General features: G+C 39.2%; 5 protein-coding genes across 9 annotated transcripts; 4 read left to right on the top strand and 1 right to left on the bottom strand.

Moving 5' to 3' along the window:
* Nucleotides 1–28,746: 28,746 nt before the first annotated feature.
* Nucleotides 28,747–73,713, top strand: aqp4 (aquaporin 4). 4 transcript variants are annotated; one of them, XM_077221184.1, is made up of 6 exons: nucleotides 48,775–48,793; nucleotides 55,496–55,587; nucleotides 60,036–60,456; nucleotides 67,033–67,197; nucleotides 68,430–68,510; nucleotides 72,194–73,713. In XM_077221184.1, exons 2-6 carry the CDS (start codon nucleotides 55,556–55,558, stop codon nucleotides 72,464–72,466), a joined length of 972 nt encoding a protein of 323 aa, XP_077077299.1. In that variant the 5' UTR covers nucleotides 48,775–48,793; nucleotides 55,496–55,555; the 3' UTR covers nucleotides 72,467–73,713. The 4 variants fall into 4 exon arrangements, with proteins under 4 accessions (XP_077077300.1, XP_077077299.1, XP_077077298.1 ...); XM_077221185.1 differs by lacking the exons at nucleotides 48,775–48,793; nucleotides 55,496–55,587 and adding an exon at nucleotides 28,747–28,887; XM_077221183.1 differs by lacking the exon at nucleotides 48,775–48,793 and having other exon boundaries at nucleotides 55,367–55,587.
* A 4,844-nt stretch (nucleotides 73,714–78,557) lies between these two features.
* kctd1 (potassium channel tetramerization domain containing 1) lies at nucleotides 78,558–102,086 on the top strand. Of its 2 annotated transcripts, none has more exons than XM_077219561.1 (5): nucleotides 78,558–78,692; nucleotides 95,619–95,809; nucleotides 98,185–98,329; nucleotides 98,612–98,917; nucleotides 101,112–102,086. In XM_077219561.1, exons 1-5 carry the CDS (start codon nucleotides 78,684–78,686, stop codon nucleotides 101,274–101,276), a joined length of 816 nt encoding a protein of 271 aa, XP_077075676.1. In that variant the 5' UTR covers nucleotides 78,558–78,683; the 3' UTR covers nucleotides 101,277–102,086. The 2 variants fall into 2 exon arrangements, with proteins under 2 accessions (XP_077075676.1, XP_077075675.1); XM_077219560.1 differs by lacking the exon at nucleotides 78,558–78,692 and adding an exon at nucleotides 88,175–89,715.
* A 1,265-nt stretch (nucleotides 102,087–103,351) lies between these two features.
* Nucleotides 103,352–118,529, top strand: taf4b (TAF4B RNA polymerase II, TATA box binding protein (TBP)-associated factor). The gene is made up of 15 exons (XM_077219676.1): nucleotides 103,352–104,100; nucleotides 104,251–104,390; nucleotides 105,104–105,448; nucleotides 105,648–105,761; nucleotides 108,014–108,136; nucleotides 108,234–108,323; nucleotides 108,636–108,806; nucleotides 109,669–109,792; nucleotides 111,283–111,391; nucleotides 111,589–111,758; nucleotides 114,270–114,400; nucleotides 115,150–115,275; nucleotides 115,358–115,414; nucleotides 115,992–116,108; nucleotides 118,200–118,529. The coding sequence occupies exons 1-15, from the start codon at nucleotides 103,497–103,499 to the stop codon at nucleotides 118,329–118,331; spliced, it is 2,553 nt and encodes an 850-aa protein (XP_077075791.1). The 5' UTR covers nucleotides 103,352–103,496; the 3' UTR covers nucleotides 118,332–118,529.
* A 7,775-nt stretch (nucleotides 118,530–126,304) lies between these two features.
* psma8 (proteasome 20S subunit alpha 8) lies at nucleotides 126,305–131,164 on the bottom strand. Its single transcript, XM_077221076.1, has 7 exons — nucleotides 130,919–131,164; nucleotides 130,047–130,173; nucleotides 129,628–129,752; nucleotides 127,278–127,400; nucleotides 127,072–127,191; nucleotides 126,919–126,981; nucleotides 126,305–126,765 (listed from the first exon to the last, which is right to left on the bottom strand). The coding sequence occupies exons 1-7, from the start codon at nucleotides 131,018–131,020 to the stop codon at nucleotides 126,670–126,672; spliced, it is 756 nt and encodes a 251-aa protein (XP_077077191.1). The 5' UTR covers nucleotides 131,021–131,164; the 3' UTR covers nucleotides 126,305–126,669.
* Nucleotides 131,165–134,457: 3,293 nt separating this feature from the next.
* Nucleotides 134,458–140,567, top strand: LOC143728744 (zinc finger protein 521). Its single transcript, XM_077219583.1, has 3 exons — nucleotides 134,458–134,743; nucleotides 135,761–135,958; nucleotides 137,044–140,567. Exons 1-3 carry the CDS (start codon nucleotides 134,704–134,706, stop codon nucleotides 139,668–139,670), a joined length of 2,865 nt encoding a protein of 954 aa, XP_077075698.1. The 5' UTR covers nucleotides 134,458–134,703; the 3' UTR covers nucleotides 139,671–140,567.
* Nucleotides 140,568–144,179: the final 3,612 nt, after the last annotated feature.

Genomic DNA, 144,179 nt, shown 5'->3' with positions numbered 1-144,179 from the left:
TGCCTTGACATCAGAGTCTCTTTCCCAAATAGCTAACCTCTCCAAGTTGTTTTGCAGGGTTCTAGTGGACCATGTGAAGTCTAAGAAAGGCAAAACCATGTGCAAACTAGGGGGCCATTATCTTCTAGTACCTTCTTTGAAGTGTCAGCTATCCCACTGTATGCTGCAGCTGACTGACAAAATCTTTCAGTGTACTCACTAACATTTTCATCCTTATTCTGTACATAACTAGGGATCTTTGACCAGTCCATGTTTAGTCCAACAATGTTCTTTAACGCTTTCAGAACTCCCTCTCTCAATTCGTCTTTTCTGGCATGTTGTAGTTCAGAAGTAACAGTAGACTCAAAACTGTTGAATTCAGATTCAGTTCGAATTTGTGACATCAGCTGTGTGACTTCTGCCAACGACATGTCGTAGAGACGCATTTTACTGATCAATGCCCTTCTAAATTCAAAAAAATTTGTGCATGCTGAGGGTAAGCTCTGGGATAGTCTATCTATATCCTTAGGTCTTAGTGCTTTGGCAACAGTTTGGATTTGGAAAACAGAAGAGTTGGGAGGAACACTTTCAATTCCCTCAATTCCCTGAGATCTTCTCCTAGCGCCACATACCCTTACTGAATCTACAGGCTCATCAGTTACTGCTTGGAAAGCTACATCTGTTTCAAAGAATGCTTTAAGTCAGGGTAAATGTTATCCAGCTGACTAACTTCTTCTACATTAGTTTTTCCAATAGCTTTGTTGCTGTTCAATTTCTTGGTTAAAGAGGAAACTCTAGCACGGAGCTCATTGATCTGTTTCTCTAGCTCTGAGTTGCGTTTAGACTGTTCTGTAGCAAGTGCTAAACCAAATTCTCTGTGACAACAGATAATTCCTTCCACATTTTTCTTGCGAACACTTGCTCCTAGTACCATTTTACACTCATCTACCAACCCAGTCTTGTCTGGATGAATCTCATATTTCTGCATTAGATCTTGTCTAACTTTATCAGTGACTATTAGGTTCATTTGTTCTCCTAACAGTGTTTTGAATTCACTATCTGACCACAAAGGAGTAGCAAGACCACCTTTTTCAGTTGTGGGGATTAGTCTAGCACTTTCCTAAACATTTTGTGGATTTCTTTGTTACCACACAAACAAACACTAAAACTTCTCTGATCAAACAGAGGGTACACCACCTGAAACCACTGCATACTGAAAAGACGCGAAACACAGAAGGTTGTATTATAAATGCATTATTCGTCTAGGTAGTCCAGAACGTGCTCCCTACTGAGTCTCAAGGGGAAAGCACTGCGTAGGCTAATTTTCGTGAACGGACGAGGAGCGTGACACCTTCGAACACGAATCTCGGTAAGCGCCTGTGAAAGTATGCATCTTTCAGATCCACCGCTATAAACCAGTCTCCGGGTCGAATGTTCGCGATGATCTCTTTTACTGTGATCATTTTGAATGCATGTTTAGCAAGTCTTATGCCACGCGGTACCACTTGAAAATACTCTTTATCCCATGGAGGTATTTTGTCATGTTTAATGTAGGCTATTAATATAGGGCCACCAGAATGCAACCAAAGCACAGGATAGCAATAAGTAGATGGCTATAATTGTAAATCATACAAAATAAATGCCATGATCACTAGATTTTATAGAGGTGTTGCTACAATGATTTTGTTAATGGTGATCAGCAACCAAATATTGATAATGTGGAAGTTACTGCCTTCTGCCTTGGCATGAATTCTCACTTTTTGCTCACAATACAAAGACAGAGTACAGTAACTTTAAAATAGTGGTCAAAAGTCAAGTTTGAGCTCAAGATTTTTTTATGTAGATAATTTTCATTACTTAAACATCAAATTGCCCTATTTTCAGTATCCTACCTATAATTAATTTGGCGGGACAACTAAAAATCTTTAAAGTCATTTTTCTCAGTTCCACACTCTAGCGAGTTAAGGTCTTTTGCCTTTGTAGGGTAGTGTTGTTAAACGTCCCTGGTTGAACAGAGGATTAATCTTCTATGACTACACAGAGGACATATCACCTTCCCTGGTAAAGCAGAGGATAAATCTTCCCTAACTTTACAGAGGATAAACCTTCTCTAGCAATGTAGAGGATGACTATTCCATTAAACAACCTTCTCTGATTAGACAGAGGATAAAACAACTTCCCTGACTATACAGAGGATAAAACACTTCCCTGGCAAAGCAGAGGATAAACTACTGTTAACACACTGTAGCTGTTGTTAACCTTCCCTATTTAAACAGAGGATGAATATTCTCTGACTACACAGAGGATAAACAAATATTAACATGTAATGCTAATCTTCCCTGCCTAAACAGAGGATAACTTTCCTCTAAAAGAAAAACTTTAGAGGATAACTTAGTTAACCAAACTCTACAGCTGTCTGTTAACTCTTCTCTGACGGCGCAGAGGGTAACACATTTGTACTGGTCTTAATGGTTCTTTTGGATAAGTAACATTCACCAACCCTTGGTTGTACAGAAAGATTCAGTCTGGAACTGGAAAGTCAGCTTTGTTGAGCTTGAAGTTTCAATCTGGATTCAGGCGAGTAGAGATTCAGTCTGGAACTGGAAAGTCAGATCTTTGTTGAGCTTGAAGTTTCAATCTGGATTCAGGTGAGGAGCTCTATACGGGTCACAGCGCCAAAACTGTTGTAAACTTTTTCTTCTTAAGTGTAAGAAACTCAGAAGCGAAGACCAGGAGACTCGGGTTGTATCTTAAGCAGGATTCTTTATTGAGAAGTCGCTGTTGCATCGCTGTAATCTAATTCATCCAAGTCTAAACTCAATAGCTTAAACACAGTGTTTTATACCTTGCAAGGGTATAGGTACCTTGCATATACTTCTCAAGAACAGCACAGAGACTCAAGAATCATATCATTATAATCTTGAAGATATAGCTCAAATGTAGCCTTAAGAGCATATGGATAAAACTTTATATATGCGGGCACAGGGGCGGCGTTTGCGTATGGCAGAGTATGTCCATTGCCATACCCTAGCAGTCAGAGGTTAGATAAAACATCAGCTGATGGTGATGCTCATTAAAGATTTTAGGAGGGCTTTTTAGCCTCTAAATTTCCACCCTTCCACCCCCCCACCCCCCGCGTTTCGTGATCACTCAGTCATTCACTTTTAAAAGTCATATGAAACCGGGTCCTCCCAATATTATCTCCGCAGCGTCAGCGTCAGAACAAAAGCAGATGACAACCAGGCTGACCAGCGTGCATGCGTTTATTGATAAATCGTTGATATCATATATCTGTGTAGTTCTTTGTTTGTCATAAATGTAGTTTACCTTATATGATGCTGGAGCAATTCAACACGGTTTCCCAAATTCCCACTGTAAAATCTGGGCTTATTTATTTATTAATTTATTTATGATAAATAAATTCCTTTCATCCAAACGACATGAGACTTTGTGACTTTTCCTACTCTTGCTATACTTCATACCTTATTCCTACTTCAGTGCAATAAAGTTGCTAAAAAAAATTGATTAATTTATTCATTTGATAATAAATCCGAAGGCAAAACACGTGATAAGTGACCACTCACGATGAGCGCTGTTCTTATGATCTTAACGCCGACTTCTCTCATTGGATCAGAAAAAAACAAAATATTTTTATTATTATTTGAACAACGTCGAAAACACAATATTTTAAATGAATACATAAATGTATGATATATGTTTAGATTATTGCAAAAGTATTATTATTATTTTTTTAATTTGTGGAGTGAGTGTGCGCAGCTGCAGCTATTGCATCACTTAATCGCGTCTTTTTGATTAGCCTGTCAGTCATACGGAGGAAACATGAAAAGAAACAGGCCGATTCAATCCTCCTTGGATGTTTTCTTATTGAAGAAATTAAATTTAAAAAATGAGGACTGTAGTGCTGTCAGTGTCAGCGAAATGTCATCTGGACCTTCAGTTTCTGATGCAAATCCTACATCAGAGATGCCACCAGCCAGCATTAGCTGTAACACGGTGGAAGATATTAGCAAAACTAAAAATGAAGCACAGAGGCAACCGCAGCTTTTAAACTTTCCAATCCGAAATGGGAGACGATTTTCGTCACAGCTTTACAAAATTCATGAATGGATAGAATATTCCATTTCAGACAATGCTGTTTTTTGCTATGCCTGTCGACATTTTGCCGGTTTGTCACTTGGGCCAGGAGAAAGAAGTGGAGCTCGGCTATTCATAGAGAGAGGTTTTAAATGCTGGAAGAACATGCATTCACAGTTAAGGTAACACACCGAGCGGCCTCGACACAGAGATGCAGTGAAGGCATGGGCAGATTACAAGGATGTATGTGCAGGTAAAAAGCCATCAATAGCAACAGCCATTACAAACAACAGATCTGCCGAAGTGAATGAAAATCGAGCTCAAGTGAAAACTTTGCTACGTGCAACAGGTTACCTGGGACGTCAAGGTCTGCACTTCCGTGGGCATGATGAGACGAAAGAGTCAAACAACCGAGGAAACTTTTGTGAACTAATTGATGTTTTTGGAGAAATTGACAGTGCAATGAGAGCAAGAATGGAGTGAACATACGGACATTATACATCAAAGGAGAGTCAGAATGATCTCATCACAGTGTTTGGGAACAAAATTGTTAAGACAATTGTCGAAGAAGTCAAAGAGGCCAAGTTTTTTGTACTGTTAGTGGATGAAACCAAAGATCTTTCAAAAAAGGAGCAGCTTGCAGTTCTTTTGCGGTACGTACACTCTGGTGTAATAAAAGAGCGTGCTCTAGGACCTTTTCATATGCAAGACCTTTATGCAGATTCACTTTATACGTTTATTGTTGACAAGATAACTGAGTTTGGTATAGACATGCAATTTTGCATTGGACAATGTTACGATGGTGCCAGTGTTATGCGGGGATCAGTCCATGGAGTTCAGGCTAAGATTAAGGAGAAAGTGCCTCATGCAGCTTATACTCATTGCTATGCCCACAGATTGAATTTAGTTCTTGTGAACACTATTAGGAATATTCCCGAACTGTCAGACTTTTTTGATGTGCTGCAAACATTATACACTTTCATCGCAAATAGTAACACAAGGCATGTAATGTTCATTGAAGCGCAAAAGCACCTTCGACAAAAAGTGCTACAGCTGGAACGGACAATCATAACTCGGTGGCTGTATTGGTACAGAGCGGTACAAAAACTAGTAATGCGCTATGAGGCATTTATGGCTGTTTTGGATGCAACTGCTGCAGCCCACAAGGATGGGTCAGTCGAGGCTGCTGGACTTAAGACAAAATTGGAGTCATACATTTTTATTGTCAATCTTCACATTGTTGAAAAGGTATTGGCTATAACATTTGGTCTGTCTGAACAGCTGCAGCAGTCATGCCTTGTTGTCCTTAAAGCAGTGACTCTGATCAGAAGCACCAAAGAGCACCTTCACACCATCAGATCCGACAATGAATGGGAGGCTGTGTTGGAAAAAGCACAAAGCTTTGCTGTCACACTAGGCATTGCACCTGAGTATGCAGCCACGGTATCCAAGTCCCGACCTGCAAGACTACAGAAAGTGTCATCACTTTTGAGTGGGCATCTCATTGAATCAACCACTGGATCCAGAGAGACCATGGGAGCAGACAGTGTGAAAAGAGTGTACTTCTCTGTTATTGATTGTTTTGTTGCCGAATTCTGTCGCCCGGTTCAGCGACAACGATGCCCTTTTACACTCGCTAGAGCGCTTTGACAAAAGCTTACCAAATTTGTATATGGATTCAGTGAAAATTGCTGCATTTGCTGATTGCTACGCTGCACATGTTGATGAAGTCATCCTTGAGTCCCAGGTCAGCTCTGCGAGGATTTTTTTTAAATGTGATGAGAAACCAACCAATGACAACACTATCTTGTCAGATTTAATTCAGTTGCAGTCTCTACCTGTGGCCTACAGTGAGTTAATAAAACTATTTCAAATCGTGCTGACCCTACCGATCACAACAGCTTCGAACGAACGTTTTTTTTCTGTCCTTAAACAAGTAAAAACGTATCTGAGGACAACAATGGGTGATGAGAGACTAAGCCACTTAATGCTCATCTCTGTGGAGAAAGAGTTGGTGAAATGTTTTGATCTGGATGAGCTTGTCACAGACTTCGCACTGCTCCGGCCTCGCCGCTACCCACTTATGCAATAAAAACGGCACTGCAACAAAAAGGTAAGACATGTGTTTTTATATTTAATGCTGTTCACTGTGAGTTTTAATTAATAGTGTATTAGAGTTTGTAACGAGTGGAAATAAGGTGTGGCCCCTTTAAGAGCTGCGCGCGCCCTGTTGAACTTTCTGCACTCTGTATGGTATTGTATTTACCGTGCGATTCGATTTCCCCATGTATGCGGGTAATCACTGTTTGTTGCTCATTTTATTTTATGTGGTTTTGTTTGTTTGATAACGCTGTGGACAGACAGTTGCCCCGAGTTCGAATGCGGAATAAAACGCGAGTTGTTGTGGTGCCAATCGCCTCCGTGATTCTGTCTGGCCTAATAATTTCAGCTGTGAGCTATCCCTATTTTCTTTCCCTCCTCCTGACACAGCGCGTTACAAGTTAATAGTGCATTTTGTTTGGTATAATGTGAGGTATATCGTTCGGTAATGTCGTTGTTCTATGTATGCCAGAGGGAATGCCATACTCTAGGTTTTTTGAAACGCTGCTATTGTGTGGGCATAAATGTGTGTGTGTGTGTGTGTGTGTGTGTGTGTGTGTGTGTGTGTGTGTGTTGATGCAGTGCGTGCATTTCCTCTTGCATTCCCCAGAGGGCAGTGTGACACCTGTGAGGACATGACATTTTTTTTTCAGTGTGTTTGTGATTGCGTTTCAGAGAGAGGGATAAATAAAGATCTTTTTCACTGCCTCATTTTACCATCTGTCTAATTAAATGACAGATTTCTCTGGAGTATAGTTTACACTGTGAAACTATCATACACCCATAACACTGACTTACACCCTTTTTATATTTATGACCATGTTTATGCTGTTTAAAGACGTCAACTGATGTATTCATACATATGTGTGGGGGGAGGGGGGTTGGGGAGGGCATGTGTGCCAGCCAGACAGATCCTGCTGTACCAGGAGGCTAATTAAAGCTGTTGTCCTGCCCTGCTCAAGAAAGGAGAAGGTGAAGGAAAGGTCATTCACAGCGGTGAATTTTTACTGAATCGATACAAAGACCTTTCAGCACTGGGACCCTCAAACTAGATTCAAGCTTATCTACAGCCTAATATAATACAGGACAGCTGCAGTCCCATAAAATCTAATTAAAGGGTTAGATCAGCCCAATTTTTTACTTTTGTCATCATTTACTCCTCCTTGTGTCATTCCAAATCTGTATGACTTTGTTTCCTCTGTGGAACACAAAAGGAGTTATTCTGAACAATGTTAACTTGTCTGTAAAAATATTGTATACAGCAGAATTTGCTGCATGTGCTTGGTATGGTACAGTATCTCACAATTCAATGTGCACAACTTGACCTATATTAGGGTGATGAATCAACCTTTCTCTTTCTTGAAGCATTATTTGATCATACTGCCAAAACATATACAATTTTTACAAGTCCTCCTGTAGTCAATAATTGTATCTTTTAAAACTCATCTTTGATCACCAAAATTTATATATTTTAAAATAAAATCCTTGAAAAAAAATTCCTTCATGTCTTAAAATAGCTTGAATGTAACTCTATAACCTTGCCTCATTTAGTATACTCTGTTCTATAAATATGAGAATTAGCCCCGCCTCCACTCACTAAAAATGCTAAAAAGTCTAAATTCTAAATGTTGATATATTAACTATAGTCTAAGTTATTAACTGGTCATAATCAAGCAGGTTGTAAGGCAATATGACAGCAATCCAATGTACCATGCTGATGTTTGTAATGTTTATTATAGCATATTGTAAATATGTAAATATTAGGCAGATAAAATAGTATGCAGTCTCTTGTGAAAAAGAAGTGTGCTTAATTGTTTTGAATGTGTTCTCGTAGTGCACTTCAAGTCCTAAAAATGTATTTTAAAAGGCTGTACATGCAGAAATATAATAGAAATAAGTGTACTTAAAGGTAGTACGATGACTGTTCTTAACACACTTAAATACACTTTTAAAAAGGGCATTGTAATAATGTCAAATTAAAAATACATTTAAATTGAATTTTATGTTAACTTACATTGTTTTAATAATCATTTGCTGTACTTTAAAGTGTTTTGATGTGTTGATTAACATGCATGCACATGTACTTGATTTTAATTAGCAATTCAGCTAATTGCATTTAATACAAATTTGAACTATAATAGGCCTACATTTTCATTGAATTGAAATTAACATGCAATTAAGTGTCTGAAAACATTACATTCATTTTACACTTACTGTAAGTATATTCTTATATTATTTCTGTAATAAATACTCTTTTAAAAAATATGTGTAGCCTACTACCTTTTCACAAGGGGTATACAGTTAGTGTACGCTAGTATTCCATTTTTTTAACAATTACTACACTACCTAGTGTTTCATAAAAGTAGCACTTAACAAATCACATCTATCAGTTCAGGTGAAGCTACTTTGAAAATGTAAATTGCTATGCTAGAAGCTCAGTTAGACCGTTTTCACTGTGATTTATCAAGCAGCTAATAAGAAACGGCTAAAAGCAACTCAACATTATTTTACTTCTTTGCGTTTTACGGTTATATTGAGATTCCCAAAGCAACTTGAGATCAGGGATATACTCTGAGAGTGCTCTTGATACACTTGTTCAGCTGTGCCTCTGCCTGCTTCATGAACTCACTCAGTTGTTACTTGTGCTTAACATCGCCCGTACATGCTGAACTGATGGCATATTGCAAAACGTGCATGCCATAAAAACAGAGATTAAGTGTTTTATTATGCCACTGCTTGTTGGAAAAGAAGAATGCTACATCCTCGTATAACTAACCACAACAACATTTTGAATTCCGTCTAAACCCATAGTGCCCAACCATTTAACTACAAAGTGCCAAAAATCACACTTGATTGAGGGCTGTGGGCCGAAAGTAAATGGTGCGTTATATCCAACAATATTATAATACAAATATAATACAATCTAAAATAAAATGACAAAATCATCCTATTTTCACAAGTGAACCTTATAATAAAACAACACAGAGAGTCTGGATATGGAAGATTTTAAGGTTAGGGCAGGTTATCACGTGTAAAGCAAAAATTGCTTATAGCTTTTTGTAACTAAAACTTCAATTATGTGTCTATACAGAAACAGACTTAAACCTATTTTAAGAATATTCACTGGAGTTAAAAATGTGAGAGACATAGTTTACCCTCTTTCCACTGTCACTCACCCAGATGGACCTACAGTACAACACTCAACAAATTGCAAGCTTATCTACATGAAGAACATGAAGATGAAATTCAATATTTATATTACTGGGAGCCAGATTTTATCCCTCGGTTTTAGACAAGGTTTATGCTAGATGCTGACTAAAATGCATGTTTGAGCTGTTTTGACTGAATGCAACTTGCACTGACCTATCTTAAAATATGTCACTACCGTTGTTTTATCTCAAGATGCACACGAGTAATGTTTTTTTTTTTCTTTCTAAGGCACGTTTACAAAAGCTACTTAAATGTCCTAATTGAACTAAGGCCTAATCCTGGCTTTATCTAAGCCCCGTCTGTGAAACCGAGCCAAAATGCTTTTCATTGTATCGATTGTTAAATATGCATAAAATACGTCTAACCATACTTGTTCTCTTCGACACGTCAATCTGGTTGCTCAGCGGAAATCGCACAGGGTTTGTACCTATCCCAAAGGCTTATCGATAAACCTGCACGCTCATTAAATCGGGAGTGAGATTCATCCTCACCAGCAGCCCTGCACAAGCCGCTGTCTCCTAGCAAGTGGGCCACTGAGGGAATTAGGTTGCTAAATTAAAGAAGAGCACGTCTGCCTCTGCCATCTTCCCAGTCCCTGTGATAGTAGGCTGATAACTTCATATCTCAAAGGATACTGAACCAACAAAATGGAAACTTAAACCCCCTCAGACAAACTCAGATGTGAATGCACATATTCGTTGGTTAATCTAGAGTATTTTCATCTGTATTATATTATGCCTTCCTACAAGTTGTAATAGTGCAAGAGCTACATGTCTACCCAGCATCTCTTTTCACACAGGGTTCGTGTAAAATTCAGACAACTGAGAAGCTACAATGTGCATTCTTTAAATAAATACGTTCCCCTATCTACAATACATTGTTCCAGAGCAACAAGATGGCAGAAAAGAAGGCTAAATAAGTTTTATTTTTACTTCTTATAACTCAGGGTGAATTTGGAATAGCATAGTCTTACTATTTCTGCCATGTAATGGATGATAAGCACACTTGTTTAGCTTGTCAAGTGAAGCTTTCTTACCAGTGATGACACAGTATTTCCAACCTGATCTCACAGGATAATGTAACTTTTTATGGGATGGCGATTTCGTATGAATTCGTACAATTTGAATTGTACAAAAGAAACTCACGAAGGACCACCGCTAACCCTGCCCCTAAACTTACCCAACACTGGGGTTTAAACAGATCGAACAAAAATTACGAGTGAGATCATACAAATTTGTACGAATTAGCCATTGATTAAGCAAAACGTAAAATAGTTAAGAATTGCTGTAAGATTGTTTTGGTATTTCCTTTTGAAATAGGAAGTTTGGGAAAGACATCAACCCCGTATCCCTTTTTCACAGCCAATAGCCTTTAAGTTACATCACAACTGCAAATCATAATTTGCCAGTTGGTAGTTGTAAAAAAAATAAACTACTTGCTTGTCAGTTACAGATGACATTCAGGGGCGGCGGGACATTATCATTATAGCGCAATTGATTGAACAAAAATCTCTGCAGAATGACTCTGCAATATTTTCTCCGTTTTCCCAGAAGTGAATGTTATGAAGCAGTCTTTACATAAATATCTGCTTAAAGGTAATTTAGTCAACATGAGATGAGCTCAAAGCTATCAGAATAAATAAATAAATAATGGATCATTAAACATTTTCAGAATTTAGTAAGTTTTTATTATTTTATTTTTTGGTTATCATTTTTATATTACACTCTTTCACAGTTGTTCCAACTTATATTTCTGTTCTAGCTCACATGTGGACTTTTGTATTGCAGCACTTCTCAACTACTTCGAAATTGCTTACATTTTGTTCCTCATTTGTAATTTGCTACGGAACAGAAGCATCTGTTAAGTGAATAAATGTAAATGCACATAATAAAGAGCCCTTATGTGATGCTGCATCCATAGTTTGGAGCCCTGTTGAATTATACTGTTCAGTCTAAATCCAACCTGTGAATTGTGCCTCAATAGATAGTGTTAAAATTAGATCCCTAATTTGTCCCTAGATGTTCCCTATTTGTTTTTAGAATTTAATCAAATCCAGTCATGTTTTTAAGGTGCAAAACATTGTAAATTCACCACAGATGTTTCTTTTACTATGTGACATCTGGTAATTAAAATAAGTACAGAACCATAGATCCACATCTTAAGTAGTTTAATAGCACATATATTTGTGGGGGAAAGGTGTGGCATTGAAATATCATCAAGTGATTAATGTAGAGAAGGCACATGGTTACTGTACCTCAATTTCAGTGGTAGGAAATCTAAAAAGTGCATGTCAAAAGTGCACATTAACTTAGTGGCGTTTAAAGGAGTTGATGAACAGTTTAACAGCACTGGGACTTTTCACTGTTTTGCGCATTTCAGACAGTGGTGAGGATTTTTAGTTACTTTCTACAGATTACAAGAGACTGTCTTCATTAGTCATTAAATCATTCAGTCAACCAATTTGTTTATTCAGTAATGAGTCATTGAATAATTCACTCCACTAAAAAAAACACTAATTCGTTCAGGAATGAAACTGTCTTTGAAACATTTCAGGAACGTTGATTCAAATGTTGTAAAGTAAGATATTAACTTCAGACAGTTTCAGGAATTTTTTACTCTTTCTATAGGTTACAACTGACTGTCTTTATATGAATCATTAAATCATTCACTCAACTGATTCGTTAATACACAATAATTCAATAATTTATTCAGGAATGAAAAAGTGTATACATATACGTATACACACATATCTCTTAACCTCTTTTTCTTTAGTGCTCACACACACCCAAACACACACTTCCTGCCTGCTCTATTGCTTTCCTTTAGCAGTGGAAGTCTGTTGCTATGGTAACTTAGCAGGGGTAGAACTAAATTACTAAATGAGTATTGAGTGGATCAAGTATATGTCCTGGGTGTCTGATTTATATTTTCTCCTGCACCGTAATCTCTCTTGCTCTTTCTCTGTCTGTCTGTCCATCTGACAGTCTGTGTCTCTCTGTTGACTCTAACCCATCTGGAGCTTGTTTGGTGAAGATGTAAAGTCACTCATGCAGTACAGTCCTTTCTGCCTCTGCTCTCTAGTGTTTGGGTAAAAGGATATCTGCATTCCTGCCAGAACTGGAGGAGGTTTCACAAATGCTATTGATCCGCATTTTTCCTGTCCTTGCTTTCTTTCTCTGTCTCTCTCGCTCTCTGAGATGAGTGCTTAGGGATTGCCCCTCCAACACCAAATGTCAGGTGTTAACTAGCCAAGCATGAAGAGGAGAGTGAGCCAAGCTTTCTGGGATTTAACTGTTTCCCCTGTTATAGCCGCCTCATACTGACAGAAGCGAAACGCACACACTCGCACGTGCACATTCGCATAATCACAAAGAACAAAAGCTTTTACTCACATTCAAAATGTCACCAAAGCATTTCTCTTCCAGGAGACAGAGCAATAGTTTCTGTCTGAAAGGGAGAGTGAGGACTGATTGGGACTTTAAAGGTTAGTTCTTTGTTCACATGCTTTCACCAGACAGGAGGACCCAGGATATTGATTTATGCTTTGTGAATGTGTTTTGCTGAGACATCTTTCTTATTTGTCCCCGTCTCTGGATTTTTCAAAAGGATTGTGCCTCAGCCTTTGAAACACAGCTTGCATTTTGAATCCCTTTTAAACTTTCATTCTTTTGTACAGGGGAGACCTGGGCAGGTTGTCACACTCCATTGAATGTTTCTCATTGTAAGTTTATCTGTGTATAGATACATGCCAAGTTGTGGCAAAAAGCTATTGAACATGAATAGGCAAAAAGACACAGTGCATTAAATGCACTGACCATATTTTGTAAGAACATGTTCAAGGTTGTCATAAGGGGAATATGTTATTCAGTTTGTAAACATTAAAAAGGTGGAAAAAACTACATCATAAACATGATACTAAAATATCAATTGATATGACATGCTGCCCCTAACATTTATGAAAAAGACCCTTACTGAGAACACAGTTGAACCTTTTTGTTCAAATGTATCATATTATATTGTTAACTTTTTTCTGAATGAAGGTGACAAAAGTTAACAAAAAGGACATATTTTAATCTAAAATATGATAGAATTTATGAATTTAATGTATTAATCGAACTATAGCATTATTATTTATTTTAAACGTGGTTTCATCTACCATGATGGTGCTTAATCAGGTGTGTGTGGGGGGGGGGTTAGGTTTAGGGGTAGGGTTAGTGTAAGGGGATAGAATATACAGTTTGTACAGTATAAATATCATGTCTATGGAAAGTCCCCATAAAACATGAAAACACACCATGTGTGTGCGTGTGTGTATGCGTGCGTGCGTGCATGCGTGTGTTCGTGCGTGCGTGTGTGCGTGTGTGTGTGTGTGTGTGTGTGTGTGTGTGTGTGTGTGTGTGTGTGTGCGCGTTGCATGTGAGGAGACGTGCTACTCTCCTAACTGAGCACTGAAAAATCCCTAATTAGCGTAATTCTATTCTCTGAACCCTTGGGTTTAATTAGTCGTACTGACTCACTGATGACTGGAGCTTTTAATCAATTCTACAACCAAAATAAAATGACTTCTCATCCCAATTTCTGTCTCCACCTCTAACATCCTTGTTGTCTGCACAGATGATGTCATACTATCTCCATTCGTGACTCTGATGGCTCAATCTTTATTGGAGGTTTAAATCAGGCTTAAAATCAGGCAGCATAAGAGGATACATTTTAAAGAATCAAAAGGTAAGAGACGGCTACCTGCTCCTATTCTAGCACACTACATTACCTATGACTCATCAGTAATTGCCTCTATTAAGGATACAACAGCAGACATCAAAAGAAGACAGATGACAACATTCATCTGATAGCAAAATAGAGCAGGGGTGTCCAAAATGGACCGCAGACCACCTGCGGCCCAAAAGCGCTATTAAATTCCTCCTGCAGGTTAATTTAAAAATGTAATTAGGTTTGGCCCACTATAGGAGAAAAGAAGGGTTACAGTTTTGACTACTAGGTTTCACCACTATAGCATCTGATTAGGTTGTCATTTTCACTCATTCTCCCACATCAAAAATGCAATTCTTAACATGGCAAAGGTTTGATAATCTTATGTTGGTAAAATGAATGAATGTGGATTCTTTAGAGATCAGCATGCGTTGGGGTTTAACTTGCATGAATTTGTTGCTGCTGATAATAATAATCCAGAGTCTTCCAGGACTTCCTGTTGGAAATTGATGCTGATATAGTGATGACCATTTGGATCTATTGTGGCTTAAGTAGTGGCTCAGCTGTCTTATCGCATGAATTCTGAACCTCCCTGGTTAGATCAACATGAAGAATTTGTGTTCAGAATAACTGCACACGTGTGCATTACACGGCTGTAATGTTTTTGCATTTCTGGGAGGAGATTGAGAGTTTTCCAAATGCTTAAATCCTAATGAAAAAATATGTAACAGCGCTTTCATCTAATTCAAGCAGCTATTTGCAGGCCTTCAAGGGGACATTAATTTATACTTAAGCTCTCTGACTCTGTCCATTGTTCATTTCAATTAAATATTTGAAAGATGGAATTTGTTGGAGTGAAAGCTGGAACTCAATGAAATGAACACACTTTTAACAGTCCCAATACCAGAGCATGGATACAACCCAATATTGACTTATGAGGCTTCGCGTCACAAGAATGTTGGGAATGTTTGGCTTCACTTATATATGTGAACAAACATTTTCTTCTAATGACACTCAACACTAACGTCATTAGAAGTGTTAATTGTTGGCACATTCCATTTCCATGAGTTTCAGCAGTCCACTTCATTGACATCAGAAAGGACTTTTGTGAGTTACATAATTCAGCTTTTGCTTTGAATACACCTTTTATCCTGTATTGAGGCCTTGAAATGTTCTTGCAATATACTGATTTATTTTCTTTGTCTTTATGTTTTTGAGAATATACATCCATTAGACAGAAATGATTTGATCTCTAACATTATAATAAATAATTGACCATTTGTACAGGGTTTCAGATAGATAGATAGATAGATAGATAGATAGATAGATAGATAGATAGATAGATAGATAGATAGATAGATAGATAGATAGATAGATAGATAGATAGATAGATAGATTTCTCACTATACAAAGCGGTTGCCACTGTTGCAAGTGATTCACCACAGCTACACATCATGATGCTAGACAAATATGTCCAATTTATCATTTGCTCTCTTTGTGTCACTTGATGCACCCAATTGTTGTTGAATAAAGTCACTTGGCAGAGTGGTACATCTTCACTATAGCAACTATTTGGATATACCTAAAAATGTCTGGCACACAAATCCGATTAGATTTGAAAACCAAATTGTCTGTAGTGTTAACAAAGACGTACTGCATGAGCTTGTGCTTTCATTTGCCATAGATGTTGTACTAAGGCATCATTGAGAAACAGAGTTCAGACCTCTGTGATCTCTCTCTCTTTCACTTTCCACATTTCTCTTGTCCCTCACTCCCTGACTTTAATTACTGTGAGACTGACTTCATACACCTTCACAGACGGGCCAATTAGGCTCAAGTGCGTTTTTATCTCCCTTGTAGAAAGAAGTGTTTGCAAGTGTGAGCTTTCTCTCAATTCAGTCTCAATGACTTTACCAGTGTACTGATTTCCCTGTTACTTTGACTCGCTTTTTTCTTTATTTTCTATATGTATATGCACAATAAGGATTTATTCTGTTTTTTTGGGGGGGGAGGGTGACAATCATTCTGGGGAAACCAGTCACCTTGTCAATAGTATTCATGATTTAAATGGGAACAATACTTTACTTTGCTAGAGACAAACAGGAGACACAGAAGAGAGAAACCGATAGTAAAGAAGAGTAAAGGATGTCTGTCAGGTTTAATTTGTTAAAGTTTTATAAATTAAACATTATAAACATTTTATATACATGGGATACATTTTAAAAAGTTGTATTGTCCGATTTGTTTTACTGATTGTTTGCTAATATGAAATTTTAATGTTATTATAATGTTCAAACGGAGATCTTGAATATGATCATTAGCAAGGAAAGAGTTCTATGTGCACATTCAGAATCTGTGCCATTTGCCAAAGTTTACTTTTCCTCTTTTTTTATTTGAGGTTTATATATTGTTAATCTGAATGTTTGTTTGCAAATCACACTTTTTGCCCATTCATACCAAACACCTAACATCTCTTGCTAGGAATGTGGAAATTGGACGCGCTTTATCGCAGTCTAAATGTGTCTCACTTTGCCATCTGTTCTCTAAGTAGCTTGTGTACTTGGAAATCACAAACCAAAAGTTAAGATATGCACAAACCATTTCTGGGGTTTTCAAAAATTTGAAAGCAAATCCCAACCCACCATGTGGACAACAGTCAATTTAAAAAATTTGCATTTGTTTTGTAGCATGAAGCTGCCTGAAGTGCACAATGCAAAAGAAATATGTAATCGGAAAAATAAATAGCTCGCTTAGCCATTTTTTGACATTGCACCTATAATATCAAATAACATTTTAGCATTAATCAATCTATACATTCATTTTATACATTTAGGGCATTTTAGCATCAGTGTTATCAAATATTTTATCTCATATTATTATTATTTGAAAATGTATATTTAATTTATACGTTCAATAGCTGTTAAACTGTTTTTCCAAATAAAATAAAAATAGCATTGTACACAACATCAGTTAATGCAGGACCTCTAGGAATAGTTTTCTGTTTCACTCTAGTTTGTTTTGTTTACTGTGAAACTCTGTTTCATCATATTTCTCTGTCCATTAGGGAGCCGCTGTGCCAACAACCCAGAAAAGTTTTGGGTGAATAGTTGCAGCATAAATAGTTGTTGATCTGTGATCTGTTTTGTTTTTTCTCCATGCCCTTATTATTACGAAAGCTGAATCTTAAGAAGCTACTAAGCGTGAGGCCACATGACCGTGATCACTAACGATTGAGCAATTACAAATCCACATGTGGGATCAGAATCTAAAAAACGTCTCAGGTTACGTATGTAACCCTGGTTCCCTGATAGGGAACGAGACGCTGCGTTTGAGACGCGATGGGAACGCTCTGCGTGATTACGTCGTGAAGCACGTGTAAAATCAGTCCAATGGAAGCCCACTACGACATAGGTGACGTCATAGACCAGGAAACTATATAGCAGCCCTGAAATCAGACCGCGACAGCTTCTGAAAAACCTGAAGCAAGTCGATCAGGGCATGCAGGAAGTATGGCAGGCAAACGCAGCGTCTCGTTCCCTATCAGGGAACCAGGGTTACATACGTAACCTGAGACGTTCCCTTTCAAGGGAACTCGAGCTGCGTTTGAGACGCGATGGGAACCCCATACCCACTACGCCATAGTGACAAATGCCCGTTCTGTGTGAAGTCCTGCGCACACTAAGAAGCAAGCTACCTCGCCCCAGGAGTGGAGAGTTCAAGGTCATAAAACCTGACAAATGTATGCGGAGAGGACCATCCTGCCGCATTACACACGTCAAGAAGGGAAACTCCCGAAATTAAGGCCATAGAGGCCGCCATACTCCGAGTAGAATGGGCCCGCACAGCCATAGGTGAAGGCTGTCCCGCCGCTTCATAAGCCAATGAATAGCCTCGACTATCCATTTACTCATCACCTGTTTAGATGCAGGGCATCCTCTCTTGAGTGACCCAAAACAAACAAATAATTGCTCAGATTTACGCCACAGAGAAGCTCTGTGAAAGTAGGCATCTAAAGCCCGGACTGGACATAACAGGTTAAGCTGTTCCTGATCTGGGGTATTAAAGGGAGGAGGATAAAAGGCCTGCCGCACTATTGGGCCCCCAACATTTAGTGGGACCTTAGGAATATAACCCGGTCTAGGGTAGAGGAATGCTTTCACCATACTAGGTGCAAATTCCAGACATGAAGGAGCAACCGACAGAGCATGTAAATCACCAATTCTCTTGATAGACGAAATAGCAAGGAGAAATATAATCTTTAGAGTGAGGAATTTTTCTGAAACCTCCTCGATGGGCTCGAAGGGAGCCAAGGCCAGACCCTCAAGTACAATGGCCAAATCCCAAGCCGGTGCTCTAGATTGCAGTGCAGGCCTGAGCCTCAATGTACCACGGAGAAAACAAATAATAAGAGGATCTCTCCCAAGAGAAGAAGCCCCGAGAGGGGTGATAAGCAGATATAGCCGCTACGAACACCTTTAAGGTGGAGGGAGATAATCCAGCAGAGAAACGGTCTTGAGGAAATCAAGAACTGTACCAACCGGGCAGTTAACAAGATTTAAAAAACGTTCTCCACGCCATGTAGAGAACAGTTTCCATTTCAATGTACATAGTTTTCTCATGGAAGGAGCTCTGGATTGAAGGACGGTCTCAACGACCTCAGTCGAGAGACCGGATTCTATGAGCTGGGCCCCCTCAGAGGCCAAGCCCACCGTTTCCACAACTCCGTTTAACCCTTTTCTATTATGTGCAGGACCCATAGAGAAATATTTGGCAGAAGTTTCCACGCTGCCAGAAATTCCGATAAGGGAACCAGTCTCTCGAGACTGGCCTCTGGATTTGATTGAACTATCATTTCGGCGCCCTGAAGCGGCGAACCGGCAGGGTTCCTCAGAGGATTGCACGGGGACGCTGACACCTCGGCGCCATGAAGCGGCGAACCGGCAGGGAACAACCGAAGTGGCAGCGCTGCGACCCTCCTCAGAGAGTCGCACCCCAGCAGAACTCCCGGGAGCATTGATAACGGGGGGAATGTGTACAGGTGCAGCCTCGGCCACACCTGCACCATAGCGTCCAGTCCGAGAGGAGCTGGATATGTGAGGGAAAACCATAGCGAAAAGATCGACCTGAGCTTGACCAAAGATTTCCCATAGGAGCTCCACCACCACGGGGTGAAGTCTCCATTCCCCGGGCCTCAGCCCCTGCCTCAACAGGATATCTGCTCTGATTTACGAGATCGTCAGTGTGTTGTCCGGACCCTCCGCCGAGCGACCACTCATGATCACTTCCGACTTGTGAGGGAAGCATCCGTCGATAGCATAATGCGTCGACAAGAAACCCCCAACACTGGGCCTGGGCGAGGAACCAAGGTTCTTCCACATGACCGAGGCACGTAGGCATAGCCGCGTGACCTTGATCATGTGAAAACGGATTTCCCCTCGGAGAAAACCCCTTGGTCCTGAGCCACCACTGCAGGGGTCTCATGTACAGAAGGCCAAAAGTAATTACGTTGAACGCAGCTGACATGAGACCCACAGTCTGAAACTGTTTCAAAGTGAGTGACTGGCCTAGATAAACCCATATTACACCTAGAAAAGTGGTCCTCTGAGCTGGGAGGATCACACTCTTCTGGCGTTGAGTGGCAACCCCAACATCTTTAAATGAGACAGAACGACATCTCGATGCCGAACTGCCATATGCTCAAATTGATCAACCAATCGTCGATATAATACAATACGCGAATGCCCTGGAATCTCAAAGGAGCCAGAGCTGCATCCACGCATTTTGTAAAGGTGCGGGGTGATAAACCTAGGCCAAATGGAAGAACCCGATACTGGTATGCTTCGCCCCATTTTTAAAGCGAACCTCAGGAACTTCCTGTGATGAATAGATACTTGGAAGTACGCGTCCTTCAAGTCTATTGTGACAAACCAGTCCTCGGACGGAATCTGTTATACAATCTGTTTGAGTGTTAGCACTTCCTGCTCCATAACCAGAGCCTGCTGTGAGTCCACTACCATAGGGAGGACCCCCTGAAATCTGGGCGGACGAGAACCGCTGTAGCCCTTTTCTATTATGTGCAGGACCCACAGAGAAATATTTGGCAGAAGTTTCCACGCTGCCAGAAATTCAGATAAGGGGAACCAGTCTCTCGAGACTGGCCTCTGGATTTGCTTGAACAATCATTTCGGTGCCCTGAAGCGGCGAACCGGCAGGGAACAACCGAACTGACCGTTCTACAACCCTCCTCGGAGGATTGCACGGGGACGCTGACACCTCGGCGCCCTGAAGCGGCGAACCGGCAGGGAACACCCGAACTGACAGCGCTGCAACCCTCCTCAGAGAGTCGCACCCCAGTGGGAGCCGAGGAGAAACGACTTCTCAAAACCGTCCCTCCTTTTATTTTTTCGACAGGACTTCTTGTCTAAGCTTTATTAGAGATGACGACAGTCCTCTTTTTATTTAGATCTTGCCTACCTCTAACAGCTTAGTTCCTACGACCCTCCTCGGAGGATCGGAGGAAAAAGCAGGCACCTCGGCACCCTGAAACGGCGAACCGGCAGGGAGACCGAACTGACTGCTCTACGACCCTCCTCGGAGGATCGTATGGGGACGCTGACACCTCGGTGCCCTGAACGGCGAACCGGCAGGGAACAACCGAACTGGCAGCGCTGCGACCCTCCTCAGAGAGTCGCACCCCGGAGGGCGCCGAGGAGAAACGATTTCTCAAAACCGTCCCTACCCCGGAGGGGACCACCCTTAGAAGCCTGATAGCCTCAGCATCAGGTCTTCTTCTTTGCACTCTATGCCAGTTTAAGGAACATAGATTGGTGAGGAAGAAACCTCTGGAACGCCGCTGAAAGGTTTAGTTTTAGACATTTTTATCTTTCTTTTTCTTTCTTTTTATATCAGAAAAACGTATACATATAAACATATATATATATATATATATATATATATATATATATATATATATATATATATATATATATATATATATTCTCGAATATATTCTCGAATAGAGTCAATGCTGACATCCTCACATTCATCTATGTCCTTAAATACTTTACCCACCAGTACTGCCTCATAAAATTTATTTATTATTAAAGATGGCTGGTGGGTAACGTCGGGGTTAAAAATGATGACGCCGACTCGGGAGAGAGAAAGCTCGCAAGCGTCTCTATAATCCAAGGCACTGTCATACCATGATACTTAATACCCATAACATTACTCTAGTTAAGACGTTTGGGTATTAAACACATAAAATAGAAACCAGTTTATTCCAAAAACCAGTAGTCCCCGACGAGGAGGCTGAGATACAGAGTTTTCCTGTTTTTTTAGATACATTTCATCTAATAAACTCTTTTTATTTTCACTCTCATAATGTTCAGCTGTCCAGTAAATATTTAACTAGCAACAGCATTAGAAAAACCTCCTTTAAAAAGCTCATCTTTACTCAACAGAGTTATGAGCTGCCCATTTATTGAAAAATCAAACATCTGCCTTTTTCTTAATACTTTTATTTGTTTTGTTCACTTTTTCTTAACAAAACACTAACGATACCAATTCCTCGGAACTGGAAATCGCAGCACACTGGATCTGCAGGTGAAAGCTAAGATGGGCGGAGCCCGTCCCAACCCACACTGTCAGATCCGTTTGCGAACCCCAAAATGCGAGTCGCCGCCGTGTCTAGGCAACAGCGGGACCCGCGCCGGTAGCGCGAACCGAACCATTCTCCTCAAAGAACGATCGGCGAGAGCGGAGCGTCTTCATAGATAGACTCATACAATGAACACAATCAGCCCCCTCGAGGACTGACTGGGCATGCTCCACTCCCAAACAAGCAACACAAAGCTGATGTGTGTCCCCACCCGTAATATAACGAGGGCAGGGAACAACATACCGTCTATAATGTTGCTTGCTCGCCATAATAATGATAGATTGGGCTTGACAGACAACAATAAATAGACAAGGACAGATATACAGAGAGCGCTTGCTGAAGGTACAGAAGCTGTCGCGGTCTGATTTCAGGGCTGCTATATAGTTTCCTGGTCTATGACGTCACCTATGTCGTAGTGGGCTTCCATTGGACTGATTTTACACGTGCTTCACGACGTAATCACACAGAGAGTTCCCATCGCGTCTCAAACGCAGTTTGAGTTCCCTTGAAAGGGAACTGACCGACTGTCACAATGATGAAGAAGATTCCACAGGTTCCAATACTAATTGTCTTTAATAATAATAACGTAAACACTGGTAAAGTACAGAAGGTATAACACTGTGTGCGTTAAACAAACGCAAACACAAACATCGACTGACACTTGAGAGTGCACAGGGAGGAACTTAAATATATGATGGTGATAAACTAAATGATGATCAGCTTTGATTATGAGTTAGTGTCTAGGGAAACAGATGAGTGGCGGGAAACTCAAACAAAGGAAAACATGTGATGAATGAAATCAAACTAAAAGTCCATGAAAACAAAACTAACTGAACATAAGTGTGACACCGACCTGGTACCAGTGTCGGAGAGTTAAGTTTTATTTTTGCACCTTGGAATTGATTTTTATTTGATTGATGTAAATTCTCGTTCTGAACAAACATAGCTTTACCTATAAAATGAAATGCAAAAGTAGCTGTAAATGATGCACAAGATATCATAGTACTATTTAAAACTAAATTAAATGTTGACAAGACTATAAATTTAAAATGATTTGCCAGTCCCGATTGTAGATAGTAATTTTAATTTTTTACAATCAGAGCTGGGGTTTTTTGTTTTTTTGAATCACTGGATTTGTCAAAGTCCGACATTTTAGTGGAATCAAATATTTTAATGATACTCAAGACTTTTGTTTTAGGCACTTAGTAACAAGTTAACTATGTCCACAAGCAGAATTGTATATTTCTCTCAGAAAAACCTACTGCTAAATATAGAGCCAAAATAAACTGCGAAGAGCACTGTGATTGGATCTTTCTGTAGGCGGTTCTTAGATCAAACGGTATGTGGATATTTTTACCATATGCATTCAGTTGAAATTCTGACTACATGAGACTGAGTAGGTTATAACTTCTCCCGTGTCCTGAAATATATTTATCAGTTCATGGACACTGAGACCAGATATTCATAAGAATAGTATGCGAGTAGCTCAGTTAATATCAAAACACTAGTTATTCCCTCTCAGAGAGAAACACATACATTTATAGTAAAAAGAGAGAGAGATTCTGGACAGAGTTTCGATCCCTATGTTATTGTATATAAATTTTCCATTGAATTTTAATCGTTTTTGTCTGTCAATAATTCAGTTTTTTTTTTTTTTGTTAGAGAAGGACTATCAAACAGACAAGTGTAGAGCGAAGCTTGGGTTGCTATAGGTGAAAAAGACGTACTGTTAAATGTATTAAAAATGCATTAAAGTATATTTGTATTGTACTAAAAACATACTCAAGTACATTTTTAATACATTTAATAGTACGTTTTTTTCTCCTTTCATAACAGTTACAGAGCCATTTTTTTCTTATTATTGTGGCATGAATACTTTATATACTGAGCAGATGCGCTGAAAATTATGAATATTGCCACTTGGGAGAATTTTAGATACTGAGTATTAGAGTGTTTAGAAATAGTGATGCTAATGGAACAGTAATCTTGCATAACTGATGGTGATTCAATATTTCAGTACATTGAATTTTTTCAGAAGTCTCAAAATCCCCGATCTGCCAATTATCCTATTTTTTTCAATGTGTGTGTGCCTGGAAACTGGTGTTTCCATTTACAGTGAGCATATGTAGATGTATGTTAATGAGTATGCAAATAAGGCCATCATCATCAGGACTTCAGCATGCTGTTATCATGTTTCTGTTTTGATTTTGAATCTGCTATAGGAATGAAATCGGAATGATGATCAAATGATAGAGGCACGATAGTGTCTGAATAACCTCTGTCTTTAATCTGTCCACAGCTGATCTACTGTGAGCCTGATAACTGAGTAGATTACCACTGACCAGGGGCTAAATTTGTTGAGATGCCGAGCATATTGTCTTTGTAAATGGTATGTAATCCCCCCCCCCCCCCCCCCCCTCTCTCTCTCTCTCTCTCTCTCTCTCTCTCTCTCTCTCCATGAGCAAACATGCACAAACACACAAGATATATTTAACTCTTATGTTCTGTTTGGTGTCTGAGAGGCCCTAAGGCCCCTTTAATAGCTCAAAAAACATAATTTAACACTGAACTTTAGTGTTTAATTTTCCCTCATAGTTCCTGAAGACGACTTATAAACAACATTTCTTAACTACATGGATGAAATGTCCAACATCAGAAACAATTATTGTTATTTCACATGCTAAGATTTTCTGAATAGTAGTGTAGACTGACAGTTTCTTTTTGGATTTGTTTTATTTTGTGTGTTTTTATTTTTGACATCATTTGGGTCTCTGGAACCTCAAACATACAGACAGTAAAAAAAAAAAAAAATTATTAAAAAAAAATTCTACAACATGATAGTTAATCATTTCTGTAAGGATGACAATGACGTGAGCATGTATAAAACATATGGTTCTCTCTTTACCAGCTAATAGCTTTATTGTCCAGTATAACATTTGTTTCTTGGATGACTGAACTCATGTTCTCTACATTACAAGAGAGCATAGTCGTTTCCTATCCCAATTGAGCAACTGCAAAAACATTCCCAATGGAGTACCTGGGGTTAAGAGGCTCACAGTGGATGGGCATGATGGAAAGCAGGAGCAGATAGTGACAGGACTGGGGTATAATTAGCTCTCCTAGGGTCACTATCACTAATACTTGTTATTGAACCTTTAACCTTAGCAGCACAGATCTTTAATTATCAGGCTACCCACTGTATTCAATAAAAATTGATATAAGCAGAGAGAGATTAATATTAAGCATATACGATTCATTTATGGATTGTGTTACAGCTTCTGATGATAAATATCCACCATTCAAAAAGTTTAACTTATTTATTTTGTTTCAGAAGTGCTGGAAGTAAAAAGAGGTTTGGTCATTTAATTGCTCATGCTTTTACAATCATTGGTAATCATTTTCATTTGTGAAAAGAAAAGAGGCAAAAGAGTGAGAGAAAGTTCTTGAGAGAAATGTTGACTTTAGTTTATTGTTTTCTTTTCTTTTTTTTAAACACAATGACCAGAAAAATCCCAAATAGTCACCAATAAATAAATCAAAATCTTTATTTGGTATTTATTTGGAGTTCGTTCTCAACATTTTTGTGTAAACTATTTTTTTATATTTATTGGTGACTATTTTGGATTTTTCTGGTCATTGTGTTTTTAGTTTTTTTTATTGGATGATTGGGTTAATGAGTCGAATAATTAGATCAGGTGTGAATGATCACGTTTTTTGGATGTGCACATAGTACTTTGAATTATTTTCTGACATTACCAACACTATACACTGTACTGATATAAAAAAAATAAGAAGAAACTTAATTATTAAAATTTAAAAAAATCAAATATGTCGTGTCTGGTATTCTGGGTATGTCAGTTTATGACATTTTACTGTAAATTAAAAGATGTTTGTTTTGTTTTTTTCTTCCAAACATGGTACAGAATTTTACTGTAGAAATTACATAAAATTTACAGTTCGATATTACAGTTTTTACCTTACTGTTTTAATAGGTCTTTACTGTAGCATTTTTACAGACTTTCGAGTTAAAATTACAATCATTTTTTTACAGTCTTACATGCAAGAAAAGTAAATCAACATTTTTAAAATTGCTTCATAAACAGTGTTAAGATAACATGATTTAATAAAATAATGATTGAATATGAATTGAGAGAAGCAGGTTCAGAATGATATGGAGTATTAATAAACAGGTGGATTGTATAGAGCCCTACAGATATGAAGAGAACCAGGAGAACAGACATGAGAAAAGGCCAGCTTTAAGACAGTGAGATTTCTACACCTTTTCATGCACCTTTTGTGCTGTGTAAAAGCACTTCTGTGATAGACTGGAGCTATCTGTGATTTACACTTGATACTTTCATAAAAATAGGTAATATGACAAAAGTTCAAAAGCAAATAAGTTAAGTGAGCTGTGTAGGTGTGATGTGCTTGTTTCAACGGGTGCATCAAAGCACATGCACACACACACACACACACACACACACACACACACACACACACACACACACACACACACACACACACACGCGCGCGTTCTTCACACAAAGCCCCTCTGGTGAAGAGAAGTCATGGTAATTAAGTTGTTCAAGCAGTGAGCTGTGAAAGAAGGAAAAGTTCTTGTTTCTTCTTTCATCTTAATTTTAACGGCTAGTCCTTTTGACACAATCTCACAATCCTGCTGCCCTCTAGTGCCAATTCTCCATGATTATTTTACTCTGCTCCTCTAGTCCACTGACGGATGTGTCACAGAATGTTTGTTTGTTTTTTTGTTGAAATATGCTCAGTGGACGATGACAGTTTCTCAGTATGGGCTCCACTATTAGTCTTTTTGAATAAAGTAAAGTGCATACTGTGATAATTAAGTTCACGTTCTGTTTGAATGAGACTACATATGAAGTACATTTGCTGCATGAATCATTTTCTGATATATCAGTAAATCGTAGATTTTCTCCAGTTACAGAAACCGAATTAAATCATGTTAAAAATAATTATTACACTGCTATCTGGATTTTTATTGGTCAATCACAGAATTCTGCAATAGCCTAAGTGGTAAAACTATTTGACCCAAACCAGTGTGTTTATGATTATGATCATAAATTTAAATAATATGATAACAAATAGCAGTTTGCAATATCAAGCAGCATAACTAACTGTTGTTTATAGCTAAATTGTAAGTGTAATTGGAACGGTAAGTGGATTACACCGGAAACATCACACATTCGGCGTGAAACGAAAGTTACCATAGTTTTTTCTTCCCTATGTGATGTTTAAACAGCTTCTCGAACAAGAAAAAAATGTAGGGCGGGACTTGATTTTGTCAATCGGGAATTGATTGGATGGTTGTGGATTACTATTGCTGTGATGTCATGTGAGTGACAGGTTGTCCCGCCCTCGTGCCAGTAAACGCATCATCAGAGAAGAGATGTCATTGCAAGAGGGAGGGGAAGTTATTTTGATGTTCATAATTTATAATCATTTATACTAATCATTTATAATTAAAGCTGCTTTGAAACAATTTGTATTGTATAAACCGCTATATAAATAAAGGTGGCTTGACTATAATAAATAGTCCACTATAAAAAACAAGACTTGTTTTAATAGTGACTTTAAGATGACATCAGAATTAATTTTATTGTTGCAGTGTTCATTGCTAGGCCGATTGTTTTGTACATTGTCATGGATATTTTTTTCTTAGTGTAAGCTTTAAGATACAGGTAAGATAGTTCGGTCACACTAGTTTTTAAGTTTAGGTATTGGGTAGGATTAAGGGATGTAGAATATGGTCATGGAGAATAAGGCATTAATATGTGCTTTATAAGTCATAATAAACAGTCAATATCCTAGTAATGCACCTGCTAGTAAGCAACTAGTTAATAGTGAGAATTGGAGCCCTGTACCAAGCATAAATATGTGCAGTATAGTCAGACGCCCATTATCGTAAAACAAACCCCTTTATGATATTGTAGAATAATGACTGACTGACTGCATCTATAAGCTTGCAGGAGTAATCCATATGTTTTGATTTATTTCTGTTTCAGAATAAAGGTTTTAATTAGCCGCTCTGGATTTTCAGAGGTTGTGTCAAGGGTGTTTACAGTGTGGCATTAAAAAAAATCTTTTGAATTTTTTTTTCCCCAACACAAAAGCGCTCCCTGAAGGGACTGACATTTCAAATGCCTGTGTGTTTGTGTGGCTCCTGTTTGTGCGTCTAAGATACGTAGTAGAGAATATATGAGCGGTGGTGTTCACGGCATACTGTATACGTGCCATTGCGCTCGCAGGTGTTTGCATGTGTGCGCAATGCCGTCCTGTGGGTGGAATATTTACCGCCTTCCCTGCAGGTGAGAAGTTCAGTATAAATCACTCTGGTTTCTGATTGGTCTGAGTGACTTCTGCAACCTACAATCTGACCTCAATAATGGTGCAGGCCATTGCTTATAAACAAAACTAATGGAGTATTGAACTTTGATACAGCACCGGCCAGGTCTAATCTAACAAACAGTTACACGGTATTAACAGGTTTAGCCCAGTCAGCCCTACCGAAGAGAATGCATTCATGCCTCCTCCTGCACGCAGGGGCTCTGTCTCATCAAAAGCCATCAGCATAAAATCAGTTCCTTTTCCACAGCTCTGCAAACACACTGTAAATCTAAGATGAATAAAACATCAGACACGTCAACAAACACCCTGATCAATGTGGGTGGGGGCTGCTGAGCCGAGGGAAGGCTGGACAGGGTCCTATATGTGTGTGTGTGACAGATAATGAGTCCTAGATAAAAGTGTGTGAGGACGTGTCATTTTGGTGCAGTGTGTTTACGGGACTAATTTTGTCACAAACACACACACACACACTGAGAGATAACGCCAGAGACAAGCAGCTCCCTGTGCTGAAACACACACACACAGACACACAGACACACACACACACACACACACACACACACATGGCTTTGTGATTGCCTGGAGAGGTGGATAAAAGGAAGAGAGTGAGATATCACATAAGAGAATGGGGCTTTGATAAACGAATGAATTTCTTTTTTTCTCTCAACAGTGTTCAGACAGAGGGACAGTTCGGGGAAAACCGTGCAGAGTCAAAGGATATATGGGTGTGAGAGCAGAAGATAGTTAAAAGAAAGTTTGTGAGTGGTACTTTCATCTTTAAAGCAAACTGTCAAATATATAGCTGACTGATTGTTCAAACGCTAAAAAATGGCTTGTATATAAATTGCATATACAGTAGGTAATGAAAATGTATTTAACCAGTTAAGCTGCCATTCATAAAGAATAATCAGTGAATTTCAAAGATTTTCGAAAAACTAAAATTAAATTAAAATAATTATCTGTTGTGCTTTGCGTGGCAGTCAAGAATGACCTGATTTTTTTTTTCAAGAAAATGCATGTACTATTTTTTAGTTCAATAATGTTTTTATGTAATATTTTGTATGTTTAGGGGATTTTATGGTACTAAATTATATTTACACCGTAGTTATAATCCATTTATTCACTTTTTTGAGCATAGACCCAAAAATGTAATTTCGGATTTAAACTGTCGTAAATCGTGAATGCTTTGGAGCACAGAATTCAGTTTGCTCTATTTTTGAAAACGACACGTGACAGATTATTGCTGAAGTGAAAAATGAATCTTTTTTTTTTAAGTGAACTTGAAAAATTATATAGAACTTCAAGAATATTGTTATGAAAAATCCACAAAGATAGTATTTCCAAAATATGTTGTACTCTGAAACTGTGAGAAAATCAAAGCCATAAATCTAAACAAGTTGTGTTCCAAATAACCAAATGTTTCTACTAGATGAAATTCGTCTCCCAAGACTCCCATTCATTTCCAAAGCGGTCATTTTTGACCACGAGGAGTACAGGTGTGACTATTTTTAGGACTGTTTAATCTATTCGAAGTCCCTGATTTTTCTGTTGCTAGTTAATGCATAGACGGACATAGATAGACAGATAGAAGGATGGATGAATGGATGGACAGATGGAAAGATAGATAGAAAATCCTGTTGAAAGTACAAGGATGCAAGTGTGTTGGGTTAGAAAAGGTACTAGAAATTTCAGTGCAGTTTTGAGTGGGACTTTCAGCCAAATATATGGCTCACTGGAAACAGAAACACTTTTGCAGTGTGTGTGTACATACAAAATGTCTAATCATACAACATTGCATAGATGATAAAAATTTAATTATTCCCATTAATCTGGCATTCATCAAGAATAATCACTTAATCCTGATGATTTGGATTCTAATTTTCTAATTGGATTATCTAATTGTGCCCAAACATTCTAAATTATTTAATTCATGAATAGTGAGCCAATGAGGAGTCATCCAGGCTGAATTAATGAGCTGTGCATTCCAGCAGCTTCCAAACAGACCGACCGTATAGTCAAGAACTCCCCACACTGATCTGAGAACTGTTCTAGATCCTTTCACTTTTTATCTTTCATCTGATTCCAAAGGTTTCATTCAAAGAGTAATGGAAAAAGCAAATGTTGCGTAAAATAGGCTAATATTGACAAAACATTTATAGCCTACATTCCATAAGGCTGGATTCTCTATATGCCGATTAATAACTGATGCAGTAAATTGTGATAAAAACTATTCACAGTGTGAATCCTTAAGGAGTGAAGTTCTAATCACGTACCTACACACTTTGAATGAATGCACATGAAAGTTATTTGTATTCATTATGAGTTAATTGTTCCTTTTGTCATTATTTTTATCTCGTTTATATTTGCATCAGCACTTTCCGTGGCTCAGGGGCAGACGGCTTGTGTAAAAATTGCTAGTTGAATAAGATTTAAGCAAAAGCCCGCCAGGCAGACGTGTCCTCTCTCCGAAATTCCCATCAGTAAAACTAACAAAACATCTCTCAGTAGACCAAACCCAAAATCCTCGGTCGTCGTGCAGATTAAGGCTTAAAATCATGTGAGTTTTGAAATGTGTCCAAGTCTGAGTAAATAAAGAAATTCACACAAGTCTTGGTAACGAGAAGCTTGCTTGACAGTCTTTGATTCTGTCTCGGATTGATTGATCAAAGTTGTGGCAGTTGTTGTTCTGGCTCTTTGTGATGTAACGGCTTAGGCTCTGTATTTTTCTAAAAGAGTAACTTCAATAAAGTAACAGCAGGCATTGGTTCAATATTTTAACCAAGACTGAAGAAATAACAATAGTGAACTTGTGGTCTAATCAATGGATATTATGTGCTGAGTATAAAGCACCCCAAATAATGCTGCACAGTACAGTATAGATAATAGACACACATGGCAAAATGTTTTGAATCTTAGGGTACGTTTAAAAAACAACAATGTACTAAAAACTTAAACGTTTTTCCGTACCAGTACACATGACAATGTTGTCAAATTGATCCCTTTTCACACGGATCCACGAAAATGACTAAAAATGCTGTATTGTTCTGCCAGGCCAGTAGTTGGCGATGTCATTTTGTAAAGAAACAGAACGCGCATATAGACAATAATACGCATGTGCATAAAGTCACTGTTTTCACAAATTCACGTTTTTGTAGTTTACACAGAGACGATAATGACATAGTTTTCAAAAACCTGCACTTTGAAATCCATTTTAAAAAGTTTGCACTTTCGAGCCCCAAAAATGCTGTTGTCATGTAAATGAACGACCAAAACACATAACACTGTTTTCAACAAAAAATGTAAGTCTTTTTATGTAAATTGCCCATTAAATATCACTTATAGCCCAATCAACGTCAAAGGTTAACAATTATACAATTATAACCGTAGCTTCGTTAAATAGTTTCAAAACGTTCAGATAAGTGCCATAAAATGCTCCTGATATTTTATTTCGTGGTAAACTCATGTTAAAGTGGGCGATACGTCTCCAATTCTATTTAGAACCTGTCTAGATAGAATCCTGCATTTTTTTGATTGATATCATAGAGAGTGACATAAAAAATTATCAGTTTCTAATTCTATGATGGTCTTAGATAGTTTGGTCGATTAAGAGATATATACAGTATTGTTCAAATGTTTTTTTAATCTATCTTATGCTCACCAAGTCTGGATTTATATAAATACAGTAAAAAAGTTGTAGTGTGAATTATGAATACAATTTAAAATAACTGTTTTTATTGATTAGTATTAATATATTTTTTGTTTATTCCTGTGATGTCAAAGCTAAATTTTCAGCATCATTACTCGAGTCTTCAGATTCCCATGATCCTTCAGAAATCATTCCAATATACTGATTTGATGCTCAAAAAATGTCAATGTTCAAAACAGTTGCGATGCTTAATATTTTTTTGGAAACCACAATTATTTTTTCAGATTCTTTGATACATAGAAAGTTTAAAAGAAAATCATTTATTTGTAACTGATTTTTTTTTTGTAACAATGTACAAAAAAGTCTTTACTGTCACAAATTGTAATGCATTGAAAAAACATTGTTTAAAATACTTGCTTTATGTTGATTCCACATTAATTTAAGGATTTAGTCTGTAAATATATTTATGATTATTAAGTAATATATTTAGAGATTTAACAATAATATAAAATTTGTATAATAACTTTTTGTTTAATGTTTTATCAATATAGGTGATACCTTAATTAAACAGTCAAATATTACAATATTAATTGCCAATAAAAATATTAATCACATAAATCGACACTTAAGATATCACAATGGGGATACAACAACAAAAACTTACTTTTGAAGTATTATCATCATATCATATACATGTCCTTCTCAAAAAATTTGCATATTGTGATAAAGTTCATTATTTTCCATAATGTAATGATAAAAATTAAACTTTCATATATTTTAGATTCATTGCACACCAACTGAAATATTTCAGGTCTTTTATTGTTTTAATACTGATGATTTTGGCATACAGCTCATGAAAACCCAAAATTCCTATCTCAAAAAATTAGCATATCATGAAAAGGGTCTCTAAACGAGCTATTAACCTAATCATCTGAATCAACCAATTAACTCTAAACACCTTCAAAAGATTCCTGAAGCTTTTAAAAACTCCTAGCCTGTTTCATTACTCAAAACCGCAATCATGGGTAAGACTGCCGACCTGACTGCTGTCCAGAAGGCCATCATTGACACCCTCAAGCAAGAGGCAGAGGTGGAAAGAGTAATAAAATATTCTACTCAAGTAAAAGTACTACTACTTCAATGAAATTTTACTTAAGTACAAGTAAAACTACCGGTCTAAAAATCTACTCAAGTAAAAGTAAAAAGTAGCTCATTTAAAATTGACTCAGAGTAAAAGTTACTGAGTTACTTTTTTAACAGCGGGGGTGGGGTGGGGGACCCTCCCGTGTAGGGTTGTAATGGTATAAGATTTTCACAGTATGGTAACGTTTCAGAAAATATCACGGTTTACAGTATTAATCAATTGTTAAATAAATAAACTGTATTATTAAATTATGGGTATTATTATTATCATCAGTTAAAATGACAGTTAAATTAATGAAAACAGGATATTTTTTTGGTTGAACAAATGCTTTTATTATAACAAACTTGAAATAATTTGTTTATTAAAATTTCAATAAAAACATGTCTAATCAATTAAATTTGATAATTAATAATGAATTAGATTAACAACTTATTTTTAACATTAATAATTTATTAAAATGTTTAAGAATAATATTGTCCTATGAAATGTATTTTATTCAGAAAATTAATGTTTCTTTTTATTAGGGTGATATTCGAACCAAACCGAAGAACTGCGATACAGAACCCACGATTCGAATGGCGATACTCTCATGGCGTACCGAACACGCCCCGCCCTGCAAGCTACCCCGGCCCGCCCAGCCCGGCTCATTGATTGGACCTGGAATCAGTGTTGCCAAGTCCGCTTATTATAAGCGACTTTGGGCTTGTTTTGCTGTAAAGTCGCTTACAAATATTGGTAGTTGCGGATCGCGTTTTTTTTTTGGGCTTGTTTCTAAAGTGTAGTTGCTTATTTGAGCTTGTTCTCAGCTCGTTGTCAAGCAGATATTTTCTATATGTTATTTAAACGTAGGAGTTTGTCTTGCCTGTTCCCTCTGTCTCTCCCCTTTCCCTATACACAGAGTTTTTTCCCACCCACATCCTGCTTCTAATTGGCTCTGACCCAGATGGCAATGAGTACTAGCCAATCAGAGGCAGAGCAGGGCAATCGTTTTTTTTTTTCTGGTTAGGAAAACGTCAGTGAGTGACGTTTAAATGAAAATACGTGCGAGTCGCGACCGTCGCGACTGATGGTGACTGGACTGTTGGAGAGTTTTTATATATAAATTATATTTGAGATATTATAGATATAGATATTATAGTTTAATATTGTTTAACCCTTTAACTGTCACTCCCCCTTTTTTCGCATAGACATGAAAATCACTATTCAAACTTAAATGGTTGTAATTCAAGAATGCTTTCGAATAGACCTATGGTTGGTCTTGTTTTAAAGAAGACATTTGCCAGATTAATGTTGAAGTGAAGTATTATGAAGTTATGAAAGTGAAACAGAAAAAAAGTTATACAAGTTTGAGTTTATGAAAATGAATAATGTAAAAATATAATTATTTATATTTTATATAAAATATATATATTACAAAATATATTTTACTCTAAAACTGCCAGAAAATGTAAGCCAAAAATCTGAAGAAGTTGTGTTCCAAATTTTAGGTTGATATCTCAAAAAAATGAGCTTTCAGTAAGATTTTATTTGGCCGCAGTACCAACATTTTTCACTAGATGGACAGCCAAGCTTCATTACAGAAGAAAAATAAACTACCGTGTGCACAGTTTTACAAAACTAGGCACAGTTTAACAATCTGTCCACATGGATGTAAATTGACAATCTGTACCCAAAGTTTAAAACTATCTGTCACCACGGATTGTAACAGTAGCGGCAGCGCAGAGTAAACGCGATCATCTCTTCCTCAGTTACAGAATAAACATGAATGGACACCTGAAGGTATGTTGAAAAATACAGTATACTTACTGAAAGGCATCACAACTCGTGTAATCGCTCAATCAGCGTTTCAGCAGCGCAAAGACGTCAATGCATAGCTTGTCACTAGCATTATATTTACCTCAGCAGGCTAGTGATTAAGTGTCCACAACTTGTTGGTTCCTAGAGAAATTAACTCTTGCACTAAATAAATGCACAATATTATCCTATATATTATATTTTTACTTAACCTGTTAATTATATCTTGATTATTTAAAGTACGTTTAAAATATCTTTAATGAAAATGACAGCAACTGTGTAAATTATTATATTTCAATAACAAATTAGAGTAAAGTTAATGCAAAAACTGCCTTATGTTCAGTTTACATGTTTTCATACAATGTGTTGGGTGTTGATTATTATATCTAAAAAATAAATAGCATCTAAATTTAGGCTCTGTTGTTAACCTTTAATGTTATAGTAATGTGCGGCTCCCTATACAGCATTAGCAGATTTTTAATCCTTGCAAAACGTTTATTTGTAATTGAATTAATTTAAAGACAAAGACACAATTTTTTCATTAAACCACTGTTTAATTTTTTTTTTTAGCTTTCTAAACCGAACCGAACCGAGACATCAAAACCATGGGAAAACCGAACCGTCAGTTTTGTGTATCGTTACACCCCTACTTTTTATGATTTAATCCAAATATATTATCAAAAACGGTGGTAGGCTAATCAAATGTAAATTTAAACTTGTGTCCTTTTATTTTTTGGGGAAGCGCTGCAAAAAAAAGATTTACTAAATTAAACCATGGACAAAAAAAAATATTCCTATAAATAATGTTCAAATAAAATGTATTATTATTGTTATTATTATTATTTTGAGAAGTAGGCTACGTTCTACTGTATGCCTACAATAGTAATATATTTATGTCATAATTTCTCCTAGTAAAACCGAACTTTTATTTTCACGGGTTGTGAAGACCTGTTAAAAGTGTATTTGACAATGGATTTTCTCAAATAAAATTATGAAAATGCTCATTAGGCGTTCTCTCAGAGCAGCTCTGGAAATGTTCATGTATTCCTCAAATTGTTTGTGAGACGCTGAAAACACCATGAACGTCACGAGTACTTGAGTATGTAGTAGACAAACGCAGCTCAGCAGAACAAATAGGGTTATATATTTACTTGCAGTATTTTTGTGCTTAGCTTAAATATCCACAGACCATGTCGCGATTGGATTTATTGCACAGTTCTACTTTCCATGTATTCATCCATCCATTATTTTGCATGTTTTACGTGACATCTGCATTAAGTGAATTCCATTTTCATGACTGGATTCCGGGATTCCCTTTGCATCACGTAAATCGGGACATACCTTTATCTGCAGGAGGGATGGTGTCCTATATCCTCTTTTTGCAGCCACTTTGTGTCCACATTTTTTGCAAATTGGATATCTATCCTCGAGGACAACCACGCTTTTTTTCTACTTTTCATACTGGCCATAATTCGCTTGGCGCTTAGCTTTCAGCTTCAGCTGGGTCTGCGTCAACTTTTTTGCGCGTTTGTTCTCCCGCCCTTCAATCAATTCAGTAGTTTCCGGAGTGTGTGATTTTTTTTTCCCCCTTGTATTATTATTTTTTACTCAGTAACGGATATGATTTCAAATGTAGCGAAGTACAATACTTCAAAGAAAACGTACTTAAGTAAAAGTAAAAGTACAGATTTTAAAAACTACTTTAAAAAGTAGAAGTACACAAAAAAACTACTCAATTACGTAACGCGAGTAAATGTAATTCGTTACTTTCCACCTCTGGCAAGAGGGTAAGACACAGAAAGAAATTTCTGAACAAATAGGCTGTTCCCAGAGTGCTGTATCAAGGCACCTCAGTGGGAAGTCTGTGGGAAGGAAAAAGTGTGGCAAAAAACGCTGCACAACGAGAAGAGGTGACCGGACCCTGAGGAAGATTGTGGAGAAGGACCGATTCCAGACCTTGGGGGACCTGCGGAAGCAGTGGACTGAGTCTGGAGTAGAAACATCCAGAGCCACCGTGCACAGGCGTGTGCAGGAAATGGGCTACAGGTGCCGCATTCCCCAGGTCAAGCCACTTTTGAACCAGAAACAGCGGCAGAAGCGCCTGACCTGGGCTACAGAGAAGCAGCACTGGAGTACGCACAGTCAGTGATGGTCTGGGGTGCCATGTCAGCTGCTGGTGTTGGTCCACTGTGTTTTATCAAGGGCAAGGTCAATCCAGCTAGCTATCAGGAGATTTTGGAGCACTTCATGCTTCCATCTGCTGAAAAGCTTTATGGAGATGAAGATTTCATTTTTCAGCACGACCTGGCACCTGCTCACAGTGCCAAAACCAATGGTAAATGGTTTACTGACCATGGTATTACTGTGCTCAATTGGCCTGCCAACTCTCCTGACCTGAACCCCATAGAGAATCTGTGGGATATTGTGAAGAGAAAGTTGAGAGACGCAAGACCCAACACTCTGGATGAGCTTAAGGCCGCTATCGAAGCATCCTGGGCCTCCATAACACCTCAGCAGTGCCACAGGCTGATTGCCTCCATGCCACGCCGCAGTTTCTTTCTGTATCTTACCCTCTTGCTTGAGGGTGTCAATGATGGCCTTCTGGACAGCAGTCAGGTCAGCAGTCTTACCCATGATTGCGGTTTTGAGTAATGAAACAGGCTGGGAGTTTTTAAAAGCCTCAGGAATCTTTTGCAGGTGTTTAGAGTTAATTAGTTGATTCAGATGATTAGGTTAATAGATCGTTTAGAGAACCTTTTCATGATATGCTAATTTTTTGAGATAGGAATTTTGGGTTTTCATGAGCTGTATGCCAAAATCATCAGTATTAAAACAATAAAAGACCTGAAATATTTCAGTTGGTGTGCAATGAATCTAAAATATATGAAAGTTTAATTTTTATCATTACATTATGGAAAATAATGAACTTTATCACAATATGCTAATTTTTTGAGAAGGACCTGTAAGAGGCGGTCTAACTAGAATGAATTACATTAAATCTCAATAGATATTTATAAACCCACATGTCACTCACCTATCTGAAACATCTCTGCTGATTGATATATCGTGATTCATCTATCTTAGCCATATGTCGTATATGTGGGTGAAAAATTGACAGCTGTTGTCCGAGCATGTTTTTGTGTGTCAGTCAGAAAAAGATTCTTCACAGAACGCTGGCAGATTGGCTAGTGTTTACAACAACACAGGACCTGTCTACCTATCATTTTATACTTGGGAAGATTGAGGGGAAAGGGGCGAAAAGGAGGAGGAATGAGGGTGGAGAAAAGAGACGCAGAGCCAGAAAAGAGGGAAAGTGAGAAAGCGAGAGAATTTGAGGTGAGGGTGCAATGAAGTTAGTGACGGCTGTGCCTGTTACCTGTCAACAGCTTGTCTTGGCTGCCAGAGCCGGAAAGGCTTGCATGCGAAGTGTGTGTATGTATACATGTGTGTGTGGGGGTGTGTGAGTGATGGGTCCAGGCTGTGTGTATGTGGCAGTGTGGCCCATCTAAAAGTTCCTTTCTTATACCATACTGGACAGGAAGGACAGAGAGTTGTGCTCGATTTCGACTCCGTCCCCCTCATTATCATTTAAAAAACAAAAAAAGCAAAAATGGAGGTTATGGTAAAACCATGTCTCCAGTCCTAATTAGATCCTATAATCTTGTCTTTTAAAGGACATTTATATCATAACACCAACAATCAGAGACAACATCAGTTTCTAATTCAATGCTTTTAAGATGGTTTGGTTGGTAAAGATATAGGCCTCTGTGAGTACAGTTTGGGGTCTGTAAGATTTTTGAATGTTTTTGAGAAAAAGTCTCTCGTATGCTCACCAAGGCTGCATATAATTATTTGATCAAATGTTTTCTATTTGAATACATTTTAAAATCATTTATTCCTGCGATGGCAAAGCTGAGTTTTCAGCAGTCTTCCACTCTTCGGTGTCACATGATCCTGGAACATGATCCTTGGTGCTCATGGAACATTTCCTTCCTCCGCTTAAGACGAGAAACAGGAGGGAAGGAGAGTTGTGCTCAGTTTCGACTTTTCCATCAAACAAAATGGAGGCTATGGTGAGGCACTTACAATTGAAGTAAATGTGGGCAATTTAGGAGCATTTAAAAGCTAAAATGTGAAGCTTATAATTTGATAAAATCACTTACATTAATGATAATATTCTGTAAGTTATTTGAGCTGTAAAATCATAATTGTCTGGTCGTTTTAGGGCTTTAGCTGTTTTGTTGTCATGGCAACTACTGTAAGTATCTTTATTCATGTATATTGTATATTAAAGCATATTGTTTGTCTAGTGGCTTTACTGTTGAAACCGTGAGTATTTTAACATAGGTGTGCCGTTCTGTAACCCAGATTGTTGTGGTGTTGTATTCAGATTTCTAAATTATACCACAAATGCTGTCGCTTGAGCTTAGCTTGTACTGAAGCAAGAATATTTTAAGTGGAAGCGGATCATTTTGAATGATGGCATTTTTGTTGAGCTTAAAGTCGGCATGAAACAGAAGTAGTTTTCTTCTCTATTGTGACATATATCAGAGGGAAACAGCTTCTCAAGCAAGACATTTTTTTGATTTTGTCCATTGGGAATTGATTGGATGGTTGTGATTTGCTATTGGTCGATCTCATGTGAGTGACAGATTGTCCCGCCCTAACGCCAGTGAGCGCGTCATCAGAGAAGAGAAGTTGCTGCAAGAGGAAGGGAAAGTTATTTTGATTAAATATTATGAGGGCTTATGCATTTTGAAAAATGATATGCACGGATAAATCATTTCTAAGAAAATAGGCCTATCCTGCAATATTCCATAAAAAAAATACGAATTGTCAATTTTGATTTCATGGTGACTTTAAGTGTAGATGAATGTTGCTGGAGAGTGTGCAGACGTTTGCAGGTTTGTTAAGGGATAGAGAGTGGCATAAATCAGAGGAGATGGGTATTGTTATGCTTGGAGTTGTCTCTGCTTTAGGACTGAGCTCACTCTCAGAGCTGCTGGCAGATTTACACACGCACACACACAATTTATTTTACATTGACAGATTGAGCTGAAATATGAAATCATTCTGGACATGGGCTGCACTGTTGGCAGGAGCCGCGTGTGTGTGTGTGTGTGTGTGTGTGTGTGTGTGTGTGTGTGTGTGTGTGTGTGTGTGTGTGTGTGTGTGTGTTGATTTTGGAGGGAAAGTGCTGATTTTGGAGAGAAAGTAAGTGGATTGAAGAGGAAAAGATCAAAACAAGGAGAACGAGGGTTTTAGATGCGGATGGAAAAAAGAACAAACAATACAACAGAAAAGAGGCCAAAACAGCAAACGATTAAGATATTGAGAACAAACAAAAAGAGACTGTTCATTTCTGCTTCATAGCTCTTCTTGGCATAGGGTTATTGTTGTATGCTAAAACCCATGACATGGTCTAAACGCATGTTTGTAAACATAAATAAATTTAAAACTATTTTTGCAGTCATCAAGGATATAACCTGTGTGGGAGAAGACGTCCTATCTGCAGATGGTGGTATAATGATAGATGAACAAGAAAACAAAACAAGAAAAATTGGAATGCGAGAGCAAATGTGTTTGTTTTAGATTAAAACTTTTTTTTCTTGTTGAAGGTCACATTTAAAGTACAAACCCTTTTTTACCATGCCTTCATTATGTAGGCCTATATTTTTGCCACTTTTCAACCACCTTTTTAACTTTATTGTTTTAGACTTCTTTCTTAGGATAAAACCATGAAAATATGTGATAAAATTTTTAATTATGTGTTAATTAAAGCTTTGATGATCTAAATAAGAGATCAACATAAACCATTTACTGTAAGTATTTATTGTATGAAATGTTGTCCTTGTGATGTCATTTCAACAACTTTACCAACATAAAGTTTTGTAAAGTTAATGTACTGTTAACAAGGAGTCACTGAAGATCTTAAAATATGTTGAAGTGTGAAATATAGAGAAATATCACTTGTGAACAGAATTTTTTTATAGACCATTTGTCAAATTAAATTAACTGGGTGTATTTATAATACATTAAGTGGTATCTATGAAATTAGACAAATTAGTAATTTCCATCACAGAATGTTATTAAACACAATACTTTATATTTTATATGGTGAAAAGTTCATGACTTTCAGAAATGATGATTGTTTGTCCCCTGCTGGACATTGTTAGTGGACGAATTAAGTAAACTAGTGTTGAATAAAACCCATAAATGTAATTTAAAAAAAACAATCTAAACCTATGTTGTACTTTTGTAAATGATCATGTTGAATTATGCCACCCATGAGGCATGCTGGGTAACGGTGCTCTCATTAAGCTCGCTCACCAATCACATGTACTGGTGAGAGTTGTGGTCTCTCATTACTGTAGATCTCTTATGTCTCCCCATATTTCATTTAGCTGCTGTTTACATTAGACGTCTTTCATTTACATGCAGGGAGCCTTCACTTCAGCTCCAGCTTCCTGTTCATCCTCTCCTTTATCTCCATCCTCCCACTCTCCCGATCCTTTCTCTTTAGATGCCTGTCTCTTTTACTTAAAGTCATTATACTTCAGTCAAAATCTCTCTTTCTCCCTCTGTCTCTCTCTCGCTCTCGTTATCTCTGGCCCTCCTACAGACTTCCTCTTCCTTTCCTATTAGTGTCGCTCTGTAACCTAGCAACGGACAGACTGTTTAATCAACAGACAGATTCAATGATGATGAAACTCTAAAATAGGACAGGCTCCGTCAAAATGTCTCTCTGTCTCTATACAGATATGAGTGCACTTTTTTTTTTTTTTTTGCCCTAGTTAAACATTTATATATGTGCTGTGAGCGCCACAAGAGTAGAGAGAGGACAGCGTAGTAAGAAAACAAACGGAAACATCATAAACGTTGCACTTTGTGTGTGATTTTTTTGTCATATTGTAGGAAAAATCAAAGACATGAGCCGTTTGTGATTGTGCTACATTCACACATAGACTAGCTTGTGTTTTTCTGAGAGGTTGTGCTGTTATTTCCGGGGAGCAATTTATGTTGTTCCCGAAAATAAACCTCTGCACATATTTTCTTTGAATGAGATTTAACCTTAACTGCCTGTTTTCCGCTTCACCTCCATGAACAATCCCGCATACTCTCGGTCGCTCTGTAAAGGAAAGCTCAAGAGCAAATGGTTATCATTTAATTGAGGCTGTTTCTCTTTATTTTCCCTCCTCTCTCCACCTCTCTATCGCTCTTTCTGTCCTCTGTGGGCTTGACTGCAACAAATCAGGCTAGACTAGAGGAACAACATCAGTCCTGACCTAACACACACGGTTGGGTAAAATCCCGAGTTTGAAGACATCTTTTTTCAGCAGATCTGCACATTACCTGTAATATCACAATACCAGATGTAGATTGTATATTATATTTTATCACAATAATTCAAATGTATTATAAATGTATGTATATGGGTGATTCTGTAAACAGGTATATTTGGTGTCCAAAGTCATTCTTTTTTTCCTTCTTTTTTCAAATGGTTATATTTTTAATCAATAATTTGTTATTCATTGTCATGTATCACAAGATGTGACGGGTCATACCAAAATAATATTTTCTGTAAAAAGTGTCTTACATAGCTGAAAATCATGATTTCTTGTCCGAATTAGTCAGTATATATTTTTTTACATCATGTACTGTATCATTGTGTAATCAAACTATTTTATTTTACTTTTCTTTTGGTATCATTTCATTTATTTTATTTATAAAAGCCCTAAATAGTCATTTTCCTACTTCTACAACATAAAAATCTTACAACAAATGTGTGTCCATAAAATTTGCGTCCATTCTGTTACCGTACACTTTGCCTTTAAATTGGTGGAATTATCTCCACAACTATGTAAGATACAGGAAATGGTGTCACGTTCCCTCACTGACAAGATCTGAAGCATTGAAAGGTGTGTTCTCTCTCTGAGAAAATATTTGAATCTAAAAAGTTCTTACACCAAGATTTATTTTGTAAAACGTCAAAATAGTTACCACAATATCAAAATGAAAACAGATTTTATCACTGATCACACTTTAAAATACTTTAAAATTATTTTAATCATGATTTCATTGGTGCCATGCATGTGCTCTTAGCATTTATGCTAGCAAGTAGAGTTTTGGGCTAAAAAGTTTAAAATTGTCCATTCTGTTACGGCCAAACTCTGTTAGAGTAACAATGTTGACAGTAAAATTGAATATGTGTTCAATAAGATACTGAAAAGAAACTCTGAAATGCAAAATGTATCTCCAATTATAGAATCACTCATATATAAATCATGTAGCCTATTGTATTCTGTATGTATGTGCATACAGTTCTTCTAACCCTGATGGAGTGTTTAGCTTTTAATATATTAAACAACCACGTAGGAAGACACAACATGGATGACAATGTCAAGATTCATTAGGCTCAAATTGTGCATGGTTGGGAGGGAGCATGAAGAATCATTTTCACACATGAATTGGCACCTCTGAGTCCAGACCTTAAATTCACTGAAAGTCTTTGGGATGTGCTGGAGGAGGCTTTACTGAGTGCTGGACTCTTGCATTGTCAATACAAGATCTTGAACAAATATTGATGCACCTCTTGATGGAAAAAAACATCACAACATTTATTTCAATCAAGACATTTTGAGCTTGATGAAACTTGACTTTGTCATCCTGAAATAGTTAGGGTTAGAAGAACTGTTGCCAAACAATATGCTAGAAACATAATAATCACTGCAATAATGATCCAATCATAGACTCTTAAACATTTGCCTATTTAAATCCCAACAGCGACTGTTTTTTTGGCCGGGCAGTGTATCGGCGCAGCCCTATAATATATGAATGGAGAACATTCTTGAAGCTCTGGCCACATTGCCATCCTGCTTGTGGGTTCAGACTGAGCTGTTTATTTATTTATTTTTTTTACCAAGATAGATTTTTATTATTATGAAGGTTATTAAAAGTGTATGCATCACAGTGGAGCTGGTTTGTGTCTACATTTAACACACACAAAAACTTTTCTCTGCAACCCAGAGGACGTAGCTCGTATATAGCTGAATAATACACAGACAGACAGACATGCAAACACACAGACACACAGGCCTTTTCTATAATGTATTGTACCATTTGTTTATTATTCAGAGTTCGGTCTTGACTCCTAAATGTTTTAGCCCTTATCTCGTAAGGTCCCTAGTTTGAGGAATGTGTAGCCGACACTGTGAGCTCTATGTGTATCTGTGCCTGTTAGTGTGTGTGTGTGTGTGTGTGTGTGTGTGTGTGTGTGTGTGTGTGTGTGTGTGTGTGTGTGTGTGTGTGTGTGTGTGTGTGTGTGTGTGTGTGTGTGTGTGTGTGTGTGTGTTCGTCTGCATGTTTCTGTGTCAGTGTTAAAGTGTGCTACTGCTCTCTGGAGGTTGATGTGAGCACTTCTGACTGAAGTCTTTATACGAAGAGTGCTTTATACTCTGTAGTCACTAGGGGCCACTGTAGAGCATCATTTCTTGCTTTGTTTGTGGGCTTTTTTGCAGGAAAGAAAGTGTGTCACTTTAAGTCAGTGTGCCAAATCAGAACGGCCTTTTCAAAGCATAGAAAGATAGGATTTTATCTCACGTTTATTAGCCTTCTTTCTCTTCCTATCAAAACAAGTCTTATTCTTTCAGTCTTCTGTCCTAATTCACATTTAAACCCTGAGGAGGAAGGCGCTACTGCTTATTGTCCCAATAGAGACGCACTTATTGCTTATTGTTTCTGCGTCCCCTGCTGTGGCTCATTGTGTGGCATTCTCAACAAATCAGAGCGTTGTCATCCTTCACTTCCTGTGCATGCATGAACGCACAAATGCACAGCAAACACATTTCATGTCAGGAACCCTGTTGAAAAATACATCTTAAACTAGCCAAAGCTGGTTTGCTGGTTTATTTGGTTGGTTTTGGGAGTGTGCTTGTTTCATGTGCCCTTGTAATGTACTTCAAATCTTAAAAACTATATTAATAAAAAATAAACTTTACTTGCAGATAATAAAGAGATAAAAAGTCACTTAAGTGTACTTTAGAGTAGGCTACTCTTTATTTCATATACTTTTAAAAAGCTCACTTTGTAATGATGTCAAATTAAAAGTTTTACTTTAAATGAGGGCTGTCACGATGTTAGATTTTTCACACCACGGTTATTGTGGCCAAAATAATTCACGATATCGATATATCGCGATATCTAGGCTATATAATCTATAGGGGGGGTTATCAGTCAAATTAATTTTTACTTTGTTTATATAGTTTTTCTTTTTTACCCAACAAACATAAGGGTACAAACAAAAAAATCAAGTGCAGATACAAAAAAAAGATGGTTCTTAATAATCACCATTTATTAAATGTATGAACACAGAAACCCCCTGTTAACAGGTTAATGTCACGTTTCCCATTCCATAATAAAATAATCGCAATGTATTCTCTGTAAAAAGCGTAATCCGCAGTGTGATGGACACGGAGATGGGTAAAAAGGTTGGTAGCTACACATTCTGCAGCACCGCGTCGCGTGTAGGACAACTCGAGGTATCGCACACCGGACGCGCACTTTCTCGGTTTATGGCCAGCAGTATTCTTATGTTTAAGGAGATTATGAAATTAAGATAATGTCTGTAGGCCTACTATGTTATGATTGTACAATTAAATACAATAGTTGCTGAGTCTGTGAGCTGAACACTTTACCTCAGAGCATCCATTAACTGAATGAATTGAGAATATCACCTGAAAATTCGATAACATCAGCAATTTTTATTCAAGCAGCTGATTTCTGTAAATTAATGTAAAACTAAATGTAGCCTACATTGCAGCACAGGGTGAAGTCATTTACGATGATTTGCGACAAATATAATGTAAATTGAATATAAAACTATGTAAATGGCGCTCTGTGTCGCGGCAGGATTTTGAACAAGAGCCGTTGCTGGGTGCCGCGGACAGACGCCGAATGGCACAACCGGTGTGAAAAAGAGAAAATGAAGAGAAAATGTGTTCGAATTTTAAAGACGTGGCCCTGCGCTTCTCGCCCCGTGTCCCGCGCGAAACCCCTTTAAAGTGCTGTTTTCTTTTGAGCCGAAGAACTCCCATTCAGGCGAGCTTACTTTTTTCGGGTGTGCACAGAGTGTTTCACTCTCTCGCTCAGACGACGTTCTCCTCAGAGTAGCTGCGCGGCCCGGGTTGCGTCTTCTTTGATAGGTGTCAGCGGGTGCAATACAGCTGAGACGTCAACCAGGTACTCGAGCTTGAGTATTTACGTGTCATGTTATCATAACATTCCTATTCATTTTAAACATTGTGGTTATCGCCAATACCGGTATATCGCCACACTCTAAATTAACACGATGTGGATATTTCATGCTTCGAATATCACAATTATCTTCAACACCGGTATATTGCGACACCCCTACTTTAAATCATTGTTTTAATAATCTTACGCTCATTTTGTTGTGTTGACTAACATACATAAAGGCCTGTAAAGGGTGTAACATACATGTAAAGGCCTTGATCATAATTTATGTAGTATGTTATTTTAAATGTACTACATTGCAACTTCATCATTACAAATGTATTTTTGTAATCAATTTGATGGCGGATCCAGAAAGGTTCAAACGACAATCACAATGAAAACTGGAGATTCACCCGTTGTAAAACGCAAAAGACTTTGGACTTCGGATTGGCTACAGAAAAAAAGAGCCTGCAACCGGGCCCATGCGAAAACATGGATAAATATCGGAAGGGCATTAAATGTAGTCACGCAATACTGATGTTGTTAACATTAACAGTTTGAGAAACAAAGTATAATTTGCACGGTTTGACGTGATATGATAAGCGATCGTTAGATTTAATCAGCGCGATTTACTGCAATGTTTTTTTTTTTTTTTCTTAGTTAGTCAGAACAAAAGTGGATGTTACTTCCTTGTTCAGATGACATTTTCCGGTGAAAATTCTTATGTTGGTCATACTTCCAAAAAGTAGAATTTGTGATTCCGAATGACCATATTCACACCGGCGTAGTGACTGACAACCGCACATTCTCCTCAAAACATTGGATTCATCCGCGCTGTGCCGTGCCACAACCCACGTAAAGTTGATTACTGCAATTGCAGATTTTGAACAGAGATGGCGACAAAGAGGAAAAACTACAGACTGTAGCTTTAACTATATTATCTAAAGCAGTGGTTCTCAATTCCAGTCCTCGGGACCCACTCCTCTGCACATTTTGTGTGTCTCTCATATCTGACACACTCAGTTCAGATCAAGGAGTCTCTCCTGACGAGCTGGTGCTCTGAATAAGGTGTGTTAACTAAGGAGACATAAAAAATGTGCAGAGCAGTGGGTCCCGAGGATTGGAGTTGAGAACCACTGATCTAAAGCATATTATTTCTATAATAATTACTCTTTTTATAATTTTGCTGAATTTAATATGCCATTTTAAGCAGTTTCTGACTCAAAATGCGTTCGCTGTTTATTTGTGTTTCATTGCTTTGTTTGACCCTTAGGATCTTCTGTTACATCCGTGAAACATTGGTGCTGAAATATAAAAGTGATTTAATAGGTGAATTTAGTTTCAGTGCATCAACTGAAATGATATGGAATGCATCCCGACTCTGCAATCTTGTTTTTGAAATCTGTGAGCTGAACACAAAGAGAGTGAAACAGTGTTAAATGAGTGGATCAGATGAGATACATGAGTTATGGACGGCTACCTCCAGGCAGGTGGTCTTCTGGTGGATATGACACCCCCTACAGAATGCCAGCCTACCGCTCCATGTCTAAAAATAATGTTGCTGCAGATGTAAATAAGATCTGGACATCACGTTAAAAATAATCCATGGCAAAGGTTAAGAGTTCAAAGTGCTCTTCAGCCACTTTTAAAGGCTTAGTTCCTTAAAATATCTTTGTTTATTTGCAGAGGATGCATTAACAAGTGTTCTTAACCAATTTTTGTACTCATTAGAATTAAATAAATAAATTAAATTACACAAATATATTTTATGTATTTAATCTCACTTTATTAACCAATGTATTTGCTGCTGGTGTTCAATGATCCAATTCAACGATACCAATTATCAAAAATTACTTTAGAGAAACATAATTAGATTTGTTTCATTTTATTTTTTTGAAGTAAGAGTGTTCAACTTTTTGCTGCGTCTTATTCTTCTGCAATTCAGCATGCTTTGTTTGAGCTGTACTCTACAGTACAGACTTAAATTTGCATTTCCTTCAGCCTGAGGCTTATTCATTTCACTTTTGGGGTGAAAGGGCCTTTTAAATTGACCAAAAGTATAACTTTTTGTTGTTGTTGTTGTTGTTGTTGTTGTTTTTGTTGTTGTTGTTGTTTTTGTTGTTGTTGTTGTTGTTAAATGACAAACAAGCAAGCCCAGTCCATGTGAGAAAAAGTAACGCAAACTGGCCAAATTAATAAATTAGTAATGCAATTAGTTACTTTTTTATGAAGTGACGCAATATTGTAATACATTATTTTTAAAAGTTGCTTTCCCTAACACTGGTTACTATTGTCATGAAATGCTCTGAAACACATGGATCCAAGTGCAATTTTATTAGGATAATCCAAAATCATAATTCAAATAACAGGCAAGAGATCACAAACAATTTGACAACTTTATTGATTGTTTGTTTGTTTATCAGGCCTACTAGTTATTTATTTTCTCTCCTTCAGGAGGACAGTATCTTCTTGCCAGGCTGTTGTTTTATATAGAGAAAGAGGGGGGAGGGATCATTGTAGAATGCAATATGGCAAAATAACAAATGATACCATCTCAAGCATTTAAATACATAAACAGGCATTTAATTCTCACAAACAGAACATTTTTATGTTTTGGAGGCCCATGTTATTTCCTTCTAATTAGTTTGCAATTCATCATCAGCCCACTGCCACAGGATCAAAGAGATTTTCCGCCATTTCCCTTAAGGTAAGAGTATTTCTGTGTCTCCGGCCAAGTGTCCATTACTATGTAAAGTTCTGTGGCAGATTTGATGTTTGTGTTCGCAGTGTTCACGATGTCCCCCGCGTGGCTGATTGTTCTGTCTCTGCTCTGGGACACTGGGAGTGAGTGAGTAAACATACACGTTTGCCCACATGCTGTTCCCACAATGCTTCATGTCTGTGAATTGAGCGTGATGTTCCACAAACACACGGTCAGATCCGCTGTGAAGGGACACTAATGCAGACCATAGAGTGGAAAAGTAACTAAATATATAGGATGTAACAAAAAAAGCATTCCGCAGTATTCAATTCAATACCTTTGTTACAATTACCAGATGGTCGGCTACCCCAAAACAATATTTTAATATTTTTTAAAAGATATGATATCATGAACAGACCACAATTTCCCTCAGCAAGTCAAGAATGTCCTGTATATACTGTACTGTTTTAAACTAAATAATTTTGGGTGTTTTTTTTTAAGTTAATGCTATTAATGTACATTTTTATGTACTGAATTCCTCTCTAAATATACATTTTTACCTTAATGCTTTCATTTTTAATGTAAACAGTTCCTCTTTTAGGAAAATAAACAAAATTATGAAGAACCAAAATGTTATAAAAGTTGTATAGCTATACAATATTTTACATTTCTAAAGGCACTAAAAAAAATTCCCAACTTTTCCAAAGAACAAATGTTTCCACTATTCCAGTAAATCCTGATTAATTATTTCTTTCTGATCTATTTGTCTACTATGCATAAATCCCAGAATCGACAGTGGCAGATGAAGGCAAATCTGACCATCAAAAAATAAATATTTCCACACCCAGGCTCAGTTGTGTTTTTTTCCCTCCATTTTCTGGAGCTCTGAATTACATCATTATGTAAGAATGGAAAGCAGTTCATTCATGTGTATAATAATGAGGATTTTCACATGCATATAGAAAAACACACATCTCCCGCCGACTTTACCCCTCCAGAGCCATTGCAAATTCCAACATAACAAAGAGAGAAATCTTTATGCAATTATGAATTTATACAGTGCTTAATCTGGATTGCATTGTTGGCTTTAGTTTACATCAATGCACTGCAATTAGATTACCAGTGTGTATTTATGTGCATTTGTTTTCTCGTGACTTGGATTGAGTCTGAATATTATAAGGGATGACTTTTAATGATGTTATAATCCATCTGCCATAATGTAAGAGAACATATGCTTGAACAGCTCAGAGAGGGAATGACAGAATGAAATGTGGAACACTGACAGCACAGTTAGTTAATTGTTCATCATTACAGCAGGACAAACATGGATCCTGGCAGAACCTGTATGGAAATTCTGTTTACACTTGTGCGTGACACACAAATACACAATGAGGAATTGTTTCCGAGTCTCCTACTAATGAGCACATAAAGTTCTGAGAGGATATAACACATTCACACACTGCCCGTAATAAACAGCAGTATATTCCATTATTTATTTACAGTTTTTCTCAGTTGCTTTGGTGCATTTCTCAGACCAGAAATGAAATTCTCAAAACTACTTGTTCAACCTCCACATCATCTAGTCACTTGTGCTTGTGAACATCATAAAAGCAGTTTCTCATTCTTTTGAACAAGTTGCGATTTCTTTGGTACATTCATGCAATTGATTATGTACAGTTGTCTGCGATTTGCTACATTATCGGTTGCTAAGGCCATATTGCTCAAAATGTATTAAATAGTTCTCTGTGCAATAGTCTTCAAAACATCTAGTCATTAGTTCATCGTATAAGTCATTAAATGCAAAATGGTTAATCTAGTTGTCATAAACTGTCAAGCATATTTTCTACACATTTCTATTAGACTTTTTGTAAATGTGCCATGAGTTGATGAATTGTGCAGGTGAATCTTGACTTTCACTAATGAAGAGAATGTAGATCAACCAATGAGAAACCAGTTCTCTGAAATAGCTCAAAGTTGCACCTCATGAACCTTCCATTAGCAAGCATATACCGTATACAGCGCTGCATGCGAAAGCAAAGTTCTGCCTAAGGGGTCTTTCCTGTGTTTGCTGTCTAATGTTGTATTTGTGCCTTTGTGCCCCTATTTCCTTTTCTTTTCTATATCACAATAATATTGTAATATGTTTTTTTGTGTGTCAGACCACTAGTAAAAGTGTGAATCCTATCCAGTCTCTTTCAATCAATAACTCACGTATGTAGTGTGTAAATTTGTGCTTTTGAAGTAGATATATGGCATACAGAAGAAGCGCAGCTTTTTACATTACAATACAGTAACTGTCACCCAAACTGTTGCCATAGTTTACATCAGGTAATACTAACACAGTGCAGTGTTTTATTGACAACATGACTAAGCATTTTGACTATCTTGTTTGTGAACAATGATACAAGGACTTTTCATTCTGATGGCACTGATATACTCATTGACATAAATACTTACTTTTGAGAGATGAACTAAAGATTTTGAGTAAGTTACAGGCTTTTGCGGGTAATCCAATGTGTGTTGCTCTTTGTATGAATTGTTTTGAGAATGAACATACATCTTTGCAAATATTAAGGATGATTTGAGAAATGCACCAAAGCGACTGAGAAAAACTGTAACAGACGTCCCAGTGAATGTTCACACCTTTCATATAACCCTGCCAATCACAGAGAGAGAGAGAGAGAGAGAGAGAGAGAGAGAGAGAGAGAGAGAGAGAGAGAATTAAACAGCTGCTTTCCACACTACAATGACAATTCTTCTGGCAGCCCTCCAACACCCCAAATCCTTCAGCATTTTCTCCATCGGATATGATTCTCTTCGAAGGCTTTTCACAAACTATTTAAACAAATGCATTCAACCTCAACAAGGAAATCTGTTGGATCCTGACAGACATGCAGACATCACATTTTTCCGCAAATGAACAAACAACTATACACGTCTATCGCACGTTCGGTTAAAACGCTGGTCAGTATCCAATGAAACTAACATTCATTTGATAACACTCAGGTGGGAGGAATTTTTTACTTTTACTCCCTGTCCAGACCTTACTCTGTGAGGTTACAGCACTCTGAGGTGTTGTTGTGGTTGGAAATGGCCTGTTGTTTTGTGTCTGAAGTGGTTACAACTGACTCTGAGCACAAGAAACAAATCTAAGAGCTTTTTTCATCCTCAGGGGACACATCTAATATATATTATGCGTGCCGCACAACGCATTATAGGAAAATATCTGCGTCATCAACGAGACTGGGTGTTTTGGATGAGGCCGAGTCAAAGTTTGGGGTTTGGGGTTGGAAAAGTTTTTTTTTTTTTTAGAATTGTATACTTGAATCCAGCAAGGATGCATTCAACTGATCAAAAATATTACAAATTTATAATGTCATGATGTGAGATAGATAGATAGTGTCACGTCACACACACAGGAGGCAGAAAATCCAATAGCAGTAGTTTATTTGAGGGTAATCCAAATCGTAGTCTTCCAGGCAGGGGTCAATTCCAAATAATCAGGCAGTCCAAAAACAAGAAACAAAACATGAACAGACAAGAAACCAACCATAAAGTGTGAGGACATCTAACACAACGACTCCGTGACATGGACTGACAAAGACAGGGTATTTATACACAGAACTAAACAATGTAATAAGAAACAGCTGCGTGCAATGATGAGTGATGAGAACAGACAAAGGATTGTGGGAAATGCAGTTCCAGAATGAATGGTGACAGTAAGGGAAAGAGACCTCTAGTGGACACCTGGGGAAACACAAACCAACACTGTGACATAACCCCCCCTCTACGGAGCGGCTACCAGACGCTCCAAGACCCACAAAAAACAAACAAAACAAGAGTCCAGGAGGGTGGTGGAACGGTGGAGGATCAGGGGGAGGGATGGGGGGCCAGGTCCATGAAAGGAAACAGACAGGGGGTGATGGTTTAGCCGGCGGCCAGGGCGAAGCAGACAGTCCATCGGGCGGCCAGGGCGAAGCAGACAGTCCATCGGGCGGCCAGGGCGAAGCAGACAGTCCATAGGGCGGCCAGGGCGAAGCAGACAGTCCATAGGGCGGCCAGGGCGAAGCAGACAGTCCATAGGGCGGCCAGGGCGAAGCAGACAGTCCATAGGGCGGCCAGGGCGAAGCAGGCGACCCATCGGGCGGCCAGGGCGGTGAAGACCCTTCGGGCGGCCAGGGCGGTGAAGACCCTTCGGGCGGCCAGGGCGGTGAAGACCCTTCGGGCGGCCAGGGCGGTGAAGACCCCTCGGGCGGCCAGGGCGGTGAAGACCCCTCGGGCGGCCAGGGCGGTGAAGACCCCTCGGGCGGCCAGGGCGGTGAAGACCCCTCGGGCGGCCAGGGCGGTAAAGACCCCTCGGGCGGCCAGGGCAGTGACGACCAGGGAGGTGCAGACCCTTCGGGCGGCCAGGGCGGTGAAGACCCTTCGGGCGGCCAGGGCGGTGAAGACCCCTCGGGCGGCCAGGGCGGTGAAGACCCCTCGGGCGGCCAGGGCGGTAAAGACCGCTCGGGCGGCCAGGGCAGTGACGACCAGGGAGGTGCAGACCCTTCGGGCGACCAGGGAGGTGCAGACCCTTCGGGCGGCCAGGGAGGTGAAGACCCTTCGGGCGGCCAGGGCGGTGAAGACCCTTCGGGCGGCCAGGGCGGTGAAGACCCTTCGGGCGGCCAGGGCGGTGAAGACCCTTCGGGCGGCCAGGGCGGTGAAGACCCCTCGGGCGGCCAGGGCGGTGAAGACCCCTCGGGCGGCCAGGGCGGTGAAGACCCCTCGGGCGGCCAGGGCGGTGAAGACCCCTCGGGCGGCCAGGGCGGTGAAGACCCCTCGGGTGGCCACGGCTCAGGAACAGACACCGGCTCAGGAACAGACACCGGCTCAGGAACAGACACCGGCTCAGGAACAGACACCGGCTCAGGAACAGACACCGGCTCAGGAACAGACACCGGCTCAGGAACAGACACCGGCTCAGGAACAGACACCGGCTCAGGAACAGACACCGGCTCAGGAACAGACACCGGCTCAGGAACAGACACCGGCTCAGGAACAGACACCGGCTCAGGAACAGACACCGGCTCAGGAACAGACACCGGCTCAGGAACAGACACCGGCTCAGGAACAGACACCGGCTCAGGAACAGACACCGGCTCAGGAACAGACACAAGGACAGTAACAACCACAAGGACAGACACAAACACAGAAACAAACATTGGCTCCGGAGCAGACACTGGCTCCGGCTCAGGAACAGAAGGCACTGGCTCCGGCTCAGGAACAGCAGGCACTGGCCCCGGCTCAGGAACAGCAGATACGGGCATGTCCAGAATCCGAGCCAGACGCTCCAGATAGTCCAGATCCAATAAGGCAGACGGCACTGGCTCTGCCTCCGGTTCTGGAACGGGTACTGGCTCTGCCTCCGGCTCTGGAACCGGCAAAGTCTCTGCCTCCGGCTCTGGAACGGGCACTGGTTCTGCCTCCGGCTCTGGAACGGGCACTGGTTCTGCCTCCGGCTCTGGAACGGGCACTGGTTCTGCCTCCGGCTCTGGAACGGGCACTGGTTCTGCCTCCGGCTCTGGAACGGGCACTGGCTCTGCCTCCGGCTCTGGAACGGGCACTGGCTCTGCCTCCGGCTCTGGAACAGCAGACACTGGTTCCGGCCCTGGAACAGGAGACACTGGTTCCGGCTCTGGAACAGCAGACACTGGTTCCGGCTCTGGAACAGCAGACACAGGCGTGTCCAGGATCCGAGCCAGACGCTCCAGATAGTCCAGGTCCAGGAAGGCAGACGGAACGTGAACAGTCTCTGACTTGGCAGATGGAACGTGAACAGTCTCTGACTGGGCAGACGGAACGTGAACAGTCTCTGACTGGGCAGACGGGACGTGACCAGTCTCTGACTGGGCAGACGGGACGTGACCATTCTCTGACTGGGCAGACGTGACGTGAACAATCTCTGACTGGGCAGACGGAACGTGAACAGTCTCTGAATTGGTAGACGTGCATTTCTTCCCCCTTTTCCGTCCGCGACGGTGAGATGTTGGCTCTGTGCTGTCCCCAGGGTCGAAGGAGGGCCAGGGTGGAGAGTGGTGCTGAACTTCCTCTCTACCACCTCCTCCTCTGCGACCTCCCCGGGTGCCACGAAAAATGACTAGGCGGGTTCCCTCAAAATAATCTCTCCTCTCCCGCTCAGTGGCTGGGGAAGAGAAGTTTAAAAACATACCGCTGGATTTAGGTTGTGACGGAGTCGTTCTGTCACGTCACACACACAGGAGGCAGAAAATCCAATAGCAGTAGTTTATTTGAGGGTAATCCAAATCGTAGTCTTCCAGGCAGGGGTCAATTCCAAATAATCAGGCAGTCCAAAAACAAGAAACAAAACATGAACAGACAAGAAACCAACCATAAAGTGTGAGGACATCTAACACAACGACTCCGTGACATGGACTGACAAAGACAGGGTATTTATACACAGAACTAAACAATGTAATAAGAAACAGCTGCGTGCAATGATGAGTGATGAGAACAGACAAAGGATTGTGGGAAATGCAGTTCCAGAATGAATGGTGACAGTAAGGGAAAGAGACCTCTAGTGGACACCTGGGGAAACACAAACCAACACTGTGACAGATAGATAGATAGATAGATAGATAGATAGATAGATAGATAGATAGATAGATAGATAGATAGATAGATAGATAGATAGATAGATAGATAGATAGATAGATAGATAGGAAGGATACCATGAGGCGAGTGCTGCATGTGTGAGTGGTGTCACTGGTCTTGTCAGTGCTGTCAGATCAGTTGTGCCGAAAGCTTCATCTCGCTGTGCTTTGGTCTCTCCGCTCTGATTTGACCATGAAGAGCCGGTAACACGACACTAAGAGAGGAGTACACTGAGCTGCCAGACAGTCTGAGGAAGGCATGACAAGCTGTGGAGCCCTGGACCGATACAGGTGAGTTCAAGAGCAAAAGTGCTAGATCACTTGCATGCTATAATTGTATATTTTTTATTTGTCTTGTCGGTTAATTTGTATTCTTTATTATGAACGCCTACATTTTTAGGTGCCTTGATGCTTTATTTTCAAATGTACAGTAACTAAATAAAATGTCATAGATATAAACATAGATATAAAATGTAATGTCATAATATGAATTAGTCAGAGAAGTGCACCCTAATTATAATCAATTTATCAGTTCATTTTCAACCACTGTTTGGGGCCTGTACCATGATGGTAGTTGAACAAACTCAGGGTTGCAGGATTAGTTTTGAGTTCGACAAAACCAATCCAACCAGGCTTTGTTGGTACCATGATGCTGATCATCTGTCAGTTTAGGTGTGACATCAGTAGCGAACAGCCAATCACATGCTGAGAAACAGTGAAACTCATTCAAAACTCATTGAAATTAATTTCTCGTAAGAGAAGCAGCGCAATTCACTTATTAAATAAAAGTATTAAAATATTAAGAATTTAAACAAATTTACACAGCAAGAAGTAAATACCTGTATATGAAAGAGGACAACTAAAAGAAAAAGTCTTGCTACTGTAGCCTATATCACTGCAAGTAAAATTTGTGAAGTTAGTTTATACAGTTGATGAAGGTATAGAGAGAATTGAACATTTAAGCTCACATGTTGTCATTTTATAGCTTCATCTATTGATTCTAAGGGGTATTTATATTACCTTTATATATTTATTAATTTAAACTCTGCGTAATAAAAATTTATTACCTAAAATTGTACATGTGTGATTGATTAAGGGTATAATAATTACATAAATAATACCTAAATCATACAAATTTATTATTCTAAATAAGCATTACTAGAAGCCAGACGATTTTGTCTTTAAAAATAATTTGCTATGTAGTGACCTTTAATTTGGAGTAGAAATAGGTGGAGTGACTTTAGGGCATCAGACATGTGTCACTTTGCTCACAGGCTTATTGGTCCAAGTTTGTTTTGCAACCTCTTACCTGGAAAATAACCTGCCCTGGACCAGGTTAGTCATGGAGCTTAAGATGCTATGGCGATGAATACTGCTGAAAGCCAAACCACTTTCATGGTGCCTAAAACGCAGGGTTGGTGCAAACTAAACTGAAACATACCTGGCTATAGCCACCTATACCGGCTTCATGGTATGCCCCTGATGTGCTTGTTTGTTTGTTTATTTTCTTATTTACTTATTAGGCCTACTTATTTGTATTGCTGTTGTTGTTGTATTTATATAGGCTACAAGAGTTTTATTTATAAATAATTACAAATTTTTAAGATTTATTGCATTAGTTAGTTAGTTACATTATTACTGCTGCCTTGAATTTTTAAGTAGGTAGGCTACAACCAACATGGAGGTTTAAGTAGGCCTAATTTCAATTTACATTACATTAAACTGACTTTTATAATCTTGTAGGCTAGGCTATAAATTATTTTTTAAAAAGCTAAAAAAAAAATTAACTTATTTTGGTGGGTTAAAGCAATGTAAAAACATTTGTCATAACGTATCGATCATATACTATTTTATAGTGTTTAGTTAAGAGTCTCATGCACCTCTCATGGAGGAAGGAGTGAAAGCATAGCCTACTGTCGTTAAGAAAAAAAGCACGACGCGAAGGCACATAACAGCGAGTAGTTTAATGCGATCGTTATTAATTGATAATAGTTTTGATCGGCGCATTGGGGAAACGTGTGTGTGTGTGTGTGCGTGTGGGTGTGTGAATCAGAGAGAGGAGATGCTGAACAACACGCAGACACACATTGATCATTAAATGAGCACGCGCTGTAACTGATCATCACACCTATCCTGTGGTTCGGATATTTGTTTGAGGTAAACTTCTTCCACTGAGAGGATGCTTGTTCAGGGATGAGAAAGGCGTTTTCGCGGGTCTCGGTTCCTAACAGAAGTTGTGGCTTTCTAAGGTAAGTTAGTTTGTTAATTTTGACTCTATAGTAAAAAGTTTTGGTTTGTAAAGTGATGTTTTTGTTCTTTGATCACACGGGGTTAAATTTTGACGTGACGTTTAGCTGGCTTCACCTGCCAGGCAAGGCAACACATTGCTGATCCCCGAAATGGTCGTTTAAAATCATCCCATCATCGTCATCTTATTCCATAGAGAACCGTTTAATGTAAACTGCGCCATAGAAGTGTTTATCAGTTTCCCCCCAAATTCCATAGTTATTATATTGCACTTGCAGTTCTGCATTATTGCATAGCCTACTATATTTTAAACCTGTCTAAGCTGTTTTGTTGGTCTTAGCTAGTCTGAGGGTTTGGGGTAGCAAGGTTTTTTTCTAGTAGGTATGTAAAAGCCTAATCAATTACTACTTAGACAATTCTGAATCTTCTGCAGTATGGTTAAAGGAATAGTTCACTTACAAATTAAAATTGTCATGTTTTAGCCTAGTCACCCTCAAGTTGTTTCAAACCGAATGAATTTCTTTCTTCTGCTGAACACAAAGGAAGATATTTTGAAGAATGTTGGCAACCAGATAGTTGATGGACCCCATTGCCTTCCCTAGTAATAGGGGGGGGGGGGGGGGGATACTATGGGTAAATCAACTGTTCGATTACTGACATTTTTCAAAATACCTTCCTTTGTGTTCAGCATAAGAAAGAAACTCATACAGGTTTGAAACAACTTGAGGGTAAGTAAATGATGACAGAATTAAAATTTTTAAGTGAACTATCCCTTTAAATTGACGTTGATGACAGTAAACAATACAAAATTATCTAAGTTTACAGTAATAATTGTAGATATCTTGTTATAAACTATGGGTACCATGGTCTTTTGAAATGTATTTTGTATATTCCACAACAAAGGCCTTGTTTTTCTTTCATCGGGATGTGTTCAGTGTCCTTGTAATTAGTGTTGCTAATGATGTGCATTCTATATGCATTTTGCTGATGTATAGCCTACTGAACAGTTGATGTTTGGTTAATAATAGATCCATTTTGTTATTGGAATTTTTCCGAGCCTGTGCTCTGTGGAATCTTTGAAAGGAAACTGAGGCAACTCTAATTAGATGAATTTCCACTTGGAATGAGCGCACAGATTAACTGCATGAAGAGACAATTTAAAACCATGCAGAAAAAGATCAAAACACTATAACAGTCTTTTATACTATAGGATGCTTGAAAATAGTTTTTCTGTATATTCTCTCACTATATTCTCACTCATTGTTTTGTTGTCAATAAATGCAATAATCTTCTTTCCTCCACAGTATAACAATTACAGTAGGGTCCAAATTTTCACAAATCTGACATTTTAAAAAAAAAGTTTTAAGATTTTTAAAACAAACTTAATGACATAAAATGTAGAAACATTATGTAAGATACTGCACTGTTCTTAGGTCAAACAAGTAAATTTGTGACATTGACCATTCCACAGATAGTAAAAAACAAAACAAAGATGCACTTTGGATCATCTCAATTCATGCTGGGTCACATGATCATCTACAAACTTGTGGACTTGCACCATAGGCATGATACAGTATACAGATGTGCGTTCAGTTTCTGGCATACTCCACGCAACTTTAGTCTCCCGACAACAGGACAAATTGAAGAGTGAAAGAACACTCGATTTGACACTTCCAGTTTAGCTTGCTTGCATCTTTGTACAAACTTCAGAAAGATCCCGGCGTCGGAGACAAATGGTTGGTAATATATTGTTTGTTCAGAGCCTATGGTTTTGTCAGTGAGGCACAGTTGTAATGGAGAGTTCGCAAAGAAACCTTTGTTGAAAGATAAAGCAGCAAACTGTATTGGATCTGACGGCAGAGTAAATGATTTCATAATGTTTTGTCTGTAAATTATGGTTTTCTTTTATATGGATAATGTTTATGTTTTCAAAACACTTACTCACACATGCAATAGCGAGTGGGTGTTGATACTGTTTCCTATGCAGTGGCGTTAGCTAATCATAAAATCGGCCATTCACTGACAAGCCTTAAAGGAGCCATATATATATATATATATTTACTTTTTTGTGCAAAGAACTGTATTAACATTTTTAGAGAATATCAAGGAACATATTAAAATAATTTTAAAAAATCCATGTCGTGACCTGTTTAAAGCAAAACTGGGACAAACCAAATCCAAATTCTGAAAAAATGCAAAACAGAAGTGTAATCATGGTCTTATGGCAGGGGTGTCCAAACTCAGTCCTGGAGGGCCACTGTCCTGCAGAGTTTAGCTCTAGCCAGACTCAACACACCTGCCTGGAAGTTTCTAGCCTATAAGACCTTGATTAGCTGGTGGTCCAGGTGTGTTTAATTGGGGTTGGAGCTAAACTCTGCCGGACAGTGGCCCTCCCGGACTGAGTTTGGACATCCCTGTCATATGGTATGAGTGGGTATGGATTACAAATACAGATCACCAACATTTTTTCTCTCTCATTTTATTCCTTTAAGGAGGTGTGTGTCGTCTTGCTCATGCAATAACCGTGTCATGGCGGCCTTCAAGGGTGTGTGGACTCAGGAATTCTGGCGAGCGGTTTCGGGGGAGTTTTTAGCCATGATAATATTCGTGCTGCTTAGTCTTGGATCCACAATCAACTGGACAGCAAAACAGGAGAACCCTCCACCTGCCGACCTCGTCCTCATCGCTCTCTGCTTTGGCTTATCCATCGCAACCCTCGTACAGTGTTTCGGGCACATCAGTGGTGCCCACATCAACCCTGCCGTTACAGCGGCGATGGTTGCCACACGGAAGCTGAGCCTGGCGAAGGGTGTTTTTTATTTGTTGGCACAATGCCTGGGGGCAATAGTGGGAGCGGCCATCTTGTATGGAGTGACACCAGCATCAGTGAGAGGAGGATTGGGAGTGACTTCTGTGAGTATTTTTTTAATTAGAGGGATAGGTCACTCAAAAATGACTCGTCTTTTTTTTGTCCATGCAATTAAAGTCAATAGGGTCCTGTTCCCTTTCAGTCGATAACGTCGGACGTAGTCGACGCGACTGAAATGGGATCACGCTAGGGAGCCTATCATCTTCGAGTACTATTGAACGAGCCAATGTAATTGGCGTGCGTGATTCGCATCACACACTCCGCCCCCGCGGCGCGGGTATAAATACGGAAGTGGATGCACGCACTAGTTGCCTTTCGCTTCGGAGCCGATCGTTTGATGTCTCTGAGAGTGCTGTTGTCTACAACGAGCGAGTGTGTCGGTGTTCTTCAGGAAGACTCTCCCAGTGCTGGTGTTCTACAGCGCGAGTGCAGCGGTGATCGCGAGCTTTGAGCTCTCAACTGCTGTTTTAACAGCAACAAATTTCTAAATGTTTGTGTGTGTTGATGGCTGGTTAGAGGGCGGAAAAGTGAGTGCTTCACTGTTTCAGTTCTCTGTTCAGTGTTGCCGCGGTCATTTCCCTGTGTGCTCCGGCACTGGTGACGGTCCTATTTTCTGAAAGAGCAACACGGGTGCGTTTGCGTCTTTTTCAAGATGTCATTCCGCCCGTGCGTTTCTGGGTGCGGTCGTTCCCTGTCTCTCTCTGATGGTCACAACTGTTGTGTCACGTGTTTGGCTTACAGCACGCTGAGACAGCTTTTGTGGACAGCTCATGTTTTCACTGTGGGAACATGACTGTCGCAGTGTTGAGGGCGAGACTCGCCTTCGTTCGCGGAGAGCGAGTCCCCATTACCATGCCCCACCCTCGGGTGCTGTGTGGGATGGGTGACCGGAGGATAGTGTTGGATGTCCCGCCCGGTAACCATTCCCTGTGGGCTCCTCACTCCTCCCTTCCACTGCAACCACTGGAGCCTCCTGTGTTGTCTGCTGGTCCATCTGTAATGGGTGGGCCAGCGGTTTCACTCGGGGCTCCCCTGGAGGACAGGACGCCGATTGCAGCATCAGAGGGTGAGCTGACTTCTGGAGATGATGACTCGGCTGCATTGTCTCCCTCCGGGAGTTCAATGTTGCCCGAGCCGGATCCAGAATTATCAGCTATGCTGAAACGGGCCGCCGAGGCTGCCGGGCTCGAGTGGAACCTCCACCGTGTCCCGTTCAGTCTCGGTTGGAATCTGGAGTTTGGTATCTTGGGGCGGGCCGCGCTGGTTCTCAGCTCGCCGCCCCAGTGCCTTTCTTTCCCGAAATGCATGGAGAGCTTATCAGGTGGTGAACAGCATCTTTCTCTGCCAGAAACTGCCTGAATAGCTTTTCCCCCTCATTACCCTTGATGGAGGAACGGTGAAGGGTTACGAGGTGTCCCTCCATTGGAGCGGTCTGTCGACACAGGTGCACCTGTGTCCGGCGGCCGCTGCCTTTTGGGGGGATCCTCGTCTCCCCCCTAAGGCCTGTGAGTTTCGTCCGTTCCGACGGGCAGAGCTTACAAAGCCTGTGGGCAAGCCCCTTCCTCTTGCGTGCCATGGCGTTGCTGCAGGCTAGGGCACCCATGGCATGCACGAGGGTAATCCAGACCGTGCGCTCATAGGTGAGCACCGCACTGCATCCGACCTCACCCTCCGGGGTACGGGTGTCGTAGCGTGCGTGATCGGTCTGGCGATGTCCACCTTGGTGGTCCAGTAGCGCCTTCGTTGGCTCAGCCTGGTTGGTATGGCGGATGCGGACAAGGTTCGGTTCCTGGTCTCCCCAATTTCCCAGGTTGGGCTGGTCGGCGACGCGGTGGAGAACTGCATCAAACAGTTCTCTGCCGCTCAAGCGCAGACGGAGGTCATCCGGCACATCCTGCCCCGGTGGCCAGCTGCTGCCTCCACCCGCCGCCGGTGGCAGCTCCTCCGCCTGCTCGTCGCCGTGGGCGTTCTCCGGCCGCCGCTCCTGCTGGCCCTCCGCAGCAGCCTCCACCCAGGCCTCAGCAGGGAGCCGGCCGCAGTAGAGACGCCCAGCCCGCTCCAGGCGCTGCCAAGCCAGGTGGCAAGCGACAGCGAAAGCATTCCGGAGCGGGCCGCCCAGGAATGGATGAGATGCTCTTGGAGTGGCACGATCACTCCCTCCCCCCGGGTGAGGGCCGGGTGGAGCCTTTGTTTGTGTGTGTGTCTGTTCCGCCGCTGGCTCCCTAAAAAAAAAAAAAAAAAAAGCGGAGCAAGCGGTACCCACACTTCAAAGAGAGAGCAATTTCATCTGTTCCTGGGCCCCAAGAGGGCCAGTCTGGCGGGTGTGACCCTGTATAGCCTTACACCCCTCAGCTCCCCCTTGGTCGCCAGCAGGCAGCTTGGTGCGTTCGAGGACCCGGTCATCCGCCTTCTCACGCGCCCCCTGCCGCTTGTGGAGACAGGTAAGTGTTGCACAGCACACTAACACCACTCTCTCTACTTTGCTGCCCCACCTCAGGCTCGGCTACCCCGCTCAAGTCAGTGATAGTCATCACATTAGGTGTTGAGCAGACGTGCTCCTGAAAATTCAGTGATATTCATCACACCGAGTGTTGAGCAGTGCTCCTGACTTGTGCGTGCTTATCTTATCCTGCTGGCGAAGGATTTGATATAGCCGCTCCTCCAGCCGGTACGAAGGCCAGTTGTAAACTCGTTCTTCGTGCTACTAGGTGGTGGGTCGTGACCATCTTGGCCCAAGATTGGTCTGCAGCTTTGACCTGAAAGACATGTGCTTCAGATCTCTACCTCCCGCACCGCAGGCCATCCTGTGTGTTGCGTCTAAGGGTGGAGTATCAGTACAGTGTCCTTCCCCTCGAGTGCTCCAGAGCCCGTTGGGTCTTCAGGTCAACTGGAAGAGAGTAATCTCGCCCACGGGCTGAGTATCTCTTTTCTAGTTTTGGAGAGGTACTCGGTCCAACATGTCTCTCCAATGAGAATGTGTTCAGCTGGTGTTGAAGTGAGAAAGGGTCCCACTGAAAGAACTTTCAGAGGCTCCTGGGGTATATGGTAGTCGCAGCCTTTGGCTCCCTCCATATGTGACCGCTTCAGCGCTAGCTTCACGATCGAGTCCCGAGGTGACCGTGGCAGAGCAGCTCACCCTGTGTGACTATAGTTCATCCCGGTCTGCTGCCAAACCCTCTTCAACAGAGCGGCCATGTACAAAGGGCGTGTTTTAACGGGGGCCTGGGCGACCCCCGACTACACGGGCATTCGTGCCTCGAGTTGTTAGACATTGCGACCGTTGCGCAAGCTTCCCCTGCATGTCACAAACTCACCCGTCACCTCCTCCTTGGAGTCAGACGCTTCTGAGGGCGCCTTATTCCACTCCTCCCGCTTACTCAATCGTGCCGCCATCGAGCCTCACGACAGTTATAGCCAGGGCAAGTGGAGACTCCATCCCCTGGGTCCGGCTGGGTCATGACCATTCCGGGGCCGCTCAGTTGCCCCCCCGGTTTTATTTTTCCGCCAGTGTTTGGGTAAACCGAGCGGACTACCCTTGGACAAACACTGGGACTCAGCGGCCCCAGGGGCCCGCAGAAATGCGTTTAACCCCAGTGAGCCTTCTAAAAGTGACTGCGACTCATGGTCGCCTTGCGCCTGCAAGTCAGTGAAATCATCACTCTTCATGTTGAGCAGATTTGCTCCTGAAACTCAGTGAAGTTCATCGCACTCTGGTGTTGAGCAGCAATGCTCCTGTAGCTCAGTGAGTCCATCACAGGTAGCTCAGTGAATTCATCACACGCAGTGCTGAGCAGAAATGCTCCTGGTGCTCAGTGAAGTTCCTCGCACTCAAGTGTTGAGCAGAAATGCTCCTGAAGCTCAGTGAGTTTATCACACTCAGGTGTTGAGCAGTAATGCTCCTGAAGCTCAGTGAACTTGTCACACTCAAGTGCTGAGCAGAAATGCTCCTGTCGCTCAGTGAGGTTCTTCGTACTCAAGTGTTGAGCAGAAATGCTCCTGAAGCTCGGTGAGTTTATCACACTCAGGTGTTGAGCAGGAATGCTCCTGAAGCTCAGTGAACTTGTCACACCCAAGTGCTGAGCAGAAAATGCTCCTGAAGCCCAGTGATCTTCACATGTTGTGTTGAGCAATGCTCCTGTCTTTTGCGCCCGTCACTTGCACCTACGTGCCATGTCAGGAGAGGAACAGGTCTTCATAGTTGCCCCTCATTGGCCCAACTAGACCTGGTTCCCTTCAACAGCCTTCCTGACTTCCCCTGGATTCGGGGACGGGGCACGATGGCACACGCGTTCTTCCCCCGGAGATTCCGGGCGGTCTTACATCCGAACGCGGAGGTTCAGGTGGCTATCACAAGAACATGTGTTAGTTACCATCACTTCTGCGAGCACCCCCTAGAATTGGGTAGCGTGCTTACGCCTTTAGAAGTGGAACCTAGTCGTTGAGTGCGTCTTCTCCCCTGAGGAGATCCTGAAAGCTTTCGATCACTTCAGTGCTCTCTTTCCTGCAAAATGGGTTGCAGTAGGCTGTTTTCCTAAATCACCCTCAAAATGATGTTGCCTCGGTGTTTAAACGACGCTCATCGTGTTGCAGAAGTATGCAGAAGCACGTTCTGATCGTCAGGTTCCTGAGGAGCAAGGTCTTGTAAATCCTTGTGTCCCTCTTTATCCTCTTGGGCCTTGTCCCTGGTGCGACTGCACTGCAGAGACCGCCCCTGAGCCACTGCGGGTAGTGAGTTAAAAATTCTGTTATATCAGTTCTCCTGCTCGCGTGGTCTCTACTAGAGGGTAGGGACTTGCTCGCTTTCGGTCAACGTATTGTGCCTGGAGTCTGGGCCGGCTAACTCTCACAAGCTGAGACCCCGGCTCGGATTGTGCCCAAGGTTCCTACCTCTCCCGTAATAGGAGCAGGTGGTGAGCCTGCAAGCGCTGCCCTGGAGGAGGCAGATCCAGCCCTGGCTTCTCTGTCCGATTCGCTTGGACGTGTACAGAATGCAAGTCATAGACCTCAGACCAGCTCTTCAAATATCTGTTGGAATTCAGCAGAGAGGGAAGGCTGTTTCCATGCAAAGTTGCACTTAGTGCTTGCCTTCATTTCGGCAAAGATCCGAGATGCAACATGTCCACTTAGGTGTTGAGCTCCTCTATGATGAGTGTAAAGTGCTCCGCCTGGGCGTTGACGATATACTTTGCTAAACAGATTCTAGAGTTGGGGGCTGGACGACACCTAGTTGAACCGCTGCTTCCCGTGGGCTCCCTTCTCATGAAGCCAGTTTCACCGTGAGCCCGGTTCAAGTGTCGGCTTGCTGCGCCATTCCCCTCCTATGGACTGGATACGTGCGCCTTTCTACTCCAGTTGAGTTCCCTTAAAATTGAACCCTGTTGAGTTCCTCCACACCCCTCCGACGTCGGACGTGCGGAACGTCTGGTGTTAGGCCTACCACTCGTAAGCAGTGTGGAACCTGTGTTAGGCTGGGTCCATATGTTGCGGTCCCTTCGGTGACCCCATATGTGTATTCTTCCACGATACGGCTCCCTGCGGTGAGCCCGTGTCTTCCCTCGGCAGAGTCTCTCTGCCGTCACTGTCCGGTGTGTCTCCCCCCGTCTTAGGCTGGAGCCACCCCAGTGACATTCCATATGTTAGACTGCCCGGTTTCCGCCCAGTTCATATGTGTATTCTCCACATTTCCTCCCTCGGGTTGGATGTGGCTTCCGCAGCGTCCCTTCCTTCCAACGTACGGGGAACGCTTTCCCAGTGGTCCTGTAGGAACAGCAGTGACTTCCCTGGCCTAAGCCCTGTCCTTCCCCGCCTTAAGTTTGCGGGGGCATCAGGAGGCTTTGGTTTAGGCACTGGAAGGTGGCAGCGTTAGTGGCGTGTTCAATGGTTGATCCCATTTCAGTCGCGTCGACTACGTCCGACGTTATCGACTGAAAGGGAACGTCCTGGTTGCGTATGCAACCCACCGTTCCCTGAAGGAGGGAACGGAGGACGTAGTCCCCTTGCCACTACCGCTGGACCACCGCTGACCCCGGGTTACTCTCGGCTCCTCAGCGAAAAGCAACTAGTGCGTGCATCCACTTCCGTATTTATACCCGCGCCGCGGGGGCGGAGTGTGTGATGCGAATCACGCACGCCAATTACATTGGCTCGTTCAATAGTACTCGAAGATGATAGGCTCCCTAGCGTGATCCCATTTCAGTCGCGTCGACTACGTCCTCCGTTCCCTCCTTCAGGGAACGGTGGGTTGCATACGCAACCAGGACGTTTTGTTTTGGACCCCATTGACTTTCATTGTATGAGCAAAAAGTCATTCTTTAAAATATCTTCCACAAATGTGTTCCGCAGAATAAAAAGTCATAAAGAACAACATGAGGGTGAGTAAATGATGACAGAGTTTTTGGTTTTGGGCAAGTTTAAGGTAGTTGATTTTGTTTTACACCTGGTTAAACTCATCAGTCATTAGTAGAGTACTCAATAACCTGAATTAGGCATGTCTCATTAGTGTGATCCCTCAAATTTGTAAGTGGTAGGGGCCTCCAGGAGAATGATTGAAAAACACTGGAGTCGAACAAGTATTCGATAAAGCTCACGCTATACAAATAACTCACTATCGCCCTTTGCAGGTCAATACTGAAATCTCCACTGGTCATGCCATTGTGATAGAGCTCATAATCACTTTTGAGCTTGTCTTCACCGTCTTTGCCACCTGCGACCCCAAGCGCAGTGATCTTAAAGGTTCGGCAGCGCTGGCTATTGGTCTGTCGGTGTGCATCGGCCATCTGTTTGCTGTGAGTATTTCCTGATTTGCACCACTAGAAAACATTAAATTAATTGTGTAAAATTGCTTTCCGAAGCATGTTTCTTAAGCGCTTTAACCTTAACTGAAAGTTTCAATCCTGCATTGGCAAGCACATTTTTAAGCAGTGCTTGTAGATCTTTATCCTATAAAGATTCGTCTCTTGAGGTGTATCTGCTTAGTTGTCCTTTGGAGAATTTGTTGCCTAGCTACAATCCCAAGTGATAGTGTTATTTCACTGCCAATAATCCCAGCAGAATCTGCAGATGAGGTGTTTATATGAAATCTCATTTGTGTTGCTAAGAAAGTTGGCATGAGAGCGGGATGCCCTCTACATGCCCTCATGTATTTAGGTCTGGCACTGAGACAAGCTCTACTTAAGACCCTTTAGAGCAGATTTATGATTTAAAGAGCTAAACCACTGTCACTCAGCTCACTCATACCTCCCATCTCATTGTTTCTTTGCATTTCTTCTGCTCTTCCTTTTAGAGTCTCTTCTCAAAATTCCAAGCCAGGCTCTTTGGAAATGTGCCTGTGGTGACATCTCTGCTAAATGATATCATATTGCTTCTTGCATATTTCACAACACTCTTAGAGTGAAATGTCCAGTGAGTTGTGCTAAAAGTGTGTTGGTTTTTATCGGAAACATATGAACATGATTCTGGCAAAGTTTCATTATTTTGGTTTATTACGTTGAATGGACCTAAAAGGTCAATCCTCAACTGTGTTTGAAATTAAGGTACCACTAAACCTAAATGATAGTGTTAATAAAGATGCATGAGATCAAATTTTCTGAAGGAACCATTTATTTTAGCCTACTTATTGAGTGTTTAGAAGTGCTGTATCAGGTAAGTTGTAGAGAAAGTTTACTATGTCAGAAAATCTATATGTATGGAGCTGGTTATGTGATGCAAATGTCAAAATGTATTAGTATACAAATCACGCACTATGGTAAAAGTGTTTTAAGGTCATAACATAGCGCTGTGCAAGAAATCGCACGAAAATAAGTCTTTATTAATCGATAATCTGTCCCATAATCATAATGTTGGTGATTTACTGCAAAAAGGGTTCATTTCAGCTGGAAACTGCAGTGAATAGTATAGTTTAAGCACATTTTTAGAGTTTTGCAAAAATGTAGCTAGAGGCACGTTTTTCCAATAAGCCTAGGTTGCGAAATTCATGCAATTCATAGCAAGTGTAACACGTTTTGCCTGTGTGTTTCAGATACCGTACACTGGAGCCAGTATGAATCCAGCTCGCTCTTTTGGTCCTGTGGTCATCATGGGAAAATGGCAGGACCATTGGGTAAGATTCATACAATATATTCTGTGTGTGGATATACAATACGAAGACTCAATAAAGGGTTGGTTCACCCAAAAATGATAATTCAGTCATCATTTACACACCTTCAAGTTGTCCCAAACCTGTATGAATAATATACAAAATAATATATTTTGAAGAATTTCTGTAACCAAACCGCCCCATTGACTTTCATAGTATGGAAAAAAATACTATGGAAGTCAATGTGGTCCATCAACTGTTTTGTTACCGACATTATTCAAAATATCTTCCTTTGTGTTCAGCAGAAGAGAGAAATTCATACAGGTTTGGAACAACTTGAGGGTGTGTAAATGATGACAGAATTTTTGGGTGAACTATCTCTAAGTTCTTTCTGAACCCTCCATTGATATTTATGTGCATAAGATTCAAGGTCAGCAAAGCCTTTGGAACTGTGATTGATAAAAGTGAAGCTGACGAGAATTTGATTCATTGCCAAAACTTTTTTAAGAAGAGAATTTTGGCTTTGTTTCACTCCTACAAAGGAGCCTGAACTATATCTGGCGCATGAAGACATTTATCTCTGACCTACCACAGACCTTTGGCATGAATCTTGATGTACTAGATTAGTTCATTATGAATATCTCAGTGTAGAACTGTTGTATAAAAGCACCATACTCTGAATCCTGCTGTCGTACTGAATATCAAACGGCTGCAAGACATACTGCAGCTCTCTTGCTTGTGCGATTTTAAAATGTCATTCTTCTTGAAACATTACAGAGCAGTCAAAAAAGCAGACAGATGTGGCATTCAAAATAACACCGGTACATGACACTGGTTGGTGTGCTCCTTACATGCACATATGAGTCTTATATATCTTCATGAGTGGCGCGTCTGAGTGATTGCTGCTGTCATCAGGGTTGATACAGGGTCTCCCCTGTGGTGCTGTAACATTAGAAAGGTCAAAACATTTCTTTCATGAAGAGTTTACCGCACTTGCAGCATGCTACACACAGTGCCCTTTTCAAGGCGTTGGTTTTAGTTTCATCAGTGAAAGATATTAGAGATTATGAATGAAAGCAATGCATCAGTGTGGAGCCACATGGAGGCCACACTGGTACTATTACACTAATGAGAGCTGCTGGTGATCATTATACTGTAAAATCGTTTGGAAAAAATGAGATAATCAAAATGAACTGCATTTTTGGACACTGTCCGGGGTTGACCAGGGTAAATATGTCTGGCCTTTGCTATTGAGTCGGTCGCGCCCACTTCTATTTCTGTCGTCACAGCAGTTAGTAATCCAGTTTTGGCAAACTTTTGGAGGCAATATACTTGTCACTCTGATAAAATGCATATGTCAGACATGGATATTAGAGCAGGACAGATTATTTACTGTGCTGAAAATATAATGAGGGAAAGGAAAAGGCATACTTAAAAAAAAAAATCATTTTCACAATATATTCAATCATATACACAAAATGCAAAACATGAGTAATACAGTGATGTAAAAACATCTGAGACCATCAGTGAATATGCTATTTCACATTTTAAATTTAATTGATTTTTCTTTTCATAGCATAATAGCAATTTGCATGAAAAGTTTAATATTCATTATATTAATTGAGCTTATTTCATTTAAATTAATTAAAATAAATATAATATATATTGCATTATTATATATTATGATATTATACAGTTGTGGTCAGAATTATTGACACCCCTGGTAAATATGATCAAAGTTGGCTGTAAAAATAAATCTGCATTTTCTTTTATCCTTTTGATCTTTCAAAAATAATTGAAAGTGGGGGGGAAATCACTTTATGAAATACATGTTTTTCTCCAAAACACGCTGGCCACAATTATTGGCACCCCTATAATTTTTTTATGAGTAAAAAAATTAAGAAGTATATTCCTATTAATATTGACTCATTTTTTATATTTTTAGCACCAGGAGGAACATGAAATTGTCTGGCTATGACTTTTTGTTTCACAGGAGTTTAAATATGAGGAAACTCAAAGGCCAAAATGCCCTTAATCATCCATAACAATGAGTAAAACCAAAGAATATAGCAGCAAAACATTGTTGAGCTTTCCTACATAGAAAGTTGCTGTAAGAAAATAGCTAAAGCATTGACAATTCCAATTTCCACCAAGGTTCCTATCAACTAAAGATGTTACAAATCTGCCAGGAAGAGGACGTGTGTCTATATTGTCTTAATGCACGGTGAGGAGGAGAGTTTGAGTGGCCAAAGACTCTCCAAGGATCACAGATGGAGAATTGCAGAGATTACTTGAGTCTTGGGTTCAGAAAGCCTAAAACAAAACAAAAATCAACCCCTACATCCCCAAATGTTGTTTGGGAGGGTTTCAGAAAAATCCTCCTCGCTTATCCAAAGACAAACTCCAGCATATTCAGTTTTCAGACACGACTGGAACTTCAAAAGGGATTCTATGGTCACATGAAACACCACCATATGGGTTTGGTGCAAACAGGGATAAAAGTATCCCATGCCCACGGTTAAATATACTGCTGGATCTTTAATATTGAGGGCCTATTTTTTTTTTTGCTGGAGGTCCTGGACATCTTGTTCAGATACATGGTATCTATTCTAGCAAATACCAAAAGATCAAATCAAAACCTGACTGGCTCTGCCAGAAATCTTATAATGGGCTGTGGTTGGATCTTCCATCAGGACAATGATCCAAAACAACATCAAAATCAACAAAAATGTGTCAATGATCAAAAAAATAAGCTTCTACCATGATCATCCCAGTCCCCTAAATTGAACCCTATAGAAAATGAGTGGGTTGAACTGAAGAGAAGAATCACCAACATGGATGTGGGAATCTGAAGGATCTGGAGAGATTCTGTATGGAGGAATGGTCTCTGATCTCTTGTCAGGTGTTCTCCAAACTCATCAGGCGAGAAAACTCAGAGCTGTTACCTTGTCAAAAGGATGTTGCAAAAAGTATTCAATAAAAGGGTTCCAATAATTATGGCCAACGTGTTTTGGAGAAAAGCATTTATTCCATAATGTGATTTTCTCCCCACATTCAATTATTTTACTTCTATGAAAGGTTCAAATTTTTTGAATGAAAGATAGAAAGGATAAACAATGCAGATTTCGTTTAACAGCCATCTTTGATCATATTTACAAGGGGTGCCAATAATTCTGACAACAACTGCATATAAATGCAGATTTATCTATATTAAATGTTTCTTATTATTTTTGCATAATAGAATGTCTTAATTGTTTTCAATATTTAATAAACTTAATACATTTAAAGTAAATTAATTAAAAGAAACTTACAATTTTACATATTGGTGCAGAATCTTAAATATTTCTTATTAATTTTACATAATAACATTTCTTCTTCTTTTTTTTAAATCCTAAAACTCACAATTTGAGTGAGAAGTTAAATTGATGAATTAAATTGAATTAAAACAAATGTATTTGAAGAAATCTTAAATAGTATACACTGGTGCAGTATCTTTATTTTTTAATATAATATACAATTTTATATCTATTCATTTTACAGCATAAGATTTCTTTAATTCTTTCTAAATCATAAAACTCACAATTTGAGTTAAAAGAGTAATTGTTTAATTACATTAAATTCAAATAAATTACCGCAGTATATTTTTAAACAAGATTTATTCTCTCTCTCTCTCTCTCTCTCTCTCTCTCTCTCTCTCTCTCTCACAGGTATACTGGGTGGGCCCTTTAATAGGAGGCATCCTGGCTGCCGCCGTGTACGAATATCTATTCTGTCCCGACCCTGACCTGAAGCGGCGCTATGCCGACGTCCTCTCCAAGAGCCCTTTCCAAATCGACCCGTATCGGGTTGTGGACACAGAGACGTACCCCAGCGATCAAGCTCAGCTCATGGCCAAGCAGGCAGCGATCCGAGTGCTGGACCTGGAGAGGGCAGAGAAGAAGCAGAGGGAGTCTGCTGGAGAAGTGCTGTCGTCTGTATGACTAGTGAGAGCCACTGAGGAGGAACAGCACACCATTAATGAGCTCAAAGAAACAGATCTGATCTAGAGTCACAGCATGTGCTTGTGTAGAAGTCTTCTGCCGAACGACTCCGAACACTTGACTTTAATCATTAAGAATGAGCTAAACCACCTAATGGTCTGTCTTTAAACTCGCTTAAAACGCTCTTCCCTGTATGCCAGTCACAGCCCATAGATCTCATATCCAATAGAATCCACTTTGAAGATTTGAGCCAGTCACTGAACATCCTTTAGCAGATGCACCTCATCAACTACAGAATCAATAACTAAATGGGATTCTCACATCTAAGCAACTGTAACGGGTTTCTTTGGTTTAGCAATCAGGGGTAGAGATTAGAGCATCACCATAGTAATGCAGATCATTTTCCTTCTCAGTGCACTCTGTATGAATATTAACCCCTTCTGCCCTTTACTTCTGTCCTCACTTTCTCCCTTTTAAATTTAATTTTGTATAGAGTATTTTTGATATATATATTTTTTTTCCTTAAGGTTATGGTTATGTCTTTGAATGTCGCTGTCAGAAATCTGTATAATTGCAACCCTGCATGAATTTTTTTTTATTTTTGAGCCTAAAATGCACGACTTTTCTGACACATGCACACAAAACCCGAACATCTTGTGTCCTATTGTGTCAGTTCTTTCATTTCCAACTTGTAATTGTTATTTTAGGCTGATTAAATATCTAGCCGTGTGTTGGATGCATGAAATTATGTATGTAATCAAGTGATGTATATTAACTCATAATAATTTTAAAACTGGAGTATTATATTATGTCATATTAAAGCAAAATAACTGGAATTTCTTACGAAAGCCCATTTTACCCACAGAGTTAAAAAAATAATAGGCTTCCATAATAATGCCTTTTACAGCAGGCATTTACATCTCTTTACCAGCAGAGGGCAGCACATCCTTAAACTGCGTCGTAAACATGAAACTTCAGTAATGCTGAGCTTTTTTATTTATGTTTAAATATTAGGGACCGTTTAGCTCCTCTCTCCTCTTACATAAGTCATTCTCACTTTCAGTTTCACTTGTAGGCCTACAACACTCCCTTACTGTGTGTGTGTGTGTGGGGGGGGGGGGGGGGGGGTCATGAAAAACCTGGATATATAGTTTTAATCATTTTAATATTGTTTAATTCTTTTTAATATTGTTTGATTTCATTGCTTAAAAAAATTCATAAAAGGTAAATTCCTAAAAATGTGAAAAGTTGTGTGAAATTCTGTTTAATATAATGATCTAATTATGCTGCGAGTAAAAAAAAGTAGTTTGCAATAACTTGTTCTATATATTTGCAAACATTTTTTGTGATTTCTTTTTTAATATCCTTATCCCATACAACTGAGAAAATAATGGAAAAAATCCAGTAAATTCATTGGTTAAAAGCTGCAGCAATCATGGTGTATATATGTATAAATCAGAATGGGAGGGAGTGAGGAAGTGCAATTTTTTATATTTTTATTTATAATTAAGAAGGTGGTTAATCCCAAGGCTTTTGACTGTAACAGAGGCAGCCCTCCACTCTTCAATCCCTCCCTCAGCTATTTATGGAAATTTAAATCTTAATTGCTCCATTTAAATTAATTGGAGAAAGAAAAAACTCAGCAGTTAGTCTGTTAAAATATTTATTTTCCCATGTGACTAACGGAGATTCTCCATGACAAGGCACATAAAGCTGCCCAAACTATGCCAGCATCAAAGAGTGTGTGTGTGTGTGTGTGTGTGTGTGTGTGTGTGTGTGTGTGTGTGTGTGTGTGTGTGTGTGTGTGTGTGTGTGTGTGTGTGTGTGTGTGTGTGTGTGTGTGTGTGTGTGCGCGCGCGCGCGCGCATTAATCCAACTTCACAGATTCAAGTCATTATAGACATTATTTAAACCCCAAAACAAGTGATGAAAATTGCAAAAGCACAGCAAGTCATTTAGACCGATGCACACCGGTAACATACAAAAACATACATGTGTTTATGCACATACACAAAAGTTTTATGAGACAGTTGAAGCCAGAGGCTAAAAACAATAAACAGTCTGACTATGAATATTCATGCAAGCTTACACTGGGGTTTTGTGTAATATTAAGCAGCCCAATGAATATTCCTGGAGACAAATGAAAGTTATGGGCTGTGTGTGGAAGGTTGTGTCTACATCTTCAAGAATGCATTCTGATCTTCCTGAGTGTGACACACATATGGTTTGTGTGTTAAATAGCCTAGTATGAGGATTTAAAGAGGCCTTCTTGTGCGAAGCTTATTGACCTTTAAGGAAACTGTATGAGTGACTGAAAGCACAAATCAATAATAGCAGGTAACATTATCGTAGCCTATATAGCCTACTTAAAGTCCATATTGTGTTATTTCATTTTTATATTTATATTTCCATATTGTGTTATTTCAAGTAGTATATAGGGGAGCGCGGGGCACAATCTAACGCGGGGTAATGGGTTAAAACACGGACATTTAGGCTATAGTTAGTCAGGGTCAAGTATGTTGTGTTTCAGCTCATTTTCTCTCGCTGCCAGAAACGAGACGGTCTCCCGCGGATTTGTGGAAAGTATTGATAAGATTTCGTGAAGATACTGGACAAAAAGTGTTTTGACACCATGCATTTACTTTTTTTCATCATATCTACGTTTTTTTCGGTGCTTGACTTGGGTGTGTACGTCACCAAATCTAACTTTATATTACCTTAATCATTGTCTTTCTGACTAAAACATAGCACCATTTTCAAACATGTCAGCAACTGTTAGCTAGGATATATTTTACACAGCGAGGTTAGTAGTGTTACTGCCACCAAGTGTACAACGATATTGAAATGAAAACAACTTTTCAGGTTTGAGTATTTTTTTTATTTAGCCTATATATTCATTTTGCCACATTTAACTTTATTGAACTTTCACAAACAATGTTGGAATTTAAATGTCAAAGTATGATTTTTTTTTTCAAATGCATTGTTAACTATTCATTGATCACTTGTTTTTTTATTATTAAAAAGTCTGTTTTTCGTGCAATAAACCCTTTAAAATGTGATTTTGAGCTCGTTTTTATTATTATTACTGTTATTATTAATAATAATAATTTTGCATGCAGCTGCCACACACAAATATAATTCAATAGCAATTACAATATTTGATGATTGTATTTATTTATTGTGCAGCTCTTTTATATATCCCTATCCATGATATTGATCCATAATAGAAGGATGATTGGATGAGGGATGGATGTACGGGTATCTATCTATACGCACAAACAATATCAAACTATACAGATAAAATAGTTCTGAATTATGTGTGTTACACACAAGTGTTACAACTAACCCCTCTGTCTGTTACAATTAACCACGCATATGGGGTAAGTTGTAACATATGCACTTCTGTCACTTTCAGAGCAACTGTACGAAAATGGTAGGTTTTTTTTTTTTAGCCTAGAACTGATAAACAGGTGTAAGAATATAGCTCATTTCACTGATAAGCCTATCTGTCAGATAGTTAATGTGTGATATAAGGCCTACTAAATAAGTTTAAAATGAAAATCCCAGATGTGCTTAAGCATTTAAAATGGCTTGGAATACGGCTCATCCAATCAAAATTTGGTAAAACTTTATTTTGATGGTCCCTTTTGAACATTATGTTGACTGTAGCCTAACTTTGGAACTACATGTCAACTAACTCTCATTAGAGTATTAGACTGTCTGCTTAATCTGCTAACTCTTTTTGATGGTAACTTTGCAACTACTTGTCAACTTATTATCACCCTACCAGTCTACTAATAGGCCAACACTCCCACTCAGAGGGTCGTGATTTTGCCAAGTAAGACATGTTCCTGGATCAACATATTTTGTTGATCCTGGAACAACATTCCTGTCCCAAAATTTAGTCCTTACCCTATCCCTACCCCTAAACCTAACCCTACCCATAACTTTTCCCTAAAAGCAGAGGGAAACAATAGGTGAATAGCACTGCTGTTGAAGCACCTTACCCTGGTTCTAAGCCTAAACTTGACATAAATTGTAAACTTGTCCCTCAAATCTGATTGGTTGATATAAAAGTTGTAAAACATGTGGTACTTTGGTGAAATCACGTTCACCTAACTCAGAGTTAGATGTAACGTTACCAGAATGTGACCATCAAATGAAACCCAAAATTTAAATGCGGAAGTAGCAATCCGTTTTATAGTTGAGGTTTTAAAACGAAAACCAATACAATTTTCATTCGCATTCGCATTCGCGCAATCACTCGTTTCGCAGTTCGCAGTTCTTCTCTCGCAGGGATGCGCACGTGCACATGCATCACATAAGCACACCATGCGGAAACTCCAAGAAATAGCCGTTACTTAGGGAATTTTTTAATTTTAAATGGCAAATATAGCATTTAACACTTTCACCCTCCTAATAATTTATACAATAAACAGGAGCCTAAGTCACTTCCTTAATAATTTAGACATAAGCTAATGTTGATTTATTCAGCAGGGCTAGTGCCAGCAGGAGACCCGGAGGATCTGAAATGTGTATTAAAGTAGGACAGAGGCAGCCGGCGCCATAATAACATTTGGATAATTTTATTATGGCTCACGGCTCAGTTCATTTCCCCTTCTGCTCGCTGCATGAAATTGTTTGATTCTCACAGTGCCTGGAGTGAACTGAGAAGGTGCCACACGCGCACATAAACATATGCAAACACACTTTTTCCGCGCAGTTCGCAGGCATCACACCTTCTCCCTCATACCTTCTCTCTCTTTGCCATGTGTTCCAGACTGACACGTGCAAATATCTCTCTCAAACACTCAAAGAAGAGAAAAGGCAGATAAATGATGTGTCTCATTACAGGAGATGAGCGAGAGTGGCAGCACATTCGATGAGAATGGACTGAGATTAATACCTTCTATCATACCTTCTTCTGTCAGAAAGAAAGAAAGAAAGAAAGAAAGAAAGAAAGAAAGAAAGAAAGAAAGAAAGAAAGAAAGGAAGAAAGCTGCATTTGTTTAACTAAAAGATAGGATGCTGATAGTAAAGTCTTTCTCCATAGAGAAAGACTGGAACAGTCAGCCATAATGCTCCTGCCTAGGGCTGTGTGTGTGTGTGTGTGTGTGTGTGTGTGCAACGATTTGAAATGTCCTGTTGCCATTCACTATCCTACCATCTTTTCCAGTCCCTTATCCTTTTTTCTTAGTAGCATGCGTAATAGGTATAGCCTAGAATCTCAACATCAATTGTGGATTTTATAAATGTTTTGAATGGCACAGCATATTCAGTGTGTGAGTGAATATAGGCCTATATATTGAATTCATAAGCCATTTTATTTAGTGATGTTTCCAATGCAATAAACATATTTAGCGAGTCACACCAAAACTGGTGAGCAAAAAAACAAAACAAAAAAACACTTTGGTTCACAGTTCATATTTTGCACAAAAATGATATGCAGAGTTCACATTTTAAACAATGAATCTCCATGACCTTTCCAGTTAGATGAAACGGATAAGGATTTTGCAATGTTTTAATGTTCTAATGTTTTAGAGCTAAGCAAAATGAGGTAAAAAATTTAAATAAATAAATACTATAATACTAAAAAAATGTATTTTTTTTAAAGATTTGGTTAATTTCCACAACGTTTCTATATACCAATTTGAACAGGTTTTGCATAGTCGTGATATAGGTTTCAATCTGTGTAATGGCCCTCTCCCCCTCTGTGAGCGCGCACTCACCATCCATTTGCAGGAAGCGCCTACGGCAGCGTTCCATCAAAACTAATCATAACCATTCAAATCTGCCTTGCCTCCCCGCTGCAAGATGTAGGAAGGAGGACGACTGTTTTACGCAGAAAAATCACCAGACCCCCCTTTTACATCCTAGAACAAGAGAAACTGCACATTTATGTGTGTTACAACTAGCTCATTCTTGTGATCGGTTAATTCACTAGTTTTTCTGAAGTGAGCAGAGATCTGCAGGGGCGTTTGTTTGAGAGCGCGGTCTCTCTCTCTCTCTCTCTCTCTCTCTCTCTCTCTCTCTCTCTCTCTCTCTCTCTCTCTCTCTCTCTCTCTCTCTCTATCCGGGTCTGGCCCAGAGGGGTTGTGAAACCCCTGGAGCGACTCTCTGTGAATTCAGCTTCAGCTGGGCTCCATTCCTCAGCGCTTGAGCAAGGGGCGCGGACAGGAGCCCAAACACGGAGAGGTGACACGTCGCTGGATGTCCCATGTTCCAGGTGAGTAGCGCCAGATTGGGCTTTGTGGGTTTTTTCTACAGAGAGAGGCAGTGGGTCTTCAGAGCGCAGCTGCATGTACGCATGTGCCAGAGGATGAGCGCGTTTGGGACGAAAAAAAATATTTATCCTCTCCCAGTTTACATCCTGTCACTTCCCGATATGTGTAATGGCAGCGCAAAAAGACACCTGAAGCAGTTTACGTTGTCACATGTAAAACTGTTCTGTAGCGTAGCCTCGAATAATTGACTGATATTGTAATGGCGTCCTCGATTAGGTTTCGCTATGTGAAGTCGCAAGCTCTCTAAATGAGAGGCGATTGTGGAAAGCGACTATGAAAGTCTTTCTTTAACACAGCGGCTGCTTTTATATTCCCACTATAAGGGCTTGAGGTTGTCAAACGGCAGGCTTGATCGCAACTACAGTGCGTTTTTACGCATTTGCTTCACTTTTGAATGTGGCTGGGGATGTTTTGTTGTTTATTTGTGTTTAGCGGCGATTGCTATTTTTAACCGCGATGTTTAAAGTCGAGCATTCCTTCATTCTCATCTTGTAGCCGAATACCATGCAGCTGCTGCACGCTCAGAGCGCGAGCGAGAGGAACAAGACGCACGTGCGCATGTTACAATGGAATCGCCTTTTAAGTGCATTGATTGACGCATGATTCACTTTAAATATATTCTCAGACCGGTGTATCGTATCTTATAAGTTGTGTTCTGTTGGCTTACAGCTGTGATGCCACATGCTCCTTGCTCGTTGAATTGGCATTTGTTGCCCAAGTGGATGTGTGTGGTACTGTCACCTGATATTTCAGTCTAGATATAGGGTCTAATTAGGTTACCTGGCCAAGGGTTGTCATCAAAACGGGCATAGTGTGCAGTAGAGGGGGTATCTATCTATTCATCCACCCATCCAACCATTTATCTATCTATCTATCAGTCTGTCTATCTGTCTGTCAGAGCAACAATATACATGCCGATGAAGAAAAAACTAACCCTGAGATTGAATTTATTGTTCACAACATGATTGGTCGGCTTTTATTAACTTATGGAACATCCAAAACAATGTGTGGTGGGTATGGAGCGAATAATGTGCCATAATTAAACAAACAAATACAGCATTTTGCAAACAAACTTGATCTGCTTTGCAAAGGAAAAATCGACTCGCAAACAAACATAAAGCAATGTTCAAGTACAAAGGTCAATTTGTGCGAAAATGCAGTGGGGTAACAAATATGTATTGTGTTTTGCAAATATAAATAAATGAGCCTATACAATATTTCACAAATAAATACAAACCATCTTACAAATTGCATGTAACCTTTGAACAAATACCAAATCTAGTGCATACTAATGCATATCTGTCTGTTTTGATTGTGAGACACTTGGCTTTTTATGAGATCTCTCGGCTCGATTTTCTCACAAATGTGTCCAGGCAGATTTTCTTACAAATGCGTCCAGGCAGATTTTCTTACAAATGCGTCCAGGCAGATTTTCTCACAAATGCAGTTGAGCAACTTCCTCTTCTAAAACAGTAGATGGCGCTAAGATACGGGATTAATTTAGCGCTAGTCTCCCGGGAGAAGCACTGATTTGAAACGCGCTTGCTTTTGCCCCATCTGGGGAAAATGAGTGGTGAACAGGTGAGTTTCTATCTTACTGTATCTATAATTTAGCTTTTTGAGGTTTTCTTTTGCAAAATGTAATTACATATCTAGACAGAAATCCACATTAGTACTAATGGCGCTTTTCCACTGCATAGTACGGTACGGTTCGGTTCGGTACTGCACGGCACGCTTTGGCGCTTTTCCACTGCATGGTACGGTACGGCTCGGCTCGGTACGGCTCACTTGTGGCGCTTTTCCACTGCATGGTACAGTACGGTACGGCTCGCTTTAAATGGTACCACCTCTGTTGAGGTTCCAAGCGTACCGTACCGATACTAAAATGTGACGTGGAAGCACTGTAGATCACTGATTGGTCAGACAGACAGAATCGTCACTACCAGCGTCATTGTATTTGCGAGACATCAAACCCGCTAGATTTAAATAGCCAGTAACAGCCACCGCTGTAGCACCTGTTTTAAAACTACTTGCTTGAAGAAAAAAAACTTCCAAAAAAGAAATGGCTGAATCGTGGTCAGTGGACGAGAAGTGCAGACGTTCCTCTTCTTGGTTGCCGAGGAGCGGATAAACTATAACGATCAGTCATAATCCCACCCACTTTGAAGTGGTACTAACTGCAGTGGAAAAGCAGCCGAGCTAAAGCGAATCGAGCCGTGCCGAGCCGAGTCGTACCACGCAGTGGAAAAGCGAAGCGAGCCGAACCATGCTGCGCCGAGCCGAACCGTACTGAGCCGTACCATGCAGTGGAAAAGCGCCATTAGCAGCACTTCACTCTAGGATAGAGGAATCTATAAACTGAAAGCTTTGCCATCATAATGTTTTTACATTTTTCCTATCGGACGCTTGCGAAATGACTAAATTATTGATTGTGTCTACACTGAACAAGTCTATTTCTTTCATTCTCCATAAATTAATGAGAACATTTAATTTAATCGAAAGGAGGGTTTCATTTGTCTGTCCAAAATAATTTGGGCACTGGATATGTCAAGGGCAAGTTAAGAAACAATTGTATATTGTTTGTTTTGTTCATTCATCTTTTTATTACATTAACAGTTAAGCTGACTGAATTCCAACTAAATAAATAAATAAGTGGTACCCTCCTTTCAATTAAATTAAATGTTCTCATTGGAGAACTTATATGGAGAACAAAAGAAATAGACGCGTTCAGTAAATGTAACGTTTTTACAAAAATGTAAAAAAGCAAAATATGATGGCAGAGCTTTCAGCTTCCTCTATCCTAGAGAGAGTGAAGTGCTAATGTGGATTTATGTCTATATATGTAATAACATTTTGCAAAAGAAAACCTCAAAAAGCTAAATTATAGATACAGTAAGATAGAAACTCACCTGTTCACCACTCATTTTCCTCAGATGGGGCAAAAGCAAGCGCGTTTCAAATCAGTGCTTCTCCCGGGAGACTAGCGCTAAATTAATCCCCTATCTTAGCGCCATCTACTTTAGAAGAGGAAGTTGCTCAACTACATTTGTGAGAAAATCTGCCTGGACGCATTTGTGAGAAAATCTGCCTGGACGCATTTGTGAGAAAATCTGCCTGGACACATTTGTGAGAAAATCGAGCTGAGAGATCTCATAAAAAGCCAAGTATCTCACAATCAAAACAGACAGATATGCATTAGTATGCACTAGATTTGGTATTTGTTCAAATGTTACATGCAATTTGTAGGATGGTTTGTATTTATTTGTGAAATATTGTCTAGGCTCATTTATTTATATTTGCAAAACACAATACATATTTGTTACTCCACTGCATTTCCGCACAAATTGATCTTTGTACTTGAACATTGCTTTCTGTTTGTTTGCGAGTCGAGTTTTCCTTTGCAAAGCAGATCGAGTTTGTTTGCGAGTCGAGTTTTCCTTTGCAAAGCAGATCGAGTTTGTTTGCGAGTCGAGTTTTCCTTTGCAAAGCAGATCGAGTTTGTTTGCAAAATGCTGTATTTGTTTGTTTAATTATGGCACATAATTCACTCCATAGTGCTGGGCTAAATGCACTTTCTGTATGTCCGTAGCCTACATATGATGGTATTTTGACCAGCTAAAAACCTGTGAAGAGCTTATTAAATGTGTAAATGAGTCAAAACACGCACACAAACGAAGATCTGCTGCGAGGAGACACGGATCTGATGCCTGTACCGAACTGTGATGAGCAACATCATGACTACGACAATAAAAAACAGGTATGCTTGACCATTCTGTCCTTTTTAGGGTCCCATTTTTGGTTCGTTTACATATCTTTGGTGTGTATTGCCTTCATATTTAATTCGATTTCGAACCGTAGCAGAGTTTGTTTGAAAGTGGACCGAGATCCATCTTTTCAGCATCTCGGTCCGCTTGTTTGATGTGCACCAGGATATAGATGGCAGCGTTCACACTTATTCAAATGAACCACGCTAACAGAGCACTCGCACCAGGGTTCGTCTTAATCGAACCAAACATGTCAAGTGTGAAAAAACCCTTAGATTATTAAAAATGTTTTTCACAGTAAGAAAAAAGCCGTTATTTTAAGAACTGTTCACTAAAAGGTTCTTTGGGGAGCCGAAATTTGATCCTACGTGGTATCACTGCAAAACATGCCTTTTGAAACTTTCCCCTGGTTTCACAGACAAGGCTTAACCTAGTCTCAGACTAAATTGCACGTTTGAGCTGTTTTAACTGAAAGCAACTTGCACTGACATATCTTTAAATTTGTCAGTGCCATTGTTTTTTCTCGATGCACACCAATAATGTTTTTTCTAAGGAAAGTTTATAAAAGCTACTTGTCCTAATTAAACTAAGGCCTAATCCTGGCTTAATCTCTAAGCCCAGTCTGTGAAACCAGGCCCTTGTGTGGTGAAATTGCGCATATAGCCAGATTTGACCTGTAGAAATGAAGGTTGCTGCTTTCCTGAGAAAGCTTTGCATGGACAGAATCGGCATGTGGACGCCACAGCCTCATCTGTTAAATCTGGTATAGGAATCTTGTATAACTGTAGGGGATCATAAAGTACAAATGTAATTGGTCTCGTAGAGAACACAAGCATTCCTGTACAGAACACCATCACCCACTAAAAACGCACACAATGGATCGCACGCAGCGAGCTGAATTGCTGCCCACGGACAGGGCAGAGTTGCTGAGTTTTCTGACTCATTCTTGTAGAATATTCAACATGTTAATTTGAGCTTGGAATCACCTCAAACACCGGTTGCTAATCCTCAGTCTGTCTTCAGCGCTTCTCCGACACATCCATACTTTAAATATGCACCCATAAATATGGATAAGATTAAGAGCTGGATGTCATGCAAGTATTTCCATCTTTCTGTCTCTCTCTCTGAGTCCCCTGTGCCACAAACATGTGAAATCAACTGTAGCCTAATGGTCAGACTTAAACGGGAACTAGCCAGCACCAGGGTTACTATCATTAACTAAAGCTACTGAAACCATGACAAAACATAACAAAATAAAAGTCAACTGAAAAATAAATATATACCATTTTTAAAAAAATACACTTATTTTAGTTCACCTATAGTTGCCAAAGCAACATTTCTCATATGCATTTAACTTGAAGTAAAATAACTATAACATAAATAGATAAAATGAATTAAAAAAAAAAAAAAAAAAAATATATATATATATATATATATATATATATATATATATGTGTGTGTGTGTGTGTGTGTGTATATATATATATATATATATATATATATATATATATATATATATATATATACACATATATACATACATATATACATATATACATATTCAACAGTCTGTGTGCTAGACACATGTTATTATCATTTATATACTCTGTAACAGTCAGTGTATTATTGAAGCAGCGGTCAGAGAGGACTGTCATGTACTACAGGTGCTCGATTTGATTTCCATCTCTCCCACACCGGATGGCTCGCCACATTGGTGTGCTCAAAGATGGTTTCTCTCTCTCTCCGAGCCGTACATACCCAGACACACACTCGCACATTCTGTAGTTACTCTTTTTTTGTCAGCCTCGGGCTCTGGCAGTAAGTTCAGCTATATCGCACCTTGGTGTTCCTCTCTCTCGCTCGCTTTCATTCTCTCCCAAGCCTCGGAGGTAGAGGCGATTTGTGATGCTGCGCTCACACTGTTTTTTAAAAAGTGCTTCCTCTGAACTTCTCTATCTCTTCAGATTAGTCAGGGAACAAATTACCTGCCTGCACATAAAAAGCCCCTCTCCAATCCTCCGCACAGCCATGTAACGAGCCTGATCTCCCTTTTGAAGAGTGGGCATGTTATTTTCCCTCTCGCCTGCAGGCTACCCTGCCATGCAAATGATTATGAAATTAAATTTAAAACTATACATGTATTCAGCCTCTCTCTTATCGCTATCTGCACAAAGCGCATACAAATCAGGCTGGGATCAGGGCCCCGGCTCAGGACTGCACTTTAAAGCTTTGCTAATTGCTAATTGGGTATCTAGGTGTGAAATGGGCTCTGCTAACGAGAATTTAAAATGTGGAAAGGAGGGTTTCTTTTTTTTCTTTTTTTCTGTTCTGCTCTCACTCTCTTTCTCTCTCCTTCTCTTTCCTTTGAGAGCTGTCAGAGCTGTTTCTGGTGACATGCCTGTGGGCAGGAATGACAGAATGAGACAAAAGAAGAGAGGTCTCTCATTTCAAAATGGAGGCTCATCCTCACATAGGGATATATGTGTGCTGTGCGGAGGAGAGAAATGAGATACGGGTCCAACGTTACCTCGGCCGTGCGAAAAGAGGGCCAGTAGTTAAATGATTAAGGATTCGGGCTTCTAACAAAGGCTGTTGGTTGAGTTCTAGCGGAGGGTTAACCCGAGGACTTGAGTTACAGAGATCACCGTCCTGTTATATTGGCATTATGGCCTCGGGCGAGGGACTTTATGCCGGGTTTCTCCCAAGGAACTGTGAACCTTGGGAACTTTGGCGCTGCACATTTGAGGTCTTTCGACACACCTCTTTCAGGTGATGGAGCTCTCTAATAATGAGCAGAGATTTGAATATGGAGTGTTAGATGAGGTAGACGTCTTAATGTTTTATGCTGGAGGGTTCCTGGAGCAGATCACTGCTAAAAGTGCGAAAAGCCCAAAAATGTGTGTTGCTTATAGCAAGTGATTAAAACTAACTACAAAACTGAATTCTGATTTTGCAAGACTGCTCATTGTCATTGTTTATTCTCAAAGTTCTATTCGTGGTACTTGCAATGACATGATTTTTTCCCCCCTTTGAAATCTATGAATTAATTTTATGCACTTAATTTAAAAAGAAGAAAATACAATTCAGACATACAATCATGACTTGAATATGTAGCCTAATGTATTAAAATATAATAAAGTAATTGTTTTGGGGGGAGGGAAGGCAAAAAAGAAAAGAAAACACCTCATGAGGCTCATTTTTGAGTATAATCACGTGGTGCAAACTAGCAGGGAAAAATAAAACAGGAAATCATATCATAGAAAGGACCCCTCTTTATATATATATATATATATATATATATATATATATATATATATATATATATATACTTTTTACTTTATAAAATATTTAAAAATTAGTTTTACATATTTAAATATATATTATATTGTATTATATAAATATATTATATTCAAGGTCTAAGGAAAATGTAAGTAGTTTTACTTTTATTGTTTTACTTTGTTACGCCACATTACACATTAGAGTCATTACTTAAATTTTCTTTTAAAATAACGTGAACACTTTTTTTAAACCATCATAGACACTCTTATTTGCTACTGACCCATATCTTTTCCTTAAAGAAATGTTCACATGACTATGGAAAGACTCTGACCGTATAAAGTTAATGAGTCAGATGATCGCTGTTGATTTGCTGATGGATGATTGGAGCTTTTTTTCATCCCTCCTCTAGCTTTGAGCCCTACTGAGCTCTAAAATCCGCTTCCTCATGCGTTGCCTCTCTCGGAGGCACAGCGCCGGAGACAAACATCTGCCTTATTCTCCAGAGCCAAACCTCAGCTCTGTGCTGTTCATACTCAGACAGCGGTTGCCTCGGGGTTCTCACGACACACACACTAACACAGGGGAGAGGAGAGAGGCGTGAATGTAGACGCACTTAGAAATGTGTTCTTGATCAAGGTCACTCATATAGGATGATCTTGTATTAGTCTAATGACTCAAATGAAAACTGACATATTTTGCCATATAAATTGTATTTGGAGATTAACAGGGCCAAAAGCAATTTCATCCGGGGTACACTAGAATCATTCATACATAAAAATAAATGTATAATCGAGTGAGCCCCGATATAAGCTATGATGCATTTCAGAGGGCCTCTGTTTACATTACAATAGCCTCTATTGCTATACAGACTATAAGAGAGGAAAATGAAAATCTGCTCCAACCTGAGAAAGTCTGCAGTGAGTTCCAGCTGAGATGCATTTGCAAATCACACATTCATGTATATCAGAACAGCAGAAGTTAAATGCAGTCCACTCACACTGTCACATCAGTAGCAAGTCATTTGAAAAACTGTAGGTGAGGTCAGAAAAAATTAAAATTGTCTTCAATCATTCACTATAATCCGTTTCTTGATTTTGTGGAACACAAAAGGCAACATTTGGAATAATATTCACTCTTTTCCATATAGTGACAATAAATGCGGACTGGAGATTTGAAGCTTCAAAGAGGATGCAAAAGAACCATAAAAGAGCCATAATGACCATTTAAGTGCTATACTGCAAGATGAGCTCAGCTGGTAGCCACGTTGACTGGATCATTGATGCAATGAGTTGATCTGAATCAGAATTGACTCTGTGTTGTAAACGGCATCAGCTGGTTCATTGAAATGTCGCCTTAAAATAATGATTGGTTCACAAACCAGGCATAATTCATTCTCTCAAAATGGATCTCAAGATTTTCAGTAAACTTAGATTGTCTTTTTCTGGTATTTTATTACTTCTAAAGACTTTAAAGATGTGTATGTGTAACCGGCCCTACTCGACATGCTCCGAGCGGGATGTGTCCGGCGTGGGAGCTGGGCACGCCAACAAGGACGCTAAAGACTGCAGCCTGTAGCGCGCCTGTTGAGGCCAGGAGAGTGAGGTTTACATGCACACCTCTTACTGGCCCTAGGTTTTATGACCATTTTCATGATACATTTATGGTGCTAAATTATGTGTAGCTTGACAGTCCCAGTCCTCATTCACTTTCATTAAATTGCAAAAAGTGTGCAGGAGGGTATATTATTTGAGATAATATGGGGTTTGGAGTGAGAAATAAGTTATGACACCCTTTTATGTGCAGTTTCACATGTTTAGAGTAGGGGTTTTCTGCCTACTGGCCATCATTGCATACACAGATCCGTGGCTTGCACTTTATGCTGTGTCGAAATCATTCTTACCATGCACAGAAATATCAATTAGCTCACCACACCTTCATCTCTCTCTCTCTCCCTCCCATCTGTCACATTCTCTCTTCCTCTCACACATACACAAAAGGCTGTATACACACTCGAAAGTATATGGATGGCCTCAGGGTTAGACATGATCACAGCTGCTACTGGAAACTCCCAAATCAAGTCAGCCTGCCTCAGCTACATAGCCCTTTAATAATTAGCAGGTGTGTGTCTGTGTGGGTGTATTAAAGACATAATTTACTGCTTAATTCAGCCGCAGTCCAATACAGAGTATAGGTGACCGTTTGCTTCTTTCTCTCGCTTTATCTCTCCATCCAAGTTGGAGAGTGTGTTTTAATTGTTGGCCAATCTATAGATCCCTTTCCCTGCACCTTTAAGAGCGCGTGCCTGTTCTCGTAGCTGAAGGTCACTAAAACGCACAAAAAGCTCTCAGCTCTGCGGTCCAATATAGCGCATGCGCAGTGCCTCGGGACTCATACACTGTCAGACTGCAATATGGCGAGAATGCCTGGCAGCGGGGACCAGTGCTGTAGAGATGATGAACCGGACCCGATGTCGGGGGATCGGGAGAGAGACGGAGGCTCGGGCGAGGAAGAAGAGGAAGAGATTCAGGAGATCCAGATCACAGGGGAAGAGGGAGAAGTGTCAGAAGAAGAAGCCGAGTTAGAGTGGGAGGAGTGCGGGGAGCCTGACAGCTGCGCTGCTGCCGTGGAAACCGGGGAAGCGGTCCTTATGCGGAATACGGACCAGCTCGAGTCGGCGGCTGGGGACCCGCTTTTCGCCGCTTTGGACTCGGGACCCGAGGGAGACATGCACCGCTCCAGGCTCAGCGAGAACACACGCTTGGCCACGCGGTACGCGGTGCGAATCTTCCGGGAATACCTGATGGAGAAGGCGCAAAGTACGGACTTTGAGAGCATGGACAAACACGCGCTATGCAAAGTGCTGCGCTCGTTCTACGCGGAGGCGCGCTCCAAAAGCGGACAGCTGTACAGCAAGTCTTCCCTCATCAGCATCCGGAGCTCGCTCAACCGGTACCTGAACGAGCCCCCCTTTTGCCGCACGCTCGACCTCACCAAGGACCCCGAGCTGCGCAGCGCCAACCTCGCGCTCGCTGCGGTCATACGCAAGCTGGAGGAGCAGGGCGCCGGTCCCGTGGTGCAGAAGCAAGCCATCACGCGCTCCGACCTGAGGAAACTCTACACGTCGGCCGTGTTCAGCGCCAGCTCGCCGTTCGGGCTGCTCAACAAAGTGTGGTTCGAGACTTGCATGTACTTCTGCACGAGGGGGCGGGAGAACCAGCGCGAGCTCGAAGAGGACTCTTTCGGGCTGGCCGTGGACGAGGACGGACGGAAGTTTGTGTACTTCAAAGCACTCGGGCCGTACCATAAGTCTCGTTCCGCCTCCTGGTCGAAAAAAAGATCCGACACGGACGATGACAATCTTCCCCGCATGTACGAGACCGCCACGGAGTTTTGTCCCTACGCGAGCTTCGTAAAGTACATTACGAAGCGCAATCCTCTCTGCAAGGCTTTTTTCCAGCGCCCACGGGATCACTGCAGCGAGACCGACACGACCTGGTACGAGAATAAAGCTATCGGCAAGAACCTGCTGGGCACGAGAATGCAGATGCTGTCGCGGGCCGCCAAACTGTCAAAGACCTACACCAACCACTGCATCGGCGCCGTCTCCATAGCAACGCTTAACGGCATTGCGGGCATCGGGTCAAAGTTAGCGCCTCTCCACGTGTCCCCGGAAACGGTCAACAACGGAGCGCACCTGCAGCACGCGCTGCACTGCGAGGACGAGGCCGAGCTCAAACCGCAGAAGGTGATCAAACGCTCGCGGACGCTCGTCTATCCAGTTAGCGTTTCGGGACCTGGGGCATCGCCGAAAAGACTCTGCGCGCGCGCCGCCGTGGAGCGCGCGGACACTCCAACGGTAACCGCGCTAGTCTCCTCTCATTGCGAACTCAACGGAGAAAGCCCTCATATGCTCCCCTCACAGGTAACAGCGATTTCATGTCTTTAGCACATAGGTATAACACAGACAAAACGCTTTTGCCGCGTAACACGGTCTTAGAACAGCGCTAAACAATTTAGGACCAGTTTTACTTGCGGCACTGTTGTCTGTCAATCACATGAGTCAGAGGACAATTGTTTTTCACACCAAGTTTATTTATGCAAATGAACGCATTAAAGCAACAACAGTGGGATGTTCAATTTGACTCATATGTGTGTCATTTTGCATGGAACATTTATCAGCTAATCCCAGATTTACTACATTATAATGTCAATTTTCTTATGATGTTGTACTGTATATTAGCCTAACCAGGGCTGTCTTCTGAAAGAGTGCTAACGTTATATCTGTCAGAAACTTTTACTCACCCTGAAGTTGTCCCAAACCTGTATGAGTTTCTTTGTTCTCACAAAAGCAGATGTTTTGAAGATTGTTTGTAGTTGTGGGGCATCATTGACTTCCATAGTATGGAGAGGAAAAAAATACAATGGAAGTCAACGGAACAATGTATTGTTCAGCAGAACAAAACACAGGTTTGTGACAGCTTGAGGGTGAGTAAATGATTACAGAATTAAACTTTTTGGGTGAACTAGCCTATCCCTTTAACTTTAAATTCTGCCACTGCTCCCAAATAATTCACTAAGTATATGCAAATATATATTTTTTATTCACATCTGCATCACATTTATTCGGCATCAAATCTGCCAGTGGCGGTCCATTTGGGAATGTGATTAAGATTGATTTCTTTATATGTTGGTGAATATTTATTATTATGCTTTGTAAGTAGGCTGCACTAAAACAGGCACATGCTTTCTTCAGCCTTCAGCGTGAAAGTGAGTGTGAAAAATAAAAGCATTTGTTGCCTGCAGAGGAATGAGCTAATAACGCACCTGTGCAGGGCTCTAGTAAAAAACAATGACTCCTAAATATAATACCTGAGATGAGTTGTTTGTAGTGTGTTCTTCAGCTGCATTACATTATATTAATGATCGGGATTAAACAGCCACACTACCTGTACCACACTAAAATATTAATCCTCAGGAGTTTATACCTGTACTTTTTTTTAGTGCAACTTCGGCTATATTGTCATTATGAATGTTCAAGGATTTGCTGCTGTTTTTTTTTTTCTGTTTCAAGTCGCCATGCACTAAAATCGCAGCATGTATTTGTCTTTAAAAAAAGGTTTGGGGTAAATATTTATTAGCGACCCCTAGAGGGGGAGGAGAGTGTTGGAAAAAAGCATCCTGGGAAAAAAAGGCCTTGTAAATTATGACACTCTGTAATTTCACATTCACATCCAATTATATCCTGTTCCCTCCTTGCTAATTAACTGATGTAAAATGAGTCTTTGCTGTTTTCTTTCATATCTTCTTTAGTTCTTGCTGTACATGCTGAGATGTGGGTGAGATGAGTTAACAGGACAGCGTTTGGGTCAGAGACTTTGAAACTTTGAGAAACTTTTTACCTCATGCATCCATTGAGTCATATGCATTATTTTGCTCCACCATTACATTTACATGTAGACTTCCATTCAGAAATTCCAGTCTTTATGCTTCCACAAAGCTGCATTTATTTGATAAAAAATACTGCAATATTAAAATTTAAAATAACTGTCGTCTATGTGAATATCATTTATATTATGTGATTGCAAAAGTGAATTTACATTTATAAATATCTTTACTGTCACTTTTGTTCAATTTAATGCATCCTTGCTGAATAAAAGTGTTAATTTCTTTTTAAAAAAATATTTTTGACCCCTAACTTTTGAATGGTTGTGCATATTTTTGTCATGAGACTGTCTCAACTGTCTTTGTCTTTGTCTCAACTGTCATGAGAAATTTAGAAAGCTTAGCAGATCCGTACACATGATGCAATATGGTACTGCGTTATAACACTGACTACTGTTTCTGTTTTGTAGACCTCTATACAACTTAACAACCTTCTTCTGCCTCACACCAAATACTCTTTGCTCACACTCTCAAATTACAAGTAATCTACAGAAATATTCCAAAATGTGCATTTACTGGTCACCGTAAACACTGTAGAGAGCTCAGCTCTATTTAAACTCACATCTGTACTAGGAATTCATCTTCCCTGCTTGTTTATTTGGAGCAACCAAAATTCCAGAGTATATTTTCTTGAAGGGATAGTTCACCCAGAAATGAAAATTCTGTCAGCAATTACTCACCCTCATGTTGTTCCAACCCTCATATCTGCCAGCCCAGAAAAGTTAGTAAAGACATCGTTAAAATAGTCCAAGTGACTACATTGGCTCAACCTAAAGTTTATCAAGCGACGAGAAAACTTTTTGTGCGCAAAAAAAATAAAAAAAATAAGGATTTTCTTCTGTGTGAGCCTCTGAGTGAGTTCGCATAGTGTAACAGCGCAGCGTTTCTGGGTTGAACTTCAGAACGTAGGCTCAATATCAGTGCGCTGTTACACTACATCAACAGCTTAGGAGAATGACATGGAAGAGAAGAGAAGAGATGGTTGAATAACGTCGCTATTTTTGTTTTTTTGCGCACAAAAAGTATTTTCGTCGCTTGATAAACTTTTTTTATATTTTTTATTAAATAAATGCAGCCTTGGTGAGCAGAAGGTTGAGCCTTTGTAGTCACCTGGACTATTTTAACAATGTATGTACTAACTTTTCTGGGCTGGCAGATATCAATTACCTCGCAGCCTACGAAGGAGTGAGCCAGTTCTCAGATTTCATCAAAAATATCTTAATTTGTGTTCGGAAGATGAACAAAAGTCTTACTGGGTTGGAACAACATGAGGGTGAGTAATTACTGACAGAATTTTCATTTTTGGGTGAACTATCCCTTTAAGTTGGTGTCAATGTCTTTCCAATTAGCTAATGGGAGAGCTCAAACTTCTCAGGCTTCCTGCACCATCCATGACTGTGGAATAAGTTGTCTTTATTCATGTAACACTTATTTTCAATTAATGGGTTGCATTTATTTACTGCACAGTTCACCAGACTAGCTTTGTTCATAAAGGCACATATTACTTTTGTAATGCGTGCATGCGTTTGTGTGTGTGTGTGTGTGTGTGTGTGTGTGTGTGTGTGTGTGTGTAAGTTGACTGTATTTATATTGTATTTATAAAAGTCTCTGCCAAATAAATAAAGGCAAACATTTTCCAACCCATCCGTTCATTTCCTCATTGTTTACACCATGTATATAAAATTACCCAGAAAATAAAAAGGCTTTAAAAAAAATGATGCATGAGAAAATGCCTCTTTGACCCAAGTTATTCTCCCCGTAGGCATAACATTCAGCCACCATCAGAAAACTGCACCCGTTAAAACGCCCGGTTGTGCCAGAGATGTTTATCATTAGTGCTTTAATGTGCTGGCCTGGATACATGTTTACTTGCACGTTCTGTGTATTACCATTGGTTAATGCTCGTTTTTCAGGTCGCTGTATAAAGCCAGTCTGTTGAACTCATTCTCTCCGCATGTTTCATTCTGTAAGACAGTCGACTCGGATAGCATTACTCCACTCTGGGCGAAAAATGCATTGATATTGCACTAAGTACACCAGTATACTTATGTTACCGTTTACTTTTTTCTGTTTTTCATCTTTAAAGGAAATTCTGCCCATGGCTGTTTCATTGTGCCTCGGTAGAGAGTGACCATTGAGATTTAGCAAACACTTATTTCCAAGCACAAGCGGATATTATGTCAGGCGAAGCCCATGAAACGAGGCCCTACTGAGGCTAATGAGATTGTGGCTACTGTAATGATGTTTAGTGCTGACAGCGAAATCACCATTAATGTCATAATGGGTCAATTTAATTTGTTGTAACAGTTGTCAAGGTAGAAGTGATTATCTGTGTTTATGTTGTGAACCATTTAGCACTCCCATTCCACGCTCATGACACACACATTAACCAAAATTAAGAGGCTGCTTGAAATTGTTTCTGTTATTCCAGTTTAGTATTCAGAGACTGCAATAAGCAAGCCATTGAAAGGTTGATTCCCAAAAGTGTGTAAAAACTGTTGTTCTGACAATAGACAATGAGAGTTTGAGGCAAAAGAGGCTATAGGTGTGCGGGAACCTGGAATTCTCTTTGGTTTCTGCTGGTGACACTGAAATGCAAGTCAACATGAAATCAAAATTGATACCCGTTTACTTACACAGACTCCTTTTGTGTACATTAAATTGACGCATTGTATTCCAAAAAATATATATTTTGTAAAATCGGTGGTTTTAAAATAGCATTTATTTAAAAAACACAATACTTTTACTTCAGAAGGCCAAAACCTTTTACTTCAAAGTACTTCAAGTAGTTTTACTTCAAAAATCAAACTTGATTAAAGGTAATGGACTGAAAAATGTGAAAATGCATTATATCCAACTATGTTATATTAATGTATTTTTTCTCTACATTTCAATGTAAGAATACAAATGCAAAAATTAAAATTCTGTCATTAATTACTCACCCTCATGTCATTCCAAACCCTTAAGACTTTCGTTCATCTTCAGAACACAAATGAAAATCTTTTTTATGAAATCTGAGAGCTTTCTGTCCCTCCATTGACAGCCTCCGCAACTACCACTTCCAAGGCTCAAAAGGGTAGTAAAGACAACATTAAAGTAATCCATGTGTCTCATTAAATTTTATGAAGTGATGCGAGTGCTCTGTTTGTGCAAAACAATACAAAACAAACATGGTAAATTTGTAAATCACTCGCGTCGCTTTATACAATTGAGTCGAGTGAGTAACATGGATTACTTTAATGATGTCTTTACTACCTTTTTAAAATTCATTACATTTATATAGTGCTTTTATGGGTACTCAAAGCACTTTACATAATGCGGGGAATCTCCTCAACCACCACCAATTTGCAGCATCCACCTGGATGATGCGACGGCAGCTATAGTGGGCCAGAACACAAACCACACACCGGCTTATTGGTGGAGAGCGATGAAGCATATCAATATATATGGGGATGATTAGGAGGCCAATGGGCAAATTTGGCCAGGATGCCGGGGTTAGACCCTTACTCTTTCCAGGACATCGTGGGATTTTTAATGACCATAGAGAGTCAGGACCTCTGTTTAACGTCTCACCCGGAGGGCGGTGCATGTTACAGTATAGTGTCCCCATCACTATACATGGGCGTTAGGACCCACACAGACCACAGGGTGAGCGCCCCCTACTGGCCTCACTAACAATTCTTCTGGCAGCAACCTGGTTTTTGGGACTTGGAAGTGGTTGTTGCATAGCTGTCAATGGAGGGACAGAAAGCTGTCAGATTTCATTAAAACGGTATTAAATTGTGTTCTGAATGTCGGGTTTGGAACGACATGAAGGTGAGTAATTAATGACAGAATTTTCATTTTTAGGTGAACGATCCCTTTCAAAGAAAAAGATTATTTAATGTTTAATTATTTGATGTTTTAATTTCCTTTTTTCTGCCCTCTTGTGATATGACACAGCGGGCGGAAAAAAAGGTCTCCACAAGCCAACTTTGGCCCGTGGGCCCTTATTTTGGCATATCTGCTTTAAACAGCCAGTAACAACTTGTTTTGGCTCTGAAATGTCTCTGAAATGTGTTACTTTTTCAACCCCTCCCTTTCAACCACCTCCATCCTGGTCCATTCAATGGGCACTTTTCATGATCCAATCAAATCTTGATTTTTAAAGTCTCTATAAAAGTATCATAGAAAGTTCATACAATTTCCTAAGAAAATATGGCTCCAAAGTTTTATTTTTCTACTTCTGGTATGTTAATGTCCACTTTTCACGATCCCGAATGCATAAATCCTTTTTTTGTTTGTTTTTTAAAGAAAGTAAGTAACCTTCTGCTACTGTATGTATATTAATCGTGAAATTGCTGCAAATTAGTGCAATCTTACCTATCTTTTTTTTATTCTCAGGAAAATCGCAGCAACAGTGTGGGCATGTCGACCCGGCCTATCTTGGCACATTCGCCGGTCTCCCCGCTGGGCACAGCTGGCATCCCCACACCTGCACAGCTCACAAAGGCCAACGCGCCAGTCCACATTGACGTAGGGGGTCACATGTATACCAGCAGCCTGGCCACATTAACCAAATACCCAGAGTCAAGGTAAATTACACACACACAGTGGCGGCTTGTCAGGGGAGGCAAGGGAGGGACAGCCTACCCAAAATTGTATGTATCCGAATGTGAATTTCTTGTTTGTAATTTCACCACTGTAAGTAAAACCCATGTGCGCTTCTTCCCCGAATGTGCCAAATCTGCGAAACGCGAGTCTAAGGGGATAGAGAAGGGAAGGGGGAGGCAAATCCATAGCCGGAGACTTGTGCCTCCGTTGGTAAAAAAAAAAATCACCATTGTGTATTTCACTTTCAGCGATTAGGAGTGTTGATAAAAGTAACATGGCAGAGGAGACTAGCTTCACTTGGTATATCAATCAATCACTGACAAGACGTAAATGACGTGATATTAGTTTGAACTGCTACAGCTGATTGAGAGTAGAGATATTGAATATTTGATCTCAAACAAATTTACTAAACTACCATTCAAACAACAGCTACACATTAAAAACGAAGGAATACCCCATGCCTATTTGGAAATAGGCTACAGCAATCAGCTTCACTAAACGGCCGAACGTGCTCTTTTAACGCGGACATTTAAAAGGACAGAAGTATGGATTTTTTGCTTCAAGTGATAGGCTAGGACCAGGTGAGTGAACTTATATTTATTTTGTCTTGATGTCTGTGTAGTTTTCTATAAACATTCATGTCTGTAAGTGACCAAAAAATCTATTTTAAAGTAGTTAAAAAATCCGAACCGCAAAAATATTGTGTGCCCCTCTATTTTAAAATCCAAAAGCCGTCACTGCACACACACAGATGCAAAACAAAAAGAGATGGACAGTGTAGTGGTATAGATGCAGGAAGGTGTTCAAATTAAAAGGTGTTCTTTTTACCCATTTGAATAACATACAATTGAACAACACTGACATCTAATGCGTTTAGCAGTCAGCCTAAAATTTCTTAAAACACATGTCATCCTCTGAACACGTCTGTTCACACACAAGTCTTTCATGATGCGTGTTTGCTCCATATGCGTGTATTTTGTGTGTATGTGTCTTGTCTGTGCTCATTAGCTCACTGACCGGTATATTTCTGCAATGCCAAAGAGCATTATTGTCTTGTAGCTGCTGACTGAGTCAAACATCAGAGCACAGGCCAAAAGGAGCCTGAAGCGCTTTGCGCCAGACTAGCATCCAATCTCATAACTGCTCACATGTCTCACATGGTTTCCGCCTCCCACTGTCCTTTACAGTGGCACAGAAATATGTCTCACACATATTGTCTCATATAGGGTCCACACAGTCTGGTATAATCTATAGGCTTTGAAAAGCCTTTATAATTGTCATATAGATGTTTCAGAGGAAGGCATTGGCATAAGTGACAGATCCATTCGCCCCTTGGCTATTTTATCACAAACAACATCAATATGACAACGCACTCATCAAAGAGAAAGGAACTGAGCGGTGGATGATGACATTTGCGTCGTCAGGAGCAATGATGGCCGCCGCCTCCAGCCATGCCCTTCATGATGCTGATGCAGGCTATGGTTTAACCAGACTGTGCTGACCGAAAGAACTGTCAAAATCCACGCTCGTGTATTTACATGAGCACACGCAGATGATGTTAGATGGTTTTTAATGAACATTTTAGCAAAGTAGTTCTCAATCTTCCAAGTACCAGCTAGTCACAACAATGTTCCCTCAGATTGTTTCAGTCAGGTATTCTGGAAACTTGACATCTCTTTAGATGCATGAAAAATGCACTACATTGGTGATTCCAATATTACTGTAGGTATGATAAATCAGTCCATTGACTGGTCTTTATAAAAAATCATTACGTATTAATTTCATCTGACAACATCTGTAGTGCATTTCACACAAACTATAGACTGTTTTTAATACACTGAAATATTATATGATTAATAAGTTATGACAACAATAAGTTTTACATTGCTATAACTTTTTATTAGTTATACAAGATTCAACTCATTTTTGAAGTCAGTTTAAGGTAATTTAAGTTGAAAAGCAACTTTAATTTCACAGTGTACTTTTATTCAGCAAAGATGCATTAAGTTGATCAAAAGTGTCAGTAAATACATTTATAATGTTATAAAAGACATTTATAATGTTCTTTTTATTCGTCTATTAATCAAAGAATCCTGAAGGAAAAAAACTATCACATTTTCCACAAAAATATTTGGCACCTTAACTGTTTTCAACTATAATAAGAAAAGTTTCTTGAGCAGCAATTCAGCATATTACAATGATTTCTGAAGGATCATGTTACTCTGAAGACTAATGATGCTGAAAACAGCATCATTTATTTTAAATTGTAATGGACGTTTTCACAAGAGAAAAACCTAGGAAAGCAAGTTGTTGTTTTGGTTACATCTAAATATTTCAATATCTGTTCGTCTCTCAGGATTGGCCGTTTGTTTGATGGCACAGAGCCGATCGTTTTGGACAGCCTGAAGCAGCATTATTTTATAGATCGGGATGGACACATGTTCCGCTACATATTAAACTTCCTCAGGACCTCAAAATTGCTCATCCCAGATGAATTTAAGGTAGGGGTTTAAATCTGATGATGCATCAAAATTGCTATATAGAGGTTTTTAAAGAGGTTATTAAAAAGTAAAGGAATAGTTCATCCAAAGGTTAATTATCACCACCACTTTGTTCTGAACCAATATGCTGTTTTTTTCATGAAACAGTGGTAAAAAGTAAAAATACTTTGAAGAATCACTACACAATAAAAATATCGTAACAGCCATAAATACAGATTGAATTTTAATGTTTAGGTGAACCGTTCCTTAAATATCAGTCTCTCTGTGCATCCGTGTGTGTAGGACTACTCTCTGCTGTACGAGGAGGCCCGATATTTCCAGCTGCAGCCTCTGCAGGCCGAGCTGGAGCGTTGGCGTTCTGAGAAGGACTCTAGGTACACATCACGCATGTGTGAGTGTGTGGTAGTGCGTGTGGCCCCCGAGCTGGGAGAGAGGATAACGCTCAGCGGCGATAAAGCCCTCATCGAGGACATCTTCCCAGAGATAGGAGACGTCATGTGCAACTCTGTCAACGCAGGCTGGAACCACGATTCCACTCACGTCATACGCTTCCCTCTAAACGGATACTGCCACCTCAACTCTGTACAGGTGTGGAACACCCTATACACGCCTGGCAATAGCATTTATTTATTTGTTTGTTCGTACATTTGTTCATTTGTTTATTTATTTATTGTTTTTTGGTTTAATTCATTTTTATGAAGCATTTATCTTTTTTGTTTTACTGTTTGAGGACTCATGAGTGTTGCAAGTTAAGAACTTTTAAGAGATAGTTCACTCAAAAATAAAAACTCTGTCATTAATTACTCACCCTCATGTCGTACCAAACCCGTAAGACTTTCGTTCATTTTCGGAACACAAATGAAGATCTTTTTGTTGAAATCTGAGTGCTTTCTGCCCTATAAATTTCCATTTAGGGTAAATTAACCATTTAAGTCATTATAAACTTTAAGTCGTTTGACATATTCTTGTATTATTTCTTTAAAAAATAACTAACCTGCTTGACTGCTTAATAATAAATGTTAAACTTTTGTCCGCCAATCAAAGTCATGCAGTGCGACCAACATGCAGGAAAAATATATAAAACTATTATATATAAATATACAAATTATATCATAAAGAGGACCCTTACATGACTGCAAATAAGTCTCTTAAAATATCTGATTATTAAAAAAAATTATCGCAAGGCAAAGTTAGTTTAGGTTGCATGTGGTATGACTGCCCAAAAGCATAATGATATTTTAAAAAGAATTTTATTCATTTGATATGTGATTGTTATATTAATAATATTTATACATACATACATACATACATACATATACTTTTACAGTATACTTTTTTCTTTTATATAATGATTAGGATATGTATACTCACATTTATCTACAGTGCAAGGAAAATTGTATTTTTTACTTGATGAAATCTGAAAATCAGCAATCAGCAAAATAGCTGATTTAGCATGAGAATCTACAAACACTGGCACACTGGCCAATAATTCATGTCAAATGAATGTACAGATAATATTTTCCTATACTGTTCTCTGTAAACAGTTTGTGTGTGTGTGTGTGTGTGTGTGTGTGTGTGTGTGTGTGTGTGTGTGTGTGTGTGTGTGTGTGTGTGTGTGTGTGTGTGTGTGTGTGTGTGTGTGTGTGTGTGTGTGTGTGTGTTTGTGTGTGTGTCTAGAGGCTGTCTAATCCTGTTTGCTTATTAAATCTTTTGGCCCCTGGCACTTGCCGTCACACTAATGGAAGCAGGAGATTGAGGAAAGCAGAGGCAGAAGACAGGAAAGAAAAATGAGAGAAAAAGAGAGTTGAAGGACAAAAGCATGATGGAAAGTCACATAGAACCGACAGACAGAAACTTTGACCTGTAAATGGTAGGTTGTGGGGGTCAAAAGACCAAGAAAGAGAAGGATGGTTGAAAACTGTAGATGGAGGGAGAGAGTCAAGGGAAATTTAGTGACGCAGCGCTGGAGAGCAAAAGAGGAAGGCACTTCCTGAAGGCACACTAATGGAATGTGATCTCACAGTTCTGTGAAGCGAAGATCTGCAGGACTGGAAGAAACGGCTCGAGAGAAAGAGTGAGGGAGAAACAGACAGACAGAAAGAAAGACGGAATAAGCAAGTGGTTTAAGTATCTCATTTGATTCAGTTGAGAGAGCTGCTGGACAGATGGTTTATAACACTTTTGCTGTGTTGTGCTTCTAACTGAAGATGGCAGTGATTCTGTGCCAGGGGTGTTCAATTAAAGGGATAGTTCACACAAACATGAAAACGCTGTCACTATTTACTTATGTCGTTCCAAACCTCTATGCTGTTGTTTTTCTCTCTGTGAAACACATAAGTAAAATCTTCACTTTTTTTTCCACACAACGGTCATTTTCAAGCTCCAAAACGATTAAAAACATCTTAGAAGTAGCTCATACAGGGGTTCATTTAATCTTAATCTCACCCATTTCTAGGGCACATTAAATTCATTTTCAACACTGATAATACTTTTGAGCAGCAGATCAGCGTATTGGAATGATTTCTGAAGCATCATGTGAGTAATGCTGCTGAAAATTCAGTTTTGAACTACAGTAAAAACAGTTACATTTTGATCAAATAAATGCAGCCTTGGTGAGTGTATGAGACTTCTTTCAAAACCATTAAAAATTGTACCGACCCCAAACTTTTGAACGGTAGTGTATATTAGTTCTTTGGATTATTGATATATGATTGATATATGGTATATTGATTATGTAAAGATAACGATTTGGTGTGTGTCTTGTCATTTTTGTCCTCATCAGGTTCTTGAGCGACTGCAGCAACGAGGCTTTGAGATTGTTGCTTCTTGTGGAGGTGGTGTGGACTCAACCCAGTTCAGTGAGTACGTTCTGAGGAGAGAGCTCAAACGAAGTCACCGTGGGGTCACGACCTCCGTCATTCGAATCAAACAGGAACAGCTGGATTAGCTGCCCGCTCTGACCAACAATAAACTGGATATGGTATTTTTAACTGAATATAAGGAAGTTTTGATTTATGTTGTAATCCTAAGAGACATTTTTTTCATTGGTACTGTCCCTAAATAAACACTTTCAAATAAGGAAAAATATTGCTTAAAAATCCCATAAGAACTGTTTCTGAACTTCTCTGGCCGAGTGATATATTTGATTCTCTTTATGAGGGTTTGTTTTAAAACTACAAGACTACCAGATTGCACTTTTTCTGGATTTGTCTTCACCGTGACAGTTGAGTGGAAGAGGCTAAACTAATGTTAGACTATATGACATCCTGTAAAGAATTTCATCTGCCATACTTATGTAATAAGTTGTTTGATGAATGATTTATGTGGCTGATCTTCAAGTGTTTCTCTCATAAATAGCATATCACACCAGAGAGGAATAGCAGTTCTAATTAGAAAAATACATGAACACATAAAGGTTATACCACAGCTGTGTGTTTCTGGAGGATCAAATAACTAGATGAACCCTCGTTGTGTCAAACACAGTAATGAAACTGAATGATCTGTAAGATTTCATTAAAAAGTATATATTTCTTTCCACCATTGTCCTTCATTCTTAACATTTTAGCAGACAAAAAAAAAGTAAGCCAGTCACAAGTATTTATCTTTTAATCTTACACACACAGACAAAGATTTTCTTTTTTAGTTTGTCAATAAATTTACAGTGTCTGGCTACACTTAAAACTGGTTTATAATCCATGAGATTAAAGTTTGAGAAGAATGTAATGTGATATTGTTAATAAAAGTTTTTTAAAAATCATCAAGACTTGTTTATTAACATCTGGAAAATATGTCTAAAATATAAAGTAGGCCTACAAGGTTTAAAGGTATGTATTTTCAATTAAAATTAAATGCAGGTATTAACTAGTCTTGTACTGGCAGGATTTCGTCTTGATTGATGGTTCGTTCGTGAATCATTCCAAGCGTAAAGGCCAAATGGCGTTCGAGTGACCGTTTCATTGGGCGTAATAATGACGGTGAATGACATCGAAGTACCGCGAGAGCGATTAGAAAGCAGACTGCTCCGTATGCTTTTGAATCGCTCTCGCGGTACTTTAATGTCGGCCTGTGCAGCGCCGGTTCAAGTCGAACAAGCCTTATGAATTAGCCTGGGGTGCGTTTCCCAAAAGCATCGTTGGCCAACTATGATCGCAATTTCCATTGAACTCTATTGGTAACGACGGAACTTGCGACCATATTTGGCTTTGGGAAACGCACCCCTGGTTGACACCAGACCATTCCGTTACTGAGAGAGTGGTCTGGAGAAAGTTCATTCACACAGCCCATTTCCAGAGGGTCGTCACCAATGGAATGCCTCTGGGCCTAATTGGATAGACCCAAAACCAATCAGTGCGATGAAGGAGATGACGCTTCAACTTCGCAACGCTATCGTCATCGTGTAAGCCCGCCTCAACGTTTGTGATTGGTGTCTCGATTTGGAAAAATTGGAAATGGGCTTGAATGGGCATCTCATTCATAAATGTGAATCTGACTATGTTCGTTCAGTTCACGAGTTGTTCACAAAAAGAAAATGGCAGCAGGAGAATTTTGAATGTAGGCCTACACAAAAAAAAAATGCAGTGCCAAATTAAGAAAAATCATTTGCTTTATTGTAATTTCTGGCTGAATAAGAGTGCAAAAGTCTTGCTTCATAACGACTTACAATCAGTGAATCACTCACAATCAAAAACATCACTTGTTGCCACCTACTCTTATGGCCACCTACTGGCGTAACTGTGTAGGCCTAACGTGCAGAAAGAGACACCGAACCATGAATAGTCTTGATGAATTCAAAAGATTCGAATCCTTGTGATGAATCACAATTCCGTCACGATCTTTTGAGATGGCCAAAAATCCGTCGAGTCTTCAGTGCGTTTGTAGCTGAAAAATCCGTCGAGTCTTCAGTGCGTTTGTAGCTGAAAAATCCGTCGAGTCTTCAGTGCGTTTGTAGCTGAAAAATCCGTCGAGTCTTCAGTGCGTTTGTAGCTGAAAAATCCGTCGAGTCTTCAGTGCGTTTGTAGCTGAAAAATCCGTCGAGTCTTCAGTGCGTTTGTAGCTAGGCTACATAAAATTGATTATCCGAGCAGTAAATGGAAAAATCGTTTCAGGGTGACCTTTTGTACCAATGTATTCAATCTGTGTTTAATATATCGAAAACGTAGGCTAAATAATGTCGAAAGCATCGGGCTCAGATAAATTTGACAATGATCAGTCTCGTGCGACAGAGAAAAGAGAAAGCAACAGCGATGGTCAAACAAGCACTGAAGAATCTTTAGAAACCGCATTAGACAAGAAAAGACTCAAAGACTTAGACTCAAACGCTAATGTTGTTAACACCTCTGAAAACAGCAACCCAGATTCAGTTTCCCTTAATGAGGAAGGAGATCAGCTAAAAACAAAGATAGATTCATCAAACTCTGCATCTCAACGTCCTGTAACAGTTGCTGTGAATGCCAGTGCAGCCTCCTCTGTAACTGCTTCAAAGATCATAGCAGGCCCTGCACAGATCAGATCCACCACGCCAGTGGTCGTGGGGACCAGGGTAGTGACATCCAGTGTTCAGGGACCAGGGGCCACCAGTTTGGCATTGGTTCCTCAGCCTGGAAGGGTGTCTGTGACCATAAGCCAGCCCAGGGTCGTCACCACACTGACTACTGCCAAAGGGGCGGTCGTGACATTGCCAAGGATTACCACCCCATCACAAAGTGTACCAATGACTCGCACCCCTCTGACTGTGCCACTGCAGCTGCCTGCCAACTTCCAGGTCCCACAAGGTGTGTTGTTTCAGGATCTAATGTTGTTTCATGTCTTGGTCTATCTGGTGCACTTTAGCTGCAATACTATACTTAACCATCAAGCCTACTTATCAGTCTTCTTGGCAATGTCTTGCATTCTCTCTCTCTCTTTCTCCCCTGCCTCTGAAGGAATGGTGTTAATCCGCAGTGACAGCGGGCAGTTGATGTTGGTATCTCAGCAGGCTCTGGCCCAGGCACAGGCTCAGGGAATGCTGCCAAAACCAGCCAGTGCGAATGCCTCTGCTGTAGTTAGACCCCCATCCTCACAGGTGTGTTATTTTGGTCACTCTTTTTGGCTGCTGGGTATAGAAACAAAAGTTAGATGGATGTGGTTTTCCAACTGGGGTCTACAGATCATCAGGGAAGGGGGCCCATAGACAATTTAAAAAAAAGTAAAATATGTTTTAACAGTAATTAAAAAAAAATCTTGTATGCATATGCTGTTGTGTAAAAATAAATCAGAAAACGTCTTATTTCTGATTTTATGTATGCTTATTTTTTATGAAAAGCATCATACAAATAAATTAGAATTTATTAAAAGGTTATATGACATTATAATTGATTAATATTTTTTATATTAAAATATATCTTAAATTGTGTATAATAATATAAACATTTGATATAAATTAAATATTTTTAAATAATTTATTTTTAGCTCTAATTAAATTACAAATAAAAGCTAAGGAATTAATGTTGGAGAAAAAAATATGTAATTCATCAAACATCTCATGTCAGTATCATGCTCACTATTTTTCACAGCACAGTACACATGGGTCTGCATATAGGAAAACCTGAAGCAGCTATTATATATTAGAAAAAGGATCCCTCGCAAGAGGGATAATCATATTTGGCCACCCCTGGCCTTAAAATAGTGAAAAGCCACCATATAGCATATGTTTTGAATTGTGAATCTTTTATTTTATTTTATTTTTTACGAAATTATAGAAATGCACCCATTTATTTCATGGATCTGTTTTCACAGGCAACTGTAACCACTACACCAATCATCAGAGTTTCTCTCCCACCTGCAAGTGCATCAGCTACTACCAATATTAAACTTAACCCCACTCCAGGGACTGGAGGGACTGCCGTTCAGAAACCACCCACTGCTACAGGGACTGCTATTTTCACACCATCATGTACAACAGGAACTACCATCATTAAACCAGCCGGTGTTAGTGGGACAGCCGTCAGAAAGCCCAGCTCTACCATGGGGCCTGTTATCAAAGCCAGTCAAATGACTCCAAACAGCAGCACATCAGGGAGCTTTAACCAGAGGACTAATTCTGTCACTGCAACTACCGTAATAAATACCACTGCTGTAAAGGTATTACTCACGTTGGCTGCATCAATTATTGATCCAAACAACAAAACAAAACCAAAAAAAATGATTCATACTCTGACTTCAGGGCAAAATGTTGACTGAAATGCATTGTTAGCTTTCCCTCAGTGATTTAAATAGAAATGTAGGTCATTCTGTGTCGCATTCATCTACCTAATCATGTCTCTGCTTCATTTGTCTGCAGTCTGTGGGTAAAGGTGCTCTCTCAACCCAGGGTAATGCCCCACGTATGGTGTCTCCTAATGTACCAACCAGATCAAGCACAAACACATCGTCAACCCCAGTCACTGTTACAGCTGTAAGTTCATGTGTGTAGGGATGAATTGATATCAAAATTTGCCCGATACAGAAAATCCGATAATTATTTTCATGTAATGTTCAATAAATGGCTGAAATCATAATTTTGGTAACACTTTACAATAATGGTTCCATTTACATTTACATATTACATTAACATTAGTTAACTACATTCATTCAGATGAACTAACAATGAATATTATTATAAAGCATTTATTAATCTTAGTTTATATTAATTTCAACATAAAAAAAATAATAATATATATATATATATATATATATATATATATATATAATATTATTGAAAAAGTTGTATCTGTTAATATTAACTAAGGTTGACAAAGAATAATAAATACTGTAACAAATATATTGCTCATTGTTCGTTCATTTTAGTTAGTGCATTAACTAATGGGACCTTATAAAGTGCTGCCAACATTTTTTATTAACAATCTAAAAATAAAACGGTAAGCTACAAGTATATTTTGGCATCACAGCATTATAATAACTATGTTATGAAATTAGTTTTAATTATTATTATTAGTTATAGTTATTGAAAAGTTCTTAATTTAACATTAGAAAGTAAAATTAGAGGAAATGAGTGTGCACAAAATATTATTTTAAATTAAAATTAGTAACTATTTTAAAATATTGTATTTAAAAATTATAGTATATATAATGTATATAAATATATATATACAGTATATGGTATCACTATGAATATTGTCTTATATTACATATGAATATACCCAGGGGTTAAATTGGGATTTATTATATGGGGGTGCTCTCCCTAGGGGGGTATGGGTTATACCCACCCCACCCCCCGGGAATTAAAAAAAAAAAAACCCATTAAATGGCACTTTCTGGAGAGTTTTGTGTAAAGAAATGGAGGAATTTAGTATTACATGATATGTGAAAAACTGCAAGGTTAAGAGCATATACTTTGGATTGTTGTAGTATCAACCGGTATTAGGACATTTAGCATTTACATTCCTGTTAATCAGTCATCACTTGATTACACATTGTACTACCTTGTTATTATATATAGTGACCCATACAATGTGCCAAACATAATGTGCCACATGAAGAGAGTGTAGCATATGACAGTAGCAACAGCTGAGGAGATTTGGGTCTGTGGTGACCAGGTCCACCTCACACAAACTTCCTTCTCCCATTCTCTCTCTTTACTACTACAACACACACACACACACACACACACACACACACACACACACACACACACACACACACACACACACACACACACACACACACACACACACACACACACACACACACACACACACACAGTCTAAACAGAACTCAACATAAACTCTTCAAAGCTGCCAGCTTTACAACCAAGTATGTAGTTTTGATTTCTGGCTCCAGTGGTTGCCTCATTACAACCTGCCTATTATTAAAGCTGCAGTCCGTAGCTTTTTCGGGTTAAAAATTATCCAAAATAAACAGGCTGTACGTGCTTTCTGAATATATTGAACACACTTTTAAAAAATACCGCGATAATGCCGAAAACTGATAATTTTGGTAATTTTCATACCGTCCCATCTCTACTGCCAACATGTTACAGAGCTAGTCATGCTAAAATGTCTGGAATATCAGCCCACCTTTTGATGAAATAAGTCAGTTTCCTCTTCTTGGGTGGATATGCTCCACTCATTTCAATTTATCTCTTAAAGTTGGAGAATAAATGGTTAATTTAATTTCCATTAACCACCGAGCTTACCCATGGTCAACCTAGTCTTGTTATTTAATTTGTATTTAGTCTTATTTTCCTTACCTTGTCATTTCTCCACACTTTTTGTAAATTTCTGGAACTTTTGCGCACTTCCACATCTCGGTCAACTACGGATCTCCCAGGTACATTCATTATATATTGCTGCGTACTTGTATCCGTGTCACTTAGATGCGCATGCGTGAGCGGTGTGCGATCATGGTCGACTGACATCGAGATTAAGCAGCTGAACAAGAATATTGCCGTGTTCCGATTGTTCTCATCTCAGCTCCGCCGAGACAAAATAGACATGCCATTTCAAAAATCTTTCATTTATTGTCAGAATTATGTTTTCAAAAGCATCACTTTCATCAAATTTTATGTGATATCATTTCCAGTAGGCAACTGACTGCAAACAGGAACATCAGGACACAAACGAGCCTTCTTATGTGCCGGGGAGAGCTCCGGCCCAATTTAACACTGAATATACCCCTTGAATATTGAATTTGAATCTTTATCATCAGGAGACCTTGGAGAATGTGAAGAAGTGTAAGAACTTCTTGGTCACTCTTATGAAGCTAGCATCAAGCGGCACTCGCTCGGCCAACATGGCCCAAAACGTCCGAGCTCTTGTCAAAGACCTGCTGGTATGTCACTTGCTGTTTTCAATAACAATGTATCACATATATATATCATAATACATTATATGTTTAAAAAGGCTTTTGTTTTCTTCTCTGCTTGTAGGATGGGAAACTAGAGGCAGAGGAGTTCACTGAAAAACTCTACATGGAGCTCAAATCGTCCCCTCAGCCATATCTAGTGCCTTTCCTGAAGGTGATTGCCACTTCTTCACTTATAAAACCCATTTATTTATTTTTTTTATTTATTTTTTTGCCTGACCAACCCCCCCCCCCGTCTTCGGAGGTCAACTTTATTTAGATGTCCCATTTCGATGTCATCAGCAACTTCAACAAAGTCAGATGGGTACATATGAGGGTGCTGACCTCATTTTTGACCTGATTTTAAGATGAAGTCTATTATCAGATCTTCACAGCTCATGTATGAATGAGGCGCAACCTCTTTGGTATAAGCTAAATTAGAGACACATAGTGTAACTACTGATCCTGATACGTTCATTTTTTTCAGAGGAGCCTGCCAGCTGTCCGTCAGCTCACCCCAAACTCCCAGCTCTTCATTCAGCAGTGCGCACAACTCAAGCCCTCTGATTCAGCATCAACCAAGGCCACAAACCAGAAGCCCACTGGATCTATCAGCTCCTCCCTCAAACCCAACCAGCCAACCAGATCTGCTCATCTGGTAAACCCCAGCCCATTTTTAGTCCCAGCATTGTCATTTATCATGATGATTTCAGGGGTTTGCCTATATGAAACAACGGAAGAGTAATTCGATAATAAAGAAAACAAATGATCATTCACTGTTGCTGTTTTCACCAGGGAAACAAACCTGGATGTGCATAATTGTAATGTTAATATGCAGATATGATTTCTCTATCAATAGTTAGAGTACCATATGGTGTCTGGAATTCAGGTATGTGTTTGGGGATCCTGAATACACCGTTTTGATGTTTTATGTAATAGTTGACTCAGTAGACTGTGTGTGTTTGTTTGAGAGAGAAACACTCTAATTTCACACTGCCTCCTTCCCAGCGTACTGGTTCATTTTTATGACAGCCTCTCTTCACTTTGTCTTCATTTCCTGGTTAACTCACCACCGCCCACGGTGTACAGGCTAATTCACTTAAAACCACCAGTACCCCACAAGCCCAAGCAGAGGCAAATTAGTTTTACACCGGAGACAAAGATGCATGAGTCTTACCCTATTTCGTACCAGGAATGTCATGTTATCATATTCAAATAATGTCAAGATTTGTTTTTCTGTAATCTAATACCAGCATTTTATTGGACGTCTTGATGGATTTCCACTGAAATACAGAAGCTCATTTCCCATATACCTGAATAGACTTTAGAGGTTTTGATTACTTCACAATCAGAAAGTGCTCTGAGGGTTTGTAGGAAGTGCTCCTGTCCTCGAGGTGGACCAAACCCAGCTTACCTTCTTTGAATATTTTCATATGCATAATTTTTGCATCTTTACTGTATTTATTTAGGAATATTATTTGCATGCTGACTTCCTAATGCCTTTGTTTTTACTATGTCAGGTGATCCAGCAGCCTAAAGGACTAATCGTCAAACATTCTTTGACATCAGCTCAGGTGGGCTTACCTGCACAGAAGCAAACTCAACCCAAACAGATGGTCCTTCAAAACAAAACTTGCCCAACAGGTAGAAACTGCTTTTACTGAATTAAAAGACTCCTCTTATACTTGCCAAGGCAGCATGCATTTGATCAAAAATACAGTAAAACAGTAATATTGTGTCATTTTATTACAATTTAAAATTCAAAGCTGAATTTTCAGCATCATTACTCTAGTCTTCAGTGACACATGATCCTTCAGAAATCATTCTAATATGCTGATTTGCTGCTCAAGAAACATTTCTTTTTATTATCAATTTTGAAAACAGTTGTGCTGCTTAATAGTTTTTTGGAGACTGTGATACTTTTATTTCAGAATTCTTTGATTAATAGAATGTTCAAAAGAAAATAATTTATTTAAAATAGATATTGTAACAATGTAAAATTCTTTACATTGTGGAGGCCATTTGAGTAAAGTGAACTAATTTTCATGTTCTAGAAAACAGAAAGAGATGAGTTTGAGTTTTGTGACATGGTGCATTATCGTGCTACAAGTAGCCATCAGAAGATGGGTACACTGTGGTCATAAAGGGATGGACATGTTCAGCAGCAATACTCAGGAAGCCTGTGGCGTTTAATCAATCCTCAATTGGTATTAAGGGGCCCAAAGTGTGCCAAGAAAATATCCCTCACACCATTACACCAGCAGCAGCCTGAACCGTTGATACAAGGAGGGATATGCTTTCATGTTGTTTACACCAAATTGTGACCCTACTATCTGAATGTCGCAGCAGAAATTGAGACTTATCAGACCAGGCAACATTTTTCCAATCTTCTGTTCAATTTTGATGAGCCCCTGCAAATTGAAGCCTTAGATTCATGTTCTTAGCTGACAGGAGAGGCACCCGGTATGTCTTCTGCTGCTGTAGGTTTGACGTGTTGTGCTTTTAGAGATGCTTTTTTGCATGCCTCAGTTATAACGAGTGGTTATTTTAGTTACTCTTGCCTTTCTATCAGCTCGAACCAGTCTGTCCATTCACCTCAGATTTTTTTACATTTTTGCCCACAGACCTACCGCTCACTGGATATTGTCTTTTTTGGACCATTCTCTTTAAACCCTAGAGATGGTTGTTCTTGAAAATCCCAGTAGATTAGCCGTTTCTGAAATACTGAAAATTCCTGTCTGGCACCAACAATCATTCCACATTCAAAGTCACTTAAATCACATTTCTTCCCTATTCTGATCAGTTTTAACTTGGGCAAACTTGACCATGTCTACATTCCTAAATGCATTGAGTTGCTGCCAAGGATTGGCTGATTAGATATTTGCATTAACAAGCAGTTGAACATGTACCTAATAGAGTGGCCTATGTGTATATATATATATATATATATATACATTTGTATAAATATAAACATATATAACATATTATGTGTATGCTTACATGAACTTTTTATTGATTAAAATACCCTGAAAGACTAGGTGAGCTTTTATTACTTTTATACTTCTTTCACCTCCAAGTGTCCCAATTCATTTTGAGCTGATAAAAATATCTGTATTTTTATTCTGTCCCCACAGGTGCTGTTGTGCGGCAGTCCATCCTTCAGGCGTCTAAAACACACTTTTTTCAGCCGCCCCTTCCAGCACAGGCACACGGCTTCAAGGACAGCACCTCAGGCTCTTTCCGGTAATAGCTCTGACTTGCGGCCATTCCCTGCTGCACAGTGGGTGAATGTGCATATTGGTTCTTTATTTGGATAAATGTGAAAGGCAATCACTTCGCTGTAGATTAAGAATTCCAAATGACCTACACTGTTAGCATATTCATTTTAAGACAAAACAGTGAAGTCCTATTCTTTCATTTATTGTCTGACCTTCATTCAGAGATGACGATGACATAAATGATGTGGCCTCCATGGCCGGAGTGAACCTGAGTGAGGAGAGCGCCCGTATTTTGGCCTCTGGCTCTGAGCTCGTGGGATCAGTGATCCGCTCCTGTCAAGAGGAGCCCTTTTTATTCCCATCAGCCCTCCAGACAAGAGTGCTGCACATTGGTAACTTCACCAAACCCATTCAATTACACACGCCCACACAAATTTTTCATATAAGATACTTAATGTATGCACTTGCAGAGTTTAACTGTAAGTTTTACAATATTTATAGAAGACAGAATAACCTAATTAATTTGCGGTTAGCTGTTGTCATGACAACTGGAGTCTTGTTGTCCGTTAAGGCCAATTCACACTGCACCGACAGACACAGACCAACGGCGACAGTCACCAGATTAAAGCAATGTCACTTGTTAGACATTCTAATTCGAAAACAAAGCAACGACAGAAGCCAACAGACTCCGACAGGGGTAACACACTGATCTGACAAAACTAGACGAAGTGTCTGTTGGTGCGGTGTAAATTAGCTTTCAGTTGAGTGTAACCGGTCCTACTCGACCCACTCCAGGCAGGATTCAAACTGGGAGGCGGGCACACTAACAAGGACTCTAAAGACTGTAGCCTCTAGCATCAGTCACTAGTGTGCCTCTTGAGGCCAGGGGAGTGATGTTTACATGCACAGCTCTTACGGGCCTACGTCCATTACACTCACCTCCCTAAATCCTACCCCTTTCTGGGTCACGGCACCAAATGTAACCGGACCAGCTCGACATTCTCTAGTGATTTAGGACCGCATCCTCTAGCGCCCCTCTTGAGATCAAGGGAGTGATGTTTACACGCACGGCTCTTACTGGCCTACAACAGTTACACTCACCCCCCCTAAACCTCTATCACATCTGGGTCATTGGCACCAAATGTAACCGGTCCTACTCAACCCGCTCCAAGCGGGATTCGAACTGGTGTCTCCGGCGTGGGAGGCGGCGCTCTAACGAGGAGGCTAAGGACCACTGCCACTAGCGTCTGTCGCTAACATGCCTTTTGAGATCAGGGGAGTGATGTTTACACGCACAGCTTTTACTGGCCTACGTCCGTTACATAAGCATGATGATAATCATTTTTTAAAAGCTTTTTTGGGCTTCTGGTGCATAATACTCCCTCAATTGCAAATTCTGTATTAAAAGATATTAAAAAATAACATTAAATAATCCCAGTTACCAACTTTATGTTGCAAATATGTCATTGCCATCCACCCAAAACCGGGGGGGGGGGGGGGGGGGTTCATTTTTCAGCTTTTTTCAGCTGTTCAGGCTGGGGGTGAAACTTGCAGACCAGCTAAACAAACTTCCAAATTGCAAGAGTAGCTGAAGACCATCTTAAATCAGCTATGATCATCTTAAACCTACTAGTTTAAGGTGTTTTTAGGACTCTGAATGTAAAACCAACCCTGCAAGCTAGGCAGAGCACTTCCAGTCTGGAGAAAAGAGAGTCGAACAGTGAGAAAAAAGAAACCCAAAAGATTCTTAACTCATTACTTTTCATATAGCGTACTTAGTTACATTTCAAATGAGTAATTTTGCAAATATTGCAATATGTTTTAAAAGTGACACTCCTGAACTCGTCCATGTTTCACTGACCTCACTCAGCTATTAGCGATCAATGTTTTTATTGTACATGAGTGTATCTTTACTCAAAGTGATATTGCATTTCCCCCCATCTCTGTTTGTCAAAGTCTGTTCACCTCCCTCAGCTCTGCCTCTACGGCATGCATCCTGTCTGTGTTTTTTTGGGCATATGTTGTGCTGTGTTGTGACACACGAGTGCAGTCTCTGTCTTTGATCAGTGGTATCTCTGACGAGCCTGTTCTGCTTAATCAGTATGCTAATGACTGCCGAGCCGCGCAAAGTTGCCAGAGTGGCAGGAATCCACTCTGCTGCACTGATCAAAAAAGCATCGGAACAAGGGAGAGAAAGGACGACAGAGGCGGAGGGAGGGAGAGAGGGAGATAGCCAGGAGGTAGGGGGAGTCGTGCGGAGGAGGAGGAGACGAAAAGAGAGAATGTGGAAATGAAAGAGACAGGCTTGGCCTCGCAGGAACTCAGTCCGCATCAGCAGAAAGGGCAAAAATGAGATGGAATTGGAGTGTTTGCAGATGTCTGTCTACTCTGCAAGCGTAACAGACCAACAGGAACAAAGCATGTCTGACATTATGGAAATGTGAATACAATATAAACAGCAGAGGAAAACAACAAAATCACTGGATTCCAGCTCGATGAAGACAGTCGCCTCTAATTCTACAGAATTTCCATTTCTGTCAGGCAGTAAATAGGAATCTTATACTAATTCAGCATTTTAACAGAACTGTGATTCCTTGAGGAACTGTGATTAATCAGGCCCACAACTTGTTTTAAATCATTCCACACCACTTTTTTTTTTTTTTTCAGATTCTGTCTGGGCCTGGTAATTACTGGAGTAAGATTTTTTGACTGAAATTGTCTGAGTTTTTGAAATGTTTAGATGCAGTCCTGAAATGTATAGCTGACTCAAATTGGGTGGGTGAAAATACTGATTCATTTTGATTCTTTTTCCAACAAATCTAGGTAAAACATTCAGATAAAGTAAGTGAATTGAGTGAGTGCTTCTCACATGTTCAAATGTGTGTGATTGTGTGTGTGCATAGGTGGTTCTTTGAGTATCAAAGAGGTCTGTCCTGATGTACTTGAATTGCTCTCTCTGGCAACACAAGAGAGACTTCGAGACCTGCTGGAGAAGCTAACCGTTGTGGCACAACATCGACAGATCTCTTATAAGGTATAAACATGCCTTACACACAGTAGACAAAATTTAAAAAAACTATATATATACACACACAGGCCACTTTATTAGGTACATGTTCAACTGCTTGTTAATGCAAATATCTAATCAGCCAATCCTTGGCAGCAACTCAATGCATTTAGGAATGTAGACATGGTCAAGTTTGCTGAAGTTAAAACTGAGCATCAGAATCGGGAAGAAAGGTGATTTTAGTGACTTTGAATGTGGCATGATAGTTGGTGCCAGACGTGAATGAAAATAGTATGTCAGAATTCGCAGTATTCATAAAACCGTAGGTGAAAAATACCCAGATGACTTATTGCTGCTTGCAAGATTCTGAAGTGTGCATACCATGAACACTACTATCCCATGAGGCCACGGGAGAGATTTTTTGAATGGGAGTGAAGCAACGCAACTGACGCCGTAGCTCACATACCCATAACAGATGTAGTACGTTCAGATTACATTCACTACACACATTCATACTATATAGAGCATACTTTTTTAACATTATCAAGTAATTATTCCAAAGAAGTACCTACTCAGAAAATATACGATTTCAGATGTAGCCGTTGTTTTAGGCAACTATTGTGCATCCTGTTTTTTCCCTGAATTGCATCGCAGTATGGAAGTAAAATAGGTTGTTAATGCTATTTCATGTTGACTAAACTGATGTGTACCATAGTCTCAAATTGTGTCTTGTTGGATGCTAATGTGATGCTGTGGTGTGTGTTGTCTGTGTTGAGGATGATTGGCGCTACAGTCTGACCAATGACGTGCGCTCTCAGCTGAAGTTCATGGAGCAACTGGAAAGACTGGAGAAAGAGAGGAGGGAGGAAGAGGAGCGAGAAGCACTTCTCCGCATTGCCAGAGTAACTAGCAAACTCAACAAAAGAGGGGAAAAACACCATTAATCTGTCTCCATTTGAAATTTACTTTTTTTTGTGTGTGTAGAGTCGCTCCAACAGTGAAGACCCAGAGCAACAGCGCCTGAAACAGCGAGCCAAAGAGGTAGAGGGATTTCTGTGTGTTTGTTTTTAATAAAAATACATATGTCCCTCCTCCACAACCTGTTTTTCATTCCTTCTGCTCCCTTGTATAGCAATGAGGACGATCAATACTCTTCATAAAGTCCCATTTGTGCCCCACATAGACAAATCCACACACATACATACACATACCCTGGAGACAAGGCTCTCTAATTGGGGGCTCATTTTAATTGAGTCTAATATTGGGTCTGGAATTGAAGCCTGTGGCTAAACAGGCAACAGAATGTAATGAAAGCCCTCTGGATGAGTAGTGTGTCTGTTTACAAGGTAACGCTCATCTACTCATGTGTTAGAGAGCACGTAACATATTTGTGTGTTTTTTCAGGCTCAGGCCTTTTACTTGGGTTCTTTGTCATAGGTTATCGGTAAAATCAATATTGCTAAAATGAAAGATTCATCACCAATAACAGCTTTCCGTGTGTTTTTTTAAAGTTTTTTTTTTAAATTCCATGTGGATTTGGGTGAGCCAATGGAAAGAGTGATTTTATTTTTGAGTGCCTGTCAAACGCACATTCTCTCTTTTTCCTCTTTTTTTTTAGATGCAGCAGTTGGAGTTGGCACAGATTGAGCACAGAGATGCAAATTTGGCAGCGCTGGCAGCCCTAGGGCCCCGTAAGAGGAAATATCTGGAGGCTCCTGGCTCAGGGGCCAACCAGGTACCTGCACGTGTCTATACAACCACCCCTGTGTGTTTGTGACTTTTCTTCATACTTCACTCTGTGCAGATGTGGAGGAAATGTTTACATACGTGTTCAAAATCACTCGCATGCATAAACAGTCTAGTAATTTTTGAATTTCTGTCTGGATTGAGACAAGCTGTGGCATTTATTAAGCACACATGTAAGTCTTCCTGTGTGGCCATATGAAATTGCACATTTGCTTTTGTCTCTTAAATATTAGTAAACTCCTTTAGGAAGGGAATTTGTGTATTATGTTACTACTTAAGCGCTCCATGTTTGAATTTGAACTTTGAACCTGCACATGACCTCTGACTGTGCAATTAATTCTACACATGCATTCAATTTATCAAAAGTGCAGTAAATTATTTTACAGTGTTACAAAAGTTATAAGTTACTGTTTTTTTAAAACTTTCTATTCATTAAAAAATTATAGAAAAAATATATCACAATTGCCCAAAAAAAGATTATTTTAAGCAGCACAACTGTTTTCAACATTGATAATAATAATAAGAGCAAATAAGCATAGAATCATGATCATATGACACTGAAGACTGGAGTAATTATACTGAAAATTCAGCTTTGCCATCACAGGAATAAATTACATTTTAAAATATATTTCAATAGAGAATAATTGATTTAAAAAAAAAATTTTATTTCAATAACATTTCATAATTTTACTATTTTTACTGTATTTTTGATCAAATAAGTGCAGCTTTGGTGCGCACAGGAGACTTCCTTCAATAAAAGAAAATCTTGCTTACCCCAAACTTTTGAATGGCATTGTATATGACTAAAGGGGAAAGACTTCACTCAATCTGTAATATACCATGTGCTATTGTTCGTGATTTTATGAGATTTATGAGAAAAAAGGACAAGGAAAGACTAAACAAAAGACCATAGCATTGTATGTTAGTTTAGTTTAATTAGTTTTTACATTTGTGAATTCCTTTTCCTTTAGGCAAAGGGGAATGCTAATAAGTGAAAAGATGGTTTTGAGTTTTTGTGTGCTTAAATTGCACAGGCATTTTAGAACAAAAGCCCCCTGTGCCTAGGGAGGTTTAGTATTTGCCTCTTTTTGAGGTTTCATCTCTGTAGTAGATTAGCGTCTCTATAAAGAGCAAGTGCAGTTGGCAGGAAAACAGGAAGGTTAAAAGACTCAAACCATGTTTCAAAAGTTAATTTATCTGCAGCAGCATTTATTCGATAACTGTTTATATGCCTAAATCTTTCTCTTTATTATTCTATATTTCTTATTCCAGGATTGAGGTGTTTGTTCTCATGATTCAGTGATTTCTCAAAGAATAATGTAATGAATTCATTATAGCTCTTCTTATAAAAAAAGAAGTGTGCTTTAGTGTATCGATTGTTCATTTGTAGTGTACTTCCAAGTCTTAACAGTATGTTGAAAAAAAACTGTACTTGGATATATAATGTTATTTAAATAAAAGGCCACTCTAGTGTACTTTTAAGAAGTACACTTTCACAAGTATTCTTTTAAAACTAAAAAAGTAAGTAAAATTAAGTACAAACATTGTTTTAGAATCTCTTGTGCTTGAAAGAAATACACCTAACTAACATTCTAAAGCACATGTAAAGTACTTGATTATAATTGTAACTGGTGTTATTCAATATTACATTTGAAGTTAATTTATTTGAAATGTACTAAATTGATATCATTACAATTTATGTGTAATTTAATTAAATACATGACATACAAGTTGCTATAGAGGCATATCATTTATTTTACCATAAATGCTTGTGTACATTCAATTGCATTAAATATAAATTTAAACTGTAATAAATCATTTAATTCCAACTAACATGCAAGTAAGACTCTGAAAACATTAAGAGCACCCTGATATAAGTGTGAACTGAATGTAAAGTATTTTTTTACGTATTCTAAATAAAGTATGTTAATGTGTTCTTCATTTTCACAAGAGCTGTGTGATGATAGCAAGCGAGAGCTGCTAATACTTTATTACCCATTTCTTGACTTGATTTCATGAGAAAAACCATGTAGGCCAATGTGGCTCAAGAAACTCATTTTGCTTGTGTCTGTCTGCTCAGTTGTTAGGTTCGTACGGGCAGTTTGCTACTCGAGCTCCAATTCGAGTCACTATGAGAGATCTGACCTTCTGCATGGAGCAAGACCCCACATTCAGACACACTCTAATGCTGTATAAAGCATTTCTAGGCTAGATAACCACACACAACCTTTGAGGTATGTTCTGTGTTATAGCAAGTTCAAGAGATTATATAATACTTTTTTTTTTTTTTTCAAATTTAAATTTTGTTAATTCTGTGTTCCTGTTCTTGTTTTGAATATTGAATAAACTGTACAGACATATTGGCTGGTAAGGAAGCACAAAATAATTAATTAAACACTATTAGCAGCAACCGTTTTTGTTGATCTTTAATGTTTGTGTAACTTCCCAATATTACAATTTTTACTCAGAATTTTTTATTTTTTTTTCTGTTACAATCATTCTGAACTATTGTTGCATTTCGATTGGGTATTGTACAGAGGTTTGTGTATACGCTCCAGGGCAGTGGATGCCCTGAACAAAGCACGACTAGCCAATCACACAAATGCGGCCTTAGGCAACAACATCCACCAATCATAGTGAGACAGTGTTCAAGACAACAATACTGACCAATCAAAGCAGGATATTTCATTAGAGCCCAAATCAGCTTGAGACTGACCAACCAATCAGAACATGACAAAAGAACTAGAGCAGACCAATAGGAAGTACAAACAGCCAGAGGGTTTGAAGCTGAAAGAAACAGGACAATACATACCCTGGAGGATTTTTCTGCAACAAGATCAAGATAACAAGAGCCAAAATCAACAGATCAGGGGCAGGATGTCTCTCATGATATGATCCACTGCTGACCGATCATCTCTCTTAAATGATTTAAACCGAGGTTAACTAAAGGGTGACTAACAATGACATAATTAACCAGGGTTTAGATCTCTTCATTAGCATTGCCATTCTTCCTCAACTGTCATGGATGTCTTTGCATTTGTAAGTTGAATGGAAGTTCTCAAAATGTGTCGATTTAATGTATGCTTTGCCTCAGCCTCAGAAAGTTAAATACTCTGTGTGCTTGCCTGGGGTACAGGATTCTAAAATATTCCATTACCTCTGAATAATCATGAATGAGAAGCTGGGAGCTAAATATTGATATGCCTGCAGCATTCACAGTCCCCTCAGAGAGTGTGAGCGCATGCTATTCAGAGGTACACAGCCTCACATGCCAATACAGGCTTAGGAATGTCAGTGAATGGAACAAAGAGTGTGTTTGAAGCACAGAATGTGCCTTTTTGCAAATAAAAAGGCAGGGTTTTTTTACAGGACATGAAACCGTTTTAATGAAAGACATTTTAATTTTGATTGATCTCACTGACTTGAATCTGAAATCAAATAGGTTTGCTAAGATTCATTCATTTACATTGTTACACCTGTAGGTGACAAGACATTGGACAAGTGATTTTCTTTTTGAGTGTTATGAATGAGTAATTATCTACTGTAGTTTAGTAACTTTTAACTATTGTGAGTCGTCTAATTGACTCAATCAAGTCTTCACTCATTCAGGGATCTTAAAGACTCCAGTGTTCTAAATTGGACGCTTAATTTAATATATCAAAGTGTTTTTACATGCATTATGATCAAGCTACAATATTCATCTGTCCCAAGTATGCATGACACATCCTGCCTGAGAAATTTGTCCCTTCAAATTAGACGTTCGGTATTATGATACCACGCATCCAAGTTGAAAATGTAACATGGACATAGCCTAAAACCAAATTAATTAGCCTATATTTTGAACAATAAACGCAATGACTACATCTGAATTCAAAATGCTGAAAATTATTTGTTACATTAATGCTATGTTTTCCATACATAAAGCACACCGTGACTGCTGAGTTATTTATAAGCCATGAACCCAGCCAATCAGTGACGAAGTGAATCACAATACTACAAACTTTGATTTTTGATAAAACAAAGGTACAAGACTATATCATGGCTTTAGTAAGGAAAAGAACTACAATCCAATGAAGCTTGCAAACAGCATAATCAAATTAAAAATGGAGAAATATAAAACTACTCAAAATATATTGTTTTATTCATATAATCAACAATTATAAGTCTATTGCGAAATATGCACACAAATATTTCAGTATTTTGGAGAGCGTAGGGAGATCGACTCGATTACGTCATACAGCGTGCTTCATGGGAGTGGGTGGAGCTAATGTGGTATGCTGAAAAATCCTCACTATAATTAGCAGCTTATTTCTTTATATATAGGTATATATATTTATTAATAGCTTCATAAGAAGGACTGTTCATTGTATTAATTGTTTTCCGATGTATATGAGAGTGTTCGTTATGTGTAAACTCTGTTTAGTGTTAAGGATCGGTGCTGCGCACATGTTTAGCAAACGTGCTGCGGTTAACGTTGGCGCGCAATGATGCGGAGATAAAGTACAGAGTATGTAGTTATTGTATGTGTTTCATGGTTTCCTTTATTCATTAATTGAGTGTTTACATGATCAGCATGTAAATTAAAGCTTTATGTAAACGTATGAAACTATGCACATGTTGATGTACTTGGTTTGTATTTGATTCATGATAAAGCAACGGTGATGAAGCATCGCTTGGACGTGTATTAGTTAAAGCTATAGTTATGTGAGATTTTTTGTATTAAAATATTTAAAAATCACTTTCACAGTGTGATATATTTCCAGCAGTTGTGTGCTTGCAATATTCCAAAAGTTCCCAAAGATTTTTAATTTCAGAGAAATTCCAATTTTAAATATCGGCTCGTCCATGTTCACTGTCAGTGACGTAATATCCGTGTTATCCCTGGTTTCCGCATGTACTGCCATAGTAACCATGGCGACAGACGTGGACAACTGCGTTCAAACATTATGGACCATGGCAAGCAGACTTTGGGACAAAAGGAGAACTAAAACGAGGATCAAAATCAGTGTGGCGTTTTCAAGATGCCGAGAGCTCCACATCCGTGACAAACTTTGACTTGACAGAGACGCCATTCTTGCATGTATTTTATTAGACAGGTGAGCAAATAAAACTAATCAATGTTATATAGCTCAACATGCCTGATGAAATTTTAGAATATGATCAGTATGTTATTCTAATGTTGATCTAGTTTCATACAGACAAACTAACACATAGTATAACATAACATTCAACACACTCAAATTCAGTTTTGTGTGATAATGTAGACCACGTGAAACAGCGCTGCATTACCTCACACAGGTCATTTTATTTGACAAATGAAACTTGTAAGAATTCTGCACTTGGGGGTAGTTCGGTAAAATGAAATGTCCTTATTCATTTATATCCACGGGACTCAAGTGTGGTGCTGATGTCTGTCTCGAATTAGCAATTGCGCCCTGCTTCATATCATAGTCATGTTAAAAACATCAATGTATTCACTCATCCATAAACATTAGATTCATCAGCATGACGACAAGTTCCATAATTTCGCTTATGCGTCATCAACCTACGTGTTTGTTATTGTAAGAGGTTAGCGACTGCTAGCGGCGAAAAAAAATTACATATTGTAGCTTTAATATTATCCTTTACAGGAGTATTGCACTAAGGAGATCTTTAATTTTCTGTACAACATCATGGGTAATGTAATTTTTCACCTGGTATTCCGATGTTAAACACGATTATTAAAAAAAATATATGATGAAATAATGTGGGCTGACGTCTTCAACAGAAGCAAATACCATGGATTAACAACCACAAAGACAACCAAGTCTTCAAATTAAAGGACAATTCCAGCCAAAAATGAACCTAGGGCTAAATAACACATGGGTAACGAGTCGACCGTTCTCTGGGATGCGTTTTCATGATAATCGAAATGTACCCAGTTTTAACGTTAGTTTTTGTTTAACCACAGATTAGCTTATAACGCTAGTGTACGGGGCATAGAATAAGTAAAAATAAAAATCGCTAGTTAATACTAATAACAAGGCTCAAAATAGCCCCACACTAACACGGTAGCATAAATGAGGGTCCCTACCTGCAAACCGAAGCATTGACAACTTTGAAAGTGTACAGACAGTTTAATAAGATATTTTATAAAGACAATACACTTCGCGTTTATAGCATAGACAGTAAAAGAAATGGACACAGCGACCCCCTTGATTTTTCAACGGAGAAAAGTGCAGCCCATTAGAACCACTCACGTCCTGATGGCTGAGCGTACTGCACAGGCTCAAACTGTGCTTGACGCCATAGATGTGATGTGAGCAACCTGTCTGACAGTTGTAAATCTTCTAGTAGCTGTGCCAAGACAAATCTGAATCACCTAATTCCTCAAAAATGAAATATTTGAAATATTTTGTTTCTCAAGGGCTTCTCCCTTGACTTTATGCCTCCATGTCCCCCCGATTGTCTCATAGACAGTAAAAGATTGCCTGCGAGCTTCTCCTCCTGTCTATACGGTAATTTCTCTACTGTGCGACAACGAGTCATGTGGTTATGATGCAATCGTTAGCCTATTTTTACAAAAACGGCTTCTACGGGGCCAAAACTTAAGATACAAAGTAATGGAGCCTTTTATACATTGTCGAGTTTCTTTAGAAATAAATAATGGACAAATTAAGTCTTTGGACACCTCAGATGTAAAGTTATTCGCTGTCAAAGTGAGGTCAAAATGAATGGTAGTCAATGGAATGCTAACAGCAGGTGATGGTCTGCTACAATGGCGGCTCCCAGGGAGGCTTCAGTTTTCGGCTGATGGTTCCCCCCAGGAGCCATCTTTGGAAAACAGTCTCGACCAGTCGAACCACGAACGCCGTGCTATGTGAGCTGAACTGTGACTATCGACCAGAACGTAGTACGGCGTTCGTGGTTCGACTGGTTTTTACTTATTCTATGCCCCATACACTAGCGTTATAAGCTAATCTTTGGTTAAACTAAAACTAACGTTAAAATTGGGAACATTCTATTATCATGAAAACGCATCCCAGAGAACGGTCGACTCGGTACCCATGTGTTATTTAGCCCTAGGTTCATTTTTGGCCGGAATTGTCCTTTAACAAAATCTTTGTTTTTGTAAGATTGCGTAAGCATTTTACATAATTGTGCTTTGAGTCAATTGTTTTATTTGTGATAACACAATCATAATTGTAATTATTAATAGAATTATCAATGTATGCTTTTTCCTGTGAGCTTTTTGTTTTTCTGTATTTTTTTTTTATTATTTTTTTTTGCATAGTGAAATAACCTGTAACCTTTTTGCCATTTTGATGGTTTAATCGAACGTGTACCCTACACTAAAAACAAGTATACACTCTGGACATTACTTTTGGCTACTACGCTTGATTAGGCTATTTAATGGTCGAAAAGTTAGGTCTTCAAGTGTAGCCTAGTCCTACTCTGGCAGTACATGGTGCAATTTCAGACAGGGTGCTGCTAATGAGTAACATTAAAAAACAAAAATTAGGAATTGTTGTTTTACTGTGACTTCAACAATTTTAAAGTGCTTGTAAACACACTTAGCCATGACTCAATGAAGTTCTTCAGTCAATGATGGTTTACATCAGCATTCGGTCCTGCATGCTGACTTAATGCATAAAAAACTGTGTGCTCGATGGACTCCTTGAAAAGCCAGTGAAATTGTTCCAGACTGCAGCTCTTCAAATCAATTAATTATTGATTGTATCATCATCTGCATGCACTGCTAACTGCCTCAGATCAAAGGCACACAGAGTATGTGTGCGTTCTAGGTTTCCGTCCCTCTGACAGCACGTCAAATGGAGGAAGACAGAGGTAATTTACCCGTCATTATTATGCATGAGTGCACTCATGAAAACAAAGATGTTTTAAATGTTGTCTAGAATGGCAAGCCATTTTGACTTTCATTCATTCCCAGGAAATTCTTTTTTGATATCAATTCACTTATCAAAATGATCATTCTTGATATAAGGAATTAGATTTCTACCAGTTAAAATGGCCATTTTTTTTACATTTCCATTGGTAAAAATTTGAATTCTTGATATCGACAATGACGTCAAGAACTCGCAGAAATACGAATTCTTGATATCAAGAATTGAATTTCAACTAGTAAAAAAAATATTGTATTTTATAATGTATTTTGTAATAATTCATTAAAATACAATGTATTTTACAGTTAAATGTCACTGTATAGACTCATTTAAATTCAATTTTTGATATCAATAATTGATTTCTTACAAGTTGAAATTCCAATTTCACATATCAGAAATGCAATTCTTACTAGTAAAAACCATATTTTTTTCTATCATTAATTACTTTGTTGCTATATAAATTCCTCATATCAAGGATTAAATTGTCACTAGTTGGAATGTTATTTCTGATATCTGAAAATGTATTTCTGATATCAAGAATATGGAGAGTAATTTCAGATATCTAAAATGGCTATCTTGGTAACAATCACATTCATGATATCAGAAATAACATTGTCACTAGTGACAATCGAATTATTGATATCAAAAAAAAAAGTTTACTAGTAGCAATTCAATTGTTGATATCAAGAACAAACATTTCCACTAGTTACCACATCATTTTCGATATAAAAAAGTATGTTTTTTACTAGTTAGAATTTAATTTCTGATTATGTGAAATTGGAATTTCAACTAGTAATAAATCAATTCTTGATATCAAACAAATGAATTTAAATGGCAGTCTACCAATGGTGACATTTAAATTGTGAAAATACAATTACAGATATCAAGAATTAACATTTTTACAAGCGGAAATCTAATTCCTGATATCAAAAATTGCCATTGTTACTGGTAGAAATCTAATTCCTGATATCAAGAATTAGCATTTTAACTAGTGAAAATTGAATTGTTGATATGAAGAATTCATATCCTGTGAATGATTATAAGTCAAAATGGCTTGCCATTGTATAGGCCTAGTCTCCATTCATACACTTGGGCACACAATCAATTTCCATCCCAAACTGCTCCAAAACTCCTCTCAGGCAGAACAGCTGAACATTGTAAACAGCTTTGGAACTCGAGTGCTAAAGCACCACTCGGACGAGGTTAGTTGAGGTAAAAGTGTGGTTCATAGACGAACTACCCGAATTAAACACGTCCGTTACTCCATTGCAATTCAATATGTGATTCTCCTGATCATTTATCTTTATTTTCATTTTCAATTATCAATGAATCTGGAATTCTGTGACAGACTATATCAAGGAATTTGGATTGGTATGTTCTGAGGTGTTTGTGGCATCTCCTTTCATTTGCTGACAAAATGTGATTCCCTTGTCTGTTACTCAGTTTGGTTCAATAGTCAGATGTGTCAGTTATTATTTGTAAAATTTACAAATCTAGCAATCACTTTAGATAATAAATTGAAATTACAGGATGGTTTCAAACTGGTTTTCTATCAAAGAAAATCTTATGTTCACAAAATAAGCATATTTTGCATATAAAACTTTCCCAAATGGTTTATTTACAATCTGTGTGGAGTTGACTTTTCTTTATTTAAAGATTTAAATGTTTAAAACACCACACACACAAATATACATTATATATATATATATATAGACACAAATATATACACATACAGTATATTGTGTGTGTGTAACAGTACATTCATTTTAAAATTAATTCCTTTTAATTTATTAATTTATTCATGTATTGGCAAAGCTGAATTTTCAGTCTTCGTCACACCATCCTTCAGAAATCATTCTAAGCTGATTTGCTGCTCAAGAAACATTTATCAATGTTGAAATAACTGTTGTTTTGCTTTTTTATTTTTGTGTAAACCGTGATACTTTTTCAGGATTCCTTGAAGTTAAAAATGACTATTTGAATAAGCTTTGTGTGTAATAATGAAAAAGTCTTAACTGTCACCTTTGATCAACTTTATGTAAAAATGTATAAAAAAAATAAATAAATAAAAAAACTTACTGGCCCCAAAAATGTTAAACCTACAGACACACATATATACATCTTTCATCATGGATTTAGACCTTAAGGCAACTGGCTAGGTTATTTAATCAGGGTTGGTAAAAGACTACAGTCAAATAAAAATGATCTCAATCCATAGTGTCTAATCACAGACCTAATGCTGTATCAAGTCTTATTTTCATGTTTTTTGTGATAAATATGACAATAGAAAGACAACAGTCCATTGGTACAAACCAAAAGAGTTTATTAGGAAACATCAGTCAGAGCACATAAACCCAGAATTCTCAGTGGTGTTGGAGAGCAGCTTTACAGAAGAGTGAAAACTGACCAGGACATACCGTGGCCGGCTTGTAGGTGTTCAACAGATGACTTGCTTGGTAACTCCCAACCCTAAACATGCTTTTATTACGTAGATTTTGAAAAAGAATTCCTTTAACAAAAGCATATTCATACATGCTGTGGGTTCAGCAGAAGACTGAGAGACTGTGCTCATAACAGATGAGATGCAGGAAGGGAGATGGTACAGTGAAGGGCCTGAGCCAAGTGCTTCTGCCCGTATAAACAAAACTACACATTCACATGAGTGATTTACGAAGACTTCTTCTGCTTTTTCTTCTCTGCCTCCTCCTCTTTCTCCTTCTCTATTTCGGCAACCAGCGTCTCAATCTCTTTGGACTCCAGAATCTGCGAAAGGAGAGAGGGGCGGAATTTGTACAAATGTGTCATGTGACAGATTACTGAGACAGTTCCAACGTTAAATGAATGGCAAGAATGTTGCATCAAGACAATTGTAAACTGATGAATATACAAAAAAGAATCATAAATCAAATGTATTACCTTTAGGGGCTGGTTTCTCCGGATCACAGCCAGCTCGATGTTCTTGCCTCCGGATTGCACAACCTGTGCAGCACAGATCATATACAATTGCCTTAGCAAACATGTTTCATCCTGTCAACTTTATATGTGTTACTGTGGTGACATGGTGTTTACCTCTAGTAAGGCTTTGATGGCCAATTTGATGGCCTCGTTATCACTTGCAATGGCTTCGTCTGTGTAGTTTTTCTCCAAAAACTCCCTCACCGTCTTCGCACTGCGCCCAATAGCATTTGCCTGATAACACAGGTGAGAAGAGGGTCAATACGGTGGCAAAATGGGTAAAATCTGAACATCGTGGAAACATACTGCTCCCACTTTACCTTCCATGCATGGTATGTTCCAGAGGGGTCTGTCTGATATAGACGTGGAGTCCCATCATAGTCGAAGCCAACGATTAGAGCCGAGATACCAAAGGGACGACGTCCATTGCTTTGAGTGTAGCGCTGTTGCACAATGAATAGATGGCAATGAAACATTGTAACAGTGTCATTAAACTGTAAATCTATTATTTTCTTACCCTAGGTCTGCATGATTAATCGAAATAAAACTGAAATCGTGATATGGCTTACTGTGATTGAATAGAAAAGGCTGCGATTTAATTAAATATATGCGCGGTGTGCTTCAGAGTGAAGCTTGGCACTGTGTTCTTTTCCACACAAACACCTCAAACCAGCTGTTGTCAACTAAAGGAAAGCTTTAAGGACATCTTACTGTTTTCCACCAGAACAAAAGCTTGGTGGTTTAACGTCTGAAAATGAATAAATTAAGACATCCATGATATTTTTTTTATTTTACAGTCAAATATTACAATAGTAATATTTAATATTTTGTTCAATATTTGACATGTTGATATCATCACACAAAAATAGCAAACCTGGGGTTAAATACAAATCTCAATCACAATTTGTATCAGGGAAAAAATTACAATCAGATTTTTCCTAAATCATGCATCAGACGTTCAGCCAACGATCTGAAGGCATGATGTCTGAGGCTAAGGCACAGAATGGGAAACAATTTATCTTGAATTAATAATTTGTTAGACGCATGCTAGTCTGTTAACGAAGGGACATTGACTATTTTTTTCATGCCCCCTAAACATGTCATGCAACGAAATTAACTGTGATTGGTTGCTTTCAATGCTTTGCATTTCGGTCCTCTTGGGCAGTCTTTGGCCAATGAAAGCTGTGATTGAATCCAGACCTTCAGCCGTCAGTCTGAAGGTCTGGCTATGAGAATAATGCAAACACACACTCCCACATGTAAAGGGATAATTCACTCAAAATATGCATGATCTAGACCAGTCAGACTAACTTTTTTCAGCAGAACACAAAATAAAGTTTTCTTAAGAAAGCTGGTGTCCAAACAAAATTGGACCCCACTGACTTTCACTGTACAGATTAAAACACCAAGGCATTTTTCAATCTTTTATTGTGTTCCACAGAAGAGAGTAGGGCTGCAAGAAAAAATCATTAAAATTCGATTACTAACAGAGTTGGCAACGAATTTAATTATCGATTCGTTGTGTCGCGCGATTATTACGCCAGTCAATAATTTGCAGCGATGTTTGAGTATAAATTAAAAAAAGTTGAGTTGAGCACGGAGCGGAGCAGATCTATGAGGCGCCGAACTGGACAAAAGCGAAGCGAACTCCGCGAACAAGCGCGAGAGAGACTGAGTGTGTCTGAGCATTAGTAAATTGGTACACTACATTTTAATATATAATTACAATATAAGAGGCATGGAAGTTTGATAAATGGACAACAATATAAATAAAAACAACAATTAAATTCTTACCACTGAATTATGTGATTTGAATCAGACAGAAAATGAAAACACTTTCTTGTCTGTTCCAAGTACCACTACAAGGGGAATATTTTTCCCACACTTTGCAGCACTGAATTTTTCAATCTTTACTCTAAATGACTCAGAGAAACTTCACTATGTGCTCGGAAAGGATGAGCTGCAAAATACCTTACACATCATAGGAGGTGGTCAATCCATTGTATTTGTTTTTTTTATATTGTATTTATATTTTATATACATTGTATTTATAATTAATATTAGGATAGACTAGAGATATTATCTTCTGTTATAATTATTACCTATTATCCATGCACGAGACTTGTCTTTTGTGTGCATTTGCTTGTCAAATAATGTCAAACATTTTGTTAAAGATTATAACATAATTGACAAAAAACATAAGTTTGTGCGAGTGTAGAGAACAAGTTCTGACGTTCAAACAAATCCTGTTAAGTTTTCTGATTTGTATCTTTCTTTATTTTTAATAAATAATTTATTGTTCTGACAGCTCAGGTCCCTTTAAACAAAAATATACATCTTTTTGTGCACTTTATTTTTAAAAAGCCCATATATTTGGCAGATGTAAAGCATACATGTGTATGTTTTTTTTGTTAGTCCATTTTTTTGCACTGTTTTTTTTGTACTGTCAGTTCTGTTTTTAAATAAAGGTTTGGAAATGAATGCTTTTTTTCCTTTTTTATCCGATTCATCGATAAATCGAAAAAATAACCAACAGATTAATCGATTATTAAAATAATCGTTAGTTGCAGCCCTAGAAGAGGTTAAGTCATACAGGTCTAGATTGTGCATTTTTTGAGTGAACTATACCTTTAAATGGCCTGTATGTCAACAGGAGTGAGGGGATGTTACCTGTTTGAGTGTGGCGATATAGCGGGTGATGTACTCCACAGTAACTGGGTCCTCCACTGTGAGTCTGTGGCTCTGGCACTCTACTCTAGCTCTGTTGATGACAATCCTGGCATCTGCAGTCAGACCTGGACAGCACACAAACAAACACATTCAAATGTAAAATCATGCTAAGATCACCTATATGCATTGTAGAGTCCATATTATAACATTTTAAACACTACCTATTCTGTCAAGTCAGTGTTTTTTAATTAATTATCTAGTGGCGCCAGTTGAAAGGGTTAAGTCACAAAAAGTTTGTCACCATTCACTCAGGGCTTCTTTTTCCATACAATTAAATTGAATGGTTACTGACAAACATTATAACGACAGAACTATCGCTTCATGGCATTGATTTATACACACAGAAGAATGAATCTTACCTGCAAAGGCCATGCACACATGCTCATCCAGAGCACATATCTTCCTGACTGTCCTCTCCTCCTGAAGCTTTGCCACTGACTTCTTCTCAACACCCAGGACAACAATATCCTTCCCCCTGATTCCAACCTTAGATGTGCAAAAATAGTTAAACAGTCAGTTTAAAAAAAATATTTTTTAATATCTGAATACTGGTAACTTTTACAGACAAGAAACTAATTTAGTGTGAATGCATAACTTTTATTTTCACTTTATCTAAACCTTAAACTATGGGCACATCGCCCTCTACCGGAAATTTTGGCCATTACCCAACACGGTCTTAAAAATGAAACTACATGAATCATACAGTTACAGCAAAAGCGCTATAAAACGTAATACCAAACAAAAACTATTAAAATGGCATTCAATTATTTAGGGACATTTCAATAGTCATGACGTTTGAAATGTATCAAGTAAAACCAGTTGCTGGAGCTGTAACTTCATTGATCATTTAATTGGCAAAAATGTTGAAAACCCTTATTATTTCATTGTTCTTTTAGTAGTAGTGTACTAGTGCAGCATTTGAAATGCATTTACATACATATGTGATCAAAATAAAGCGAATCAAATAATATATCTAGTTTAATATAAGGATAGCCCATGCTAATATTAGCCGCAACATGCAAGTCACGCTTAGCTAACGTATCAATAAAATTGCTACCAAATAAGCGAACACCCCAGCTGCTTCCAAACAGTCTTAATCAATCACAGTGTTTATTCCTGTATCAAGCACTTGTTCACAATAATCATATATCAATTTTGAGAGTATATTTTTGTAGCAGTTAGCCAATGAGCTAAAGCTGCGGCTCAAATATAACCATATAAACACACTCACAGCTGTGGAGCCCTTCTTTACTGCTTCCTGAGCATATTCCACCTGAAACAGGTGACCATCGGGAGAGAAAACTGTTATAGCTCTGTCATATCTAGCTGCCATTTCTGCACACTAGACACAAAAGCGTGAATTAAGGTGAAATAGTTGCCTCTGACTTTCGACTAGCAGCACAGGAGGTTTCGAAATTGATTTGCGCATGCGCAGCAATAGCGCGCATTGAATGGTGGGACTTGTAATCCACAATGCAAGGACCTCATGTGATTTTCTTCAATAGCATCCCGTTTTTCTCGCTGTTTTGTATAAATCATTAGATTTCTATTTACGTTTATTTATTTATTTACTCATGATGTGTTTTGTAAAACTACACACATTCATACTTAGAGTAGGCCACTGTTGCAATGAACTGTAATTTCTCTATTTTCTCTTTTAGGTGGTGTGAGGGCTGAAATAAGGCATTTTTCTATATTAGGATGCAAGTTAACAGATTAAATATTGTTATATTGTAATATTATTGTTAAATGTTTAAATGATATATAAAAATGTCCATGATCTCGGAGCCGTGTGTGTATATAGGCCTACTATTCTGCAGGGATTGAAGTGTTTATTTAATTTTTCATATAAAAAATTTGTAACAATATTCATTATATAAAAATTATTAATATTGTATTGTCTTTCAAATAGTCTACATATTTGATCAGTGCAGCTTAAACAAATTCTAAAGACATTTTAGAAGTCTAGTTTTTTTAATTCCAGTAAATGTTTGCCAAAAGAAGATGTCCACTCCAGTCCATATATTCAGTCACTCGATTTAACTGTGATATCATACAAGTCCTCAGCAATTTTGAAGAAATGGAAGACAGCATGACGTATTTTACAAGCACCTCTACAAGTACCTACCAACCAACACTTTCATGCTTCTACTTCAAAGAAGGCCATTTTGGTGCCACCAAACCTCTCATCAATGCTTCATCAAGAGCACGGTAAACCTGCAGAGAACAGGCCACAAGTCTCCCGTACCTTATTAAAAATGTCCTTTTAATTAAATTCAACAAATAAGAATACATTAAAGTAAATATGATGCATCTGGGAATAGTGCACAGAGTTTGTGTTCCGAGACCATGGAGCAATGTTCAAAGAAACTGAAATGCCCACCCACCAGTATTCCTCAGCTGTGTATTCCCTCAAACCAAGCTAATGAGGACCGTCTGTAGTGCTCGCGAACACTCACAACCTCAGCTTTTCTTACGGGAGTCACCTTTGTGGGACACAAGAGGTCTCTGAGCAAGTGTGACCCAGCTAATATCATATTAGCACTGTTCTGAAGTAAACCAGATTGTGGGGGCTATAAACATATGGAAAAGTGCACTGGTGTGTGTCTGTTCAGAATCATTTTTCTGATGTTTTCTGGGTATTATGTTACTATAAATCTGCTACTGTGTTTGCACGTGTTGCTCAGTCTGTAATTTAACTTATATGCATTCTTTTTTATTCATTTTTTTATGCAGATTAATTTTTTAATGTAAAAACATTTTCTCTGTATAACAAAATGTCAGGAGGTCAGTTGCAAAGGAAAACGTCTTGAGTTTTGCAGGTAGAAAGTACCTCGCTACCACACAACCCAATTAAAACTGCTTGACCTTGACCTCAGTTACAGAAACACTGAAGTGAAGTCTTTTTTTCATTTATGATCCAGTCTAGATCAGTCAGTTTTGTTCACCGACTGAGCTGGGATCATCATCATTAGCAATCAGCTTCATCTCTGGCTCTGTAATTAGCTGATTAATAAAAATTAACCTTCAAAGTTCATTAATATCACACAATAATTAATCTTGATGTCCTGGTTTAAAAATGCCCCAACTCTTTTTTCATTTCCTTGAATTGGCAGCAGTAAAATGTTCATAAAGATAATGGGCTCGTGGGAATTTCATACACTGCAGATAATCATGCTGCCCTGCATGAGCAGCCTCTGTTGGAATAAATTACAGATTCTCTTGAGAAAACTATATTTAAAGGGAAAGTTCATCCTTAAAACATAGTGGCATTGTGAACATTCCTCAAAACATCTCCTTATTTGAGATCAACAGAAGAAATAAAGTTATGTATGTTTGGAATGACATCAGATTGAGTAAATGATGAAAGAACATTCATTTTGACTATTTAGGAGTAATAGTAATCCCCTTTGTGTTTTATACATATTTGATTATGAGATTTTATGATGTACTGGAAAATTGACGGTGAATTTGTTTCTGTAGTTCTGTGGAAGAATTATTAGGATGAAAAAGTATTTTTAATTGTTGGACATAGAAAAACCATCTGAACTACACAAGCTTCTCTCTCTGCTTAGGATTTTTCAAAAGTTATAAAATCAAAAGAACAATCTAGGGCAATTGGCTTTTTTATTATAGCAGATTCACGGCAAACTATTTGTTTCAGAACAGTATAATAAAACCAGCTAGATGCTTGAATCAGAACTATAACAGCTCTCATCCCTTGAGATGCTCTGATTGGCTGATACATTATTTCCTTCAGGATCTCCACTGCGCAAAGGTTGCCTTTGCATGTCAATACTGTCTATTTACAGCAACACTATAGGGCTATACACATATTCACAAATAGCCTATCTCTTTATACAATTTATTTAGGTAGAGTGTACCGCAGATTCATACCCAAGAAGACAGTTTAGTTGGCTCCTTTATGGTAAAGTCAACTCGAAACAACCCAAAGTGTTCATGCTGGCACCTCAGAACCTCACAGATATTGCAACATTCTGTCCTTTATTCACAAAACAGTCACAGACAAGTGTCTCAGCAGCTAATTCAAAACTCATTAGAAACAAGCAATTGCAGAGCGGACTCCCAAAGGGATGTTGGTTTCTAATCAACGTTCCCTATATACAGCAAAGCCCATCCAACGGGCCAGCTCATAAACTAACGTTTCCACAGAGAAATTAAACCGAGACGTCATTATGAAAGGAGATGCTCCTCTGATGATTTCATCACCACAGTACCATATGTTTGATGGTATATAATAGATATTGATAATGTTATAGGGACATTTTTTCTTTGATAAGTTGTGTAATTTCTTCTGATTTTAAAGAAAGAAAAGGAATAATTAGCTGGATGCTCAGGCAAAATGAGTCAAATGGCCATGTGGACCAGGTCTACAACTTAAAAACAAACAAACAAAAAAAAAAACAATAAAGCAACGAGATTTTAGATATCAATGAGTTTAAATGTAGATCAAATAGACTCACTAAAGTATTTGGCTCCTGAGGAAATCACCGCAGTACAGATCTCTTTCAGAAGAGATTTCAACATTTCAGACTGTGCTCAGATTTGTCAGGATAATACACATAGAACCACATAGGCTACAGCCAAAATACACTTAGTCTGCTGTAGGCTATGTGTAAACAATGTTCTCAGTGTTGCTATTCTTTTACGGAATTCTAGTGGAAACAAAAAAGACAAAGTTAATATTGACGTGTGAAACATAACTGAGAACTCTTGAGCTATAAACTAGTGCCGGCGTGTGTGTGTGTTGAGTGATTACGCATCTCTCTCGCGCGCGCGCGTCCCCGGTGGCGCAGAGCGTGTATGGAGTCATCCCGCTGCTGTAGGCGGGGGCGATCCCCTTTGCCCGTGATATTAATGTGCTTTCCCGCTATTCCAGTCTATGAAACGACACGCAAGCATTGGATATTGCTTGCCTCTTGTGTTGTCCTTCGTTTGCAAATAGTGGACAGGAACTTAACCCGTTTGTGTTGACAGCTGCTGAAGTCCTTTACAATGACTCGTCGAAAACAGTCGAAGCCCAGATCTTTGAAAGGTACGAAAGGTTTTTTATTTAATCACTTGCTTCCTTCTTGTCTTGAGTGAAACACGACAAATCGAATGAATGACCCCAGTTAGTTGCCGATCATAAGGCTTCAGATTAATGTTACGCAAATTCAAAACAGAAAACTGCATTGTTTTGGACAAGAACTTTCATTTAACTTTCATTGCATTTTCGGGTAATCTAATTTCATTGAGAGGTGGTTGTCATCACTCTTGGACGTGATGCACATTATTCAGATAAAGATGTATAATGATAATCAATGTTATATTATATAGTTTTATTTGGTTTCTTGGACAACCAAGTTACACTACATTATGGGGACAAAATATCTGAAATGTTTGTCCTTGTGGAGACATTTATTGTCTCGATGAGTAAAACAGCTTTTAAATCATACTAAGTGATGTTTTTTAAAACTGTAAAAATGCAGAACGTCATGTGATGGGTAGGTTTAGGGGTAGGGTTAGTGTAAGGGGATAAAATATACAGTTTGTACAGTATAAAAATCATTATGTCTATGGAAAGTCCCAATAAAACATGAAAACGCAACAATAAATTGTAAGGATCCATAAATGTTTATGTGAGGAATAGATTTAGTAGGGAACATAAAATAGACTCCCAAACATGACAGAAAACACATATGTGTGTACAGTATGAGTGTTTGAAAGTTTCTTGAGATTTCTATGTTTGCAAATGAAATATATTCATTTTCTGTTTTGTCATAATGCTGACTCTGTTATGTCACCTTGAAATCATAGAATACAAATGTTATATGGACTGTTTAAAGAGCAAACATGCACACAATGGTACTCCCCTGCTGGAAAAACAAAAAAAACAGACTAAAAAAGTTGATATTTGTTTACTCTTTGGTTTTTTTCATGCCACAGGGGTGCCATAGTGTACCAAATGGTCCACCAGAGATGGAAAAAGTGCTTGATTTCTTTGTATTGTTATATTATATTTAGCTGCTATGGCCATGACCTTTTCTTGCTATCAATCTTTTCTCCACAGGTCAAGCTGACAGGTTAAATACAAAGGAAGATAGCGTGGTTGTGGGGAAGAAACGCTGCTCCTGGGAAAGAAGAAAAGAGAGGGATGATGAGAGGGAACAATGTGGGGAAGAGAAGGATGAAGTTGCTAAAGAACACAAGAGTGCAAGCCTAAAGCAATCAGAATCATTCACCCAACAGATGTACTGCCATGGTTCAGGTACACGCAAATACATTCCTGCACTATCCTTCTTTCTATAGTATCCTTTGCGGTGAATATTTTATCCATCTCTCTCTGTATCCCTTACACAGGCAGATTAAAAAGAAGAGAGACCTCTGGGTTGTATATTCAGGATTTAGTGTTTCTGCATGTTTGTGTGACCTTTGAATTAGGTATATTTGCAATTCCCTATTTGCACAATAACAGAATGATCATGCCTTCACAAATGATTTTGGAATTATGAAATGGGAGTAGCTAGTCATGTGAAGAAACGTTTTTATGTTTTTAATATGTCTTATCATTTTAAGCTGATACATTAATCCTTTGATTTAGTCTACAATTTGTTACCATGATTTGGGTTCTATTTTTTTCTCTTGTGTGTGTTTAGTACTTTAAAGTAGCAGCACTCCATTTGCTCAAACTGAGAATCTGGTCCTCTCACACTGATAGCAATTTTAGTCACAGTGGGACTACTCATTATGTGGCCACATACCGAGCTAATTACATCTAAAAAAGTGTGAAAAAGAGCATCCAATTCATATTTTTGGTGTTTAGTCTGCTGTTATGAACCTGAGTTCTACTTTAACCTGCCAGACTTCAGCAGGACAGACCTATTGAAATAGAAGAGTAGAATTCTTATAGTTGTGGTTAAAGTGAGTAGTGTTGAGGAAGATACAAGTCCCACATAATTTAAAGTAGTTGAACTGCAGCTATTATTTTTAAAAAGTAGTTAGCTACACCACAATTTAACAAAACATAGCAATATAATTCCCCTAAAAACAGTATTTGTCTTGCACAAAAACAGTTAGGGTATGAATTAGGGTGATACCAAAAAAACAGCAGTGTCACGTTTCAGTTTTCCTTGTTGGAGAAAGTATCTTGTTACTGTAAAAGCTTTGCTACTTTGACAAAAATTTTATTTACTTTCACAATACTGAAAATGTACTTAATTTAGTAACATTGCTTAATTACTTTTAGTTAGTTACTCCCAAACACTAATGGTGTATTTAGTGGTGTGTTTTTGGCTAAAACGTTTTTCTTTTATGAAAGTTGTAAATACATTTTCCTCTCTTCTCTGTCCATAGCAAATCATAATGTTGAGGAAGATGAAATATGTTGTTTAGCTTCTCTTTCCTCTGCTCACTCCTCCGCTGACCATGAAGATGGATGTGACCTTAGATTCAAGGGAGACACAAATAGAGATCATCAGAGACTTAATCAGTGCAGAAGGGGAAACACCCCTTTGCCTGGCAACAGTTCAGTACCTCTCAAATTATTTCAAAGGGATATGAGCAGTGTGAGCCCCTCAAAAAGAAAACAGGGCTTGAGTAATCAGTATGAACAAGGCAGTGGTATGTACTCCCGACATATCTCTCTTGTAAATAATCCACAGAATAACATGGGGGAATCTGAAAAAAGACAACCTCCAGATTTTGCTGCACAAGATCAGTTGTGTTTCTCAATGGCAGAATGCACTTGTGCCACCTCACACATCTCCAGTCCAGCAACTCCAAATGCTGCAGGAGTGTCTCCTTGTGCAGAAAAGAGAAAGTCTCAGTTTGTCTCCAAAAATTGTTTAGGATTTTCCAAAAAGCTCAAGGTTTTCAATGATTTTGTTCATTGTCACAACCACACGGACCATAGAGCATGTCCACAGACCCAACTCAAGGACAGTGAAATCCACTCAAGTTCTGAGATCCTGACTTTTCCATCTGAACTAAAGGAGCACCAGAAAGAGGCGAATGTGATGCTAGACCACTCCGTGTTGCTTGAAGCTGCAATCACAGCAGCCGTTCAGACAGTTCTTCAGTGTAGCTTCTGTCCCACATCGTTAAAAGACCTGAAAGCCCTTCAAGAGCATGTTCGCCAATCACACAACTCAGCTTTAATAGAGAGCAACGTCTTTTTCTGCTCGCAGTGCTTCCGAGGATTCCTGACAAAGGACACGCTAGATAATCACATGCGGCAGACACACTGTAAAAAACAGAGTCTGAAACTTGATCCAGATGCAGAAGAAACTGCAGAAAGAAAGTCTTTGCAATTCTGCCCATACTGCACCCATTTGCCTACATTTAGCAGTAAGATAAAACTGATGCAGCATATCAAAAAGACACACAATAACATTAATTTGATGAACCTTAAAGAGGAAAGGAGGACAATGGGTTCACCGTCACCCCAATCAATCAAGAGTGTGGCCAAAAAAACTAGCTATGGTGCATTACCTTCAACCGACTTCATCTGTGACCACTGTGGGGCTAAATACACCAATCTGGATCTGTTTCAAACTCACTTGAGTTCCCACCTGAAGAGTATGCTTCCAAAACTTACATGTCCAGAGTGTTTCACGGATTTCCCAAACCAGGAATCTTTTAAGGAACACACAATGTCTCATTTTAGCAATTCATCTACGCTCTACATCTGTGAAAGCTGCAGTAAGTCCTTTAACAGTGTCAAAGACTTACATGGGCACCTACTTGAGATGCACACCGTTGTGTTTTACCGATGTTCCCTCTGCCAGCAGGTGTTCGACTCCAAGGTGTCTATTCAGGTTCACCTGGCCTCCGAGCACAGTAACAAGAAAACCACATTCCACTGTACGTCGTGCGAATGGGACTTCAAGCAAGAACATGACTTACACCTGCATGTCAAACAGAAACATCTTGACAAACAATGGAAGATGTACTGTTGCATCTTCTGTGCAGAGTCCTTTACCACAGACATTGAGTTGCAGTGTCATATCACAACACATAGCGACAAATGCAGTCCCTGCGTCTGTACCAATACCAGATCTCCCCTCGAGGTGCCCTTACACGAGAAACTCTGTGCCAAGAGTGCTGAAGGTAACAACGTGACCCCTCCACCTGTCTCCGAACCAGTTGCCAAAGACAGAGCTGGAATGCTGCCAGTGAATAGTGAAATAAGAGTCGGTAAGGTGGAATCGCTGTTTAGCCCTCCCACTGAAAGTAAAGGGAAGGCAAAACTGAACGATCCTATGTTTGCCTGTGAAATCTGTGGTGCTTCTTACACCATGCAGTCCTTGCTCGCCAACCACCAGCTGCGAGATCACCACATCCAGCCCGGGGAGAGTGGCACTCTCAAGCGCAAAGTGGAGGCAATCCAAGGGAGCCACAAATGCAAAGACTGTTCCAAGACCTTCTTCACTGAGATGGCACTGTGGGAGCACGTCCAGACTCATCTAGGCCCCACCAAGCACTGCCAATGCCCCATCTGTGGAGAGCGCTTCCCTTCCCTGCTAACTCTGACTGAACACAAGGTCACCCACAGCAGGAGCTTGGACACAGGCAACTGCCGCATCTGCAAGCTTCCTCTTCACAGTGAGGAGGACTTCCTGGAACACTGTCAGAGGCACCCCGACCTGCACAACTCACTGACAGGTTTCCGCTGTGTTGTGTGCATGCAGACTGTCACCTCCACTCTTGAGCTGAAAATTCATGGAACTTTCCACATGCAGAAGGTCCAGGGTGATGATCTGATCAACACCTGCGTGGATCCCTCCATCCTTAATCCTGACCTTAAAATCTCCTCAAGTGTTGCTCAGCAGGAAACGGTCACTATGAATGTCAGTGCATTTGAGCATAGACTCGGAGACAATAAGACTAGCATTTCCGTTGTCAATTGCTGTTCGGCTACGGCAATCATACCAGAGGAGGGAAGCAATAAGAACACTCTCACACAGACCACAGCAGTTTGAGTTAACCCTAAATAAAGAACATAATTTGTAAAGGACAATATACAGGGCCGGCGCCCAGGGTGGGGGTTACGAGTTACTGTGCCCCCCCCCCCCCCTCCAGTTCCCAATGAATGTGCGTGAAAGAGCGAGCACGCATTCGAAAGCGATTACAAATGCACCCGGGTTGGTTGCTTTCCTCTACAAATGCAAGATTTTTTATGCCCTGGTGCCGGCTCTGACAATTTATGTACTCTTCTGATTGCTTGTGTACTGGAGTATGTTTTCACTTGTACATTGTATTATGTATTTAGGCCCTAAATGTGTGAAGACATGTTTTGGAGAGGCTGTTTTCTCCCTTAAAAGCAGTTTTCTTGTTTGAGATGCTTAGCAAATGACTAATTCTCCCAAGTGCAAGGCTTATCTTCATTGGACACTTCTGAGGCTCTGAACTCAGATTTACTGCTATATTTGGATCATTTCCTCTCTCTTTGTTGCATTTTAAGATAAATCCTTGTGTTAAGAAATGGAACTGGATCTTTGTGGATCTAGACAGTAATGAGTTGCTGATGACTGAAACTGCAGATGCACAGAGGGGCACAAAAGAGGATGAGATGTGGGCAGTGGGACTTGATGTTCTGAGGGAGAGAGTCATTAGAAGTGTTTAATCTAATTGAAATCTGAGCTGGCCTCTTGGTAAACTTTATGGATTAGATGTAGGGCTTTTGGACATCTGATAATCACAAAACAGTTAATGTTATGTATTTTTATTTTGTGTTATGTCTTTTTAGTAAAATACCATCATCTACCGTTTTTATAATTTTGACTCACAAATTCAATTATGTGTTTTGTTAGTTGTATATCTGTACATGATGTTCTATTGCAACAAAAAAAAAAAAGTAAATTGTGTTTATGGGTAAATGTGTATGTGTGTAAGTGGTGTATACATTTTCAGTTCTCCATTGTTGATAAAGTTAACAAAACAAAACAAAAAGCTATCATCTTTCTGGACCAATGCAGTTTAACAATGATTGTGTATTTTTTTGGCCTTCGGTAGAACATCTAAAAAAATCATAAATTAGAAATAAGAATAATATAGTGACTATGACATTAATAAACTGAAATAAGTTGTTCTGGTTGAAACATTTTTTAGCTCCTTAAATTACTTTATTTTTTTTTAGAAAGGTTAGCAATGTTTCACTTGATTCTGAACCTGATATCATACTTAATAATACAACTGGGTAGAATAATGACTTACTTCTGGGCTTTACTGGGGGTGAAACTGAATGGAAGGATTTTACATTCATACTAAAGTGTTTGTGCATGTGCCTATCTATTTATAAGAAGTACAACTTTCCATTTAATTAACAAATGATTTTATCTTTAAAAATTCAACTAAATATGTGCAGTGCAGCACAGAGTTATGTTTGTGCATGTCTTTGAGAATGGAAATTGGGTATTAGTTCCCTGAAGCTTGAAGCCACCAGGACAAACTGCTACCTCATTTGGAAATACCCCCCAATCACCACACATGACAGCAGCTGGGCTTTGACCATAGACACGGGAAGGAAAAGCCTCAAAATTTTGGGCACGGCTGTGCTGTAAAAATGCATTTGTCATAAATATTAGAATATTATAATTACACCCAGCCATAAATTTTCAGTTTTTTTTTTTAGAAACTTGACAGGCAAATGAACTGTCTTTTCCAGTCTGATTTTTTATAATCATAATACAAATGCTGTTATGTTATTATTTTACATTATATATATATATTTTTTTTTCATGCTATAGAGACAGATGATCATACCAGAACATAAACACGAGTTGGAATTAAACCATAAACTTGGTTTTCCTTTTGTGTGTCCAGGCTCCAGGCCAAGATAAAGTCGGCAGTGAAAACATGATGCCGGGTAATGCCCGGACCATCTGTCAATAAGCATCTCTCGAGTGGGTCGAGTGAGAGGAGAAATGACAAAAAAATACACTGCTGTAAAGAGTTTTTTAGGTTGCAGGGTTATGGAGTGTTACTGGCACAGAGACGGCAAATGTTGAGTTTGATTGCATTTAATATTTTTAATTCTATAAAACAGAATTGGAAAAAAATTAAATAAAACCTAGATTCTTAGTTTAAAGGTGTAGCCTATTAACTATAACACAGTGACAGTGAAGTGACAGTAGTGCAAATAGCCTACACAGTAGTCTTTTTCGTACAGGGATAAAAGTGAATATGGGCCTAAATCGAGGCATGGTAAATCTAGAACTGAACTACCATCTCAAAAAATAGAGCTGACTAAGATCCTTTATGCTCAGTCAGGCCTTGCCATCCAGCTGCACTCCCAATAAATGTTAGGTCTGCGTCATGTCAACATCCTCCCGGGATGGAAACTGGGGTGAAAGGTTCCTCTTCCTACCAATGTCCAACATCATCACATTTTTTTCCACACCGCGTCACTAATCATTCCTCTGTGCTCTCCCTTCTCTTCACGTCTCACATATCCAACAATCTCATATCCCGCCTCATCTGAGTGTTCTTCTGCAAGCGACACCAATGACAGTTTGATCCAGTAGTCAGTTTTCATTGTCTGTTGGTAAATAGAATTCTACTTGACAGACTCAGAAACATTAAGGGATAGTTCACAACAAAAATTTAAATGTTGTTATTACTTACCCTCAAGTTGTTCCAAACCTGTATGAGTTTCTTTCTTCCACTGAACAAAAAAGAAGATATTTTTGAAGAATGTCTGTCACTCACTAAACAGTTGACGGAACCCATTGATTATGGAAGTCAATGATGCCGTCAAATGTCTGGTTACCAACATTCTTCAAAAATCACATATTTTGCTTTTTAGTTTTCTATTATGAAATGTTTGATATGGTTTTAGTTTTTATCATTTAATTGATTTATTTAAAATGAGCAGAACATGCCTTTCATATTTCATGCATGACTGCAAGGTGAAAGTACAGCACTCCCCCTAATGGCTGAATATGTGTCAGTACAGCACCCGTCTCACAAATAGCTTGTTTTTAACTGGAGTTTAATTTTTTTCTCTAAAACTATTAAGATCTTAAACTTTGTTGTCAAATACTGTAACAGTAGCGATGGCCATTCGTTATAAATATATAATATTAATGCACAAACTGTAGGCTATTGGCACTGTTGTACTACGGTGGCCGAGAGAGCTCAACACGCTGCAACTGAAGAAAACACTGGCAAATTAAGAAAACATCTTCATCAGTTAGTTTCACAACACACGTGTGCTCCAAATACTCACAACACCACCAAATGCAGAAACCCACTGCAAATAGAGAGCCTATGTCATGGGACCTTATTTCGGAAAAAATATAGTCAATGGCGAGAGACAACTTATCTTTTTATTCCGTCTGAACTGTGCCCTGAATTACACATAATGATGTTTGTCAATTTAAAAGATAATTATGAAAGTCAAGAAAGTCACAGTTTGTCATAAAACAGAAGAGTAACATTTAGTTTTATGTGAAAATCGATCAATGAACTACATCTCTCGTCTCGCTCTATGTCACCAAGCTCGTATGTGTGCAGTCTGGTACAAAGCACACAGACATGACGGCGTAACGATACGATTGTTAGACTATAGAAAAATGACAGACGTTAGTTTCGGTAAAGTTAGCTTCATTCATTAAGAGAAAAGGTATGACGTCACATGCGCCACTTTTGGGTTTGTAGTCTTTAGGCTTGTTCGACTTGAACCAGCGTTGCACAGACCGATCGGTTGATGACATCAAAGTACCGCGAGAGCGATTAGAGAGCAGACGGCTCCTTATGCTTTTGAATCGCTCTCGCGGTACTTTGATGTCATCAACCGATCGGTCTGTGCAGCGCCAGTTCAAGTCGAACAAGCCTTTTGTAATTACATTGCCCTACAGACGCAGAGCCCTTGAAGTGGGCCCTTTGGAGTGAGCAGGGCACTAGTGTGGCATTATGTAGCCGTTTGGAACGCACTTGATGAAGGGAGCAACGAAAGACAATGTAATTTCCTCTTATTTTTTGGGGTCCCCTGAAAACATTTTCGTTGTGGTCTGTGTTATTTGCAGCGCATTTCTGTAGGCCTATTTTGTGTAGTGAACTTGTGTAGTATTTGGTTGTGTTGCGACTTGCGAGTATGTGGAGCACACGTGTGTTGCGAAACTGATGAAGATGTTTTCTTAATTTGTAACATTTTTTTTTTGTAATATTTGCATGTGTTTTCTTCAGTTACAGCGCGTTGAGCTCTCTCGGCCACCGTAGTAGCCTATTTGATTAGGCCTATGATGTTACAATACATTATAATATATTTTAATTTGATTTGCAATTAGGTCATATGAAATGTTGCAGCATTATCAAAGAACATCTACAGGTTTAGTGGAAAGAGAAGGAACCCTTTCAAATCAAATGCAAAAGCAAGGCTAAAGTTTCGCATGTTCACATCATGACCAGCAGATGGAGGTGCGAGATTATGTGTGAATTCCGAATGTGTGTTTTTAGTATAGCCTACATATTATTTTACATACTGCGTC

The sequence above is a fragment of the Siphateles boraxobius genome, unplaced genomic scaffold (genome assembly GCF_051911475.1).
Source record: "Siphateles boraxobius isolate OS27281-9 unplaced genomic scaffold, OSU_SipBor_1 8, whole genome shotgun sequence".
Lineage (NCBI taxonomy): Eukaryota > Metazoa > Chordata > Actinopteri > Cypriniformes > Leuciscidae > Siphateles > Siphateles boraxobius.
Note: the sequence above shows the minus strand (reverse complement) of the source record. Positions and strands in the feature narration are given on the sequence as shown.

What these genes read in the sequence shown, in the direction of transcription:
- aqp4 (XM_077221182.1), top strand. Translation starts at nt 57,490, where the DNA reads ATGAGAAAGGCGTTTTCGCGGGTCTCGGTTCCTAACAGAAGTTGTGGC. An exon ending in GCATCGGCCATCTGTTTGCT is followed by an intron (nt 67,198 to 68,429) that starts GTGAGTATTTCC and finishes TGTGTGTTTCAG; the next exon opens with ATACCGTACACTGGAGCCAG. An exon ending in GAAAATGGCAGGACCATTGG is followed by an intron (nt 68,511 to 72,193) that starts GTAAGATTCATA and finishes TCTCTCTCACAG; the next exon opens with GTATACTGGGTGGGCCCTTT.
- kctd1 (XM_077219560.1), top strand. Translation starts at nt 88,204, where the DNA reads ATGGCGAGAATGCCTGGCAGCGGGGACCAGTGCTGTAGAGATGATGAA. An exon ending in CTCATATGCTCCCCTCACAG is followed by an intron (nt 89,716 to 95,618) that starts GTAACAGCGATT and finishes TTTTATTCTCAG; the next exon opens with GAAAATCGCAGCAACAGTGT. An exon ending in TCATCCCAGATGAATTTAAG is followed by an intron (nt 98,330 to 98,611) that starts GTAGGGGTTTAA and finishes CCGTGTGTGTAG; the next exon opens with GACTACTCTCTGCTGTACGA.
- taf4b (XM_077219676.1), top strand. Translation starts at nt 103,497, where the DNA reads ATGTCGAAAGCATCGGGCTCAGATAAATTTGACAATGATCAGTCTCGT. An exon ending in TAAATACCACTGCTGTAAAG is followed by an intron (nt 105,449 to 105,647) that starts GTATTACTCACG and finishes ATTTGTCTGCAG; the next exon opens with TCTGTGGGTAAAGGTGCTCT. An exon ending in CTCTTGTCAAAGACCTGCTG is followed by an intron (nt 108,137 to 108,233) that starts GTATGTCACTTG and finishes CTCTGCTTGTAG; the next exon opens with GATGGGAAACTAGAGGCAGA.
- psma8 (XM_077221076.1), bottom strand. Translation starts at nt 131,020, where the DNA reads ATGGCAGCTAGATATGACAGAGCTATAACAGTTTTCTCTCCCGATGGT. An exon ending in ATATCGCCACACTCAAACAG is followed by an intron (nt 127,401 to 129,627) that starts GTAACATCCCCT and finishes ATTGTGCAACAG; the next exon opens with CGCTACACTCAAAGCAATGG. An exon ending in GGAGAAACCAGCCCCTAAAG is followed by an intron (nt 126,766 to 126,918) that starts GTAATACATTTG and finishes CTCCTTTCGCAG; the next exon opens with ATTCTGGAGTCCAAAGAGAT.
- LOC143728744 (XM_077219583.1), top strand. Translation starts at nt 134,704, where the DNA reads ATGACTCGTCGAAAACAGTCGAAGCCCAGATCTTTGAAAG. An exon ending in GAAGCCCAGATCTTTGAAAG is followed by an intron (nt 134,744 to 135,760) that starts GTACGAAAGGTT and finishes TTTTCTCCACAG; the next exon opens with GTCAAGCTGACAGGTTAAAT. An exon ending in GATGTACTGCCATGGTTCAG is followed by an intron (nt 135,959 to 137,043) that starts GTACACGCAAAT and finishes CTCTGTCCATAG; the next exon opens with CAAATCATAATGTTGAGGAA.